This window comes from Tenrec ecaudatus, chromosome 14 (assembly GCF_050624435.1).
Source record: "Tenrec ecaudatus isolate mTenEca1 chromosome 14, mTenEca1.hap1, whole genome shotgun sequence".
Lineage (NCBI taxonomy): Eukaryota > Metazoa > Chordata > Mammalia > Afrosoricida > Tenrecidae > Tenrec > Tenrec ecaudatus.
Window position 1 is genome coordinate 48485660 of NC_134543.1, and position 144179 is coordinate 48629838.

The following is a 144179-nucleotide window of genomic DNA, read 5'->3' on the forward strand; positions in this document are numbered from 1 at the left end:
GATGTCAAGCTTGCCAGCACATCATGATTACTGGCGAATTTCCTGTGTGTTTGTCCTTAATGCAAACTCCAGACACATCTCCAATAGCCACAGTTTATATTTATTTGGTTACTTTTTGTCTCTGAGAGCGTGGGGCAGGTTTTCAAGGACCTCCCCGAGACTTGGATGTCACTGGTGACTAAATGGGTTTGGGGGCATCACAGAAGCAGAGAGACTACCTTTTATAGAAAGACCAACTTTCACTTGGTGAAGTGGATAAAACCGAAAGGCCCATTACCAACAAATCGATTCCGCAGAGGGTTTCGGAGATTGTAATCTAGACCTTTGTGGAGACAGACGGCCCCATCTTTCTTCCGCAGGTGTTGGGGGGGGCTTTAACCGCAAACCTTGAGGTATTCATCTCAATGCCTAACCCCCAGAGCCACAGGCTCCTTTGGGAAATTGGAGTGTGTTTGGTTTTGTAGGAAAGACAGGCTTCCAAAAGATGCCCACCAGCTTCTTCCTCAGAGCGAGAGCGGAGTTTCCTTTCCCTCTGGACATAGTTTCCGGCGTCTGTAAGAGGTTGCTCTGGGGACTGAGGAGCATCTTTTGGACCCACTGTCACATATGCAAACATGACGTGTGAATGATCCCTGATGTGAGGAGTCCTTCCAGCTCCAAATGCAAATTGTTTAGGCAGAAGGGACTTTTCTGATGGAAGGTGGTGACATGTTTAGGTGAAATTTCTAACATGGGGGTCTAGAATTGTCATTCTGTCTCCCTCTTTAAAAAAAGTTATTTCATTTGACTGATGCTCAAATTGAAGTTTGGGAGGTCATTACTTACGCGATATGGAGTGAATTTCTCCTCCTGTGTCTCCGTCATCTTCCAAGCACCAAAAAAATTTGTATTTGTTTGTTGTCTTTTTACTCCTCCAACCACATGAAATAGAGTTCTGGTTTATTCCATAGCATCCATTCCACTTTAGAAGATTAGCCTAATCTTAATTTAGACCACCGCCTTCCTGCCCCCACCTGAGCAACTGACGCGTCAGGATTGGCCACGGTGGCGGAGACTGTCCAGCACTCTCCACATCTGATTCTACTGTCCTTCCAAGCACGGAGGAAAAGGACATCTCCCCATGGCGAGTAGATGGGTCATGATCAAAAGGGACGAGGGCCACTTTCAGATCAGGCATTGAATGGTGGTGCAAGAGTCTCTTCCATGGCCGCGGTGACTGAAGAAGAATGTTTTGAGATGCCAGCTCTTGGAGGTAGCACCCTGGGATGTCCCGGGGCCATGGCAGGCTCTGCGTGGAGCCAGGATGAACCCTTTGCTGTGTTGGGGCGCTGTGATTTCGATGTTGTTGCTGGAATAGCACTCCGTTTACCTTTACAGCGGGTGGTCACATTCCAGACAATCAGGTGTGAGATAGAGAGTCTGAGAGGGGTTTAGGGAGATGGGTCCTCCCTTTTAAAAGAGACATGTTCTCATTTTCCTCAGGCTTTTGGGTGTGAGTTTGAGACCTGCAACTTCTGCAGCTATCTCACTCTCAGCGCAAGAGCGGGAGCAAGAGCTCAGGTCCAAGTGCATAGAATAACAACATGGAAGGAACTTGGGCCCTTGATGATGTTTTTGGAACTGCGGAATCAACCAATCCTGGGGCTCACCATGCCCCGCCCCCTTCCCGTCAGGTGAGGTAGTTCGTTTCTTTATTATTCAAGTTGGTTTGATTCAGAGATTCTCTTACTTGCAATCAAAAGCATCCTAATGGATCCGACACCAGGTTAGTAAAGCAAAATCAAAAACACCTCAGTTCTCTGCAGCTTCTCCTCTTATAGCAGAGGCACGTCTAGGAGCTCAATTTTTCTTCTAATCAAGTGGGAAATGTAATTTAAAATCAAATGGTGTTCAAACTTGCAGTTGTTCCAAATGCCTTACACAGCAACACATACACCAATTCTCCAGTTTGTCCATTTCCAACTTAGTGACCCATTCTTCAAGTTGTACAACCAATGTCACCATCCTTTGCGTTGCTGTTGTCATTTTATTCCATGGAGGCAAATCTTAAAGAGCACACTGTCCAAAGCAGACCTAAGCTAACCTATTACAGACGTCGGGGGAAATTTTGGGTTTAAGGTTTCAAGATGATATCAGGCTTCTTATTTCAGGGGTCCATTCCACTCTCATGCTGCTACAATGTTTGGACTCCATGAGATCTCAAAATTCTGTTCTACATTTCCCCCTTTTGATCAGGATTCTTCTATTAAATCTTTGATCAAAATGTTCAGAAAGGTCGCTGGGTATCACCCAGTTCTTCTGGTTTCATGGCAAAAGGGACAGTTGTCCTTGGGACCATTAGCTGCACATTCCACACTCTCCTCCAATTCCTGACTCTCCTTCTATCATTTCTGGTGACTAGAGAACAATGGTTGCTTCTTGAATGGCCACAGTGAGCTTTTAAGACACCAAGGCACCATACGGAGAGCAAGGAGATAGAACAGAGGCGCTACACATGCTATTAGGCCAGTTAATTGGAATGTTCTGGGAAACCATGCGTCTGATTCAAGAAATCAAATTCCATGACTTGTTTAGCCATATATAATCAGCCTTAGCAGCTTCCATTTCTTTCCACGTTGGTAAATATATTTATCACATAATTTTTGTCAATTCAACTTTTTACAGGTGTATAACTTCCTGACAGTAAGTAGGTAACTTTAAGCGTCCACTTCTCAGCTGTGGGGACCACACAGTGGTAATAAGCTTTCCTGGCTACAAAGGGATGCTCCTCCCTGCACTGCGTGGCTTGCTTCTACGCACGTGGAATGTTCACGTGGCAGAAATCCACAGGACATCACAGACTGAGGGTAGAAAACCTGAGTCTCAGTGGACCTTTTGAGTTTCTCTTTTGGATGTCAATTTCTCAAGATGTTAAAAAAATATTCTTCTTCATTATGGGATCTGAAAAAAAAATCAAACTCACGATGGGCAAAATGACTCTGACTCAAAGTGACCCCAAAGGACGGAAAAGAACTGCCCCTGCAGATTTCTGAGGCACGAAAGCTTTGGGGAGTAGAAAGCCTCAACTCCCTCCCAGAGAGCTGCTGGTGGGTTTGAATTGCTGACTGTTAGGCCAGATTGACATGAGAAACAAATCCAGAGCCATTCATATATGTATAGGAAAGCGTTTACATCAAAGCGCAATTGTGTATTGAGAAAATAGCCCAGCCCAGTCCAGATCAAGTCCCTGAGTCTGAAAATAGTCATTATGTTCAATACTAGTCCATAAATTGCTCTTTAGACTCACACAGCACTTGCTGGTGCAGGCTTCTGTCTCATGGCTTACTTGGTTCTCAGCATAGCTCCGCATGGTTTGCCAACAGGAAGGTGAAGCAAAGAGAGAGTGCGGCCCAGCTCCAGGGAGAAAGAAAGGAGGTTCCCAGAATCTTCATGAGAAGGCGGTACCCACCAGGAGGCATCATCAAGCTGTGACCCGATTGCCTGGCTAAACACCACCCCTTCATTTTACTTAACAAGTTGCCATGGGATCTTTTGCAATATGTAACCGACTAGGCCACTTGCGTTCCTTTTATTATGGGCTAGCTCCGGTAGAGTATGGACCCTGGGACTGGTCACTCCAGTTGAATGGGTTTAAAACTCACAGAAAGGACTAGATATTCTTCATTTCGCACTCCCTTATATTTCCACCTGGGGAATTGCACTCCCTTATATTTCCACCTGGGGAATTGCACTCCCTTATATTTCCACCTGGGCAAACTAACCACATCCAAATCACCAGGGTCACCAAGGAAGGCAGCCGAATGGGACCAACGTGTGAGCAATTACTCAGGAGCCAGGCCAAGTGGCTCAACAATGTCAATGAGGGTAGGGGATTGTTCTCATGTGGGTGGGGTTATGCAAGAGGTTTAGAGTGCATTTCCCGCACCCCCACCTGAACTAATTTAATTGTTATATTTTATGTGATACTACTTAGATGAAGCATAATAGTCAATTATGATATTTGCTATTAATGCAACCCTGATTCTCTTGCATTCACTCTCTCATTCACTAATTCATCTCAAAATATGTTGATTAAGCATTGCACTAGGACCTGGGGTAGAGAAAGAAAAGATAGTGTCCCCAAATTCAGCATGGGGGGGGAGAGACAAACAGAACTGGGAGATGAGGCCTTGAGAGCTAAGGGAGTTGTGACGCCTGTGGGTACCCCATCACCCATCCCCACAGCACTGCTACCCGTCCCTAGGCATCCATTGTCTTAGATTAAAGGAGCCCTCTTACAAAGGCCTGGGAGCTCTGGGGTGAAGTAACTATGAGTTGGACGGCTTACTGCCAGGTCTGAGTTGGAAACCACCAGCCACTCCTTGGGAAAGAGATGGGACATTCTATTCCCCTCAAGAGCTGCAGTCTTGAAACCTTGTGGCTTTGAGTCGGCATTGACTCAATGGCAGTGAGTTTGGATTTTTTGTTTTTATCAAGGACTCTGATCACCAACTACCTGAAGACAACATGGAAATGAGACCAAGCGGTCACCTGGGAATGCGGAGGAGAGTGCCCCAAGGCAAACATTTAGCCTTTGTCCCAAGAGGAGTCCCTCTCCAGGGTGCTTCGGTGAATCTAAAGACATGGTGAGGGCACCAAGGGCTTCCAGAAGAAGTTGGCTGACCAGTTTTGAGACATCTGAGAAGCCTGCATCCTCAGCATATTTTCTGAACTAAGGCCACATTGCCAACCCAGGCCATTACACATGCCTGAAACATAAGCCATGTTTCCCAGAAGGCGAGGCCAGTTTCTGTAAAGCCTGGTCGCGATGAATAGCCGTCTCATTGCTCCATCAAACTTGGGTTTCGTTGGAATTGAGTTACACCATTGCTGCTTTGAACACACAATACTGCTCACCTGGGATGTGAGGCACAATCTCTGCGGCCTGAGCGGTGCACTCCAACAGAAGAACTGTCACAACCAGTTGGCATCAACTCAGGCTCCTCTTTCCCTCATTGGCCTTGGGAAATTCTTTAGCTGTGCTGAAAACTGAATGCCCAAGTGTTGTATCCCAGGAGGCCAGGCACAGCCTGGAATTCCTCAGGCAACCTGTGGCCCAAGCTGAAGGCACGTGACGACACCCTGACAAGATCCCACATACGTGGGCTGCAATTCCCGAACCAGGAGAACAGGCTCCCCCAACCAAGTTTCCAGTTGTCCAGAGCCATACTTTTTTTGTTGTTGTTATTAAGAAGAATGATATCTCTGGCAGGTCTCTGCATGACACAGTTTGCTGCGATCCTAAAGGCTACTGGTTCAAAACCACCCAGAGGTGTCCTGGAAGAAAGACCCTATGACCTGCTTCTGTGACTATTGCTGTTGAGCTCAGTCGCCAGGAGTTGATTCTGATTGATGGAGACTCCAGGTGTGGGACGTTGAATGGATCTGTTAGGTGTTTCCAGGCTGGGACTTCTGAGAAGCAGGTCACCAGGGTTGCCTTCTGAAGGCCACAGGGTGGGTTTAAATCTTCCATCTTTTGACCAAGACTCAAGTGCTCCCCTGCTTCGAGTCATGGTAGCACCATGGGGAAAGCCCTTAGGGCTGCTAACTAAAAGGTCAAAAGTTTGAACCTACCATCTTCTCTATGGCTGTCTGTTCCCGTGACACAGTTCTAGTCTGTGCTCCAGCGCCGCTGCAGGTCAGCACTGACGTCCAGCAGTGGGGCGGTGCTGTTATTAACGCACTGGTACCACCTTGGGACCACGACAACACGATGGAGAAGCTCTCCTCGGTAGCCACCAGGGCTGCCGGGAGTCGGCACTGACTCCAAGACAATGGCTTTGGGTTTTTTTGTGTGATCTGTACTCTGTGCCTGGCCTCATTCCACTCAATTCTCATGACAACGTGAGGCCAAGTGTTAGTTTTTCCATTTTTATCATGGTGGAATCGTGGTAAAGAAACCCGTCTGTTTTCTCTTGTCTTAAAGGCTTGAAGGTAAACAAGCGGCCATCTAGCTCAGAAGCAACAAAGCCCACCTGGAAGAAGCACACCAGCTTGTGGGATCACGAGGTGTCGAAGGGATCAGGTATCAGGCATCATCAGAACAAAAAGAGCTTACCATAGTGAATGAGGTGGGGAGTGCGGAGTGGAAACCCAAAGCTCATTTGCAAGCCACTGGACATCCTCTTACAGAAGGGTCTTGGGGAGGAGATAAGCCAATCAGGATGCAATGTAGCAACAATGAAAAATACAACTTTCCTCTAGTTCCTAAATGCTTCCCACCACCTACCCGCCCCACTATCATGATCCCAATTCTACTTTGCAAGTCTGGCTAGACCAGAGAATGTACACTGGTACAGATAGGAACTGGAAACACAGGGAATCCAAGGTGGATGATCCCTTCAGGACCAGTGGTGTGAGTGGCGATACTGGGAGGGCATAGGGAGGGTGGGTTGGAAAGGGGGAACTGATTACAAGGATCTACATGTGACCTCCTTCCTGGGGGATGGACAACAGAAAAGTGGGAGAAGAGAGACGTCGGACAGGGCAAGATATGACAAAATAATAATTTATAAATTATCAAGGGTTCATGAGGGAGGAAGAGCAGGGAGGGAGGGGGAAAAATGAGGAGCTGATGCCAGGGGCTTAAGTGGAGAGCAAATGTTTTGAGAATGATGAGGCAATGAATGTGCAAATGTGCTTTATACGATTGATGTATGTATGGATTGTGATAAGAGTTGTATGAGCCCCTAATACAATGATTAAAAAGAAAAAGAAAAGAAACTCCTCTGGGTTCATGTCGGTTGAAAAAGGAAGAGCTGGCATATTGAGTTGGGGAAAATCATATTGATAAACAAGAATAAATATATCCTCTAGCAAAATGCTTTCTGAGGGTCATCTCTCTGAAAGGACGAATGCTGAGACTTCTCTAATCCTTCGAGAGAAGTGCTCTGTGCCCCGGTTCCGGGAGTGGAGAGTGTTGTGGTTCCTCACCTTTTGGCTTTTCTTCCTGCAAAGGCCACCCACCAACCCTGCTCACCCCTCCAAGTTACTCAGGTGCTGTGCGGACAGATGGGGGTGCTCGGCAGGTTTCCCAGGATGGGACTTGGTGGAAGCAGATAGACCACCCTTTCTTCCAAGACTCCTCTTGGTGGGTTTGAACCAGCAATGATGGGTGTGCTTGGCAGGTTTCCCAGGATGGGACTTGGTGGAAGCAGATAGACCACCCTTTCTTCCAAGACTCCTCTTGGTGGGTTTGAACCAGCAATGCTTTCCTCACAGAGACTCCAGGTTGGGCCCACAGCTCCGAAACCAAACTCACTGCCATCGAGTCGAGGCTGACTCACAATGACCCTGTCGAACAGGGCAGAGCCCCCTCTGTGAGGGACTGTAATTCTTTCCAGGAATCCATGGTCCCAGCTCTTTCCCCAGCCGCGGTCGGTTCGAACTGCTGACGTTGTGGCTAGCAGTGCAGCACACAACCACCAGGGCCCCGGTGGAGCCAGTCAGCCATACAACGCCTACCTTGCACAAATATTCTTCTCTTGGTCGGAAGGCTATTCTCAGTAACGCAGAGCCGAGTCCCTGCGTGGGGCAGAGACTTGTCCCTTTATTTTGCCTCTAAAGGATGCTCCGTTGCACGCGACAGCGCTGGAAGGCGCTCGGGCTCTGGGGCAGGGCACCCGGTGACGGCTCTTCTTCTTCACACACATGAACCCGTCAGAGGCCACTTGCCAGCCAGGTGAAACGGGGCACTTGACAACAACGGAATGAATAGCTTCCCTTTAGAAAACATTCCGATCGATTCTTTCCTTTGGCTCCGCTCTTGGTGGGTGACTCAGGAAGTTCGAAGCACCATTGTGTCCTCTTCCCCGCTCACAGCGCGCTGCCCACCCCTCCTGGAGCGCAATAAATAGAGTCTGCGACTGCGCAGTCATTAGGATGCTACTTGGTGCAAGCAGGCGTTTGGGGGTGGCGAGGGGGGCTGGGAAATGTCACCAACCAACAACGCTGGGAAACAAGAAGTGGATTACTCCCCAAATCCTTTTTGTTCTAAATTGTAATCAACTATATTGGATGCGCGGTTTGTCCATTTTAAAAATTTAATAATGGGTTTTTGGTCCTCTTGGTTCTATAAAAAGGGCATTTATAAATATTAATATGGAATGCCAGGGAAAGAACAATACATAACAATAATGAGAATCACAAAATCCCATCACATTTGACACTGTCATATCACCAGCTTAAGGATTAGCAGGTTAACCTTAGAGTTAAAAATATTGCTTCATGATTAAAAAAACAACAACTCAGAAATAAAAATTTAAAAAAGCTCCTTGTTGCAATTTATCTATTCCTTCTGGCTTCCTTATTTTTCTGCAGGTTATAGGATCAGCACCGTGATTAACATTTGCGGGCAGGGGTTCGGTTCAGGGGGGCAGGGGGTTCTCGCAGCTGCATTCTCACCTCCCCAAGTCTTCCTGAGCTTGGCTTTTGTCTACTGCTAACCCCTGACACCACTTGAGTCAAAGGCCTAGCGACTAATACCCCTATTTTCGCTGGGGCTCTTTATCCACCCAGAGCGTCTTCGTTTTAAATGATAAAGTTACCCAAGGTGTCACTTCTCACCGGTATTTCTAAACACATCTGGTCAAAATGCAGCAATTTCATAGCAAATCCAAGCTATTGAGATCTAATCACTGCTTAAGCTGTGGCTTTATTCAAATCTGGATCACCAATATGGCTTAAGATGTAAATGAAGTGCTGGGGGAATAGGGCCAGGAAAGCTCCCTGGCCTGTCTGTGCCCTCGGATGCCCAGCTCCGCTCCTTATCAACCCCTGAATGCAGCTGAACTTCAGCGCTGCGTCTGTTGGATGGCCCCAGTAGCTGTCCTCTCCCAGCCTTAGCCAAACAAAACACACTTTCAGCAACCTTGACACAAAACGAGGGGGGTTGTGGGGGTGTGAGGTCAAAATAGACAGGCTTTGGCATATAAATCCCAAAGATCCATTCTCATTTCCACCCAAGGACCTTTTAAGTAGCCCTGGATGCTCTTTAGGATACCTTGATCCACACTTAGTTTCATTAAAACTTTGTGACTTGGTCTTTTTCATCCCAATAGCTTCTTCTAAACTAGTTCTCAGAGTGTTGGCTAAGCCGCTATGCATAAAACTACTTTGCTGTCATGGTGGCTTCAAATATCACCTCCACGCAGGCAGCGAGCGGCCCTTCTGGAAATGAACCTGATCTACATGCATTCCATCCGAGCTTGGGAATTACTTTGCTTTGACGGGATGTCTTATGAGGAAGAGGTGCCGTCCTCTGCAGCTTCCCACCCCCTCTCCCCTACCCTAAGCCCTCCTGAAACCTAAAGCTAAATTATCTACCACCCTCTATTTGTTCTGGGAGTAATCTATACAGAACACGACTTTTATCTGCTAAGGTTTCCAACTGGGATTAACAGATGCTAAAACCTTTGGGGAGGGGCCGGCAGGGAGGAGGGAGGGGGCCACAGGGAAAAAAAGAATGGAAATTAAGGTCTCCTCTGACTAGGGGCTGCCAGACAAGGAGGCCATTTCAGACTCAGGGAATAAATCCAGAGACTGCTCAAAGGAGCAGACCAAGAGCCTGGCTTGACGGACCTGAATTTTAAAATGGTCAAAGGAAAAACCACTCTGGGCTCTGGGCTCCCCTGGACATGACTTTGGACGCGGCTGGGTCTCCCTCCCTGCTGGCTCAGCCTGGCCTTCCTTTCTCAATTGCTGCGCTCCGTGCACATTACTGCAGTCAAGCGAACGATTGGCAGAGGGCTTCGAGAAAGAAGTGGGGATCATTTTCCGAGGGGGAAAGAGGGCTTAAATGCAAAGTAAATAAACTAGCAAAGTGCAATAACTGATTCCTAGCCCCGGCGCAGCCTGCAGTTGCCATGTGCTTGGGTAACAACCACACCAACAATCAAGATCCCTGCCATGGTGTCAATTCCAACTCATCGCAACTGTCAAGGATAAGATAGGACTACTTGGATTTTAAAGATTGTCACTTTTTATGGGAGCAGATAGACTATTTTCTCCCTCTGAGTGGCTGGTGGATTTGAAATGCTAATTTTGGCCTGAGCTGCCCACGCCACCACCAGGGCTCCGTTCAGGTTAGCCTCCACCTCCCCTCACTCCCCCCCTTCCCCCCCCCCCCCCCGCCCCGCCAACCCCCCTCCCCCAAAGGCTTGCCCCAACACAACAAATGGACAAGCTCACTCTGCATTCACTTGCTGGGACAGAAGGAAGACCCAGTCCTCACTTTGTCTCAGAGATGTGTGGGGGACACAGGCTGAGACCAGATGCCAGGCCTGCATTTCTATTGTCAACTGTGGAGCTTTATAATCAAATACCACGGGAAGGAAAATCCACTCTAACTGGCTGGGTGTGGCCTTAGGTTACTTCTGCGATCCCCGGTGCCTTCCCTGATTAAATGTCCATGATGACCACATGCTCTGCTTGAGGATTCCAAAGCAAACCAAACTCGATGCTATGGAATCGAGACCGGCTCATAGCGACTGGTAGAGATGCCCATGGAGGTTTCAGAGACTGTACCTCTGGATGGGAGTGGCAAGCCTCCCTCCTCTTCCTCCCACAGCTAGAGGATTAGATGGGATCATTTAGGTGAAGCGCTTCACCTGATGACACAGTTGTGGTGCGGTGATTCTTCAAGGAACATTGGACTTAGTGTGACTCTCCACGGGGTCTATGGAACAAAACAAAACACATCCTGAAGCAAAAACCTTCATTTTTATTAGCACTGTTGAGATACCCATCAACGTCCGCAAGAGCCAGAGTAGCGCCCAGGGTGGGACTGGTCAATGCACACAACTGCTAACTCAAAAGTCCGGAGGCTTGAGCCCACCTAGAGGCACCTCAGAAGAAAGGTCTGGTGATCTACCTCTGAAAACTCAGGGTGTCAGTCTGGGTCCTTTAGAGAAACAAATCCACAGCAACTCATGTATAAGAGAGTTTTATGTAAAGGTTAAGTGCACATCAAGAAAACATCCCAACCCAGTGCTGCCCAAATCCACAAGTCCAACATTAACCCATATGTCCAACACCAATCCACAAAGTACTCCTCCATCTCACAAAACAGACACAACGATACCGACTGCAGGAGGAAAGCCAAGTTAGCGAATGTGTAAACATCTCAGCACTGGCAGGGGTCTCCACATGGGTACGCCAGCACCCAGGGCTGCATCGGGGTAGGTCCATGAGGCTTCTCCTTGGGGCTGTCTTGCAGGAAGTGAGCCTTGCCAGCTGAAGCAGGGAACTGCTAAGGCAGCTGCACCCTGGTACGGCCATCACAAAATAAGAGACCCGAGAACTAAAAAAGCCAAGGCTCACTGGGCCATTTATCCCTCTGCCCTTCAATTAATCCCACATATGTTCATCAGCCAGGTTGGCACAATAAACTAACTCAATACACCCCTTGCCAACCTGGCACCTGTAAATAATTCTTTAGCTTCACAATTGCAATTAAGTAACACCTACACCAAAACCCTATATTCCTGTGAATTTTCCCCCACCTATGAAAGTTTGTAAGCCAACCACTTCATGCCTTTATCTCCAATTTTGGACTTCCAGTTTATATCCTGCCCACTTACATCAACCCAGTTCTCTGAGAAGACAATCATATTTTTCCACATGAAGAGTCTTCATTTGAGTTGAAACCTTATGAAGTCTGCATCCATAAGCAAAGTCAAATCCAGACAGGCCATCCATGAAGTCAGCAACAACATGCATCAGTTCGCAGTCTCAAAAATCTCCAGCTGGTCGGGTTCTGGTCAACTCAATGTGGGCTGCCTCACTCAGCCTCCCCAGGGTGCCCGTTGGTCGCCTTGCCTTTAGACCATGGGCTCTCACCAATACTCAACAAGCCTGGCCCCCTTGTGCTAGGTCATGAACTTTAGACCAGTCAACCCGCTCTCGTCTTCTCCTTTTTTCCCTGCAAACCAAGTCCACAGGTGTCAGTGGCCAAACTCAACCCGTCTCTGTATTGTTGCATTTCTCCCACTGCCACTCAACAAGCAGATCCAGCTGGTCACCTAGCAAGCATCTCAGCCTGCTCACAGGCTCCCTTTAACACTCAATCACTGAACAGCCGATGGAGCACAGTTCTGCTCTGACACACACAGGGCATCAACTCTATGGCAACTGGTTGGTTAGAAAAGAAGGCATCTCGATCCCCTGTACCCCATTCCCTGGGGATCAAAGATTTTTAATTCTAGACTCCATGTACTTCCCATCCCATCACTAGATTGTATGTTGCAGAAAGACGAGACGGCCGTGAGTAGGCTTGGGTCTGCAGGAGGATTGGGGAGAGGTGCACAGGCCTCTAGGGGGACTCTTCAGCACAGTCCACAGTCTCTGCTGGGGCCTGGAGCTCTCCCCACTTCATCCTCTTTCCTCCTCACATGGCCTCTTCCACGATGGCTGCTGGTGCTCAGCTCACCCAGCCAGAGGCAAGCAGTGGGTGGGACATGCTCAGGTGGCTTTTCCTCACTGGAAAGTTAGGACTCCTGGGTTCAGAAGAAAGAGTGGATGTGAGATGGTGATGAGAAATGGAGGTATGGAGGGGTGGTGGGGGAGGAGTTAGCCACTGGGAGACTCGCTGTAACCCAGGAGGATCTGGCTTTGAGGTCTGGCCTCAGCCTTGCAGAGCCAGTGACGCATGAGGGCAGGCTTAGTTGCCTGCTGGTTGATGGCATCAAAAGGTCCCTGTCACTTGTAGTGCTGGGAGAGGAGGGTAGGGTGGAAAGAGCATTGTGAGCTGGGGGCTTCAGGGGCTCCTGTGCTTGCTTAGTTCCCAAATCCCTGTTTGACATCATGCCTCTGAACCTAGTACCCACTTTTTAAAAATGAGGTGCTTGACACCATTAACAGGGATTATCTCAGAAGGGTGAGAGTACAGGAATTTTCACTCTTTTCATGAAATACCTCTACTTGTTTATCCTGCATATGGGGACTCCCCTCCCCCGTCCTCTTTAATCAACACACTCATCTGACTTTTGTAATACAAACTTTTCCTGGGAAATAAAACAAAAGTAAAGAGCTAGGGCTACCTCCCTGCAAGACCCAGAGGTCATGTTGAGTCAGAACCCCAGAGATGGCCAACGAAGGACACACTCAAGGACAACAGAGGAAGAAGCTTCTGAATTCTGGTCATGCCCAAGACGAGACGCAAACCTAGTTATCATCCAGCCGATTCCTACTCAGAGTGACCCTGTTCCGAATGTCTGAAGCCCTGTACATCTTTGTGGGAGCAGGCAGCCTCGTCTTTCTCCGAAGGAGCAGTTAGTGGATTTGAACCACTGACCTTAAGGTTAACAGTCCCATGCTTAGCACACAGTGCCCTTGGGCTCCTAAGAAAAGATGGAGCCTGGAATATTAGGAACCAACATGTTGTTGTTTACTCATTCTATTTTCTTTCAACAGTCTTATTGGCATAGGATACACATATCATACAATTCAATAGTTCAGTCACACCCACAGGAGTTGACCAGTCATCACTACAATCAGTTTTAGACCATTTTCTTCATTCTTTACTCATCACTTTTAGTTCCCCATTTCCTTCCAACCTCTCCAAACATACCCCCAGGGAACCATTAATCCAGTTACTGTCTCTATGGATTTACCCATACAGAAAAACATGAAAAAACAAACAAACAAAAAGGCTGCGGGCTCATCTTTACCGCATGGTGGTCTTTCATGTTCAACAGCATGACATCTCGCTCAGCCCTGTGCCCTCCCCATAGCCCACGGCAGGCTGCAGTCCCCCATGGGGGCTACCGTGGCAATCCATCCACGGAGGCTCCTGCCCCTTCCTCGGCCCTCTACTTCCCCATACACAAAGCCCTCCTTGAGTGACAGGTCCCACCCGGTGACACACCCAAGGTGAGTGAGCTTTGTTGAGATCCATGAGGGTTTCACTGGTTCTTCCCAGCCTGTCTTACCTGGCGTCTACCGTGGTGACGCTCCTGGGATCTGAACATTGGTGGCCTGTTTCCGGCACAGCAGTGACAACAAGCAAGCATTCAAATAGTGTGGGAACTGGGGGCACTGACGCTCTGTGCAGTCAAAAATCTGGGTATAACATTTGATTCCCTAAAACTTAACTACTAATAGCCCACCGTGGACAGAAGCCTTACTGATAACACAGTTGATTAAGCATATATTTTATGTGTCGGATATATTCTATACTACATCTACACTGACGCTGCATTTTCAATATGAAGTACAAAGGCATTTTGCAAAAAGTGAGAGGTTTGCAGGCCCATTGGCATAGCAGCAGCAACAGAGCAGTGGATTTCCTTTGCTTGTTTTGCAATGGCCAATGACCCCCGCTGCAGACCTCAAGCCACAGGACCTATCAAGCAATGCAACTCCCCCGCCCCCCACAGTTCTGTTGGCATTTAATTCATATATCGTAACATCAAGAAGAGTTGTACAACCATCACCACCATTTTAGAGCATTTTCTTCCTTCTCGTACTCATGGTTATTAGCTCCCCATCCTCCCACCTCCAGCCTCCCCTGCCATATCCCCAAGGAACCATAAATCCAGTATTGTCTTATAGATTTACCTATCCTGCATTTCATGTACAGAAAACATTGAAAACTAACACACATAACATTGCTTTATCTGTTTTGATAAAAACCTCAACTGAAAAGAAAGCAGAAAGTAGTTAAAAACTGGAACAGATTTAAACGGATCACCAGGGAGACCGAATAACATTTAACCTAACTGCATCTGCAACAATCCACTTTCCAATGCACTCTGTTCGAGCCAGGCTAGTCACTTCCCTGGTCCACGGACAATTTGGCTTTTTCTTGTAACACAAGGACCATTCTCTGCTTCTCGGGAGCACTTCCGGCATCACAAGAGGCTCTTCCTGCAGGTTTGCTGGCGTGTTTCAAGGCATGGCACTAAACGCCGTGACAGGCACAGATGAACCATGGCCGTTCACTCTTGACTGTGATACGCACTTAATTGGAGAGATGAATTGCTGGCGCAGATGCTCAGCAACACTCGGCATTAAAAAAGTCAGAGTGTAAGTGCCCCGGGGCGGTTTAAACCTGTGCTACGCAGGGCCAATAATCCATCAGAGTGGCAGACAAGTGGTGGGACACCAGGATAACCAGACAAGCAGAGCTTACTGAGGTCTGCTTCTCACAAGTCGGGTAGTCAGATGACCAAAGAAGCGCTCTCCCCTACATCTGGTGGCCCTTGCAAATACTTCCTGGCACCCTAAAGCAGGGTTCCTGAGGGCACAGGAGCAACAAGGAGCCTAGGAACTGCTTGGGCAGTCTCTCTTGGCCTGGAGATGAGTTTACGGCTCAGTGTGGGCGCATAGGGTGGTGCTCCAAGGGGAGAGTTGTTTGTGATCACAGACCTTTGGTCTAAGGTGTTGTGAGCGGCCTTTTCTAGTTGACATGATCTCCTTGGGCACCTCACCCTTCTCTCCGCTGAATGCTCATGTCTTTATAACGAAAGGTTAAGGTCAGAATGAATCCATTAAAAATGAGAAAGGAGCTTGAGTAGACATTTTCCCAAGAAGGTATAAATCAAAAAGCCGAACCAGTTGTCATGAACATGGAAGCAGATGGGCAAGCATTTCTTCCTCGACATCAACACGGAGGTTGAAACTGCTAACTCAGGGACTCCTGAAGAAGATAGTCAAGTGGCCACGTGAGGAAGGAAAGCTGCTCACGTCACTAGGGAATGCAAACCAAAGCCACAATGAGAGACCCACCTCCCACTCACTAGGGTGGCTATTACCGAAAAAGGAAAAATCAACAAGTGTTGGTGAGGCTGTGGAGAAATGGAAAACCTGGCGTACTGCTCGTGGGAAGAGAAAATGGTGCAGCTGCTCTAGTAAGAGTTTGGTGGTTTCTTGAAAAGTTATGTATAGAATCACCTGTGACCCACCAATTCCACTCTCAGGCACATACCCCAGGAACTTGACACCGAGAACTCAAGAGCTTTGGGTACATCAGTTTTCATTTTATCATGATTCCCAAAGACAAGAGTGTCCATCAGAAGAGAATGGGGACAAATGTGATACATCCATACCAGGTAAAGGTGTGACTATAAAGAGAAAGAATGCGTTGATGTATGGGCAAACCCTGAGCACTCTGTGCTCGATGAAACAACCCAGACACAAAGGGACAACTATTGTATGAGCCCAATGTAGGACCCAGCTGGAACAGGTAGATGCCCACTGGCCAAGGGTTGTTCGTCTATTCGTGGTTACAGGAGACTGCGATGGAAGAAATCTGTGGGAGGAAGACTGAATGATGCAAGCAGCACCACAGGAAGCTGGAGAAATACACACAGACACGGTGCCAAACAACACTACAACGACATTGGTTGGACAGTCAACCGCTTCCAGCGGCAATATCTGATCAAGACCAATGGTATTGAAGGAAGAAGTCCTAGCTGAAAGCATAAGTAAAGTGGTGGGGAGGGGAGGGGGTGGCAGGAATTGAAGAATATCACAGGAACTGATTCAAAAAGCTACTGAAATACGAGGACTCCTTCATCTACGCCAAGGCATTTGGAAGACTGGTCAACTCACTGGAAGAGATCCCCGTTTGTACCCATTCCAAAGACAGGTGACCAAACAATGTGGAAATGAGTGAACACTGGCATTACTCTTACCTGTAACTAAAATGTGCAGAAGATAGTTTAAAAGCAGATGCACGGGCAGAGTGAAACCCAAACCTCCTGCCATCGAGTTGATGCTGACTCATAGCAACTGTATAGGCCTCCAGTCACTCTTCCCTGGAGTGGAAAGCCCCATCTTTCTCCTGGGGTCACAGAGCAGCCGGGGGTTGAACCTGCTGGCGCTGCTGTTAGCAACCACTATGTCACCAGGGAAACTGCCAGAAATCCAAGCTGGATGCAGAAGAGAAAGCGGCACAAGGGCTCTCACTGCTGATGTCAGATGCATCTGACTGGAACCAGAGACCACCCGGAAGAAGTCTGTGTTTGTTGACGATGTGAGGGCTTTTGAATGTGTGGATCAGAACACACGGTGGATAACACCGGGAAAAGTAGAGCAGCATCTAGTGCTCCCGTGGAACCTCCACATACGCAGTTTGGACAGAACCGGGAGAGACCGAATGGTTTCAAACCAGACAAGGTCCGAGTCATCATACATGTAGCCTGTCATCATACTTATTTAATCTGTATATATTGAGAAGCTGAACTGTACGAAGAACACAGCACCAGGATCAGCCAAAGGCTCATTAACAACCTTTAGTATGCAGAGGGCACAACCTTACTTGCTGAAAGCCAGGAGAACTTGAAATGCTGTTGGAGGCCAAGGACTCTAGCTTGCAGCGGATTCCTCTCTCCACGTAAAGAACGCTAGCAGCCTCACAACTGGCCCGAGAGGCAACCACGATCAAAGAAGAAACGATCCGACCAACGTTGTCAGGATTTCGTTGCGCTTGGCTCCACAATCCCTGCTAATGGAAACTGCAGTTAAGAATCAAGTGAGGTATTTTGCACATGGGCAAATCTGTTGTGCAAGACTTGGTGAAAGTGTTAGCGAGCAGAGACTCGGGTGTACCTGTCCCCAGGCGTGGTCTTCTCAATGGCCTCATCAGCTTGTGAAAGCCGGGCAACGCATGTGAAGCACTCGAGGAGAATGAAGGCCTTTGAGTTGTGATGCTGGGAGGAATAGTGGAAGTGCCATGGGCTGCTAGGTGAACCCCCAAATCTGTCTTGGAGGAAGGACAGCCGGAATGTTCCTTAGAAGCCAGGAAGGGGTGACTTCGTCGCACCCATGTTGGACATGCTATGCAGAGAGCTCCCTCTCTGGAAAAGGACACCATCCTTGGTAAAACAGAGGGTCAGTCACAAAGAGGAAGCCTCTTGGTCACACGGACAGCCACAGTGGCTGCAACAGTGGACTCAACCATAACAGCGGCTTGGACGTTGGATCGCGGTGACCTGAGCCGCCGGGCAGGCACCTGGCACAGTAACGGAGGCTGGGAGGAGCGGGGGGGGGGGGGGGAGGCGGGGGTGACTGCTGACAGGGCCCTGGGTGTCTGTCGGGAGGGATGAAAAGTGTTGGCCATGTGTGGGGGTGGTGGCAGCATACCTGGGAGACTGTAAAGAATGCCGTTTATTGTCATCAGCCCTCCTTGACTGTGAAACACCACGGGGCGGGCAGGACCAGGACATTCACTAGACGACTTGACCAGATGGCTTCTCTAGGGCTTCCCAGGTGCAGTGGCTCAAGCCTGCAAACAGTCACCAGGCCGTAGCCCTCCAGACAGCTCAACTCCACCAGCCCGGCTGGGAACACCACGTGGGGCCCCTGGTGTTTTGGCAATAATGAGTGGGTCTCTCCCTTGCTGTATCCACAGTGTGCTACTTCCGCCCCCTCCCCTGTCCCCTCCACTCAGTGACAAGCTAATGCAGGCACCCATGAGTGGGACCAACCTCCGGACACAGGAAAATCTCTGTGTGAAGCCTTCTGGGCTTTGGGAGAAATTCAGTCCCGTTTGCCACCAATATCAAGGCTCACTTTTGATTATGGTGATGATCGAGACTGTAAACAAAACCGCCTTTCTCTATTAATTAATTCCCTCTGAAGAACTCCGAGGCTCTTTAATTGTGTAGCTGGAAAAGCAGCCGTTGGGGCCGATGGGCCCGCCCTCCTCTCTCGGCCCACCTAAACACACTCTTCTTGTTTCCCCGGCTACACACACGGAAGGTGGGCTTGCCGTCAATCCTGTCACCTGAGCGCCTGACACAACGCTCCAATGTCAGGTATCAAGAATACCACCTACAGATTAATGTCTGGGAAAAAACCACGCACCCCGAACCCCAACATCCGGAGGGTCGCAAACAATGAAGGGTTTTGTCTCTTTAATGCCCAGTATGTAATCGAGTGGAAATGCTACTTCCATCTGCAATCTACAAATGAAATTAAGCTTGTTGAAAGACACCGGGGATACCAGAAGCCTTTGTTTCTGCGCAGAACAGAAAGAAAAGGGGGAAAAAAGCCCACATTTAAACCGCTAAATGTTTTAGCAGATTTACTCAATTTCCAATTAAATCATGAAATCTATGACTGTGGCGCTCTGAGCGGGTCAGGCCTGCTCCACAAGTACACCTAGGTGGTTTAAGCACACCAAGCTCCTGTGTCCCCCCAACACATAGCTGGCCCCTGGCTGGTGGGCCTGTTAGGAAATGGGGGCGTGGAGAGGGATGCCCACGCTCGGCAGGGCACGAAGCTGGTTGAGCAGGTCTTGCGCCAGAGCTCTGGCCAGCTTTGGGAAGGACACAGCCATTTACTCTGCGGGCTCCTAGGCCCCCAGCCAGGGGAGGCAGGCTGGCTGGAGAGGGAGGCCGGGCACCTGGTCTGGGGAGGGAGTCTGATCTGCTGTACAAGAGCACCCTCTGCCAGTTGGCACAGAAGGCTGGCTGGAGAGGTCCATGGGCCAGAGTCAGGGAGGCAAGGGCATGGGGCCCTGCCCTGCACACAATGGCTGCGGGCTGGGGAGCAGGCAGAGGCGAGATTCTATCTGCCACTAGGAGACGGAACACTCACCTCTTGAACAATAGCGGAGCAGGCAGGGGCGATGCTGATTTTCCAAGGGCTCTCCACGGTAATCCCCCCACCAAAGCCAGCCCTCGGAGCCTGAATGGTCCTCCACGCACCCATTCAGTCGAAAATGACGGGTGATTTTTGCCCTTGTCTCCTGAGATCTCCGGTGAGCACCGCTGCTCCAGCTGACATGTGTTTGTAAAGATAAAGCGCCAGGCTACTTTGGGGGCCCTCCCAGGTTCTTACAAAGAGCAAGTGGTGCCAACCTGGGCTCTGCATGGCTTTTTAGAATTGAGCTGTTACAGGGATTTAAAAAAATTATTTAATATGCACCTCTTTCGGAAAAGGATTTGAAGCAACTTACAATGAGAGACTCATATAAAGACACGTACAATAAAGTCTTCTGAGGCGACTTGTCATCGAAAACTCATAGCATTAACAAGACACACGTAATAAGGCCATTTAATTAAAACGAGGAAAGCCAATCCGTGGAAAGGAAGAAGAAATAAACTCTGACCACAAGGTATGATACCGTGACGGTGATTGAGCAGTAGATTATACACTGAGCTTCCTGGCAGCCAGGGCAAAAAGGGATGCCCAATTCGACTAAAAGGAAGCCGAATGGTTCTGCAGCATCAATAGACTTCTGCCTGACACTGTTGCTTTCAGCCTGATACTCTGCACAGAGAATTCCGGAAACATTATTCAATGCATTTGACAAGAGTTCTCTGCCATGAATGCAGAAGCTACTCTGATGGGGCTGGTTCTTGCTTTAATCCTTGGTACTTGCCAAGGGCAGCGCATCACATCACAACTCAAGAACGGCAACTCCGAATGAGATGTAACACACAGAGGCGGCCGGGGGGGGGGGGTGAAGCAGGGAATAAATAGCTAGATAAATATGATTCCAATTTCACTTTTTGGGGTCCTTATTCGTTCGTTGATGTGTTAGACATTCATTACAAACAAAAACAAGCAAACTCACTGCCATCAAGTCGACACTGGCTCATAGTGACCCCACAGGACAGGGTAGAACTGGCCCCGTGGGTTTCTGAGAATGTAACTCTTTACAAGAGGAGAAAGCCTCCTTTTGGTCCCAAGGCACTGCTGGTGGTTTCAAACTGCTGACCTCATGGTGAACAGCCCAACGAGTCCTCCATTGCATCACCATGGCTCTGGACACTGAAGAGTCTATGACATGTGGAGCTCTGGGGAGAGGGAAAGAGCAGTGAGCAGGACAAATGAAGTCTTGACCTTGAGTGTGAGCTCACATGATACTTAAGGAAGGACTTAGTGTCACGGGGAGGCGAGGTGTGTAGCAAACAAGCTTCCTGGGACTTAGTTGCTGAGGATGGACACATTTAAGCCAATAAGATGGTTCCAGGTGTAATTTTTAAACCCTCCAACTAAGACAACCTTACACGCAAACGCAGGGAGCCTTGGCTGGTCTAGCAGCTCTGCTCTCTGTCCCCTTGCCTCCATCCTTGGGCTCATGGCTATGTGGCCACAGCAGTTCCAGGAAATAGAGATAGCACCACTTTCAGACAAGACAAGAGACCATTTCTTCCTGTGGCTTTCTATTGGGATAGAGGAAAAAATATTCTAACCCTTGTCCCCAGGCTCTTCCAGCAGATTGTCCTTTCTGTCTCAGTGTCCAGAACTGGTCCACGTGTTCATCTCAGAACCAGTCCTGGAAAGTTAGAAAGTATTGCCCTTAGACTCCTGGGCTGAGGAAGGGCAAACTGGGGCCGGGGTGGGGGGTGTCTTTCACATCCCATCTTGGGCTGGTCGGTCAACCCCACTGTGCTTTACAGTCCGGCCTCTCCACGGCATGGGGGAGCCAGAGTCCCATGGGAACCATCTGGTGGGTGGCAGTGTCACTGTCCATCCTTGCAGACAGTGCCATGTGCGAGGCCCCTGGGTTTTCCATGGTGATGGCAGGAGCTGTGACCTGGATCCACCAGCGAGGGCAGCTCTGGCCAGATTAGCCCACACACCAAGCCCAATACCTGCTGTGGATCCGGGTTCAATGCGAATGCTGTATGATTCCCACTGTGTTCTTCATAAGCTCAAGGAAACACATTGCCTAAGAGTAAAGGAAGGAAGGGGCAGTGTTGGAGGAACAACTCTGCCTTGTTCTGTGATGTGTGTTTAATAATAGTGACTTTTCAAAGGGCATTTATGGAGGTCTAGACAAAGACATGTACATGCAAATATATATAGGAGGATGGGGAAATAGATCGATGTGTCTATATTTATAGGTCAAGTATTAAGGTGGCGGAAGGACCTTGGGTCTCTACTCAAACACTCCCTCAATGCATGAATACCTTCTTTTATTAAATTGGAACTCTATGATGCTCACTCTCCCGACACAACTGCTGAAGCCAAAGTGGGTGAACAAGTAAATGTGGTGAAGAAAGCTGATGGTGCCCGGCTATCAAAAGAGATAGTGACTGGGGTCTTAAAGGCTTGAAGATAAACAAGCGGCAATCTAGCTCAGAAACAACAAAGTCCACATGGAAGAACACACCAACCTGTGTGATCGAGTGGTCCCGAAGGGATCAGTTATCAGGCATCAAAGAACAAAAAATCATATCATTGGCTGCACACCTCCATGATAGGATCGCTGAAGACAAATGGGTGCATAAGCAAATGTGGCGAAGAAAGCTGATGGTGCCCAGCTATCAAAAGAGATAGTGTCTGGGGTCTTAAAGGCTTGAAGGTGAACAAGCGGCCATCTAGCTCAGAAGCAAAAAAACCCACATGGAAGAAGCACACTAGCCAGTGTGATCACGAGGTACCAAAGGGACCAGGTAAAAGGCATCATGCAAAAAAAAAAAGATATACATATATGTATATATGTGTGTGTGTATGTATGTATATATATATATATATATATATATATATATATATATATATATATATATATATACCATATTGAATGAAGGGGGAAGTGCAGAGTGGAGACCCAAGGCCCAAGTGTCGGCCACTGGAGATCCCCTCATAGAGGGGTTTAGAAGAGGAGATGGGTCAGTCAGGGTGCGAGGTAGTACCGATGAAGAACACAGCTTTCCCCCAGATCCTGGATGCTTCCTCCCCCCAACTACCATGATCTGAATTCTACCTTGCAGGGCTGGATAGGGCAGAGGTTGTACACTGGTACATATGGGGGCTGGAGGCACAGGGAATCCAGGGTGGATGATACCTTCAGGACCAAGGGTGTGAGGGGCGATGCTGGGAGAGTGGAGGGTGAGTGGGTTGGAAAGGGGGAACTGATTACAAGGATCCACATGTGACCTCCTCCCTGGGAGATGGACAGCAGAGAAGGGGGGGGAAGGGAGACTCCGGATAGGGCAAGATATGACAAAATAACAATGTATAAATTACCAAGGGCACATGAGGGAGGGGGAAGCAGGGGGGGGGGAGGGGAAAAAAAGAGGACCTGATGCAAAGGGCTTAAGTGGAGAGCAAATGCTTTGAGAATGATTGGGGCAGGGAATGTGCGGATGTGCTTTATACAATTGATGTATGTATATGTATGGATTGTGATAAGAGTTGTATGAGCCCCTAATAAAATGTAAAAAAAGAAAAGAGGAGAAAAAAAAAGAAAACGATTAGGGCAAAGAATGTACAGATGTGCTTTATACAATTGATGTATGTATATGTATGAATTGTGATAAGAGTTGTACGAGCCCCTAATAAAATGGTAAAAAAAAATAGTGACTTTTAAAGAGCCACTTACTAGAGACCAGTTTCCATCATCATCTCTCAATCTTTTATACAGTGGTGACGTGTGTATTGCTGGGATCCTGGAAGCTCTGTCACCAGTATTTAAAATATCAACAGGTCATCATGGTGAACAAAATTTCAGTGGACCTTCTCGACTAAAATAGACTAGGAAGCAAAGCCTGGTGATATACTTCCAAAAATTCCCCAGAGAAACCGATGGCTCACAACAGCAGCACACAGTCCAACCTGCTTGCTTTGTTGACAGCAGCAGGCGGGATCGAGGACGAGAGGAGGACATCCGTTCGATGACACAGAGGGTCTTCGAGGGTGAGGAAGAGCTATCAGTGAGATGAGTTGGTACGATAACCACCACGGTGGACTCAGACATGCTGGTGATTGTGAGGATGATGAAAATCTGGGGGACGGTGGGTTCTGCTCCACATAAGGTCCCACCTGAGTTCTGCTCCACATAATTCCATTCCACATAAGGTCATGCCTGTGTTCTACTCCACATAAGGAGTTGAAGTTGACTTGACGGTATCTATCCATATCCATCCCTCTCTAGCTCTATTTATCTATCTACCTATCATGTGTCAATCTAAGTATCCATTATCTAACGAGTCATCTATATATCTCATATCTATCAAAGCTGCTAGTTTGTATTTATTATATCGCTGACTTCCTTTAGTAAATGAAATTCTATGAGGCGAATATCACTGCTCACATTTTACAAAGGAAGAAATGGCATCTCAGAGCTCTTTAGTCACTCTGGCCCTAAAGCCCCCCCGCCCCCCCCCCCGCCCCCTCCTCCCTGCGCCCCAGCTGGCAAATGGAGAGGGAGGGGGGCTTGCCAGCTCATGCTGCAAATGCAAACCACATGTCCTACACTAGCTCCTCATGCAGGGGCAGTGCTCCTGGAAAAGAGTCTTTGGGGCATGAAGAGCGGGTTCTCTGTGGAGCCCAGAGGCTGGCTGGGATAGGCTGAGCAGGGTCGACCAAGCAGAGACAGGCGCTGGTCCTCTCAAAGGTGCACGCAGGCTACGCCGTGACTGTGAAGGCGTGTTGGACAACAGACTCAGTGCGTGGGGCGTTCGAAGGCTCAGTGTGGTTCACTGGCCTCTCCGGGAACATCTCAATTCACAATCAAAGCACACATTTTGATGTGACTGTGTAGGCAGGGAGCTGTGTGGGAGGCTTCTGTCACTCTCAGGAGGAAAAGAAATAGGGCTGAGGTGAGAAAGCAGGGCTGAGTGGACTGACTGCTCCTAGTGTTCCTGTGGATTGCTGGGCGGGGGGGGGGGGGGGGCGGGGTGTCTTGCAACTGGGCTGCAGGCGAGAGGGAGAAAAACAAGCTGCAAGGGCAATGCCAAGGCTGGCAGGGGGCGGGTGGGGTGGGCAGGGGCAGGGACAGTGGGGAGGCCCTGTGAACACACATACATACACACCCTGCACAGGCTGGGAACTGCGGGGAAGAGGGCTGAAGACTCACAATGATTTCGCGAAGAAACAGCATCACAATGCTGAGACTCTCCTCCTTCTGAATGTTTAACACGTAACATTGAGGACACGCAGGGTGATGCTTGTGAGGCGACTCTCTCATGGTGATTGCCAGCTAATGTTTCCTTTTACTGAACATAAATAAGTCACCATGAGTCGAACTCCTATTTGATGGTGACCGTCCGTCCGTCCATCCATCCATCCATCCATCCATTCATCCATCCATCCATCCATCCATCCATCCTCTTTGTTCACGTTTTAAAAGGCTAGCATAGACTCTGTTGACATGGAGTGATTGGGTGACATGACTTATAGCTCAAAGGGGGTGGCTAGGTAACCTTGGGACACATATGCACACTTGGTGAGAAACCTGTGGGTGCAGGTGGATGGAGAAGTGGCTAAGGAGAGGCGGAGGTTCCAATAAGGGGTTCTGGGGAAGGGAGAGTTCATCTCAGAGAGTGAGGGGAAGCCAGTGGACAGGCTGGATGGGAAGGACTTGGATACTTGGTTAAGAACTTTGAACTTTATCTTCTGGGTAGAGTTTTGGGAAAAGTTTGTGGCATCCCGAAGAGGGCAGGTGAGGAGCGTCTGGTGTCATGCGGGACCCATCAGAGGAGAGGCTGGCTGACAGCTGCAGTACTCGTGGCACATCCTCAAAACCAAACCCCAACTCTGCCTCCCAGTTGATCCTACTCCCAGGGACCAGGGTAGAACTGCCCTGTGGGTTTCTGAGACTGAAACTCTTGAAAGGAGCACAGAGTCCCATCTGTCTCCTGATGACAGCTGGTGGTTTCGAACTACTCACCTTGCAGTGAGCAGCCCAAGGCATGATGCGGTGGTAATATCAAATACGATAACAGCAGGTGTTGATAGATTAGACCATCGCCTTAATTATTTGCTGCCTGCCTGCTTGGGCTGCTCAGTCAACCCCACTGTGCCTTACACGTTCAACCCTGGCCGTGACTTCAGAGAGAGAGAGACGTGTGAGAGAACTTCAAAGAGTTGTCGGGAAAAAGGAAGTAAAAGACAATGGTTTTTTCCCCCACAAGCTTTTGGAAGCCCCTTCATATTTCCCTCACCTCTTGCCTCTGAGGTTGGCCAGAACACACTTTCCCAGATGGGATGGCTGGCGTGTCGCAGAGGTCGGACAGTGCTGGCATGACTGAGCTTTCACTGTTGTCTCTGTCACGGCAGTGAAAAGAACCGTGCTCCGCAGGTTACGGAAAAACGAGAAATGCTTTGAGGAAACGCAAACCCAGCACGTAGCCTGCCGCCAAGCTCCAGTCTCATCACAGATGCGTAAGTACAGAATAAGCGATTGTGAATGACTGAATTTTATCCATTTGTTACGCAGCAAAATACGAGGCACTCGCTGATAAATATGCATCTATTGAGTGGTGACCTCGTGCCAGACACTGCGGTAAACACTTCATATGCATTAACAAAGTCAGTTTCCACAATATCCTCGTGGCAGGTATTGTCATACTCCCTCTTAAAGATAAGAAACTGGGCACAGCTTGACAAACTGACAGATAAGTGGTAAAGAAATACCATGTGACCCAGCAGTCTCTCTACTTGGTATCTAGTCCAGAGACTAGATATATATCTAGTCTCGAGAAATTAGAGCCACCGCCTGCCTGAAGAGATGTGCACACTCATGCTCAGCCCAGCACTATCACGATAACAAAACCATAGAGATGCCCATCAGTGGAAGAATGGATCAATAGACTTTCGGCCATTCACTGAATGGCATCCTGCCCAACATAAACCAGGGACTCTGTGAACCGTCTCCTAACATAGATGAACCTGGAGGACACGCTGAGTGAACCCAGTCAATCACAAGAGAACAAATATTGCATGAGATCACTTTTGTAAAATGCCAGGAAGAGGTTTTTAAATGGCAAGAAAGAGTCTCTGGTGGCTAGCAGAGGTGGAGGGACGTCCTGATCTGGAGGGTAGATGAGTAAATGTGGGTGAAGGGGGTGGCAATATGCAATAAAATTTTTTAAGCCTTTCTCCCCCCAAAGATTGTGGAAGCAGGGAGCAGACACTGGGAGGTTTGCAAAAGCTAAAGGCAACTGAGGCAAACACTGTCATCTACCAAACACTGTCATCTACACATGAGGAAGCAGGGAAGTGTGAGGAGGGGAAACGGTAAATCTTGTCAGAGAGCACTGAGGACATGAGACGATTTGAAGGCTGCAGCTACCTCTGAAGTTCAGGTCTTCTCTCCCTTTTCCCACTCACCCCAGCCTTATCATTGCTTCTGGGGTGTAAAATTCCGTCTCTCCCATCCCCTGACCGCCAAGTGGCCAGGAAATATCACGCAGACATGTACAACTTAAACTCCATAACCAAGCTCTGGTTTCAGGTCCCTCTGTGCCGCTCAGCGGTTGTGTGACCTTGGGCAGGTTACCTGTGCTCTGGGAGAGGCTGTCCACATCTCAGGGACTCCCCACTGAAGAACAGTCAGATGTAGTGCTAGAAAAGAGCCCCTCAACTTGGCCCTTGAAATATGACCGAGGAAGAGTGGTCTCCTCACATAGTCAGTCCACTAGAATGATGTAGAGACAATGAGGCTTTGGGGACCTTCATTTGCTCATAAAGCACAACTTGAATTGCAAAGAAATAGCTGCAAACTGGAAATAATTCATAACCGGAACATGGAATATATAAACAATGGATGTAAGAACACTGGAAGTCATGGAATATGAAGTGAACACATACTGGGGATGACAAATTTGAGAGGAATGGCATCACATTCATCATCCAAAAGAACATGTCAAGGTCCGCCTTGATGTACACTGCTGTCTGTGGTAGGCTAATAGCTGTCTGCCTACAAGGAAATACAGTTAATAGAGGGATCATTCAAATTTGCAGGCCAGCCACTGAAGCTAATGAAGAAATTGAAGATTTCTACCTACTTGTTCTCTCTCTAATCGATCAGCCATGCAATCAGTATGCCTTGAAAATTATTGATGATTGGAATGCAAAAGTTGGAGACAAGGAAGGGCAGTAGCTGGAAAATATGGCCTTGGAGATAGACACGAAGCTGGAGAGCTGCATTTCAGACTTTTGCAAGACCAACTAAGTCTTCATGGCCAATACCCTTTTAAGAACAATACAATGGAGACGAGACACACGGACCCTGCGAGGCAGACTACACAGGAATCAAAGGCAGACGGCAGAGGGATGACGACGACACCCGTGAGAGAGATGATGGAGAAGCTCAATACTGGCCATCAAAATGAGGCCGGCCGGGGCTGACTGGGGAACAGACCGTTCATTCAGGGCGATATTGAAAATACAATGAAATGAATCCATGAGAACCAACAGACAACCTTGAGTCTATCCCACCTGAACTTTGAAAAAAAAAAACAAAGCATTCAGGAACAGATTTGATACCCTGAACACCAATGATGGAAGATCCGACGAGCGGTGGGGGGACATGAAGGGCGTTACACTCGAGCACAAAGAGAACAAAGGTCATCAAAAAGACAAGAAAATATCAAAGTGGATGTCAGAAGAAACTCTGGAACTTGTTCTTGAACAGAGAGTAGCCAAAGCAAATGGAAGAGACGATGAAGTCAAAGAGCTGAGCAGAAAATGTAAGGGCAGTGAAAGAAGACAAAGTGTTATAATGAAACACAAAGGGCTGGGAGCTGGACTGCTAAAAAGGAAAGAGACACCCAGCTTATCTCAAGCTGACAACGGGGTGGGGGTGGAGGGGGAATCAGGCTTGAGTTGCAATATTGAAGAATTCTACGGGCAAAGTATTCAATGATGCAGGAAGCGCCAAAAGAAGAAGTAAGGAAGCCACAGAGTTCTGTAGCAAAAAGAGCTGATGGACTGTCAGCCATCTCAAGAGGTAGCATATGATCAAACACCGATAGTCCTGAAGGAAGACATCTTAGCTGCCCCTAGCAAACAACACATTCAAGGAATTGAAGGAATATCAGTAAAAATATTTCACTCATCTCATGAATACTGGAAGCACTCGCTCATCTATGCCAAGAAATTTGGAAGACAGCTACCTTGCCAGCCAACTGGAAGAGATCAATGTTTGTGTCCATTGCAAGGAAAGGTGATGCCACAGCGAGTGTAAATTCTCGAATAATACCAGATGCAATAAAACTGTGCTAAAGTTCAGTAAACAATGCCTCTAGTAGTACATCCACAGGGAGGAAAGCCCAGCTGGATTCAGAAGATGTGGCACAAGGACTATCAATGCTGATGTCAGATGGATCCTAGCTAAAAGCAGAGAATAATGGAAAGATGTTTACTTGTGCTTTATTGACTCTGCCAAGGCATTCAACGGGGTGGAGCTTAAGAAACCATGGCTAACGTGGAGGAGAGGGGGACTTTTGGAACACTTTCCTGTGCTCAATATGAACCTGCCCATGACTGAGAGGCAGTCGCATGAACCGAACAAAGGACTACTGTATGGTTTAAAATCAAGAAAGGTGTGCATTAGGGTTGTATCCTTTTACCATGCTTACTCAAGCTGTCTGTGGAGCACATGGTCTGAGAAGTTGGACTACGTGAAGAAGAAAGAGGCATCAGGATTGGAGGAAACACTATTAATACCCTGCTCCCTGCAGAGGACACAACCTTGCTTGCTGAAAGCGAAGAGGATGTGAAGCACTTCAAGGGTTGCAGCCTTCTTTATAGATTACAATTCAATGTCAAAAGCCCAAAGCCTCACAACTAGATCAAGAGGTAACATCACGATAAAGGTAGAAAAGTTTGAAGTCGTCAAGGACTTTCTCTTGCTTGGATCCATGATCCAGGCTCATGGAAGCGGCAGCCAGGAAATCAAACAATGCATTGCACTGGGCAGCTGTGTTGCACAAGACTTCTTTAAAGTGCTGAAGACTATGGTTTACTGGACCCACGCTATGGTATTTCCGCTTACCTCATATGCAAGTGAAAGTTGGACAGTGAATAAGGAAGAGCAGAGAAGAATTGATGCCTTAGAATTATAGTTCTGAAACGAAGATCGAGAGAATCTAGACTATTCCACTTCCCTTCAGCCTCACTGCTGGCCATCCACTTGAGGCCACGCCAGTGCAACTGTCTCCATCAGGCTCCCCAGCTTCCCGCTGAGCCCCTCCTCCAATCCCATTCCCACTTTGCTGTCACCTGACCATGTCCAATGGACATGATGTCATCACTCCCTACCTGAAAGCCCTTCCAGCAGTGTCCCACTGCCCTCGAGACACAACCCAGGCTCACAATGGTGGTTCTGAGTGAGATCCGCGGGAGCGGTACCACGCTTGGTGCTCTTGCCTCATTTCTCGCAGCTACCATTTCCATCGCCACATTTCAACCAATTTGAAATGCCTTGAATGTGAGCCTCTGTCTCTCTGAGGCTGTGCACTTGCTCTTTCTCTTCTGTGATCTCCCTCCCCTCCCCTCCTCACATACAGCTGGCAGCTCACTCTGCCCACCAGGCTGCTCTCTGCTACTCGTCCACCTGGAGTTTGAGTGACTTTCTTGTCCATCTCTGTGTTGCCTCTGTTACAGTAGGTGCCACACGATAGTCCCTGAGTGGGAACACAGCTACCATCCCTGGCTGTTGGAGGTCTGAGACCACTCAAAGGCACTTCTAAAAGAGCCCAGTGATCGACTTCTGAGAAGCCAGCCATTGGGACCCCATGACATATGACTCTGAGGCCCATGAGGCAAACATGAGTGAATTCTCATCTTATAATGCAATTGCTCACTTACTACTCTCTGGTCGTCATAACATTATTAACTCTCTAAAGCACAGTGTCAGTGTTTTTTTAATATTATCTGAAACCTAATACAATATAAATACATAAAACAGATAAATAAATAAATAAATGCAATTCCACCGCCATGGAGTTGATTCAGACTCAGAGTCACGCTCTAGAGCAGCGGTTCTCAACCTTCCTCATGCTGCGACACTTTAATTCAGTTCCTCGTGCTGTGGTGACCCCAACCATATGTTTAACCTCCGAAAGGGTCGCGACCCACAGGCTGAGAACCACTGCTCTAGAGGCTTTCTCTCTCTGAGTGGCTGGTGGATTCGAATCGCTGACCTTGGAGTTAGCAGCTCAAACCTAAACCATGGTGCCCCTAGGGCTCCCTATCTGGCACAAACAAAGAAATCTGTCGAGTACACAAGTGAGCAGGTGAAACCAATGACTGTCTTTGGAGTAGTTGGCTCTGCTGCCCTTAACAGACCAAGTGTTGGAAGTCACACAGACGTGACATCAGAGAACACGTGCTGTGTGTGGCCATCGGGCGTCAGTTGAACATCTGACTTCTCCATCATAAATCGTAGGAGGTTCTGGAAAGGCTCTCCCCCGGGTACCCTCAGCTGTGACTTACTGCCCCCACCCCCCATTTTAGGATGCAAAATAGACCCCAATCTCAGAGACAATTTAAGGAGGACATTTGTGAGGCCCTCCAAGAGACATGGCAACACAAAGACACTGCACGTCACCTGGATGAGGAAGGCCTTTAGCATGGGGTCCACGTGGCGTCTGAGGAGTCACAGCCGGCCAGCTAGTTAAACAGGGATGGAACAAAGGGAGCTGCCACAAACCCACGGTTGGTGGCAGATGAATACATCCCAGTATAGGTGGGAAGTGCAGAAGCAGGAACAGGGCCATGCTTGGGACACACACATTATGTTTGAGAGTAGAGTTTACAAGATTGGTCCTGACCAAGGCAGGCAGGGTGCGGCTGATAGACCCCATGAGTGATGATATGACCCCCTGTACTGTCCCCTGTACTGTGATCTCTACCAAGGACACACTGAAGCAAGCCCCTGAGAGACTGGCCCTCCCTGGGCTGGCTGGAAAGGGAGAGAGGTCATCTACTTTCCAATGCCTCTCCCTGAGGGCAAGATTATCTACCTGCTTGGTCAATGAGCAGAGAGTTAGTTCAATGGGGGCTTACTCCATGTGGGGACTCTGCAAATGGATTTGGGGCTATCTGTGGTTGAAAGTGGCCCCCCGGCTTCGAAAGTCTTGGTCTAGTGTATGCCTTGCTGTCTCTATCGGCCTAACCACTTGAGTCTCTCTCTTTTGGGATCCCAGGAATCTCTTGCCTTCCTCTGCCCTAAAGGAGCACCCCCAGGGGTGCTGAAGCCCATCCAAGTTGCCCTGGACAGCTTCTCAAATGCTGTGACTTCTGTTTCTCCGTTCTTCCATTTTAGATGAGGTGAGCGGGGAGTGGAGGTCCATCCTTTGGGAAAACCCTGATTCCGGTTCTGGCCAAAGCACCTCCTGCACAATGCCCACTCACCCGTCACTGGAGTCTAGCAGGCTGGACCGTCCATCGCCCTGGGCAATGCTGTGGTGCAAACCAAACACACTGCCATTCAGTTGATTTAGACTCAGTGACCCAGTGGGACAGGGAAGAACTGCCTCTTTGGGTTTCTGAGATTGGAACTGTTTACGGGAGTAGAAAGCCTTGTCTCTCTCCTGCAGAGCAGCTGGCAGTTTGGAATTGTCCATCTTGTTTGTAGCAGCCAGATCTGCCCCCCCTCCCCCAGGGCTCCCCTTTCACCTGTTCATCAGAGGCAGTTGTTGGTATGGACCAACTCGTCCCTGCCCTGCGGGCAGCAGAAAGGAGCACTGTCCAGTCGGGCACCGTCCTTGAAATTACTACGTCGGAGTCCATTGTTGCAGCTGAGGCTAATGAGGGACCCTCTGAGAACTGGCCAAAGAAACCCTGCGGATCTCACATGCCCAACCCACCTCGGGCATAGCGCGGGCTGGCTGCGTTTGTTCTGCTGCAAATGGCGCTCCCAGGAGCTGGGAGCGGCCCCCACAGCAGCTTACTACAAGGTCTGGGCTAAAAAGGGGCTCGGCGTGAAAATGGAGTCTCCTGTCACCTTGGAGTCAAGTTCACCAGAAGCCAGCATTCGGTGAGCTTCCTCCCCACCCCCACTCACTTCCCCAACAGGGCCCTCTGAGAGGCGATTTTGCTCCAGAAGGGAAACTAGGCTCTGTGTGGTGGTGCAGTAGATTACACTGTGGGCTGCTCACCACATGGTCAGTAGTTCGACACTCTCCATTCCTTGCTTGGAAACTTCGTTTGGGAACCCACAGGGGCAGTCCAACCCTGTCCTCCGGGCCATCAAAAATCGCAATCTTCTCAGTGGCAGTGCGTTTGGTTTTCGGGGGGGAGGGGGGAGTGTTAAAGATGAGCCCAATAACGAGGCTGTAGGCCCAGCATGCTGATGCCGCGGACAGTGATGGGTCAGGTCATGCTGGGCAGACCAGGCACCGCGTGGGGCCGCACCCCACCCCAACCCCGGCCCCCCAGTCCTCCCCGAGGAAACAGCTGGTTCCAGAGCGTTGTGGTCTGTGGGCTAAATGGTTCAACCCCACTCTGCACTGACTGGGAAGTAAGAGGTACCAACCCGGCAGCTCTCTCCGGGCCAACAGGCCGGATGACCTGCACCGTAAAGATGAGAGCAGAGGGAACCCCATGAGGCCGTTCTTGCCAGCACACCGCAGCAGCGTTGTCGGTTAGGTTTCTGTCCATCTTACTCCCCGCTTTCCATTCTACTGGAGCCCCGCCAGCGGCGGGCAGTTACCCATCGGACAGCCAACTGCGAGGTCAGCAGTTTGAAACCGTCCCGCATTCTGAGAGAGGAAAATGAGGCTTTCAAAGTTCGGAGGGCATGGGGGGGGAGGGAGGGCGTGTGACAGCCTCGGAAGCCCACAGGAGCAGTTCCACCTTGTCCTATGGGGTCTCCATGAGTCGAAATCGAGTTGTCTTTGGTTTTTCCATTCCAAATGAACACAGGAGTGTCTGTGGACGAATGCTCGTTTACATGTGTCAGATTGCTTGTCTCTTCAGGTCCCACTCTGTGCGTCTGTGGGATGGGATTGCTTTTAAAAACGAGCTGGAACTACCAAAGACCCCGCCGACATGGTGGGAAGTTGCCCTATTGGAACTATGCCCCTGGCAACGGGGAGGGGGGAGAGAAAAAGAAAGCGGGGTGGGATGAGAGGGGAGGGGAGAAGGGGAATTGGGGAGAAGGGAGGTTGGAGGAGGCGGGAGATGAGGCTAGTAATCCTTTGGCAATTCCGAGTGTGAAGTCACATCCCCTTCCTTCGTAGCAAGTCCATGACACGCCTCATCTCTGATCAGTTTAGGGTCTGCTATGTCTCTTGCTAGGAGAATTAGCATCCGCAGCATTAAAAATGACTTACCAGTGAACCCCTCCAGAAATCTTTTTCTCTTTCTTCTTTGCTTCTTCAAATTTCCCATCTCTAAGCCTTCTAATTCTCCTTCAAATTTCCATCTGTAAAGTTAATGCAATCCAATAAGAAAATAATGTGCTCTTGAGACACTGACATGCTCAGAGCCATTTTATCCTGCCCCAGAGGCTGGAAAGTTTGAATTTTCCTTGGGATAAAAAAAGAAAAGGAAAAAAGTAAGAAATAATAGAATAATTCACTGTACTGTAACAATTAAATCCGGCAATTTAACATTGCGCCTCGGTAAATATAATACGCGCAGCAACTCAAAGTCTCCCATGTATTGACAGAAGAAAACAAAGTTATAAATCTAAACCTCCTATTCTGAACCACATTCCTAAATGTAAATAAGCAGCCAAGCATGCCGTTACATATCTTTACAGAAGCAATTACAAACACGCCTGATCAGTGGGTCTCCAACCCAGACAACGCCATCTGCTCTGCCCTCTACTGGAAGAGAGAGCACAGGGCAGGTCGCGTTGTTTCCAAGTAATTTTTGGCATCACCGCCCCGCATCTGCTGTGGGAATGCAAGGCGTGAAATTTATAGTAGCAGGTTTAATATTCCATCCAGCCAACACGATTTCACTACAAGGACCGACTTACCTTTAGTGGCATATTTTAGGGGCCAGCTCTCCACCCCCTCTTCTTCCTCCCCTCAATAAATAGATTGGGTCTCCCCCCTTCTTGCAAGCCAAACTCTGAGGCTGTCACCAAACTCAGTACGTGGCAGGAATAATTGCGTACCGAGTAAAATGTGTTTCATTTCACATCTTGTATGAAATAATTACTTAGCATAATGCCACTTAAAATGTATTTCTCTCTGCAAATACTAATGAAGCCGCAGAAACCTGAATCATCTTTTGAAAGCATTAAGGTATTAAGCGTGCTCCGCTTCCACTCCCTCTTCTCCCATAATGGCTGCCTGAGGAGAGAAAGCCAGGCCACGGCATCATCGGCGTCCAGTTCCTGCTAGCCTCAACAGGGTGCGAGCCCAGGGGTGAGGAAGGGGCATTAAATCCCATACAACTTCTCTCAGGACCTTCTAGACTCGCTGGAGAAGCCCAGTCCTCACCCAGAACACACTGGGCAGCTGCTAGGAGGGAGCTCTGGTCCCTGGCCACTGTGAGCCACTGATTCTAGCATCTACTAGCAGTGAGCGTGTGGCCTTTGGCTTTATGATCATTGGTGTGCTGAACAATCACATGATAAAGACCACTGCTCAGCCAGAGGCCTGAAACAGCCGGCAAAGAATATTAAGGAGTCAGAGAGGAGAGGTGTGGTCTGATTTTATTTTAGCTTTTTACTTGACATAGTTTGAGATTTACAGACAAGTTGCAAAAATAACACAGAGGGCAACAATAACCTTCATCCACCCACTGACTCCTCACGTAATGGCCTTACCTAACCAGAAGGCAGTGAGCAAAGTCAAGAAACCAACATCCGTGAACTATTCTTAACGCTGTGGACTTTCATTCAGATTTGACTTCCATGTCTCTGTCCCAGAACCTGATCCAGGGCCCCACCTTGTCTTTGGTTCTGTAGCTCCGTGGTGTCTTCCAGTCTGTGGCTAATCCCTCCGTTGTGCCTTGTCTTTCCCGACACAGAGGAGATCTGGTGGTGTGCTGGCGTACTCCTTGGGCTGTGAAACACAAGGTCAGCAGGTTGGACCCACCAGCTACCCCCTGGGAGAAAGAGGCTTTCTACTCCCATAAAGATGTACCACCCCAAGAAACAGCTCTGTTTTGCTCGAGGCTCGCTGGGTGTTGGAGTCAACTCGATAGTCGTGCGTTTGGTGTTTGGGTTCTCAGCCTAACCGTCGAAGAGCACTGGTTGGGTTTCTGTGTCTCTCCTCCATTTGGTTTGTCTGACGTTTTCTCGTGATGAAGCGGGGATTTGGTCATGTGGGCTACATACAGGACTGTGGCGGCGATGGATCACCTGGGCTTGGTGGGAGCAGAGCCTGCTTTTCCAGCACTGCCGACTCACTCCGTGGCAGGGAGTGAGCTAAGCACGGGCCTGTGCTGAGAGCATGAATGCCATCAGTCCGCCACTTGAGGGGAAGTCAGGGCAGGTGACATGCTTCTCCGATGCGTCTCCTCTGTCTCTATCACTCTGAGGTCCTGGGAGCAGAGGAGAGAGGGGTTTGCTATCGGTAGACAGCACCACATTTCCTTCACCCAGTGGTATTGAGAACACAAGAATGAGACAAAATCCAGCAAGACAGTATACTGAATGCTGATGTGCAGGGAGGAGTGTCCCCCAAGGAGAATGTGCCTGAAATGATAGGGTCCTGGCGCAGGCCAGCACTTTGTGGATTCTGCAGGGCTCCAGATAACCCAAGCAGGAAGGAGACCCAGACATCTCGATAGGTGGGAGACTTGCCGGTTTGTGTAGAGGGCACGGTGGGTGCTGACCAGCTCACAATCAGCATTTTTAACAATGACAAAGCAGGGTTGAGCTTCTTGGTTGGGTAAAAATCTGCTTGTGGCTGCTAGTGCCTGTAGAGTCAGCTGCGTTCCCAGCAGCCCCCCACACAAGAGAACTACTTGCCTGGACGTCTTCAGGCCCCCAAGCCTGCTCGGGTCCACTGCTGCCTTTCGGCCTAATGGTTCATCTCTCAGCACTATAGTGAACAATATTCTGCTTTCATTGGCAAATTTTCAGAAACAGATACCCAGGCATTTCTTCTTGATCTTAGTCTGCACCAAAAGTCCACTGCCATTGAGCCCTGACCAACTCCTAGTGGCCCCTATAAGCCAGGGTAGACCTGCCCTGCTGGGTTTCCAAGACTGTCACTGTTGACTAGAGTAGAAAGCCCCATCTTTTTCCTGCAGAGTGGCAGGTGGTTTCAAACTGCTGACCTTATGGATCACAGCCCAACACACAACCACTACACCAACCAGGGCTTCTTAGTCTGGAAGTTCTGCTAAAATCTGTCCACCTCAGCTGACCCTGCTAGTTTTTAAAAGTTCAAGGCATAGTTTTCAGCATCATAGCATCATGCAAGTCACACCAGCCTGACAGCTGACAGACAGGGAGACAGTGATGAGAAAGGACCTTTGGGGAAATTGTTAGATTTGTATTTTAACTTTCTCCCCGACTCGAAGGTAGGTCCCAGAGTGTAGAGTCCTGCCTGCCTGCCTCCACCTCTGTAAGACTAGCACACAGGCCTGGTGCATGACAGGGGCTCAGATAATGGTCACTGGAGCGACTGAAGAAAGATATGAATGGAGTGCTCACTGGAGAACCATCTTCGCCTCTCTGGGGAAGTCTTTGAGGCCACCCCCAGGCTGGGTTAGAAAGAACAGAGAATGCTGGGAGGAGCCCATCCTTGGGGATGTCTCTGGAGCCAGTGGAACCTCCTGCCGTTGGGGGAAGGCAGAATCAGATCACATGTAGATAGCAAAATCCAAGTCTGGGCAGGACACAAACGTGATGTGAAGCCTGCTTTGGGTGGATCAAGGTTTAGGACAGCCAATAGGAAGAGGGAAGAAAGGTCCGGGTGAGGAGTACATGCCTGGAAGAAGGGCATTTGGAATGTGCTCCTTGTGTCTCCGTGTGCACATTCATGCAGAGTGAGCCGCCTCTCGTTAGAATCAGTCCCATTTTCTTCATCTTTAAAACTTCACTTACCCACATAATTTAAACCCCACAGTATTTGGAATCACCGCTGCCGTTTAAACAACACATTCCCGCTTTCCAGGTGCAGATGTAGACTGCTCACACATTTAGGAGAGAGGCATAGCAGCAGGAGTTTTTAAAGACTTGTTTCATCAGGTGTCCACGTGGATGAGAACTGGTTCTACTGGCAAATGAATGAATGAAAACCATCAACACCAAGCCCGTCTGCTGTGCCCAAGGCACCGTTCACTGCAGCGTAGCAGCCTGTTTAATCCTTACAACCACATCACACCAGGAAGCTGTGATGGTGGTTGGGTCATGTCCCCTCCACTCCTATGGTACAGGAAATGACATGAAGGCCCCCAGAACTTGAGACCTGCTCCCAATGCAGCCGTCCTTTGCAGAGCTGGGAGTCTAGCTTTACCCGCTCACGAGAGATGCGGCTTTCTTACTCCCTTAAAGAGTCACGGTCTCCGAAGCCCACAGGGGCCGTTCTGCCTGTCCTAGAGGGTGGTATGGTCAGAGTGCACTTGACAGCGGTGGGTGTGCTCTGGAAAAGGCATGTGCTTTGTGGGACAGCGTGCAAGTGGGGGGTGGGGTGAAGACTGGCTAATGGAAAGCTGGGAAAGACTTGGTTTCTCTGCTCTGTTCTTTTAGGGATAAATCGAACGCCCCAGGCTTCCATCCTTGTCCCTCTCGCTGGGAGGGGCGTTCCTGTAGGCAACGGAGAGCGCATTGGCTTTAGAGGCATTAGGCATGATATCGGGCATTTGTTCAGGTGTTTACTCAACCTAAAAGAAGCGACATGAAAGGAAAGTCATTTAGGAACTGCTGTCTTGCCAAAATTTCAAGCAAGTCACATGGTGATGTCCCCATGCCAGTGGAAGCACAAAAACTGTGGGGTCGCGCCGACTGTTCTAAAACCAACTTCTGGCTTTGAGAGTCTTGAACGACCACTGTTGGGTGCCACCAGGGAGTCGAATCTCACTGGTAGCAAGTCCGCATAACACAGCCGAACAGTCCCGGAGAGCTGTCTAGGGTATCATCTCGCCGGGAGCAGCTTTACCAGGTCTTTCTCTCGCAGAACCTCTCTGGTGGGCTCGAGGACACCCTTGCACAGGCTCACCCATCACGTCGTACAAGTTCTCTCTCAGTGGCCCACAGCTTGAGGCTCTGGAGAGCTGTGTCCACGCGGAGACAAGTGAGAGGGGCTAAGTGTTCTGATATAAATCGTAACCGTGGGAGGGGCAGGCCTTCCTCGCGGAAAGGACAACATATATGTGGCACCAGTTTGGCTGGAATGAACAGGAAGGTCTTTGTCTCATGCATGGCACCCATGTGTTTTCCTCCAGAAGTTGGAAGAGTCAAATAACTTCAACTCTTACACTAACTATGTGGGGGAAAGCAGGCGGTGTCCAGGCACTTCTTCTCCAGAGTGTTGTCGCTGTTAGGCACTGTCTGTCCCGACGGACAACAGAAGGGAGCCTTGCCTGTCCCTGCTCCACCCTCACCCTTCAGAATGCCATACCGTGGTGCCTTGAATGTTGCCATGATGCTGGAAGCCAGGCCACCAGTAGTTCAACTACCAGCAGAGTCGCCGGTGCTGGGTACGTTTCAGCAGAGCTTGCGGACCATTTCTAAGGAATTGGCCACCAGAGATTGCTATCCCGATGAAATGTGGCTGGGATTATTATCACACATCGTCACCAATCACACACAGGACTCAAGAGCCTCATTTGGAAGCAGTCGTCAGCTCACTAGCATTGGCTTTGTGAGGCTCATAATTAGGAAGCCAGAGACTGAGGTCCTCAAAGAGCCCACTGCCAAATGTTAGCGGCTCAACCAAACAGAGCAGGCACGAAGCAAAGTCCAGGTTTCCTGGAGGCCAAGGTTAGTTTCCAACTGCAGGGATATTCGTGGACCTGGGACGCACCTCCTTTTGCAAACCAGAAATACAGTTGTGTTCTGAATCCTGCCTAGGAAGGGAAGGAATGTATAAATGAGTAAACCATTTTTTTTCAAATGGGGTTTTCAGTAGCTGATTCAGCTGGAATGTTATTTATGCTAATACGTTCCTGGATTTCAAAGTGGCTTTTTTTCTTGTCACACTAAAACCCTTTAATTTGGGTGTATATTCCTAAGTCCAGGGTGGATAGGGAAATGCTCTGTCACAAGCCAGGGACATAACTGGTTGTGTGCGTCTAAAAGCGAACTCAACATTCCTCCTCTCGAGGGCTGCAGGGGTGGGGAGGGACTTCAGTCTTTGGCAAGCACTTCAGGCGGCACTGTTTTCTTGATCTCCCACCCATTTGCCTGGAGGAAATGTTACCAGAATTTGAATGCCGTTTCATTTTGGGGGGAGTTAAATGAGGAGTAAACGTGTTAGCTGCTGTAGAGGTGGGAAAAAATAACAAACAGACCCCAGAAACTCATTCTAGGGCCACGTCTGCTCCTAACCAGGTGACACAAGTCAAGACACTTAGGTAGTCCAGGTCTGGTTCTTCATTTACAAAAGTAGATTAATTACGCTAATTGTACTGGATGGTGCCTTACTATCCTTTGTAGTGCCTTAGCATTCAACAAAGCTGGTTCGATTCTCCTAGGCCAGTGACTTTCAATTACATATCTATTATTTTACTGGCCCATGTTAGGGAATGCCTTTTTATTCTGACCCAGCACACACATTCACAGATGTATATGTAAATGACTTCTCTCTCACATAAGGGCACCTCTGTGTATGATAGAGGTTATATGGATGTCCACACATATAATAAATACATAAAACCTCAATGAAGCATCCAGGAAGCTTTACTACTACTTACCCTTGTTACCTCAGGTGCACGGTGGTATTTGAAATGCGATTTCATGTAAAATGATGTGGGTTCATGCCTCCTGAGTTGGTTTGGTGACTCACCGTTTGATAATCATTATAGCTCCTTACAGTCCTGCACGGGGAGGAACTAAATGGCTCCAAGTGAATCCTCTCCACTTTCTGGAGATTGAGAGAAAAACTTAATTTGTTAATACGCGTCCACGTAGTGACTGGTATCTGTATTTATACTTCCAGTGAACATTTACACATGAAATAAAGCCAGTCACTAATTACAAGTATTCTTCCCCCAATGAACTGTTTTTGGCTCAGCATGATTTATCTTTGGTTTCTCCTTTTGTTCAAAACCAGACAGTTTGCTGGCTTCAAAAACAACAACAAAAACCCAACTTCCTCTCACCTGCTAAACTGTCTTTCAACTCTTCAAAGAAATCCTAGTTGTTTTTGATAAAAAGATCATGCGCCTTTTATTTAAACCAAACCAGAAAGAATCCACAAAATGCCTTTCAAAGAACTCTTGATTCTTTACATTGATGTTTTAAAGTATTATCCTTGCAGACAGCATTGGCAAGTGGATTACTGCCCATGCAGTTCCTTTAAAATCCAACAGCTATCATCGGACCTCCCTTTACCTATTTTAAATTTGTACTAGTGTTTATTTCCTGCTTTCTTTTCTGCTTAGGTTTTCTCTGTTTTTCACTTTGCTAGTGTTTATTTATTCATTTATTTTGGGGTGTGTGTTCTCCTGCATGTAGAGGTATATCTAGAGACAATAACTGGATCAACAGTCTCCTGGGGGGTCTGCCAGGGGAGGATGGGAGGACATGGAGCAAATCACAGTGAGTACAGAAAGAAGAAAATGCCCTAAAATTGATTGTGGGGAGGAGCATGCAACTCTTTTGAAAATGCTTGAACTATTGAATGGTACACTGTGAATGATACGCCCATAAAAACGATGGAAAACTAAAAGTACCGTTCAAAGGAAAACCATGGATAATCTTTTCTGACCCCTTTCCAAACGTAATCTTCCAGTGGAGACACCGCAAGGAGGGCGTAGTCCTCCACTCTTTCCCGCTCTCCTCAGAAGATCCCCACTGGGCCTTCTGACCCACTTTGGCACGCCAAGGCTCCGGGTGGTGAATCATTTCACACGGGGATGTCCTTATTCTCTTCAGAGCAGAAAGCCTCGTCTTGCTCTGCTGAAAGTTTCAAACCGCTCACCATGCAATCCCAGCCCAGTGCGGAATCACCACCCCGGGACCAGGGACACTATGACCTAGGTAAGAGAAAATCTGCTCTCTTCTCTCAAGCAGTGTCTCCCCTTTTTTGTTTTAATCACATCGACATTGGTACTGAAGCAACCACCACAGGTGTGAAGGTTTTCCCATGGTTCAACCATCTAGTGCAGCGGCTCTCAACCTGTGGGTCTCTACCCCTTTGGGGGTCGAATGACCCTTTCACAGGAGCCGCCCGATTCATAAAAGTAGCAAAATTACAGTTATGAAGTAGCTACAAAAATGATTTGATGGTTGGGGGGTGGGTCACCACAACATGAGGAACTATATTAAAGGGTCATGGCATTAGGACGGTTGAGAACCACTGATCTAGTGCATATTTTAGATGAACGATCTCAAAATGTCTTAAAAGATTCCCCAAATAAAAACGGAATTCCCTCTCATCAACTCAGTTCGACTCATGACAGCCCGACAGGTCAGGATAGACTGTTCCTGTGGGGTTCTGATATAGAAAGTCCCATCTTTCTCCCACAAAGCAGCTGGTGGTTTTGAACTGCTGACCCTGTGGTTGGCAGCTGAATGCAAAACTCACAATGCCACCAGGGCTCCTTTAGAAGATTACATTACCAAATCACCTCTTTCCAGATCAGACTTCTAAGCAGAAGATGATTGTTTATTTTAAATGGAACACAATCTCTATTTAGTTAATGTATGACGGTTGTATTCCTCTTTCATCCACGGGACGTTTTTCTCAATACGCCGTATGCCAGATTTATAACAAATTCTAAATAACTCATGTTATGAAAGTGTTTTGTCTTATTTCTATCTTTTATTAGAGCTTAATTTAACAACAGTTTCATTGGCTGGTAACCCCAAGGAGCCCTGTGGGGTCTTGCATTACATGTTGGGCCGCTAACGATGAGGTCAGAGCCTGCAACCAGCCTCTGCTGCCAGGTGTGTGTGGGGGGGGTGTGTGGGGGATGGGGAGGGACGGAGAGAGGAGACTTCTATGTGCTGAAACCGACTCCACGGCAGTGAGTCTAGAAGGCAGCAGAGAGACTTGAGACTATTTGGGTGCTCTGTGAAGGTGGGTCAGCAGGACAGGGGTGGTCCACTGGTTGGCCTTGGTGTCCTTGACTTGTGTGTTGAACCTTGTCTACTCAACTTTTCTGAAAACATCAAAATGCCTCTATTGCTGAAAGCAAACCCTTACCAGGAACATACCCCAAATCAACAATAACAACAAAGATACAAACAATTTTATTTACAGGGTACCAGTCGCTGGCTTCATAGTCACAGGTTTGGAACCTTAACCTGTCAATCTTTCCCTGTCTACCGTCACATTTTTGTAGCATGGCATCATTTACTATTTATTTCTAGTCCATAGAATTTCCACAAAATATATAGTACTTTATTGATAAGCAATCAAGATCTTTTTTCCAGAAAAACACCCACATCTTACACAAGATAGATTCCTACTAGTTTACTTTGCTATATCCACATAAGCACACTCTACTAGTTTTGCATACCATCCACGGTGATCCGAATCAAACAGGCCTTTGGAGGATACTGACAATGAATGACATCTTCATTGACTATGAACCCTGCAAAAGCTGTAGTTCCTTGTTTGCACTGTAATGTTGTGCCAAGATCTTGGCCTTTAGATGCTTCCAGAATCCCTGGAAACAGTTATTTGTTGATGAGTAGAAGCTCAAAAACACACACACATTTGAGGATGAACAAAGCAATATGACTTTCCTGCTGGGTTGGACCATTTTTCTTTATGTAACTGTAGGACATGGAGCCAACTTGATTTCAAATATGCTTCCCCGGCTTGGGTGCGTTTGTAAAATATAACCAAAGTCCAGCAGCATCAGGGGATTTGCTGCAATAAGATTCTGCCCCCCCCAATTTTTGATGTTAAAATAACTTTTTCCCTGAATATAAAAATGAATATTTTTAAACAAGGAGGGATTTTGGTGGTAACAATTCACATTGTTTAACTTTCAAAATATAAACTAAACAAGAAACAAACAAGCTACTCTCCCTAGTCTGATAACAAAAACAGTATCTTAAAAAAGCCCTAATATTTAAAATGAGCTTTATTTAAATATCTACTATCTATTAACTGTAAGCTCTCTATTAACTATGCTTAAGGCTAACTAGCATAGTTCCATCATCAAAAATTATGCGCATTCTGGACATGAGTAGTATTTCACAATCCCATTGGAAGATTTCAAAATAGCCCACTAGTAGTGGATTACCTTTGATTTGGGCTACACTTTGAGTAACAGAACATAAGCATTAAAAACAAACAAACAAGTCAAACTACAAAGCAAAAAATCGAGTGGCCCCTAAGAGGCAAGTGTAGCTTCATCAGTCGGCACGGGGGCAGGGAACTGCGTACGCTTCGTAGCCAGACCACATGGAAGCCACGAAGCCCTTCTCCACTCACCCTCTGTGGATGCAGGCCTTGGTGCCAGGGCAGCAGGGCACCCGAGCATGTGGGAAGGCAGACAGTTTTGCTGGCTCCCACTTGTTCCTCAAGCCAAAGTCCAGGCAGAAGTTGGCTTTGTGGGGTTCCTGTCACCCTGCCAATCCATCCCACTCCTGGGACCGTGCTCAGAGAATGCTGGCCAAATCCTGGAGAGAGGCCACCTCCTTCACATGCACTTCGATGTCGGGGGTGGGTGTGAGGGGGGGTTAGACTAAAGGCAACCCCTTTTGTCAGATTTCGCAGTGTTTGTGAACTAGCCAAGGAGAGTGAGAGAAGGCGTGAGAGGTGGACTTGTTGAACCTCACACCCCAGGAAGGCAGCGGAGTTTTTTAAAGCAGCTGCTCCCAGCACCCCTAGGCCTCAGCGCAGGCTACCCTTTTTCCCGGTCCAAGTGGGCTTCAGACCTTTAAACATGGATGTCCTCGCTGCCTTTGGCCAACATACCATTCATTGTTTTCCAAAGAGAGACGTCATGCAAAGACGGAATCATCTATGCCCCTGCATGACCATAATCAATAACTAAAGCATATTCCGTGAGGGGGCTTCAAAATGTTGGTTGGAAAATGGAATGAAAAGATAATGGGATTTTTGAAGCCCCCCCCCACCCCCCACCCCCATTCCATGGGACAGGCACAAAACTCAAGCACAGGCCATCTCACCCGGGGCCCTCCTTCAGCGCCCTTAAGCGAAGGACCAGGGAAGGGGACCTGGAGAAGGCTCCTTACACATCACCCGTGTCTGCAGACACGCGGGGCGTTCCCCTACGGCCCACGCTACCGCTGTACAGAGACTTGTTTCACCGGGGACCAGGGCTGCTTCACAGACGTTCACCCCGTTGCAACCCTGTCATTCAGAAGCAAACATGTTCATTTCCTCTCCAGACCAATAAAAACATTCCTTGCATGTGGTGGGGTGGGGGTGGGAGTGGGAGAAAGAAGTTTACTCTGAATATCTCATTTCCTAGTTATCTTCTTTTGCCGAAAAGTAAGGAATCCTAACCCTCCACGGTTTCTTTCCACCGGGTATGCTCAGACGTTTTAGCGACGCCTCTGACATGGTCACCCCACGCCGACGCCAACAGGTTTTTGTTTTAAGGTAAACCAGGTTTTCGGTTCTTCCCTGTGGAGAAGTGACTTTCAAGTCAGTGAAAGTTCTTGGCCCGTGATTAAAAGTCTTTGCCAATTAGTCCTCAACAACTTCAATTCATCCTCTCCCCCTGGTTCAAGATGAGTAGGAGCCTAATAAGGCTGTGATAAAAGGGCAAAAGGCACCGAGAGCCAAAAGCGGATTAATGAGCTCCTCCATGTATTTGTCTTTCTAACAGCTGAACTGTTACAACTATTGACACGCTTCAAAAGGGTCCGCTCTGAACCCTGTCCAGGCCCTGCAGGCTCCAATGGCCATCTTCAAACCCAGAGAGTGGAGGGCCGAGGGCTCCCCCTGGGTGATGCCCTAGCCAACAAAGCCCCACGGATCAGGTAATGAAACCGCAGCCTCTCCCCCTTGGAGAGGCATTTACTGGCAGCTGACGGGGGCCAGTGCAGCTCGGATTGTGCGGGCAGGCCCGTCAAGCTTGCCGGGGCACCCTTGTCTTGAAGCACCTTCATGACTGGCATTTCACTCAAAAGCCCTCGGTGCTGGTCCTTAACAGCTTATGACATCACAAAGGACACTCCAGACAGATGCCTACATGGCATCCTGCAGTATTTTAAAAGAGAATTAGTGGTTTTAATTATGGTCGTTGTCTGAAAGGGAACCATGCAAGCTCCGCGGGAGACCTTTGATCAGCCCCTTTTGCTAGCACAATGCCACGGAACTGTGACTATTCCTGGTCAGGGGCCTTTTCTTGCTGAATGACTCACCAGTGATCTTTGAATGCAGACAAGCTTCTAGCCCTCCCTCTTCATTAGTGAGCATTTCTATACAGGGGCCTATATAGTGCTCGGAGTCTAGGAGCCATACAATTGCTGGGGGAGGGGGGGGGAAGAAGCCCTACAGATTCTGGCCTCTACTTAGGAAGTGCTGAAGGACTCTGAGTGACTTTATTCATTAAAACAGGTTGCTATTAATTAGCTGTCATAATAAAATAAAGGACCATTATTTGCATTTCGGACTATGTGCTCTTTAGTAATATGTATAAAAGATGCTTGTAACAGAAATAGATGTATTGAACCACTTCCTCATGCCCAGTCCCCGCCTTCCTCCTCCTCTTCTCTCTTTCTCTCTTTTTTTAAAACTTTGCCAGGAGGAGCCTACTAATTATTGGTCTGGGGGCCTAGGCGTCCAACCAGAAGTAAAACATAAATGTAAAACTAATGAAGAAAGCACAAAAATTCCCTCTGATGGGAATTATGCAACATAGCAAACATCAAATGAGCTTTTCCTTCACTTTGGTAATTTCAGAGAAGGATCGGGAACAATGAAACCCCAACTGTTTTTCCATACGATTCCCCAGTTGGTGTTTAGCTGAACAGGTAGCATTCTGTAACAACCGTGGTTACAACTTCACCAAAGCCAAACAAAACAAAAACACCACCAAACCACCACACTCAAACTTGAAGCATAGCGGGAGCCACTCTTTTTAAAAATGATGTCTTTCGCAGGGAAAAGAAAATGTTGTTGGTCTGGTAATAATATTTTAAGAGGATGTGCTTCCCGCAGCCATCCCACCAAGTAAGGCCCCGTAAAGATCCAGGGTGGATATTCGTTAAGACGGGGAAACAGTGCGTTCTCTCCCGGAACCCAAACTAGCGTTGCCAAAGCCCCTCACCGCAGTGCGACTGTGGTGCCAGGGGATGAAGCCCCTCACCGCAGTGCTACTGTGGTGCCAGAGCATCGTGTGGAAGCGGCACATCCGCGCCACTAACAGCTTCAAGAGCCAGCCCCGCCGCCCCGCGGTACGGATAACTGGGAGATGACTATTGGTACATGGCTGCGGGTCTTGGCAGAAAACCTTTGAGACGAAGGAGGGGAAGACTTGTTTGGGTGCTTCAGGCGTCGTTTTCCGTGGTTCTCAGGCTTCGCAGCTCCCGGCGGAGGTGCCGCAGCGCCTCTGCAATGTCGGCCAGCTGGGGGTCGCTGGGCGCCCTCCGGGTGTACAGGTGGAAGTGCCGGATGGTCTCCGAGAGCAGGCCCTCGGCGTCGGCTGCGCGGGCCCCGAGGCGCAGCATCCGCTCACACGCGATGGCATAGTTCTTGTGCCAGTTCACGGGGTGTTCCTTTTGTAAATAGACAATCTCCTTATAAAGCTGGAAAAACAACAGCAGGTTGGTATCCCGTCGTTAGTGCCCCGACTTTTCAAACTGTGGGGGAATCCAGCGTGCACAGACACGCACGCACGCACGCACGCACGCAGCCCGCAGTACGAATCGAATCGCTGCTAGCCATGGGGAAAATGCAAGGACGCGGCTGAAATGATGGCAGTGGCGGGAAGCAAAAGATGCTTCCTCTCAAAGGGCCTCTGGGTGTTCCCAGATGTGGCTGGGGAGCCGGAAACACTTCCTCTTGGAAAACGTTCTGGGAAAGGGATTTAGTTTTAATTCATGGAAAGCTATTTACTCAACAGGCAGAAAGGCTGAAACTCTAAATTTGGATGGGGAAGAGCTTTTTAGAAGACTGGAGGGGGCGGGGTGGGGGGGCAGTAAAGGTATTTAAATTTGGTGCCACATGCTTTACCTACGTTTCTCTTTACGTTAACTGCAACAACAAAACATCCCAAACCAATCCAGAGACAGCATGAAAATAAAACGTATGCGAGCCTTGCTTAAAGCAAGATTTCAAGTCTTCGCAGGGTCTTCTCGATCCAGTTTGGCTGGCTGCTAACTTCGCTGCAGGGACTGATTGTGGTGTTTTCCCACCAGAAAGGGGGTCCACTGGACAACAAGGTTTTCCGATGGGGAGTTTTCCAGGGGTGGGAATCATAAAAAATGAATTCTCCTTCTCTCTCTCTCCCCCCCCCCTCCCGAATCTGCCCCAGCGAACCCTCTACTTCACTGGGGCTGTGTTTCCAGGAGTTTACCCAGCAGGACAAGTGTCTTTTGAATTAGAAAATCATTCAGCTGAAAGGGAGTCAATTAGATGATCTATTTTCTCAACTCCTATCCAGAGCAGACAAAGGCATACCTGGCTTCCTGACACAGCTTCCAGGAGGAAAACGGCCACAATGCCCGTGTGAGATACCATGGCCACATTTCATAGCCCTCATTCTGTGGCTGCCTTTTAAGGGGGTTCCACCCCCCCCCAGTTACCCTTTATAACGCACACATTTTCATATGCATCAAAGCTGGGAAGTCGGACTCCCCTTTTGGTTCTCTGTCCTTTGTTCATAGGTCCGTTGCTTCTCTCCCCCTGCCTCCCTCTAACATGGAAGTGTGCTCGGCACAGAGCAGGCTCAAAGCCACGCTCGAGGTCTTGGCTTCCCTCTAGTTATCAAAACCCTCCGCGGGCCCTGCAGGCACCCCCACTGCCCCCAGCGCACCTGAGAGCTTGTTCGGCTGCTCGGGAGAACCAGGGGCCCTCGTGGCCGGCCTGTCTGGGTGGTGACCACACTGCCTTCTAGCATGTGACACTGTCTCGTGCCAGCCCTGCTTATTTCTGATGACCTTCGGAGCCACATGTGCCCAATTTCAAGACGTTGCCCTCAGGTAGGATATTTTCTCCTCTGGGTGCGTGTGCATGTGTGTGTGCGTGTGTGTGTGTGTGTGTTTACTCTCTGTGTGCTGTTCTCTCACAGCACTGTGATATGACGTCCACTGAATTTAAAACCAAACCAAAACAACAAAACCTCTCTGCCATTGAGTCCATTAAACTCACAACGACCAACCATAGGGTTTCAGAGGCTGTAAACCTTTTTGTTTCCAGGTTCTTATTGGGCGGGGGGGGGGGCGGTGCTCAGCTGTCACTGCCACTGGCAGGGCTCACAGTCTCTTCAGCTACTCCAGGGTGAGGCCCTGGGGGTCCCGTGGGTGGCTGGGCACCTAGGGCATGTTCCCGACATCTGGGAGGGGTACTAGGTAGCTGTAGGGGTGGCTTTGTTGATCCTGCTGACATACTTGGTGTAGGGGGTTCGCAGGGGCAGAATCACAGCAAGGCTCCTTGATGGTGAAGGGCAAGACTAGCTCCAGCTCCTTGGCCCCGGCATTCTTGAAGAAGGTGGTGAGTTTCATTGCTTTCTTGGCCTTGGCTGGCTTTAAATCTCGGTGGGAGCAGATGACTCTCATCTTGCTCCCAAGGAGCAGCTGGTGAGTTTGAACTGCTGACCTCGCAGTTAGCAGCCCAGTGCTTACCCAACAGCACCAATGCCCTTATGAGCTCCTGAGCAGGATAATGTAAATAATGACAAGAACATCCTCTCTCCCTCTAATGAAGATGCTCTTGACCAGGGGTCCTCAAACTACTGTCCTCGGGTCACATGTGGCCCGCCTAGGACATTTATCCACCTGCCGGGTGTTTTTGCCCCGTGTGGTTTTTTCAACTTCAAAATAAGATATGTGCAGTGTGCATAAGAATTTGTTCATAGTATTTTTTAAACTATAGTCTGGCCCTCCAACGGTCTGCGGGACAGTGAACTGGCCCCCTGTTTAAAAAGTTTGAGGAGCCCTGCGTGACAAACCAGTACTGAGAGAGGCTTGGGGTTGACTCATGTAGAAATTTGTCCTTGTTTGTCTTGTGCACAATACCACACATCAAGGTGACACCTAGAGCCTCAAGGGAGTCACACTAACTGGCTCAAAGAGACAATCAATCCAGGAATGTGCTTCAGTGGTGGCCTACCAAATGACAGTGCCAATAGAAAACAGACGGGCATATTAAATAGCAGTAAGTCTGCTCCTTCGGAGCAGAACACTTCTTGTCTGTCACGGAATCACAAGGCATTTGAGATCAGCAGGCTAAGAGATGACTAGGATATGCGAGATCCTCTGTAGAGGTAGAAGTCCATCATGTTCTCTGGCACAGAACTGAGGTCGGGGATGGAGAGGCACCTCACCCACAGTTACAGTGAGTAGCAGGACAGGGCTGGTGCCTGGCATCCTGATTACCAGCCAGAGCTCCAGCGAGCCAACCCCAGCAATCCAGCCCCGTGGGGTTCTCCACGGGGTCATCTTGGAGCTGTCTGGATCCCTGGGCACCCCCCTTATGGACCACCTCCTCTCTCCTCGCCCATGCTCGCCTCGTCATCCATCTGGCTAGCTCCTTCTCATCCTTCAAGACGACACTCACACGAGGTCACCTCTGCAGGCCTCTCCTCCTTCTCTGCCCTCAGTGTCTAGAACAAAAGCCTCTCCCTCTCAATGGAGCAACTTATCTTCTGGCTCCTCCCCTAACCTGTTATCTGAGGGCGGGGGCAATGTCTGTCAATCTCCACCACATTTGGTATGGAGTGGTGCTAGGTGGGGGTGGGGGTGGGGATGCTTTGTGCACGCACCAATGAATGGATAAGCAACGGACCAATGATCACAAAACCAAGGAGGAAAAGGCGTCATACTGATTGGACGCCCTGCTATTTTGACTGAGCACCAAACCGAGTACTGCTTACGTGGATCCACAGGGGTCTAGGGACGGCAGGGCTTCCCCAGCTGCTTGTGGCTCTTTCCCTTTGCCAGGATGCTGGTTTCCCACGGAGCAGGTGCAGCCCATCTCAGAAGAGGTCTGAAGGGCCCAGAACTATAAATCCCAGGCAAGCAGGCATCAGCTAAAACACAGCTACAGCAGGCTGGGTGCACACAGCCCGTCGGGGGGCAGATTTGGGTCAGGGCCTCGTGATGGCATGGCCTCCTTCTGAAGGCCTGTTCTGCTTCAGGGGCTAGTTAGAAAGCAGAGCCACTCTCCATGGCGCTGATCTTCCTGTGTGGGACCTCAACCAGCCATGGGCCATGGTTACAGGATGGGCAGGGCTCTGGCCCTTGTACGGGAAGGTAATCCCCAGGGGAGCGGGTTTTTTGAAGTCCCTATTCCCAATTAGCACAAGTAAACTCTCTAACAGTGCAGAGGCCCGAAGTCTTGCAATCAAGGGGGGTGGGGGTGGGGATGGTAGGGGTGTGGTCCCTGGAGAGCCTCCAGGAAGGGAAGCCATTGCTTTCTGGTATTTCTAGAGACTGCCAGCATTCCTTGGCTCCCACCTCTTCCTCCATCTTCCCAGACAGCAGCAGAGCAGCTTCAGCTGTCTCTCTCTCTCTCTCTCTCTCTCTCTCTCTCTCTCTCAATCTCTCTCTCTCTCTCTCTCTCTCATCTGTTTGCATCACAATTCCTTTTCTAGCACTAAGCCCACTCTCTTTATATAAGGTGGTTACCTCGGACCCACCGGCATAGTCAAGAGCAAGCAGCTCCCCACCCAGGACTCGCTACTTAAGCACATTTGCAAAGTGTCAAAGTCCCTGTGCCCCACAAGACGGCACGCTCACAGGCTGCGGAACTCGGGTGTGGCTATCTTTGGGGATGGGGCATTAGTCTGTTACTGGGATTTCGAGATCACTTCTGATCCACGTAGGTAGCTTTCCACAGATGCTGCCACAAGACGAACGACTGTCCTGTGATTGACCTTTCCTTTATCCCAAACCGTCGCCACCCCGTTCCCGCCCACGACTTTGGGACATACGTTGTAAGCATGCGTGTAGAGTTGAGCTTTCACATCTGACGCCACAGGGGCGGTTTCGGCTAGGTGGAAGATGAAGAAGGCGGTTTTCATCCTGGGAAGTGAAGGGGCGGAGTGAGAACGTTCGTTAAAATCATGCTGTCACTTTCTCATCCAAAGATGCTGCTGGCAGACTTTTCCGTGGCTGAGGGATACGCAGAGCCCTTTATTGTGCTTTTAATGGTCTCATATTCCTGGGCCCTTACTTTGTAGCAGCAGCAGCCTGCCTCCCCCGCACAGCCGAACGCACGCGTTCACACCGATGACCCATGGCCGGGGCTTGTCAGTCAACACTGCTGCACCGGCTCTTCCGCCGACTGCAGCGATTGCTAGGCAAGGGCAGCTGTGCGGGGAACCAGCGAGGCTGCTCACCACAGCCCGGACGGTGCCCATCAGAGCTGCCCAGGGCACAGGTGCCCACCTCTTCAAAGGTGGCCGGGTTCTTTGGCCACGTGAATGAATCCAGGGTGTATTCAGCACACTAATTAAAGCAATCCCGGCTCTCCTAATGACCCGCGTTCTCCTTGTACGCCGTCTTCCCTCCAGCGTTTCCCCATTCAGTCAGTGTACCTTTGATTGGCTTCTCAGAGCAAGGATTTGCTGCTATAACGCAAAGCAGGCTGTTTTCTGACTTAAACAAAAAAGGCCACTGCAAACGTGGTCAGGGCAAAGCACTGTCCCTGGCGCCAGCAGCCAGCCTTACAGGTGTGCAGAAGGGAGCACTGCCTACGTACTTGGGGCCCTGTGTGCCCCACTGACATTGACGTTTCATATGACTACTTAGGCCCAAGTGCAGTTGTGTTGGCTGTGTTGAGTGCTAGCAAATGATGACAGGATATTAACCAAGAGAATCCGTACCATTCCTGTGAAGGGCTTTGTATCCTCTCTTTCTGAACAACAGGAAAGTACGGCATATCTATCACCTTAACATTCACATCTCCTTCACAGGCCTGTCTGCTCCACTGACTCTGAACTTGGTGAGAGTAGGGACTGGGCGATATTCAGATGTGTCGCTTCTTTGCTGAGCATGATGCCTGGTCTCAGAGGCATTAAACATGCTTCAATCATGAACTAGAGCATTGGAAATGGAGCCAGGATTGTACTTAGCAACTTCTCCCTCCTCTACATCCATTACAGACACTTTGGTGTAGTGGTGATAGTGTAGACAGTATAAGAATCTTCCAGAGCCAGGCAGACTTGAGTTTTGAATTTCATGTCTGGCAGTTATGTGGCTTCAGGAGAAAGAAAAGGCTTTCTATTCCCGTGAGGAGTTTCTGTAACTGTGAGGAGTTCCCGTCTTGGAAACCCGTAGGCACAGTTCTACCCTGTCCTACAGGGTCGCTATGAGTCCGAATGGACTCAATGGCAGTGAGTTTGCTATGGCTTTCTTGAGTTGCATGGCTTTGGAAAAGTTACTTCACTTCTCTATGATCCAGTTTGTTCTTCTAGAAAAATGGAGATGAGCTTTCTCATAGACTGTTGTGAGGATGAAATGAGATTATTCATGTTTCATGCCTAATACATGATTTCATGCGAAACGAATTGCTCATTAAGTGCTATCTCTGCTAACATCACTCATGTCTCCTCCTGAAACTAAATGGGCCGCAGGTGACTTCTCTGTAAGATGATTTAGACCGAAACCCCCCAGATACGCGATAGTTACCTTGCTTGCCACATTTCTTCATTGGCCACCGATTCCCAAGAAGATGGATCAAACCTGTGGTTATGAGAAAATAATCAATGTTTTGTTTTCCTGTCCATGGCATTCAATGCATGGGCATGCAATTCCTGATTCACAATCTGATAGGCAGCATCTTGAAGTACTGACGCTGGTGTTAGTACTTTGGGGTCCTGGAAATATATTCCTGATCTGTATAATGAGACCCGGCAGCTCATGGGAGCAAACCTAGGATTTATGAGGATAGGCTGGTGGTATTTGGGGAGTCTAGTTCTCCAAAAAGACATTAAGAGGACCGAAAGTAAGCCACTTTATGGGCACAGCTAAGAGCCAAAGAGCTGAAACCAAGGGGATGAGCCTGAAGCAGGCTGCCTGCCTCAATCAATCACTGTCCAAACTGTGATGCTGTTGGAGGGACGCTGGCCAAGGAATTTGATGGCTCTCCTGCCTCCTATGAAGCTTTGTCTTATGAGACAAAGAGTGAATGCCAATGAGTGGTGATGCGCACTTGTACCGTCTTCGGCTGTGTAGAGAATATGGCATTTTCAAATTTTTCCTCCCGAGGGTCACAGAATCCTTTGGTTGAGACCTCGCTACCCATCTCTGGCTGTTTGACAACAGTGTGCTCTGTTAGCTAATATTGAATCGAAAAGAAATCATTGCAGCACTTTCTGTCGTTCCTGAATCATAGGAATACGTTATATAATCTTTAACTAATTCATAATTACAAAAGATAAGCAATGGGAGCATGTTTTCTTAAACGGTACCTTATCTTTATTTTCATATGGGAGAGGCACTGTGTAGAAATGCTTACATGAAGATCGAAAGTGCTCAAAGCAATACAATTGAGCAGAGGCCTAACAACTCTGAAGAAAAGTTACTCTTCTAGAGAAGCAATTGGGAGAACGCCCTATGAAGAAAGGAAAAGATGACAAGCTAACGCACGTTGAAGCTACCATGGCGACAGCGTGTCTTTAAAACCTAGTGGCAGTTAGGGAATCTCTTCCCCTTTTCGGGTCATGAGATAGAGGATGGGGTGGGGTAGGAGTGCATGTCAAGATAGCGTGGAAGAGCAGGAGGTGCAGGATGCTGTGGCAGCTGATGATGTGGTATCCACCTACAGCCTCCCTTCCATCCCTCACTGTCCTTCAAACAGCAAGACAAGGACGACGTTACAACTAGTTCAGTCTTAGCCAGTGGCTGGATCAGCCACTTCCCGAGGTCTCCAGAGACTTCCAGCCCACCCCCGGGCCTCGTGGGTAAGACGCAGTTGCATCCAGGACAGTGGCAAGTTTGTGCGCCTAGTGAGAGCTGCCCAAGTACTCTGAGCTTTGCCAGTGGGGAACAGCAAGCATCATTAAAAAGTGACTGCCCAGAGGCATGTGCTTATCTCCTGAATCAACTGAATTATTTCATGACCTTATCTGGGCAGCAACAAACAAACAAACATACAAACAAACCCCCCCAAACACAGATCAAAAGCAAATGGAACCATCAGCTCCAAATGTAGGCATGTTTCGTTGGCGCACTGAACTCTTCTCCTGCAGTGAGCGAAAGAACGGACACTCGTACCGGCCGTAGTCCTCCGTCCAGTTGTAAATATTCCTTGTCCGTTTAATCCATTCCTCAGGGTGGAATACGATCTCCGAAGGGACTAATTTGTCACAAGAGCCCCATGGCCAAAGTGAATAATTCTTTTTCCAGGTGGGGTCCCCTTCATGGATTCCTATGCAAACAAATGTTTCTTTTCTAGCAAAGGCAGAAAAATACAGACTTTTAACTTCCAGTTCTAAAGGTGTGGTACGTTTCATTCAGGACAGACCACTGTTAAGTCCTTCCATGTTGAGTCACAATAAACCCTTTGTGAACGAACACTTGGGGTTATTTTTGTTGTTGAAATTTATCTTCATGTAAAAAAAAGGTGGTTCTGAAGGATGGAGGGAAGCAAAAAGAGATGGACATGAAATCCTGCTTCCTGGGAAGCTAAGAATCCACTTGGAAAAACTCTTGTGGCACCATCTCACACGTAAGCTTAAGTGCTTTCTGATATTAAAATAAAAATTCCAGGTGGTCCTACTCACAAGAAGTCTCTCCTTCTTCAAAGTTCTATTGCAAGGAGCTTTTGTTACTCTCTCACCACGACTGTGTCATAGTATGGCATACATTTGTAATTCTCCCTGGGTAGCCCAGAAGGACCCTAAGGCTAGCTAGGTTCCCGACCCCTGAATAAACTCTGAATTCCACACAGCGCAGTGCATACATCAGCATACAATAACTATTTGAGGAATGAAATTAATTAGATTTCAATGACTGCTCGGAGCTTCCAATTCTGCACCAATGAGTACAAGCAATGGCTGGAAGGAGCTCTGGTGGTGGCATGGGTCACTTGTTGGGCTGCTAACCACAGGGTCAGCAGTTCCAAACCACCAGCCGCTCTGCGGGAGAAAGATGAGGCTTTCTACTCCTGTGAAGCGTCACCACCTTGGAAACCCACAGGGGCAATTCTACTCTGGTCTTACAGAGTCGCTATGAGTCAGAATTGACGTGAATGAGTGGGCACTGGCTTAAGCAACTTGGTTAAAAATTCTCATAATTTCATAGTTTTATACCAGTTTTTGCTTTAGACTTCAATAACTATTATTAATACTTGCGGAGTGGGGGTGTGTATGGGAGGTGGGAGGAGCAGGTGAAGGGACTCACTTAGAAGTAAAAAGATCCCAGAAAACTACTTCAAGAAACAAGCCAATTCTGGGCTGGGATTGCTCCTGTCCCATTCACTCCCTCTCTGACTTGAGAGGCCGCACTGTATCTAGTGCAATAGGGTGCCTGTGTGGGGCTGGAGGCAAGCACTGGCCAGAGCGATGATTCCTGGACAGGAGACCTGGAGCAGCTGCCTGGGGACCCTGAATATAGATGGTGGAAGGACGCCTGGGGGAGGAGAGCGGAACTCAGAGTTACACCACACTAGCAGTGGGCATATCAGCTTCTCCAGCACTCCGTGGCCTCAGGTGAAAGAAGTAAGCACAGATGAGATAAAAAAGAGCTCCGGGGGGAAAAAACCCCAAACCTAAACTCACTCACCACTCTTTCTTTCTAGTCCAAGAAGCAATAAAGTGGGCTTCTAAGGCCTCTAAAGGCAAGAGAGAAAGTGGCGGAACTCCTTGGGGGTTGTCCCCAAGCAGTGCTGTGGCCTCTGTGAAGACAACAGCACAGGACAGTGGCCTGACACTCATGGGGGGGAGGGGGCTTTCCTCTGGCCAGAAACGGTGAGTGTGAGTTTAGCAAAGTTGCAGTATATAAGGTGTACACACACACATACACACACAGTTGCATATATGTCTATACAATTTTAAAACTCACTGCCATCGAATGGATCCTAACTCATAATGACCCTACAGGTCAGGGTAGAGCTGCCTTTGTGAGTTTCCGAGACTAACTGTTTACAGGAGTAGAAAGTCTCATCTTTCTCCCACAGAGCGGCTGGCGGTTTGGTACTGCTGACCCTGTGGTTAATAAATAGCTCAACATTTGGCCCACAATGCCACTATATGCACTATGCCATCAATGGGATAACTTAGGGAGGTGGGATAACTCTTTCTTCCATAAGGAGTTACAGTCTCGGGAGTTCTGCCCTGTCCTATAGGGTCACTATGAGTCCGAATTGTCTTAATGACAGTGAGCCTACACAATAGCAAGGAATAACTGAAATCGGGAACTGAAAGTTTAAAAATTGTATTATAATAGCTTTTGAAGTTAGATATTTACCTATGAATGAAATATATAGGATCTGTATGTTAAAAATGATGAATGTTGATGAAAGAAATCACAGTAGGCCTAAGTGAATGAGGAGACTTACCATGTTCAAGATGTGAACGATTCACTACATAGCCCAACAACATCTTTTTAATGTGTCTTGGTTTTTAAGCCTGTTCCTGGAGTTATGTGGAGTGCCGATACAGAAAATTGTTCATTTGTCACCTTCATTTTAAATGTGAGAAGAATTCAGTCCCACAAGTTACAAGGTAAGACAAAAAACGGTACTACATATATACTCGAGTATAAGCTGACCCACCTCTCAGCCGAGGCACCTAATTTTACCATACAAACTGCATAAAATGTGCTGAACAACTTGGCTGATACACGAGTCTATATGGCAATAAATATTTGAAAAGGAGTTAGATATTAAGGGACTTCTGAGGGAAGCTATGTTCTGACCCATGATAGCTAGCTGGTAACCATGAGGTCAGTGGATCCAACCCACCAGCCACTGCTCAGCCTTTAAAAGATTTCAAGGTTTAGAGACACCAAGGGGCAGTATTTTTCTGTCCCATAGGTCACGATAACTTAGAATCGACTAGATGGCAGTGGGTTTTCCTTTGTGGTCTGGGAGGCTGTGCCATGTGCACAGAGATTACCAGCTGGATCCTGCAAAGTCACCAGAGCTTGAGAAGAGTGAAAATGAAGACACACACACGGAAGGGGTGAGGGCCATTTAGCGTGTCGGGAGATGTAAGACTTCATAGCAATTTTCATAAACATCTTGAAGAGCTAGACTTTTCTTTTTAAAATTATACACTAAACATTTCAGAACATGTTTTAATATAGAGAAATCAATGTTAAATGTCTCAGAGGAGTGGCCAAAGCCCAGTTTCTTTGTAAGAAATATTCTAACTTTTCTCTTAAGAGTTTCTGTGCACAAGTGGAGAAGTTGTATCATCTTATAATAGACTAGAACATTTTAATTTTAACAAAGGAGTTTGAACTTTGACAGACCCATTTAGGGTTTCAGAACAGTTGAATCTATTGTACCAAACTCACAACCAGCCGGTCAATTACCACTCATAGGATAGAGTGGAACTTCCATGGGTTTCCTAGGCTGTGAATCTCAATGGGAGCAGAAAGTCTCATCTTTCTCTTACACAGCAGCTAGTGGGCTTGAACAGCGGACCTCGTGGTTAGCAGTCAAACAGATAACCCACTCTGCCATCAGTAATTCTTATTTTGGGCCACTTTTTAAAGATAACAAATGGGAACTGCCTGCTGGTCAGTTCCTAATAAAGGTAAAGTGATACTTGGGGAAAATTCCAAGTTTATGTAGTTTGCACTGTTGGATCAAAGGACACATGTGGAGTAGAGCTTGACCCAAATATTCAGTACAACACAAACTACTCCACATAAAGCCAGCATGCACGTCCTCTATCCCAGGCTAGCTAATATGACCTTAAAGCATCCCAATTTTTTAATGGGTTTCAAAAAGCTCATGGAAAAATGCAATGAAATGATAGTGGAATTTCTCCACAGATTTTTGTCGCCTCCTCCCATAGCTCACAGAACATTCTGGACACACAAAATGCATCACATAAAGTCTTCACTGAATTCCCAGGCAGAATGAATTGCTTTCTCACCCACACTCCCCAAATACTTGATTGAGACTGTCACTTAAATCAACCACTTGCATGTGGAGCTCTGAATATGATGCTTTTACAAGTGTGGGGCTGGTCTCAGCTTCTGGTTCCCCTGACCTACTGTCTGTCGGTGTGTAGATGAGGGACAACCAGCTTGTGCTCTACATCCCTCTTTTCATTCGCCAGGGCCGGCTACACGTCTGCACTCAGCAGACGCCCAGTAACTATCTGTGGGGCTGAGCGAAATACAATGACCACACATGCCCACTTCGGGATTGTGGTGGCGCTCACTATTTGATGCTGAAATAGCAAAAGTAACTACTCCTCTCAAGAGCAAAGCCTCTAGGACACAGACTGACGCACCAGCTGCACTGTTGGGCTCGAAAATCGGTGACTGGGAGGAGAGTATAGGCTCAGTTGGTCACTTCTATGTGAGGCTGTCAGGAGTGAGTGCTGACGGGATCACAATTAATCATTGTGTTAGTGAATATTAACAAGCACATCTGTGCACATGCCCTTCATAACCAGAACTGCATTTTCACACTAAGAGCATGTATGTACACGATACGCTTTTGCCAACCTTGCACATTCTTTTTCTAGGCACGCTATGTGCATTATATGTGTGGGTATGTTATTTGTGAGAAACAAATATGCCAATCATGAGTCAAAGTTAGCTTTAGATTCTGAAGATTAAAAGTACCACGTTATGATATTCTTACACACCGAATTCACTGCCAGAGTCAATTCTGACTCCTAACAACCCTAGGGCAAAGCAGAATCGCCCCCGTGAGTCTGAGACTCTAAGTCCTTACGGGGGAAGGAAGCTTCACCTTTAGCTCAGAGCGGCTGGTGCGCTCACACTGTTCGGCAGCCCACCACGCTACCTGATAGCCCAGCAGAACGCCTGTGATGTTCTTATAGGCACTGGTTCTCAACCTTCCTGATGCTGTGACCTTTTGATACAGTTCCTCATGTTATCGTGAGCCCACCCCCCACCATAAAATTATTTTCGTTGCTACTTTATAACTGTAATTTTGATCCTATTAGGAATCAGGCGACCCCTGTGGAAGGGTCATTCGACCCCAAAGGGGTCACGACCCACAGGTTGAGAACCGCTGTTCTAGGGGATCATTTACCTTTGGGATTTATAAAGAATTTCTGAAGACTCCTTCACGGGAAACTAGACGTAACGAGACAGATCTCCCTTCTTCAGGCTCTGGACAATCCCATGCATCCCATCTCCGAGATGGGAGCAATGTTCAGCGTCGTGCTACTGAAAGATCTTTAGAACCCTTCTAGTTTTATCTCGGCTAGCATTACTGCAGGTAGGTGTTTTTCTGATTTATAAAAATGCCTTACCTTTTATAAAAACACAATCTTAGGCTATTTTTATATTGTGATTATTTCCTGGAAAACATTTGCTTTCCACTTAAAAGCGGTCCCTGGGGTTCAGCTGGGGAAGACTGTAATTGCTCGTGATCCACCTGCCATGCTTTCAAGAAGGCAGGCACATCTCCAGTTTCTCTGAATTGCACTAAGATCTTATTTACGGTTCTTGCTAATCTGCCTTTAGTTTTCCTCTACCCAGAACAATAACATTTATTTCAGCCTGGTCTCATTTATACGCAGATATTCAATTTAATTACAAAGATAATCTCACGGGTGGCGGGGAAAGAGATGTAGGAAATTGGTCCTTTTGGATGAGGCACAGCTGCTCCATAAACAATTTTAGAAAAGCTTAAGATTTTAGAAAAGCTATTATAAGAAAATAATGCGTACCGTTTGTTTCTTTCAAGAAAATGATAAAGATTAAACGTGACCATCCCGCTAGGCAATGTCCCTTCCACAGGATTCCACCGGTTCCCAGGGAAGTTGACACCTGGCAAATGCCTTGCCATCTTGGGTAAATACCACTCATAAGTCATCATCTGGCAGGAAAAAAAAATCACAAAGCAGGTCATCCTTTTAACATATTCCTCATACGAATCAGGTGTCTCAAGGATGATGAAACGATTTAAAAATGGGAAACACTCATCACATGGATACACAAGGCCAAAACACAAACAAGCACAGATGATTGCTTTTTGCCTTGTGGCATGAATTTTACATCTCAAGATAATAAATAATATTTAGCAATAATATTATAATTGATTAATAATATATAGTATATTATTATTATTAATAATAATATATTATTATTATTTTTTGCTTTCTTTCTTTTTTTTTAATAACAATTTATTGGGGCTGATACAATTCTTTTCACAGTTCATACATATACATACATCAACTGTATAAAGCACATCTGTACAGTCTTTGCCCTAATAATTTTTTTTCTCTTTTCTTCTTTTACATTTTATTAGGGACTCCAACAACTCTTACCACAATCCATACATATACATACATCAATTGTATAAAGCACATCCATACATTCCCTGCCCCAATCATTCTCAAGGCATTTGCTCTCCACTTAAGCCCCTTGCATCAGGTCCTCTTTTTTTCCCCCCCTCCCTCCCCTTTCCCCCCTCCCTCATATGCCCTTGGTAATTTATACCTCGTTATTTTGTCATATCTTGCCCTATTCGGGGTCTCCCTTCCCCCCTTCTCTGCTGTCCCTCTCCCAGGGAAGAGGTCACATGTGGCTCCTTGTAATCAGTTCCCCCTTTCCAACCCACGCCCTTGGTCCCTCACGCCCTTGGTCCTGAAGGTATCATCCACCCTGGATTCCCTGTACCTCCAACCCTCATATGTACCAGTGTGCAGCCTCTGTCCTATCCAGCCCTGCAAGGTAGAATTCGGATCATGGTAGTTGGGGGGAGGAAGCATCCAGGATCTGGGGGAAAGCTGTGTTCTTCATCGATACTACCTCACACCCTAATTAACCCATCTCCTCTCCTAGGCCCCTCTATGAGGGGATCTCCATTGGCCGACACTTGGGCCTTGGGTCTCCACTCTGCACTGCCCCCTTCATTTAGTATAATATATATATACACATACATATATACATATACACATATATACACATACATACCACACTTATATCTTTTTTTTTTTTTTGCATGATGCCTTATATCTGGTCCCTTGGGCACCTCGTGATCGCACTGGCCGGTGTGCTTCTTCCATGTGGGCTTATTTGTTTCTGAGCGAGATGGCCGCTTGTTCACCTTCAAGCCTTTAAGACCCCAGACACTATCTCTTTTGATAGCCGGGCACCATCAGCTTTCTTCACCACATTTGCTTGTGCACCCATTTGTCTTCAGCGATCCTATTATGGAGGTGTGCAGTCACTGATATGATTTTTTGTTCTTTGATGCCTGGTAACTGATCCCTTTGGGACCACTCGATCACACAGGCTGGTGTGTTCTTCCATGTGGACTTTGTTGCTTCTGAGCTAGATGGCCGCTTGTTTATCTTCAAGCCTTTAAGACCCCAGTCACTATCTCTTTTGATAGCCGGGCACCATCAGCTTTCTTCACCACATTTACTTGTTCACCCACTTTGGCTCCAGCCATTGTGTCGGGAGAGTGAGCATCATAGAGTTCCAATTTAATAAAAGAAGGTATTCATGCATAGAGGGAGTGTTTGAGTAGAGGCCCAATATATTATTAAAGGCATTTGGTTAGTTCCCTAAGAGGGTCTTTGTCGACTTCTGCACCTAGAGAAAATGCTCTCAACCTTCAGTACCTGCTAAAGTAGAACTTCTTCTGTCTCTGCATCTGGCACATTCCCTGCTATAGGAGAGTTGTTAAATTTTGCCAAATTTGAAATGTCTTCGATGGTCAGGCTAAACGACCTCGACAAACTGTAGAGATATACCATGACCGCGTTCTCTCACACATCCCCGAAACTAGCATTGCTCCCCTACAATGACGAGGAAGATCATCTCTGCTCACAACAGATGATCGTCTAAGTCTCCAACTTAAAAGACCCACTGACCAAAGTACCTGAATTTATTTTGATTTTAGTTGCTTCTGCGTTAGTTCCCACTTGCAGCTGCAAGTGAACTGCAAGTCTGTCCATCTTGAGCTCTCATGCCACTCTGACGACTCTGAGGCCCTGGCTCAAGCCACGGTGTTTTCAGTGGTCTCATGTGCATGTGAAAGCCGGACGGTGACCGAGCAACAGCAAAGAAGCAGCAGTGCCTTTGAATCATGGTGTTGGGGAACAATACTGAGACCAGACCATGGACTGAACGATGAGTGAACAAGTCTGTCTCGGTACAAGCACAGCCAGACTGCTCCTTAGAAGCAGGGGGGGAGGGTGGTGGTGGAAGCTGTCTCATGCATGCTGCACATGCTATCAGGATGGACCAGTTCCTGCAGAAGGACATCATGCTTGGTCAAGTAGAGGATCAAGGAAATTTTGAGGAAGACCCTTGACAAGATGGATTGACACAGTGGCTGTAACAATGAGCACATGTCAAGCAACACTGAAGAGGATGGTGGGGGCCTGGGCATTGCTTAGTTCTGCTGTCTGTAGGGTCCATGTGAGTTAAAAACCCATTCAATAACTCCTACGAAATACAACCTTTAAGGAACCCTAATTGGGCAATGGTTAAGTGTTTTGGGGGCTGCTAACTTCAAGGTGAGAGGCTTGAACGTCCCAGGCACCCTGCAGAAGCAAACCCTTGGTGATCTGTTCTTGTGAAGACTGTGGGCCGGGTGACCCTGTGGGGACAGCTCTACTCTGTGCTGTCGGGTGGCTATGCGTCAGAATGGACTCAACAGCTTGCAAACAATTCCCTCTTCCTTTGATCAAGGTAAACCATCCATGTCAGAAATGGATCTCCGAAGTAACCAGATCATGCCTTCATAATTATAGATCTCTTCTTTTAAAAGGAAAAACTTCTATGTTCAACGCTTTGCTACAATTTGCTACTCTCTGAACAATTATGCTTATATTTGTGCTTGCCTTCGATAAGTGCTTTAGTTAACAAATGACAAATGAATGTTAGGGTTAGCAGTTTATTGAAAGCATTTTAAAATACTGAACTGAAGTAAACCTTATTATCCCCAATTTCCATTTGGGGGATACTGATACTAAGTACCCGCTCTTGTGTTATGGCCCTAATGTTCCTCATTTACTTCTCATCGGGACTTTATTACACGAGGGTGCTGTACCAGATACTTTGCTTGCCCACCCAACCTTCTTCACTAACGCAATCTCGATTTGGATCAGGCAGCTCAGGGCAGCAATGCATTCTGGTCCAATCCTTCCCCTTGCTGGTGGGAGGTTTACAAGTGGGCAAGCAATTCAGAATTGGTCAGTGGGAGTGAGTAGAGGTTTGATGGGGGCTTTGGGGTTCAATACAGTAAAGAAAGAGAGCTACGTCCCAGAAGCAGCACCTTGCTTTCCTGCCTTTGTAGGTAGTGATTTTAGGGTGTGGTGTTTGGAACTGGGCACCCACACCCATCTTGGGACAATGAGGAAAAAGACCAGAGAAATACAGAAAGACTGCTCTTGTATTAGAAATCACCAGTCTCCAACCGCCAGACAGGTTGTACTCTGGTATTCTGCTTCTTGCCTTTAAAAGCATCCTCCCTCATCCTACAACCAATTCATTTTTTAAACAAGGAAACAGGAGCTGAGAGGAGAAACCAGTACTCTCATGTCACACAAGTAGGAAGTGACAGACGAATACTTGACTTTAGATCTAATTAACTCTGAAATCCATGCTTCTCAACTACAGGGGCTCCCTTCTCAAATCATGTTTCAAACTGGATGACAATATCATTTTACAGACAGACAAACCCAGCAGACAGACGCTCCAGTGAACCAATCAATCTCTGTATATGAATATTCTCCTACATAGGCACATCGGTTATATCGTTTACGGTTTCCCCCCAAAAGTTACGCATCATTCCTGACTTTGACAAAACATATTACGTAAATAATGCACCTGGCAATTTGTTCAATTGAACTAATCAAACGATTCTCTTCCAGTGAAGACTTTGTCTTTTCCTGATGACTGTCCACAGAGGTAAAGACAGCGATCATTCCCTTTTACATCCTTACATTTTGAAGCGCATATCTGATCATTGAAGAATGCTTCTCCGCTTCCACAAATGTGTCCTAACAGCCCCTGGAATCTTCACAAGTTCTCCTCAGCCGTACATTTATCCTGGGGTCAGCACACCCTGCAAGGCCGAACCATATACAACAGCTCCGGAGCTGGGTTGTGGTTCCTAATTTCTATGCTGAGTGGAAGGCCTGCTTACCTGCGTGTGATTTCTTCGCGGACCAGGGGGCAGTGTTTGTTTGATGGCTGAGCGGAAGGAATGTAAACGAGCCATTTAAAAAGAAACTCCCAGTACAACCACGATTCCCCGGCATGCCTATGGGCTAGCTGCTGCTGTTAGTGACGGCAAGTTGGTTCTGTTCTGGCCAATGACATCCTCATGTGCTGCACATTGCCAGGCCTTTCTTCTGTGGGACCTTCGGGTGGCTTTGAACTGCCAGCCTTTAAATTAGCAGTCGAATGCAAGTCCTTTGTGCCACCTTCCCATCTACACAGGAACCAGAGACTACCAGAGCATTATGCTCATCCAGTATCAAACATTCTTACAATAGTCAGTGGAAAAAAATAAAAAACAACCCACCCAAACACATATGACTTATTAGTTACAGTACACAAAATATGATCTACTATATTCTATGTAAGTATGATTGTGAAATCTACCCATGCATGCACTGCTGAAAACAAAATCGTGTTTTTTTTCTTTTAGAGAACAGAGAACGGGTTTCAATGCCGGTGTATTCTGAACATGTGCTTCGTATACTTACTTCCTGATCGACTAGGGAAATGTCGGGCCTCAGCCCCTCACAGTAGTGCATGTAGCGGAGAGCGTTGCCTGGCAAATCCCCCCTCAGTAAGATGATGGCATCCTGGGGCATGGAGGCTAGAAGGTTCTTTGCAAATGTATCAACCACATAGTTGGTCCTTTGGTTGCAGATGCTGAAAGGAAGAGTGCAAAGGCATGAGGAGGGCAACCCTTGGCGACAGCTTCATCAGACCGGCTACCCCGTCTACACCGGCTATTCCCCAGCACCTAGACTAGCTCCTTGACGGAATGCATGTCTTGGGAAAGAGACACTGGCATCTGAGGAGAACTAAGAGTGCACTGTTGAAGACTCAGGCGACGCCTTGACTCATGGATTCATGGGTTTGTTCCACTCAAAGTACATTGCTGGGAAAAGTTGCCTTTTTCTCCTCTCTAAACATATATGCACATTCATTTGAAAAGTCAGGTATCCGGTTGCACTTGGATTTTCGAGTAATGTCACGTGATCACCCGTCTCTCAAATAGTGTGCCCACATGGGGAGCGCACCCACCCATATAATGTGCCCACGTAGATTTCCCACAGGCTCGGTGTGGCGGGCGTATAAGAATTACACACGGGGACAAGAGTTGTGTGGTGGGCAAGAAAGTACAGGATGTCTGTGGTGCCCGTGGCAGTGACATAATCTGTTGTCAAATTGAGACGTACGAGTGAAGGGATGGAGTTTAGCCTGTCAATCAGGTCGCAGCTTGATGACCTCATTTGGAGGCACTAAGCAGATAAATAACTCGCTGTAGGCAGGACACACGGTCACTCCTTGTGTGGCATGCTTGATGACAACACGTGGAGCTACACTGATTCCCTGAGGTGGAAGAGCCACATAGAGACCCCTGCCAGCGCTGAGATGCTTACATCACAGCTGGATCCAGAAGGCTTTCCACCCACTGGCCGGGGAGCATCCTGCATTCGGTGTCATTACATGTGTTGCGTGAGTCTGAGGACTTATAGATTGATGTCAGACATAAGGGCTAATACCGGTGTTTTGGACGTGACCTGGACTGGGCTGGCATGTTTCTCAATGTTCAATTGCTCTTGTCTATCAAGCTCTTTCCTATACACGAGTGTCTTTGAATTTCTTTCTCTAGTCAACCCTGACTAACGCAGTGCTGTGTTTTGGTTTTGCGAGTAAAAATATGGTCACCCAATTTATCCAAAAGGGCTTTTTGGAAATGCGAAAGGAAACCTAGCAACTTCCCACAGCAGGTCAGCATTAGCGTGACCCGCCCTCCAGAGGGCGGAAAGGGCCCTTGCAACACTCCCCTGACCGGCAGGCAGGCGGGGCGGACTCCCCAGTCCCTGGGGAAGGAGGCCCCCCGCGGAGAAGGGGGCAGGCACTGGCTGAACTGGCTGCACCTTCCAGGGCATGACTTGCTGCTGCCAGCAACAGCCGTCCAGCTCCTTTGAATAATGAAGGGGACTTTCTCCCTTTGAAGAAAAACTGGCAAGGATTCTGAGTGCTTCCCATGAAAAGAAAACAGATTATTTAACAAAGGAAAAGCATTTTTTTTTTTAAAAAGGAAACTAAAGGGCCAACCCATCTCTTTCGAGCCGTTACCAGGACCAGTCCATTCAACAGTGTCCAGACGCAGAGCCTCCGGCTGAATGCCTGGTACCCGCATGCAAACGAACACCTCCAGGAACAAATTCCTGACCGAGGCGCCCGTTAGCGCCTTCCTCAGCGGGCCCCTGCTCTGCAGTCTGATGCCTCGTGTCTCAGCCACCCCAGAAAGATGCTCTTGCCCATCCTCAGAGGCAAGTGAAAAAAACTAAACAAGTCAATCCAAACATAGCCAAAGCCCGGTCTGTGAAGCGTCAGTGGCGCTGAACTTGAAAGTGTTCTACAGACCTGAGGCCTCAGGAGACAACTGGGATTGGAAGGAAAAAAAAATTAAAGTCTGGGAAAGCCACTGTGGACACGGTGATCCCTTCTGGGCTCGCTGTGGAGCTGGGTGAGGGGTCTGCATTCCGCACCACAAGGCCTCTGGGGGGGGGGGGTGCTGGCTCTCACCTTGGGAGGATTAAGAGCTACACACCTTTAAAGTGAAGCTGGCTGTGCAGATTTCATCCCTCATAAAAACAAACCCAAAACAACCCCGTGTTGCTAACTTCAAAGGCCTCTCCTCCGCTGTAATGTTTACTCAAGATTGCAAGACAGAAACCAACTTTCAGGGCAACTCGGGCATCTTTTGTGTTAAGGTGGTGATCGTCAATGTCAAGACCATGGAAGCCAAAATTTGAAACACGTCTGTATCAATGATGCATAAAGGTTAAGGGATTTCTAGAACTTTACTTTGAAATGAAGATGCACTTCGACAGGCTAACTGGATCAGAGGTGGGTTATTAGTCAAAAGGCAAAACCACTTAAAGAATGAAGGGGATCATTTTTACAACATACGGCAAACCTCTAACATCTTTACATCCTGTCTAAGTGCACCTGACAGAGAGCCTGGCATCTCTAGGGTGCAGAGCCTGGGCAGCGCCTAAATTCTTGGGGATGGCCTGAAACTACACATCACACCTGTTGACAGCCTGATTCAGGTGTAGCAGCCTCAGAAAGTCTCAGAATCGCTGCCCTCAGACTAAGCTCTCTCACTTTGGGTCTTACAAATATCTACGGGAGCTAAAGAGGAAACAAAATCCTGGAATCTCATTGCCGCCCCTCTCTGGCTGGAGGGCTGCATTTCATAAAAATGGTCATGTGTTACCTGTAGTTAGAGTAGATTTGGTAAGTCACAAAAATCGCTGCGGAAAGCCACTCCAGGCACCGCAGTCCCATGCTGTTGTTCAGCACGCGCTGACTCTCCGACACAAGTGCGGCCAAACCAACGCCAGCCAGGACAGCGACCACGGCGTTGCTCTGCAGCCAGAATCGCTCCACCTGCAACACAGCACACGCATGGAGTGTGCACACGGCATACACCTCTAGGCCCAAGCCTGCTGTCACCCAGGGTTTGTTCACCAAGGGCTCCCCAGTCTAACGCTATGCTAACTCTTCACCTTTCCCTTTCCAAACATACCCTCCTCTCGGTTTGGCATTTAGACCCAACCCAATCATTGGGGACGCACGTATTCATTTCACCACTGCAGTCTTGTTCTTGAACTCCTGGTCTAGGTAAGGGGGGGGAGTGGGGAGGGCTTTTGCTTTACTCCTGATGTTTCCTCCTGTGTGGAGCTGTCCCGCGCGCACACACACACACACACACACACACACAGACACACACACACACAGTACATACTCGAGGATAAGCCGACCCGAACATCAGCCGAGGCACCTAATTTTACCACAAAAACTGCATTAAAAATGTGCTGAAAAACTCAGCTTATACACGAGTATACACAGTATATGCCTTTCCATTCTTTCTCCTTCTCGGAGGGCAGAGAGTGGTCTGACTGGGGGCTTTGGAGATGGGCTGGGCTTTGGCACAGGGCAGTGGGCTATTTAATGTGGCTCTTCTAAGGACCCTTCCCTGATGAGTTTGGGTAAGAGACGTGGGAAGAAGGCACTGGGAGGATCAGCTGTGAGTGGAGGTTAGTGGGTTCACTGTGCTCACTGTCTTGCTGTGTGGATGGGTCATGGTAGAAGCAGGAAGTGGGAGTTCCCTACCAGCCAGAGAGAAGAGGAGGAGAGGAGAAAATGTCTTTCTGACGCTGAGATCCCTGTGGATCGAACCTCCTTGATTCTGGAGACAGCCGTGCCACCAGAGGAGCAGCAGAACCAGAACCAGAACCCAGAGCCCGAGGCAGAGAAGTGGGCTTCCCAGCCAACAGAGCAAGGAGAGCTGTAAGCTTGGGCAGGAAGCTGGCTTGGGGAGTGGGATGCCTCTGGGCACTTAATCAGGGGAGCTGAGTTTTGCTGACCCATGGAGATGGAGCTGGAGCTGAGTGCCTTCAGGATGTAGCTTACTGCGGAGTGGCATGCTCTTTGGGTATTTATTGCCAGTCCTAAAAGACCTTTGGGCACAGCAGAGAAGAAACTGTCCTGAGTGAACAACTGTCTCCTGAGTGCTTCTCACCTAAACCGTGACCTGTTGACTTCCCCAACAGACCCCTTATCTGTGAGCATTGCCTGTGAGCTCTGTGTGGCCGACACATTGAAGTCCTGAACGACAGCACAGAGATGGAGTGCCGTGGGAGGGTTGGCAGATGTCAGAACAGGGATGAAGGATGAAGACATGTCTGACCATCAGCCTTGAGTGCCAGAGGTGGTCACATGTGGTCCCTGTATCGTCTCCACAGGTGTGCAGAGCCCCGCCTCCTCTTTCTCAGGGAGGTGAGCTGCCCACAGTAAGCTCTGGTTCACACTGTCTCCATTGGAGCAGTAGGTCAGTAGAAGCGGGAGAGAGACCCGGCCCATGCAGCACTTTCTGTGACAAGTGGGTAAGTCTGGGCTTTGATAAGAATCAGCTCCCTTGTCCAAATATAGACCCCGTTTTCTCCATTGTGAGCATCATCTGTGGTAATGGTGACTTCTCACTGTTTGTACTGCTCTGCGTTGTTTCTCAGCAGACTCGGGACTTGGGTGAAAACCCAACCCCACTGCGGCGGAGCAGAGTCTGCCGCACAGTGACCCGATTGGACAGGTAGACTGCTCCTGGAGCTGCCAGGCTGTGGGTTTTTACAGAAGCAGACTGCCGTCGCTTTCTCCCATGGAGTGGCTGGGTTTGCACCTCTGACCCTTTAGTTCGCAGCCTCATGCTTAACCCACAATGCCATCCGGTTGCCGAAGCAGGGTGTTACGAGGCCTCTGGAACACAAAATAGTCAATCCATTTCAGCTGCCACAAAAGCAACCAAATTTATAGAGTTTTATACTAATAGAAGAAGAAATACTCCAACATCAGAGACAATAGCCAGGGGAGAACAACAATGTGACTGATTTTATGTTTAGGCCTGGGGTTTATGATGTCAGAAATAAGAGAATGAGCTAGTGAAGGCCCCAGTTTAAAAAACAAGCCAACCATGTTTAATTTTCTATTAAATAAATTTCAATGACTTACTAAGGGTTCGTGAGGGAAGGTGGGTGTGGGAGGGAGGCAGGGGGAAGAAATGGGGAGCTGATATCAGAGGCTCAAGTGGGAAGAGAATGCTTTGGAAATGATGATGGCGGCATATGTGCAAATGCGCTTGACACACTGGATGAATGTATGGATTGTGATAAGAAATGTAAGAGCCCCAATAAAAGCATTTAAGAAAAAAACACACTTGACTGAAACTTTTAAAAAGTTCCAAGAGAAATTCAATAGTACCTATGTTTGGCTAACACACACACACACACACACACAGACACATACACATACACACACACACAGACACATACACACACTAACTTAAATGGATCTTTCTTAGTTTTTTTTCTCCCTTATTTTCACTACTGTGTTCACTAAATGTGGCTTCCCCTTCTTCTCCCCTCCAGGGTGCAAATTACTGGTTCAAGAGTTTTAACATTTGTGGTAATGTATATGAGACTTCATTATTCCAGAAATAATTTGGTATAAGACTCATAGAGCACCTATCTGTACATTTGTCAGAGTTTTTTGGTCAGAGGACGTATAGCACCTATCTGTACATTCGTCACAAGTTTTTTGGTCAGAGGACATATCTAAGGAAAACTTACCACACCCATGAAAAGGGGTTTCGAGATATCTAAATTTGCTCTCCACGCAAAGAACAATGAATAAATACAGCACATTCCAGTAAAAAGCCATATGAGTGATAGATTTGGTCTGTCTCTGCAAAAAAACAAACAAACACATATATATATATATGTATCAGCACCACGATCATAATAAGTGTTACATTGTGTTAAACCACAGGAAAAAGTAACTGGACCTAGACAACTGCCTACTGTTAATAAGGAACAGGGGAGCATCTCGGTTGTAGAAATAGAAGTCAGAAGGGACAAACAGACAGCAATGGACTATGTGTGATGGACAACTTGGAAGTTTGCAGCCAAGAACATCAAGTAAAATTCACTGCAGAAATACAAACTATACATAAGAAGTAAACAAACAGGCAAAACATTTTCATACATCAAAATAATGATAGCTTAAAAATGACAGACTTCACCATTGATAAGAATGTGCAGTAGAAAATATTAGTATCACTTTTGAGGAAAGTAATTTGGTGATATTTATCATGGGCCTTAAAATCATCACATTCATTGACCTCATAATTCAACATGGAGGCATGAATCTTAAAGAAGTAGCTGGGTATGTAATCCATAAAAATAGTTAGGATTATTGAACTATGGAATAATATGATATATGTATTAATTCTCAATTAATAATACATTAAGAAATATAAGGATTACTCATAACAGTGGAAAAAGTAGATGCAATTGAAATATTCATGGATAAGCAAGCATTTAAATATATTCTACTATAGTCACAGGCTGGAATATTATATAGACATTTAAATCATCTCAAATATTTATGACGATATAGGAAAGCATTCCTGCAGTGTTGAACAAAACTACAGGTGTATGTAACCACATACATTTCACATACAAATGTCAACTATTCAACAGAGTAGAAAGTAAGTAGGGGTCAACATTCTTACATGCTTAGGCTTTCTTTTCTCATAAAGAAATTGAAATAATTGTTTCTTTTCTCATGATTGGCTATTCGCAGAGTAAAGAATCAGTCAAGTTCATGACATCAAATGACTTGTTTCGCTAGTTGTAATATCAGGAGGCTCTGAAAAGTCTGTTGGAAAAAGTCCATTGTCTTTTTATCTGTGTTTGCCCACAAACGTTTTGAAGCCCCTTGTATGTGGCTCAGTTTTTCAAAATCCTTGATTTACCATTTTTAAAAAGCCTAGCAAAAAAGCAATGCATGTTTGTCTCGATAAGAGTGAGAAGGGGCACCATGAATTTGGAATATAAGCGAATCCGGGAGTGTTCCACGCTGACATACTGAACACGGAAGAGGGATGACATCACTCACTTTCTGACTGAGCACAGATTTGCCCAAACCGCAAGGGCTTGGATGTTGAACGAGAGCTCCGTCCGCATGCTTGTCACCTGAGAACTGGAGAAGACAATCTGTCTTATTGCCGGCATAAGACGAATTTGCTTAAATCCAAATAAAATATTCCTCAGGAAAATACATCTCATTATGCATTGAACAAGTTTAGGGGCTAGGGTCACATTTTAAAGGATTTTGTCTTCGTCTGACTATAAGAGGGAAAACACCATAAGAAAAAAGTCAACAATTCCGAAACGTCTCCCATCTGCCGACATTTGGCCGCCACCTGTTTAATGCAGGACAGGATCCGAATCAAACTTCTGTCTCTCTGATACCGGTTTACTTTTCAGGATGTCCCTGACTGGCTTGGGTTGAAGCTTTCTGGAATACATTTCCCCCTTCTCTTGCAGCAAGATAGGCAAGGCCATCAGTGACTTAACAAAGGCACTAGAACCAAGCTCAGTGCCACTGAGTCGATGCTGACTCATGGGGACCCTATAGCACAGGAGTTTCCAAAACCACACCTCTCCCTTGGAGCGGCTGGTGGTTTTGAACTGCTGACCTTGTAGTTGGCAGCACAATGCATAACCACTATACCATCAGGGTTCTTAGCAAAGGAAAACAAACTTAATTCAAGCAATTCACTGGAGATTCACTCATGAAGGAAAAAGAAAAAGAGGAGTGGTTTCCTTCCTTCCTTGTTTTCTCTAATATTTGGTTCAAAAATTGTCTAAACAATTTCAAAGAAATGTGTCTTCTCCTTCCAAAATTAAACAAGTCTTCCATTCACGAATCTGCATTTTCCAGGTGTTATCTGAACTCTAAGATAGAGCTCAACTCCTACGCTAGCTGGCTCCAATTTTTCCCCCTCATCTCAAGAAAGTCCTCCCAGTGGCGATTTTCCTGGAGAAAATGTGAAGCCATAATTATGGGAAACACCATTGTGCATGTTACTAAGGGGGACTCGACTACTATGAGAAGGGATCCTTGCTCATTTCAAACACTTAAAAAATTGATTCCAGCAAGAGGCTCATTTCAAACCATTCTTCAAAAGGAATGAGGTCAGGTCTCCAAATTAATTCTTAGAGACCTGTTCCTTAAGTGTGAGTGCTGGTCACTGCCTAGGGTTAGAGTCAATAATTTCCTTGCCCAGAATTGCAAGTTAGAGACATCACTGGGAAAGAATTGCATTTGCCAGACTCGAAAAGGGTAGATGATGAGGCCCCACCATTTTGAAGGATTTTCTTGCAAATTAAGTGTGTCCTTCCTTTCTCAACACTCCTGTCCACCTGAAACAATTACAGACGGGAATTCTCTCTTCCAGCGAGTGCTCGAGTGCTCGGACCATGCCTCTATTCTACGTAATTACTTGGCTCCAACAAAGAGTGTGGGTGTGAATGGTTGAGTCTTTTCGGGTCCACCACTTAGGTGTTATTATTTTAATGTGATGGAGACCTTTAATTCCCAAATAGAGCACCTTTAAGAGCCTCGAATAAGAGTTAGATTTATGGTCTAGGATTATTCCTGAATGGTCTTTGGAGTTCACGTAGGAGTTCGTTTGTTAAGGCAAACTCTTGTCAGTCAGCCTGAACGCTGAAACAGCTACCAGAAGGGCGGCAGCAGAGAGGCTCGGGGTAAATCTGAATAAAGAGAAACCTTGCAGACACTGATTCTTAACAAGTCAGGAAACTGAGGGCCTTGCTCCTTTGTCATAGCAATCGTGACGACAATAGAAAAGTCACAAAAGCCAGTGAGCCATTCAAATATCCAAAATAAAGTGCGAGAACCACAACAATGTTATCTACTAACGGATAATAAGGAAACTCAGCACATGTTACGAGCTTAGTTTTTACAGTTTTGGGTTGTTTTTTTGTGTGTGTGATGGTTTTGAAGGACAGACATTAAGAGGTTGAATAATGGTGGTTCTCTGCATTTTGGAATTACAGGCAATGTTAATGAAAAAAACCTTTGTACTTTCTTAGTTTTCTATGATCATGTATTGGGTTTGGAGCCCTGGTGGCACGGCCCAGGTTATGTGTTGGGCTACTAACCACAAGGGCAGCAGTTCGACATCACCAGCTGCTCCACTTGAGACAGAAGAGGCTTTCTATTGCCACCAAGAGTCTCAGAAGACCACAGGCAGTTCTACTGTGCCCTATGGGTCGGACTCGACGCGATGGCAGTGAGTTTTTACGCTGTAATGATCTATTTTTAATGTGGTGGGTCTAGGATGGGAAGGAAAGGAAGAAGAGAAGACGGGAAGCTGGCAGGGAGCGAGACAGAAACTGGAAGCCCATGAGCTGTCGCTAGGGGCTGGCCTCCACTCAATGGCTGGGAGTGCTTTGACTTATGAACTGCCTCTTGTATAAAACTGAGCTACTCAGACTTTCAAAACAATTGTCTTTAGTGTGCCTCAGACTCATGAATTCATAATTAGCTAGTCATTTTAATGTTACAGAAAACTATTCTTCCTCAACTTTATATTTCAAATGTTCTACAACTATGACCCAGATTGGTATGAATATTTTTTCAAGTTGTCTCAATTTGTCTGGTTTTAAAGCAAATATTCACTCATTTTTCCAGGAACACTAATAGATAATATTAATGAGAATCGTTTGCTTTAGCTAGTTCTAATAATGTTGGATGCTAAAAAGACTGAAGTAAAAAATACAGGTTACTACAAAACCAGTCTAATGAAGAAGTCTTAGGAGACTTTAAAAAGGACCAAAACAATGGCGTCCCGAGAATGAAGAGTACAGTACAAACGAAAACACCGTCATGGATCAGCCTGTGCTAACGACACTGTCATAAGCTGTTTCTAAAAGAAAGAACACGCACACACACAACAAAACACACACACACACCAACAGAAAAAGGCCCAAATGCCTCCCAAAGCAACACTAGGTTGAATAATTTGGAACCCCACTAAACGCTAGAGCCCTGGAGTGGCGAAGGCCCTGGACACTCACCGCATGTCCTCACTCACTGCTGTACTGCTGCCCACTTTATCGTATTGCAGGACATGCTGCTCTATCGGGCGGTGTGCACAAACGACTCTCAACTGTACAACTCAAACCATTTTTTTTTCAGGCAGCTTCAGAAAGAGGTAAACCTTGAAAACCCCAAAATCATGTTAAAGGAGTAGAGGATTCACTTAACATCGTTACAAAGTGTCTTACTTACAGCAGTATCGTAGACATACTGGATCCGATTTCAGATTTTGCCTAAACATGAAAGTGAAAACTGTTACTTGCACAAACATTAGAACATAACCTGGTTAGGCTACTGTATTTTGATATCTTGATTTAAAAGACACGTTTTAAATACACAACCCACCATCTCTCTTGATTCAAAGTCTTTACTTCAGGACGTTCTAAGATTTCTAAATGGGAGACAGGAGAAACTAAACATCAACCTCCATTGGGAAGAAGTTCAGAAATAATGCACTGGCCAAAGCCGGCTCATCTATTCTAGCAGGAATGACGAACACATCAAAGAATTAGCATATAGTTTTCTTTTCTGTTACAGACGCGCAGTCTTTCTGGTCAATGTGATCAGAGTTCATTATCCCTGTTAGTCTATAATTTCACAATGATGTGTGATCTATCATCTTTTCACATACTGGATGATGGCCTAAGGTATGAGTTTGATGGAGGACTCAAAGTAGCTAAGAGTATGAACATAAAGTATCAAGCTCCCTGTCAAAATAATAATCATCCTTTTATGAATCTATTCTATAAAATGCTTTCTACACATAAAAACATACATTTAAGGAATAAAAGCTAAAAAGAGTTAGAGGCCCAGATTCAATTAAGAAACAGAATTTCATACATAAGGAATCTAGCAAAGCTCTTGAAGACCCCTCCTTCCTCAACTCCCAGCAGAAACCTCCTTAAACTAAAAAAACCCCAGAAACAGTGTGGCTCATTTTGTGTATCCCTGCATTATGATGGCTTAGTTTTCTTTTACGATTTGTATCAATGGTATATACCACATGTACTCTATGGGCATGCTTTTAAAAAGAAAATGTAAAAAGCACAAACTATAAAACAAAAAGCCAATGCAACGGCCCATATCAACATTTTTTTTTCCACTTTGTTCATTCATTTCTCAGAGAACTTTTATTGTAACCACATTTAAAGTTTTCCCTTAATTTATGTCATATGGAAAACAAGGCCTTTTGGACTTTTAAAAAAGCACATTTTTCCCCATTCTGTGCAATTGTGTATTACAACTCATTCAAAAACATGTCTTCGATTTGAAAAACCAAATACAAATATGAATCCCACTCGTTAACTACATGGAAGAAAAAACCCAAACGTTTGGCCCAGGTACACCAGAAATCTCAGGTTTTGTCCCTCCATCTTTCCCACCATTTCACGTCACGGACCTAGTGTCCACGGGATAGCCAACGCTGACAAGACCACAGTGCTTCAGCCTGCAGGCAGTGAGTCCTATTCGTGGTCGTCACCCAGGACGTGCATTACACTTCCATGGAGGAGGCAGGTTTAAGGGATGACCAGCTTTTTAAAGGACATGTTCGTTACACCAATAATTCGACAAGTCTAAGGGGCACAATGGCTACCTAAGGAACGGGAATGAATGTGGGATCCATTGTCACACACCCACCCTGTCCAACAACCTTCTCGGTCAAGGTCCAAGCACAACACTGAAGTTTTGCCGCTCATTTCCTGCTTTGACTAGAAGCTTACCAGACTGAATGTGCCGTACTCTTCCCGGAGGAAGTGCGTCAGGAACCCCAGCACTGTCGTCTGGTCTCCCCAGGTCCAGCGGGCGTGGTTGAGGTAGCTGGATATGGGAAGGTAGAGGTAGGGGAGCAAGCCCACACAGAAGGACAGACCCAACTTCAGCAAAGCGCCCAGGGAGAGCTCCTGCCGGAGAACACAAGGTTGGACAACAATGATTTTAGTCCACTCATTCTGGACATTCAAGAACACATCCAGGACAACAGCAAATGTGTTTACACAGAGCAGATCGCTCCAGTTATATTACGTCGCCGTAGAAGAATTACTGGAAAATTCCATCGGCCCAAACTCCTTTGCGTGGGCAGGTGAAATAGGAATGAGACAAACAACATTCATAAAGATGTACAGGGATCGTCTCTGTGGCATAACTCGCATTTAAACCATGCTGGCAGTGCCCGCTGAGGATACATGCTGGGAAGAGCTAATGCTGCCCCGCTGATTTTGCCTGTGGCCCATATATTGTACTCAGGTCATGTTTCCCATCACCATCAGAAGACAGAGAGCACTATTAATGCCACCATGAGTAGGCATTGACAATATGATGCTTAATGCCACCATGAGTAGGCATTGACAATATGATGCTTAATGCCACCATGAGTAGGCATTGACAATATGTTGCTTTATTCAGAGGGTTTTGGTTATTTCGTGGAAATGTTGGCACAGATTAAGTTAGCTTTTATGTAACCTCTGACCTCAACTAAATGGTCTTCAGTGGGGAGTGGGGTAAGATAAGAAATGTCACTGTGTGCAATCTGGGAGATTGGAAAGATTCAAGTAGCCCTGGTGGAACAGTAGTTACACATTGAGGGCTAACCATGAAGTGGGCAGTTCAAAACCAGCAGCTGCTCCAGAGGAGAGAGAGGAGGCTTTCTACTCCTGTAAACAGTTATAGTCTCAAACCCACAGGGGCAGTTCTACCCTGTCCTATAAGGTCGCTATGAGTCAGAATCAACTGGATGGCAGTGAGTGAGTGAGTCAGAAAGGTTCAACTGTTGGTCGTTTTAGTCGTTGGGAAAGGAGTTACTACCAAGGGACATAATTCTCACTCACTGTCATCCAGTCGATTCTGACTCGTACTGAGCCCACAGAACAGAGAACTGCCCTGCGGGTTCTGAGACTATTATCTTCATGGGAGTAGAAAGCCACATCCTTCTCCCATGGAGTGACTGGTGGTTTCAAACTGCTCACCCTGCAATTAACAGTCCAATGAGGAAAGCACTAGGCCCCCAGGGCTCTGTCAAGGTCATGACTGGGACTGCCAAGTCTTGTATGTATTTATTTTTAATAAGGAAATTTATACTTGAGAACTGATACAAGAATCAAAGTCACACTCATCAAAAGTAGGAGCCCTGATTCATATTAGCATTTCAAATAAACACCCCGCATTGAAGAGTGCTGTATTAAGGCACCGAGTTCCTCTGAGATGTCTGCGGTGGCCATGAGATGCACGAGGAAGGGTGGCAGGAAACAGGGTAAGACACCGCCGAGCCGACAGCATGTCTTTGTTGTTCTTGCAAGTGGCATTGAGGGAAGTAAGCGTCTGCTTGTGGTCAGTGTAGGAACATTGTAAAGTTGATGAGAATTAAAACAAGTCAGTTGTAGCTAATGAAACTCCCAGGTTTGTGTGCAGACAAGCAGGAGGCAGCTGGGAGAGCTAGCAGAGCCCAGAAGAACAGTTAGCAGCCCTAGCTGCACATGGGAATCACCTGGAGAGGTTTTTAAATGTCCTTCAGCCTACATGGCACCTCAGAGAAATTAAAGTAGAATTATTTGGGGGGTGAGGGGGGTGGGGTGTGTGTGTGTGTGTGTGTGTGTTCTCCAAGGGCCGAGGGGCTGTAGTGATTCCACGCCTGCTAACTACAAGGTCAGACATTCAAAATTAGCCTTCAATCCCATCAAGAGTTACAGTCTCAGAAACCCCCAGGGGCAGTTCTACCCTGTCACTATGAGTCGTAATTGACTTGATGGCAGTGAGTTTATATACGTGCCCAATCCAACGTTTCCTGCCTCTACAGCTGCGGGTCATTTCCATGACTGAACCCTCTCTGCATATACTCTTAGGAGCCCTGGGGGCAGTCACTGGAGTGCACAGCTGTGAACGTGAGCAGCTTCAACCCCAGTTCAGCACCCTCTGCAGGAGAACAAAGAGGCTGTCTGCCCGCATACAGAGTCCCAGCCGTGGCAACCGCGGCGAGCGTCCCTCTGCGTGGGAATTGACTGGGTGGCCAGAGTGAATGGCTATTTGTAAGCTTCACTGGTTTTGCTTCCCGAGAAAATCCTAAAGTCTAAGACACTTTAATTCAACACAACTATAAAACTGTAAAGCTATTGCTTGACATTTTCTCTATCTCGGTCTATAGACTCTTGAAAGCAGTATTTCCATCTCTCTAACCCTGCCCCGAAGGAGTCTGCCCTCTTCCATGTACGCCAGGCCCAAAGAGCAGTTTTGGCATCCTGTAGGGACTCAAGTCATGTTCCTTTTCCATGTCTTTTGAGTTTGGGGAACAAAACGTCAGACGGGACGAGATCAGGACTAGAGGGTGGATGGAACACAGTTTCCCAGTGGACTTCTTGCAGGACACCCCTTGTCACCCTCGAAGAATGAGCAGGTGCATGGCGGTAATGGGAAAACAAGCCCCAGTGCTCCTCTCTGGCTCTTCTCTCCTCAGTGCAGCCTTCCACGTTCTTGATAGTTCCTCATAATCTGTCAATAACCCTTTGGGACCCCCCCAAACTGTTTCCATGCCTTCTGAGCTGACCTCTCTTCCTGGAACTTAACCAGACTAGCAGATCGCCTCGGAAGCCAGCTTTGACTGGACCTGTCCTCTGGTATTGCAGGGAAAAGTCTTCGCTGAGTTCTATCTTTATATCTTCATTTTAAAATCAAGACCATAGAAAGACCTTTCTGTAGATTTACCAAACCTCCACTGCAGGCACTACCTGCTATGCTTTCCAATATCCCTTACATAAAGACTCGCATGGTGGACTTGGTAGAATTCAGTTCCAGAAAAAGAATGTTTATCTTTACTGTCAACTGTTATGTTTCCATGTTTCATTTATTACATAAGAATTTTGCAACCTCCACAAGAAGCCAAGAAACAAAATGTATTAAATTACAGTAAATGCCATTATCTACAGCTATGGTATAATCATTTCCCTATTCCTACATAATAATTTTATTGTATGTGTTTTCTGCTATGCTTCTGATTATAGCTGGGTATATAATTGACAAATTAAAAAAATGATAAACAAATGTAGCCGAGGTGTAATTCCTAAATGTACAAACCATGAATAAAGTAGTAGATACCATGGCCTAACAGTGGCTTCGTATGAGTTTGCTGATATGTGAACCTCTGGGAGGGAAGGCTGGCAGAAGAGGAGCCATCTCTCCTTCTAAGGGCTCTTCTCTAACTCCCTGCCTTCTCCTTACCTGTGAACCTTTTGAACTTGACCTGATCCCATGGCGGGAACAACTTTTATTACCTTGTTTGACACTGCCATTTTAGTTTATCATTACTTTTCTTGCAGAGAGAAGAAAGGAAGATACATATTTTTAATTCTAGTTCGGAGAAAACAGGCCTGTTCTTAGCCAGACTTCATTCTTCAGCTCGCAGTGGCCGGGATGAGGTCTGCTGGGTGGAGAGCCGCGTCTCCAGCAATGGGGCCAGCATGTGGCCTGGAACGGACGGTCGGCACTCGGCTGGTGCCTGAAGGAGGTATTCCCACCACACCAGCCTTTGCCTTAGTGTGTCAAATCTGATAGTGGGCTTCTAAGTCTTTCTAGTCCGTTTGCTTTCAGACACTATTCAGAATCAGTGTGAGGGAATCATGAAGCACGCCAGGTGCCACTGAAATCAATACAGCATGCCATGTCTGGGGCTTCCATTTACAGGTCAGTGTTGTTAGGACCTATGGCTACTTACGCTCTACAGAAAAACACCCCCAAAATGAAAGCCCTGGGTTTTCCAGGATGCTGAGAGTGATGTTTTGGACACAAGTGAAATATTAGGAATATTCATTTTGGCAAAGTTGAAAAACCTACCTTCTCTCTTAAAAGTCGCAAGAGAATCCATGGAATTATGCATAGAACATAGAGCACAATTGTGTGCTGGTTACATAAGCTAAGGCCACAGCAAAAGGCACCAATTTTAGCTATCTGAAAATAAATACAAGGAAAAAAACCAAAATATCCAAGTTAAAAATTCACACAAAATACTAAGAAAGCACAATAGTAAAAAGCGATTCTTTCTAATAAAACCAAGCATTTGTACCATGGGAATGGTGGGAACCAATCTCTTTGATGCACACCTCACCACCTCCTACCTGTGGGTCAATTCTGACTTACAGAGACCTTATTGGACAGAGCAGAACTGCTCCAGGGGGTTTCTGAAGCTATAAAGCTTTACAGAGGCAGACAGCCTCATCTTTACCTCAGCAAACGGCTGGTGGGTTTAAACCACTGACCTTTTGGTCAGCAGCCCAATGAATGATTACTGCTCTCTATCACCCCGGCGTTTTACTGATCCTCTTTGCTATTGTGTTAAGTCACTGTTGTTTGTCCTTCCACGTGTGTCCTTACTTATAGAAACTTCTTGTGGGGACTAGGCCCATCGTAACTGACCATCCTATCCCAATGCATCCATCCTAATGACACGCAGCTTTCTTCACCGCCGCTCAACTGTGCGTGAAGTGCAGCCATTCTGCTTTATCTGTTCTCCATCAAAGACATGCTGGCAAGCACTCTGACGTAGGAATCTGGTTGTCTGTAGGTGGTGGTTTTGTTTTTCTGGACTATGTATTATTTTCTAATTTGAACCAAAAAACCCACGTAATTTTAAACAAACAAACAAAACGGTTACCACAACACAGATTGCTTATGGGAACTGTGAATAACCCACTCTGATGCTCTTTGGTTTTCCTGCACTTTAAGGAAGCCAGGCTGCCTCGAGGAAGGCTATTTGGGCCTTTCTAGTGCATGAGTCATAAGCTCTTGGGTTCTTGCACATGTCACATGCTCTGGGGGCTTCAGCATGCACTCTCATCTCTCCTCAAGGACCTTGTCTCTGCATTTGTTCTCTTTTAGTTCAGAACAAAATAGCCATTTGACTGTTTATCCCCGCAAGGGATTAAATGTATGTACCATCATGGCACATGCGTTAAGGTGTCAGTTTAGAGCTTGGTATCTTATCATCTCTCTCTCTCTCTCTCTCTCTCTCTCACACACACACACACACACACACACACACACGCACACACACACATGGTGGTGGGATAAATCTATCTCCTTAACAGAACAAGACTATCTTCTCCACAAGACTAACAAGGAGCTTGATAATTCCCTCATCATCCGGAGCGCTCTGGGGGCTGGGGAAGGGGGCCAAGCCCCACGTTCCACAAAGGCTATAGTGGTTCCATTCACAATCGGGCACTCAGACCGTGGCAGCCTGCCTTCCTTACTGTGACAGTAATCAGTAAGCAATCAGTAGCTAAACTTTAAGAGATACAGCATCTGTGTGAAAACGAAAACGAAATTCCGCTTTGATGCACATAGGTTACCTTTGATCTCTCTTGTGCAGTCGCTGCCTGCTCAAAATGCACCGTCAGCGCCAGAAGCAGCCCCACAAACAGGTTGTTTAAGCTGAACACTTCTGCTGTGACGGACCACTGCCATGCTAGCCGGGAGAATGCAAACACCCCCGCGGCGAGGGCTCCTCCAGCACACGAGCCAGAAAGCCTGCAGAGACAGACAACAGGACAGCTCCTTTCCCAGCAGAAAGGACCGACTTGATTGCCTTTCTCTAAACAGCAGCAGAAATGAGGACCGCCGCCCAGCACTAGCCCAACGTGGTCTATGGTGGGGACATGACTTCACGCAAGAAGCCGACCTAGTCACAACAGGTCCTTTGGATAGTGGCTCCGTCTTCACATGGACCGCCAGCACGCAGACGTTTTCTTTGTTATAGCCACCAAGAAGAAGGGTGGCCTCCCTTTAGACTAAGAAGGAAGAATGTGTCGAGGTAACAATGGTACAATAGCGACTTAGGGAACACTGGTTCTCACTCCTGGGGGACTGTTCGGACCTATGGACTTGCTATCTCTACTTCCCACCGCATGACAGGCTGTACTGGTCACAATAGTCAACAAATTAAAGATCTTATGAGCTATGTTTCTGATGGTGCCTTCTTTAGATAAACTTGACGTTAACAACAACGTTTCTACAGGGAGAGAGAAAATTGAATTTCAACAGCACCCAACGAATCAAGGATTGCTCCCTTGTGAGGCCAATACCCCCTCCCCCCCCCATGCCAACAAGGGTCACACATTTCAGAGCAAGCGAGACTCGAGATCTCAGTTCAGAGAGTGGGGTGAGACGGGAATATGGCTGAGATGCTGGGGCATATCAGACCCAAACGAGGTGCTGTCGTCGCTCGAATCGGAATCTATGAAAACTGAAAATACTAAACCAAATATCTATTTCCAACAGCGTCATGACATCCAGTAAACAGTATCTTGTCTAGTAATTACACCATTGTATGCCCCTAAGTTAGTATTCTTTAAACATATTGTTTTATCAAACATTGTAGCAAAAAGTTAAATAAAAACCGCTAAATCTGTTTTTCTTTGAGGTGATTTGTTTCTCTTTCTTCATTATTCCTTGATTTCTTGGAGTTCTCCATTCTCCAAGTGATCCTGATTTAATACATTAAAGTCATTTCTTTCTTCTGAATTATTTTCCTATTATTTAAAATAATTATTTTAGGGGTTTCCTAATTTATCTTCTGTTTTCCAATTGATTCTGTGATAGAACATCCAGATTAAACATCCCAGAGCATAGTTGTTATGAATACACTTTAAAGGACTCTTCATTGCCTGCAGAATAGATTCTAAATGGGTCAGCCTAGATCCAGGGTTCCCAATAACCTATCTCTACCTATCCATTGATTATCAATCTTCCTATTCCACCAATTAGTGAGGCCCCTCAAGATTCCTTAACAGACCATGGTTGTTGTTGATTCCCTATCTTTGCTCAGGCTGTGTGCCCTTGAATCATGTTTCTCCCCTACTCCTTTCTATTAAAATCATATTTATCTATCTATCCAAATATATATACACAATTTATCTCGAATTCCAAATTTTCTAGCCTATCTCTTGATAACTATAGCCTTTTATTGTCTGCACCATTATTTTGCATTGTTTTTGGAATGTCCACTGCAGTTAAAATGTGTTTATGTTTGAAGCACTTGACCTAAGCAAAGGAATTTTAATGAATGGGAGAATGACTGCACCTGAAAGTGTTATATGTACAAACTCACTGCCATTGGGCTGACTCTGACTCCTACAGACCCTATAGGACGGGGTGGAACTGGCCCTATGGGCTCCTGGACTGTAGCTCTTTATGGGAGTTGAAAGTCTCATCTTTCTCCAAGGAGCAGCAGGTGGTTCCAAACTGCTGACCTTGCAATTAGCAATCCAAAGCATAACTACTACTCCACCAGAGCCTATATGTATATACGTACATGCATAACCCAATGCATAACCACTACTCCACCAGGGCCTATATATATACATATATACACACACACATATAAGTGATATATATATATATATATATCCCAGGAAAGTAAGCATATGATGTAAGATTTCTTCCTCCACTTAGAACATAACCGAGTGTCTTTGAAGAACTGGGTCTGAGGAAAATGAGTCTGAAACATTTTGGAGCAGAAAGTGGTCAGGATGCACTCAGAGACTGGAGTGAAGCCAGCTAGAGGGAGCTCCTATGTCCAAATGGGAAATAATTTGAGCATGGAAATAACTGTGGTAATAGACTGTAACCTGTTTGTGTAGTATAAACCAGAACCCATGAATCTACGGTGATGCATAAAAATGGTACCTTTAGAGTTGGAAAATCTGACAGACAGCATCTTCACGAAGGGCTCCAAGGGAACAGCCCTAGGAAGGAGACAAACAGCAGGGCGCAGGGCGGGCGTCTGGCCCAAGTGCACGCAGAGGAAGACAGCATTGTTTCTACGGTATGCCTGGCAGATACTGGATGCAGGCAAACCCAAAGTGAGGGACATTCTAATAAAATAATTAGTTAGTACTTATCAAAAAATCAAACTCCTTAAGGACCCAAAGGAACAAACACCCGCAGAACTGTTCCCAACTAAGAGGCTCAAGGAAGATAGGAGGCCTGGTGGTGTAGTGGTCATGCGTTGGGCTGCGATCTGCAAGGTTAGCAGTGCCGACCCCCAGCCTGCTCTGTAGGAGAACGATGGGGCTTTCCATTACCGTGAAGAGCTACAGTATTGGAAACACGCGAGGGTAGTTCTACCCTGTCCTAAGGGGCCGCTAGGAGGCAGCACCCACTTGATGGCCATGAATGACGGAAAGGGACAGGACAGTGGAGTACAATGAATGATCTGGGGTTTACTTCTGCCATAAATAGTGTTATTTGTACAACTGACAAAATCTGCATCGGGTCTGCAGCAGAGATAATAATACGATACTAGTGGTAATTTCCTGCTTCTGATCACTGTACTGTAGATATGTAAAACTGGGCTCTGACTTTTAGGAAGCATTTCAAGGCAAAAGGGCATCACGTGTGGAATTTATTCTGAAACTGCTTAAAAGGAAACAAAACTATACCTCCACAGAGTCAGGGTGAAGAAACGTGACGCTATATTGACCTTTGGGAATCTGGATGAGGGGATGAAAAGGAGGCAGTTCTTAGAACTCTTCTTGAAGTCTGAAATTACGCCAAAGTGACAAGCTACACGATCCATCGGATGATAAACTGACTGCATTTATTTTTGTTTTGCTTTGTGGCCATGTGCCAGGAGTGGCTCTAAGTGCGTTCTTCCTATGAACTCATTTGACGTTCATGGGAATTCTAAGAGTGGGACTGTGTACTTGCTTTCTGCCGATGAAAAACCTAGGACTCAGAGAGGTCAAGTAATTTTCCAAGGCTCTATGGCAATTAGGTAGCAGGCCCGGGACCCAAACTGTTGGCATAGCTGTTTAGTGCCACCCCATTCTGGGGTCTGGCCAGTTACTTCAGGTTGAATGTAAGACATTTTGTGCCAGATTAGGGAGAGTAAATAAGACTTTTGCTTGGTTGAAGCTGTTGCTCCTGGATCGTATATCATCGGTGTGATGAGAATGGTGCTCAGTGACACATTTGATTGAGACGACACACTACCAGACTTGCATTCAAAACCGCTGAGTCTGGTTGGAACCACTTTTGTTTTGTTTTTTCTTTTTAGGGGTAATTAGTCAAAGTTGAAAACCACTGAAGAATTAAATAGCACTGAAAAAAAGTCCTGCTATCTACGAATCCTCCGGAAGAGAACTCAGGATTGGCTCGTCTACAATGACTTTGAAGTCACCTTGTGAAGCTGAGGAAGGCATGCCAAGGTGTTGGGAGTGCCGCAGGGGGTTACTGGGACATGAACCACGTTCGCAGCCCTTTCAAGGAGTGCACGGTACAGTCTGAAGAAGGGAAGAGCAGGGTAAAATGATGGGGTCTGGGGTTAACATCGACCCCGTCGCCACCCAGATAGTTAAAGCACAGCAGCATTTTCTTGAACACTAACCCCACATCAGTCGAGTCTAGAGCCGGACATTTTTTTCTGAGGTCAGGGTGGTTTTTGCTATTCCTTCCACCCCTTTTCTTGGTATCAGAGAAATGACCTGTGGAACTGCTGACGAAGGAAAGGGGAGAGAAGGTTTATAAATCAGTCATGGGAATCAAACGTATAATCTTGACTTTTTGAGCACCAATGGTTTGCAGGCATGGGCATGTAAACTGAAGCAGAGGGCCTTTTATGGATACATTTTTGGCTACTCATTTAACATCTGAAGTGTCCACCTTCTCTGTTTGAGGGATACCCAGTTTAAGGCACAGTCCCCAGGCTGGAAATACAAGATATTCATTCTCCCAGGCTCCCCTGCAGCTACAGCACAGGCGCAGGACCAAGGTCAAGCTCTGCTTGTCAGAGGCCCTGCCCGGTCCTTGCTTTGAATCCGAAACTACTCAGACAGAGCAGCAGGGGCAGGGCCGTCTCCCATCAGACAAGGGTGATGGCATCTAAGCCTCACTTCCATAGACAGCAACGGCAGCATTTCAGGGACCGTGTCCAGAGCTCAGATCCTGCTGGTGGTAGCCTCACGTGAACTTACCTGCTAAGACTAAATGATATTTCAGGCTCGGAGCCTGGGAATGCTGCCTTTCTAGAGCGTCTGTGAGCTCCCCTAGCCTTGTGATGTTTCTTTTCTACTCAACACCCAAACCCTCTGCCTACAAGGAGATTCCAAGTCATAAGGACCTAACATAGGGTTTCTAACACCGGACATCTTTATGGGAGCAGAAAGCCTCGTCTTTCTCCCACAGAGCAGCTGGTGGTTTTGAACTGTTGATCTTGTGGTCAGTAGTCCAATGTGTAACTCACGATGCCACCAGAGCTCTTTCTACCGAATATAGCCAACGTTAACTTCTTGCAACCAAGAATCTTGATGGAAACCTACTGCCTTATCATTTTATTATTCCTATTAGGTTTTCAAAGGAAACTTTTTGAAGACATCAGGAAAATAAACGCTGAGGCTCCCCTACTGTGTCCCTAACCTGCTATCGCCTGGGCCTGGGCCTGGGCCTGGGCCATCCCCAGGAGCTCTCAGAGTGGGCTCTTGTGATCCACGGGGTTTTCCCTAGCTGAGAGCTCATGTCAATTTCCTTCCTTCCGAGTCCATTTTGGGCTGAAAGCTCTGCTGAAACCAGTTGTGCATCCCAGCAACAGGCAGGCCTCCAGTTACACACAGCCGGTGGCTGTGCAGACGGTCTGGGGAGCCTTGGAGAATGGGGGAGAGGGCAGTGTGCCTAAGAGCTGTACTTTATGAATACACTCCCACAGAATAGGAGATATTTTGGAAACGCCTTCGTTTCACTATTGATGTTTTTTATAAATTCATCTATATAGGCTAGACCCATATAGATTCCTTTGATTCAACAGTCTTTTGAAAGTCAAATAAGAAGCTGGAGTAACCGAAATGCCCACTAGAAGCAGCATGGGTAAAGAAACGTTCGTACCTACACACAGGACCTATTATGCATTGGCAAACACAAAACCAAACCAAAACAACCATGATGAAACCATGACGCGCTTCCTGACATGGATTGCCCTGGAGAACATGATGCATCATGAAACGAGTCCATCAAAAATAGACAAACACTGCCTGAGCCCATAAAGGAGAAGAAACCCCAAAGACTTTCATATCTAAGGTAACAGATTTTGGAGGTTACCAAGGGGGTGGGGTGGGGTCAGGAGCAGGGAGAAGAGATGAAGCAGTAGGCTAGAGGTCAAGCTATATGAAGTTGGATGAAAGAGAAAATAGCCATTCACAAGAGAGAAAAGAGAAATCAAGGGGGGGGTTGGTAGAGAAACTATTGGGGGGTCTCGTAAGGAGTTTAAACTGTTGAATACAAGATTGATCTGAAATATAAGATCCTTACCTAATTCATAATGAAAAAAATGTTAAAGAAAAAAAAAGCCAAATTGTAAGTGCTCCTTAAATGCCCATGTTTTAACACATTACCTTAAAAAGTCTACCTTATGCGAACATTCTGGAAGAAACCACATGTAATGACACACACATGTATGGGGGACATCAAGAAAGCTCATGGAAAAATGAAATTAAGAGAGAACGGACTATTTGCACTGACTTTGTGACGCCTCCCTGTATAAACTAGCGGGTTAAGAAAAGTAGATTTGAAACATCTGTCGTGGGAGAGTTCAGCGGCCGAGGAGGGACAAAGGCAGCCTGTGAGGGTAGCAGTGAGCGCCCCCCTGGGGTGCGACACCCTGGAGAAGCATCACCATTCTGCAGGGCTGCATTCAGGTCTGCAGCAGGACTGTGGAGTGGGGGAATGGGGGATGGTAAGGGGGTGGAACAGTCAGGACTGGGGGCTTTGTTAGGTCAGGAGGACAAAGGGACAAGAGAGAAAGGGAGTGGAGGTAAGGAGCCATGGCACTGGGTGGGGAAGGGAAGGGAAGGGTGTCAAGCCAGAAGGGGGCTGACCAAACCCAAACACCACTGCCATGGATTCAATTCCAAATCCTAGTGATCCCCTAGGACAGAGCCGAAGTGCTCCTTTGAGTTTCTGAGACTGAGAATCTTTACAGGACCCCAAAGTCCCATCTTCTTACTAATTACTGCTGGTGAATTCGAACTGCTGATCCTGCAGTGAACAGCCCAACACCCAATTCATGACATCACAAGAGCTCCCAAGGGGCTGACCGAGGAAATAAGAGGGCAGACCCCAAAGTTCTAGGTCTCGATTAAACTGGAGAGAAAGCTGACGCCCTGCTAGAGAGTGGACAGGGAGCTGAAAGGGGGAGGGGGACTCACACTGTTACAGGGCAGTCAGAGGGCGTCATTGCTGAACACAGGCCAGGATGGAGAAGGCGTGCCTGAAGTTGGCTGCAGAGTCACAAGATTTTCATCGAAACTAGCTGTTTGTCCTGAGAGTCGATACTTAGATGCTGCTTCGCACCCCTAGGTTTCACTGCCCATGCGGTTCTCTGTGCCTGGTCTTCACTGGGCTAAGTGCTTCCACGCAGCACAGCTCTCTCCTTCCCCCAGCCCAGGGGTCCTCCACCTTCCTTAGGCCATGCCCCTTTCAGACAGTTCCTCATGGGGGTGACCCCCAATCATAACATGATTTTCGCTGCTACTTCATAACTGTAAGTTTGCTGTTATGAATCGTCATGTAAATAGCTGATAGGGAGGACGTATTTTCATGGTTACAAATTGAACATAATGAAAGCAAAAACAATATGTAATTCTATATTGTGAAATATTTATTTCTAATGGCAAATAAATGAAATGTTGTCTTGAAGCAAGGTGTAGCATGGGGAGGTGTTCACGCCGGGCACTCGTATGTGGGCGTATCCACATGTGGGCGGAACGCCCTGGAGACAGATAGAGGAGTGGTGTCTCGGTTCCTAAGACCATCGGAAATAGGTGTTTTCTGATGTTTTCTTAGGCGGCCCCTGTGAAAGGGTATTTCAACCCCCAAAGAGAACCACAGCCCCAGCCTATGTTCACTAGAACATGTATGGCATAGCAGCTTACACATGTGGGGAAGGTCAGGGGCTTGAATCCACCAAGTGCACTGTGGGGGAAAGATGAGGCAGGCAGTCTGCTGCACTAAAGATTTACACCCTTGGAAACTAGGGAAATAAATGAAATGAAAGGGGGAAAATTAAGAGATTCATTCTCATTTTCTTGACCTACTAAAAAAAAACCCTCTCACTGTAATTAAGTCGTTCTGATTCATAGTGGCCCTATTGGGTCAGGGTAGAACTCCCACTGTGAGGTTTGGAGACCATGAGTGTTACAGTAGAAAGCCTCATCTTTCTCCCGTACAACACTTGGTAGGTTTGAACTGCTGACCTGTGGTTTGCAGCACAACACATAACCCACTAATGTGAAGTGTATACATGTTCCAGAAACTTAAGGAATAACCATTCTATACTTTAAGTGTTTAAGTGCTCTTCTGGCAAGAAGACTGACATCAATTGACTTTAAAATCATTTTTGTGTCATGTTACTTGATGTAATCCTTGGCTATCAAAATAATATTGCAGAGAATAATAAAATGTAGAAGATCCGCAGCTACTTGTATTGTCTTTCATATAATGATGTGTTATGAAAGTCTATTACATTTTCTGGAATTTCTATGAAGTTTCAAAAAAGAGTCCCCAAAGTTTCTAACTTATGCCTTATTGAACCAAATATCGACCACTCTTCCATATCAATGCACCACTACATATTTGAGAGGCAGGACAGATGAAATGGACAGAAGGCTTAGGTAAGAGATGTTATAAAAGTCAAACTGGTGGTATTTTTTAAAGGTGAAGAAAGTACTTTTACTGTGTGTTTTTAAGTTTTTTGCTTTTTTTTAAAAGAAATCTTTCACTGAGTCCACAGAATTCCTAGTCTCCAAGGTATTCACTGTCCTCATTGTTCACGGGTGTCTCTGTCATCTTATTATTATTGTTTTTTTTGGTCATCTTATGAATCTGGTCAAATATCATCCCTTTCAGTGAAGGTGCCTGCTGATGATTTTAAAAACTAGCTTGCATACAAGGGGGTACCGAAAAAAAAACATCCTTGGAATTTTACCCCAAAGCTATACATTTAATTTTTTAATTTTTTTTTTTTTACAAAACAACCTTATCACCTTCAAAGTACTCTCTATGACACTTAATATATTTGTCAAATCTGCGATTCCATTCTTGGAAACATTTTTCAAACCCATTTGTTTGGATTGCTCATAGTACCTCACTCCGTTTTTTCTTCATCTCTTCTACATCATCAAATCATGGTCCGTTCATGTCCCTCTTGACTCGTGTGAACAAAAAGGAGTCCATGGAGTGAGGTCAGGTAAGTAAAGTGTATGTGCCATAAACCAGGCCTCTTTTGGTCCCACTCTCTTACACAACCTTTTCAGACCCTCTGTAGAAAGCTTGATGAACAGTCTGACCTGGTGGAAGGAACTCCAAATGCACTATCCCCCTCATATCACATCTAGGTTTTGATGGGTACCCCTCATATTTTTTGGGGAGGGGCAACTCTAAGCAGAATTAATTCACTCTAATGGGTTGTTTATTTTTCCCAAAAGGCAACATATATGTATCAAACTGTTGGTATGCTTAAATTATTTAAGCAGCATGTTCAGACATCTTAGTCTCTGTAATACTGACCAAATTTCTGGCTCAGTAATCGTCCTTCTAAGACTACGTGGAAGGCATGTCCAGTTTAATGTTATTATTTAAGCATGAGTTTAAACAAAATTGTTCTGAGCCCATAAAACAAGCTGCCTTACAGCATGCATAAAGCCTAATGTGACAATGACTCGTAGGTTAAATAAGTACTCTAAAAAAATCAGACAAAATAAATAATTCCTACTGTCTGATTAATATTTTTTAACAAATAAAAATGCCATAATTGAAAACATTATTGTGTTTCTTCACTTGGCAACCTAAGAGGCCTATTTTAATTTTCATTTAGTTAATTCTTTTAAATAATTAGTCTTATAAGTTATTATTTTTTAAATAAGAAAGTATACCCCCCTCGCCCCACCCCCAAGAGGGACGAATAACAGAAATGTGGGTGAAGACAGACAATGGACGGTGTGAGATACAAAAGAACAATAATAATATATAATTGATCAAGGATTCACTAGAGTGGGAAGGTTGGGGAGGGAGGAGAAAAAAGACGAGCTGATACTAAGGGCTCAAGTAGAAAGAAAATGTTTTGGAAATGTTGATGATAACATATGTACAAGTGTGCTTAATACAACTGAATGATAGATTGTTATAAGATTTGTAAAAGCCCCCAATAAAATGATTAATAAAAATAAGAAAGAGTTAAAATATATCTTTTAATTACACTTAGCCTACTAAAGTAGACTCTAAAAATGAGCTCATTAAAATAAAAAAAGCTACATATCTCTATTGAAACTGATGCATTGAGTTCAACTAAATGATAGTACTTTGGAGGAAAAAAGGATAAATTACAATGAGGTTATAAATGAGAATTATTTTCACCATAACTTACTAATCTATTGCCAAATAGCCTAAGCAATTTTCCATTTTAACTCAAAAACACTTCGTTATGAATAAAACATATTATCAGGGAAAAATGCCTTCTATTCGCAATCTAATTCTCATAGAGTCTCAGAGCAGAAGGTCAAAGGAAAGATTTCTTCCAATAAAATGGATTTTTTAGAATCTAAGCTGACTTATGGGAAGATATAATCTTATAAGGTCACATGGAGAAAAGATCCTATCTTCAAACACCAATCCAATGGTAACTTTAATAACACAACCGATGTATTATAAAAGATAGTCATGTGTCCATAAGAATAACCAGAATCAAGTCTTAAAAAAAGTATACCTAATTCTTAAGGTTTCCCACTCCTCCAGGGAAGCAATGAGACTCTAGATTCAGAATGTCAAATAATCTAAAAGCCATTGCAGTGTGCTTGGTTTTATGCAAATAAATATATTTTATAGCATAAAACTATTCTTTGGTCTACTTATAGCAATTGAATCTTTCTAGTTTCTTTTCACTGCAGTTAACACTAAGATCACTGGAATAGTGACTGTCAGTAAGAGAGCCACACCGAGTGTAGGGGAGAGAGTAGGGAAAGGAGAGTCTCACGTGTAAAATTTCACCCAGATCATTGACGTAACAAAATCTCCACTGGGAGAGGGAAGATGAGATGCTTTTAAGAGCATCCTAGCAAATGTAAAGATGAGAATCCTTTGGTTAAAGCACAACTGTCTTCTTTTTTATCCATAAAATCTGTGAGGCCTAAATAAGATTCCGAAGCAAGGGACTGATTGCAGAGTTTTCTCCCTGATGGAACACTATTCATCTGTTGACACAATGGATAAAACAGTAGGTTACAATTTATACCACCGACACAGGTTTGCTATTGACGATAAGGTATATTTTTCTTTCCACTGCTCGGTATTTGATTTTCATGTGTAGTCACATGTTTGTCTAACCTGCAATCAAAAGGCAAATAACAGAAACCTGACATTCTTCTGGAACACACATTTGACGTGCCTCAGAAAATTCATGAATGTATTTGTCTTCAATGCAGGCTCTGCATGTATTTGTCTTTAGTACAAGCAAGAGAGAGAGAGAGAGAGAGAGAGAGAGAGAGAGAGAGAGAGAGAAAGGAAACAAAACAAAAACAAACCCAAACAATATGGAGGCATAAGACCTTCCTTCCACCCACATGTACAACATGTACAACTCCTATTTTGAGTTTGTAGGCTACCTGCAGTATCGGAGAATTGTTGCTACATAAATTACTATTGGTGTCAACTTAAACTAATGATTAAAAATGTGCAATGGATAGTGGGGAAAAGTATCAGAACACAGGACATAATTAGCAACAAATCTACCATCCCCAAGTGTTTATCTTTCTGGGTCTTGCTCATGAAAATATGCCCTTCTAGCTCGTTTGCATAAACACCCATGCCTGGATCTCTGGGAAAGCAGAGAAGTTAAGCTACTGAAAGGTGCAATACTGAACTTAATTCACTCAACATTCTTACAGCAAATAGGCATTGAGCATCTATTATGTGGCCTGTGAGCAAAAGATAGTTAGTGGCCATGTAGAGAATGCAAAAAAACTCACTGCTATTGAGTGGATTCCTGCTTATAGCAACCCTATGGGCTGCCCCTGTGGGTTTCTGAGGCTGTACATTTTAACAAGAATAGAAAGCCTTCTTCTCATGTAGGGCAGTGGTAGATTCCCACTGTTGACCTTGGAGTTAGCAGCCCATTATGCCACTGGGGCTCCTCCTTACAGAACCAAAAAGCAAACAACCAAAAAGCACCAAATTCATCCCCTCGAGTTGATGTGACTCATAGTGACCCTATAGGACAGTGTAGACCTGTCTCTGAGTTTCCAAAACTCAGAGAGAAAGCGCGTTTTTTTCTCCTGTCAATCGGCTGGTAGTTTCGAACTGCTGACCTTAGAGCTAACAGCCCAGCTTGTAACCATGACACCACCAAGGCTCCACTTAGAGAGCAGCGGGATCTAAATATTTTCACGTTTAGAAGTAATTAGCAGACATCAGTAGTACAGAGTGTAGTATAAGAACTCATTGCTGAGTCGATTCCGACCTACAGGACAGTGTAGAACTTTCCCATAGGGTTCCCAAGGCTGTCAACCTTTATGGAATAGGAGGGTCACAGCTTTCTCCCACTGGGCAGCTGATGGGTTTAAAACACCAACTTTTTATGGTTAGCAAGCATCACCATCACCATATCTAAGAGGACTAAAAACACCTTTGTCTCTAATGACTTCACATAATCTCCTTTTCCCGAATTTCATAAAAATGTACTCCCACTCCAGGTGGAAAGCCGACCAAGGTTAATTGTGTTTCACTAATGCAAATCAAAAAGAGAAATGCTTCTGCTCTCAAATTTCAGCTACAAAAGTATTAACTTCTACTGTACTAAAAGGAAATGCCCAGAGTATTAGTCCTGATTTAGAAGCACTAAGTAAAATTGGGGAAATGTTTAAAAGCCTTCAGAATGGAAAAAGCACACATAATCATACCATTTCCATTCGAATTAAGATTTACCCAGCAACTAACAAATGTTATTCAAGGTTTAGAACAATTCATTTTATTATATCCCATGAACTTACAAGGAGCCCTGGCTGCACAGTGGCACAGTTAGCAAGGAGCTTCTAACTGCAAAGGTCAGTGGTTCAAACGTACCAGCTGCTTCCTGGGAGAAAGAGAGGCTCCCATGAGGATTCATGGTCTGCAGAACCCTACGGAGTTGTATCAGTCTGTCTGCCTGTCTGTCTTAGAGGGTCACTGTGAGTCAAAACCAATTGGATGGCAGTGACTCTTGGGTATACAAAATTACACCCAAATATCTATTTTTAAAACACACTGAACTTGACTTTGTAGGAACCAGCACCATTCACTCTACATTGCATGACGGGTTCGTGGTATAACAAATAGCTTGCAGAAGTGGGGGCGAGGTTCAGTTGAGGTGCAGCCTAGTTTAAAATAGCCCAAATTTAAAGGTAGCAGTGAGTTCTGCTTAAAATGTTTAAAAATACAGGACCTCCGCATTGGCTTTTCACTCGATTGTGGCAGTGTATTTTACATTCACTAGAAACGACCCAGTGTGTTAGAGAGTACAGTTCTGCATATCAGCCTCCAAGGCACTAGCCCAAAACACTGGCGTCCCACGAAGCCCCTTTGCACGTGGAACTTCAAAGAGGCTGCCTAGCTCTAAACAATCCAGATGATGCTAAAAGTCTCGAGTGCCAACTCCAGACACCTTGATAAGCAAAACTCGCAGGGTAAGGAGGGTCTGAACCGGCTTCCTTCCGCGGCAGGAGTCCAGGAAACAGTAGTTGCAGACTAAAACGCTACTCTGCAGAGGGACGGAGGCGAGTTTACGATTTCCAGTGATTCCGACTGCGTTCTCTTTTTGTGGCTCTGGAAAGCCGCGGGTCTAGACGAACCGCAATCTGCAATGTTGTTTGTGTTTTTGAAAGGAAAACTACGCCAAGTCTTGCGACAGTTAGGCAGCATCACCCAGGGCGCGCTCCAGAGAGGTAAAACCTCGGCAGGAGGCAGATTTAGCAATTTCAATGTTTTATAAGTTTTTGTAATTGAGGAAACTTTTCATAATCTGACATTTGTTAAAAACCACTTATTAGAAATTATGCAGCACAGTGGCTGTGGAAATATGAGCTCGCTTCACAATTATAAAGTCAGCCTGTGGAGCCCTCCTCTATTGTACACAGTGGCATAAACCCCACGGCGGCCTATCAGCTAACTGGCAGGCAGGGGGCTGCTCTATTCAAAGTGAGAGATACAAGCTGCAGGGCAAAAACCTGGCAGCTCCCATCTGACCCCACAATCCCCTACTGGTGACAGCTCCAAGCTCCATGGCAAATTAGGGCTTCTCATATTACAATTGGAGAAGACAGATTCCATTAGCAGTATCTGAAATTGAGTGGAGAGCTGTACTGTTATCAGACTTGACTCATAAGCACTGCTATTAATCAGAGCTATGATAGCATTTATATATTTCAAGCTATCTGCTGCCGCTGTGATATTCTGCTACAAAGGGTTGATGGGACTTAGGGAAGTGAACAATAGAGCTTTCTGGGAAAAGCAGAGTAAATCAAGAAAGTCTCCGACTTCCGCACATTCTGAAGGGATTGCGGTTTACATAAATTTTCTCCCAATTGGAGATTGAGCCCTTCCTCATCTTACACATGGGATTTAGTTGTCACTCAATGGGAACAGCTGTGGAAAGGTGAAGCGGCCCACCGCTCAGAATATTGCCTTCGCTTTTAAAGCAATTAACCCATGAACAGGAGGATACCTGGTGATATCAAAGGGATTAGGCCAGGCAGTGCATTATTAACATTTCCTTGAACTAATTCTAACTCCGACTAGCTGTCAGAAAGGACGCTACAGTCTTTAGGAAAAAAAAAAGAGTTTGTGTCCTGCTTTCCCCACCCTCCAAATGAAGCGCTGCTATTTCAGCCTTATATGTCCCTCCACTTAGAAGAAAATGCAAATGAGCCCAGCTCTTAATGTGCTTAAACCAGTCCGAGTCAATGCAATTTTAAGACAAGTATGAGAGAAATGTATGATCAATTAACCAGGGATCAAGACAGATATTCTCCTGACTGGAAATTAATGCTCCAGTGTTTGCCATTCTTCTTCAGCTACAAAAAAAAAAAGCAACTTGGTGACAATTTGTTCCTTATGCATAGTCCCTTTTGAAATTAGGAAGTGCCTCATCTTATTCTTGATGGCAATAATCTGAAAGACCCTCTAAGCTGGAAAATCCCAATGTCCCTTACGCAGGAGACTGTGCATCCTCTCAGGTGCGGCATTTTAATGTTTGATTCTGTACTGGATGGACTTTCAGCAGCAGCAGAAGAACAGCTGTCAGACTGCACAGAATCAAGTGTTTGGTTTCCAAAAGTTTCACCAAACTAATTCTCAGCAGCAACATAGTGCTTACAAACATATGAGTCCCGAACAACAGAAAAAAAACGAGAAAAAAATCACAAAACAATCTGCCAAGAGATAACCATCTGCAACTGAAATTGACCGTTAAGTTTCTTTTGTAAGCATAGTTTATCCAGATACTTTTAATGACTGTTGACATTCACATATTCTAGGTCACCTGCTTGACATTAAGCGATCTGGTCTCATACTAGTACAATTGTCCTGGTGCTTGAAAGCTGTTCCTGTAAGTTTCCTGAAATGGCACTTTTTTGGGGGGGGGGGGCAGATATTTGATAGACTGCGTATTTAGTGCTCAAGGCTTTAACTCTGACGGTCTTTAAAATGAGCTCGGAGCTTGTATTATAAAAGTAAACAATAACAAAGATTTGTTTGTTTGTTTGTTCTAGTTTACAAAATGCCGGACAAAACTGCTGAATGAATTCTTCCATTTGGTCTGTAATTGTCTGAAAAGGCTCTCCTGACCCCCACGTGGAGGGCATATATCTTGGCCTGTAACTACCCTAAGAAATGATACGCGCTATGCCCTCTTTTGAGATCACAGACAATTTAAATTTTCCCAGAGGCAAATGATTTTTTTATACGATGCTGTCAGCGTAGGCCACTCTGTTTCAGTGACACCCGAACACATGAAATGGGAACAGGGAGATGTCAAATGGCAGTGGTGTCCTGTATTTAGCATATAAGACCTAGTGAGATGCTCCTTAGGAGATAATGGTACACTTCAAATAGTGTTAAATGGCACGCAGAATAATGATCTAGGCTACCTCATTTGCAAATCAGTTTTGAGGATTTCAAATAGGACATCATACTTTAAATATCATCCTATGATCAAATTTAAAGGAGCCTTCTTTCAAGGGCCCAAAAGAGAAAATCCTTGTTTCTAGAAGTCACTGCTTGTGTGACGGACACAGTCCTAACTACACAGATGTACACATGAATAAAATGAACACGATTTCATATATTTCATAGAAGTGAAATCAGTTAGATGAAATGTCCCTAAATTATTGCTTAAGGAGCGTTGGTGGTGCAAATGGTGAACCACAGGACGACATGTCGAAAGGTTGGTGGTTCAAACCTGCCAACTGCTCTGTGTGAGAAAGACGTGGCACTCTGCTTCCGGGCGGTTTCAGTTTAGGAAACTCTATGGGGCAGTTCTACTCTGTCCTATTGGTTGCTATGAGTTAAAATCAACTGTATTGCAAAGGGTTAGGAAAGGGGAATATAATGCTTAAATGCTTATAAAGCCTTAAAAATAATGCCCCCAGAAGGGGAAAACCCATAAATGAGTCCCTAGAGAAACAACGGTCACACTCTTAGTACTTTTCATTCAATAGACTACCGCAGGCAGAGAGCTTTCTGGGCGCTGCTTTCCCCATCCGCGCAAAACACATCTAGCCGCGGTCTTGGGAACCATTAAGAAAGATTGACCAAAAATGCAGTGTTAATGACATCGTACAGCTTTTAGAAGCAAGGGAAAAGATGCAAGAAAAGCAAAAATTACACCGTAATTGGAAACAACAAATAAATTGCTCTTTCAATCTAAGTCATGTTTACCGGGGAGGCGGGGAGGGGGGAAGGAGGGAGAAAAAAAAAACCAACAGAGCTTTTTACATCAACACATTTAAACAGAAATTTGCTTTTGAAATGCAATCTTTGTTTAAAAGGTACAGAAGGTCTTTATGTCTACCCCAAGAGCTAAATATAGTGAATGCTATGTGAACAATTACCTGGGAAAAAAAACCTTAAACCTGTTAAAAGAATTAATTTACCGCACGCCAGTCAGTACTAATCCTACGTGCACTGTAATGTTCTTTTAAGTGATTGGGGGGGTGGGGAGTGGAGAGAAGAAACTGTTTCCTGGATCAACACCCTTCAATACTCAAGAACAAAATGGAATTATGATTCTGTCTGTAAACGAATAAAGTAGTGAAATGTGTCCTAAACAAACGCTGACAAAGGAGCGGACCTGCACAGGAGTGCATTTCCAGGACAAGGGGACCGGGAAGAAGCTGTGGCTGTAATGGCCAGCCGAACGCCGTCCTGCTGCTGGGTTTATGCTTGCAGAAGGAAGGTTTTAAAGGTTAAGTTCAGGTCATACAACAAATGAAATTGTAACAAGCCAGCTGACATTGTATAATGTCTTCTTCCGCTCAATCAATAGGCTACTGTTAGTCCCATTACCATAGAGATGGCTTGCTCCCTTCTGAAGGGTGTCTATTGTTGAACAAAACAGATTTGCCACTTGAACTGGGTTGTTCCCAAAGGACATGTACCTTGTCAATTATTTGTATTCAAAATAATGAAGTATTTTCACATTCAAATGTATGTAAGAGATGATATGATATTGTTGGATTCCTTTTCTGGGAAAAAAAAGCGCACATTTTTACTTCCAAAGTACTCTAATATTAAAGCCACTGAAATATCCAGTTTTATCAAATGAAGGGTTCCAATTTAAAGTACAAGTCAGGAAGAAAACACACATATATAAATATATGTATATATCATTAAGACTATCTTAAAAGAAAAGGGTTTGCAGGCTCGGATGTTAACCTAAAATCCATTATCTAATATAATAATTCAAGTAGAATGGTATCAGCACTTAATATGTTGAAAAACATGAAAAGGTTTTAGAAGACAAAACACTATTTATATGTACACTAGCTACTTACATTTAGTTGATTAACATGAAAATATATTTTATTTAAAGAATCTGCTAAAATATAGACATGGATATTAAGTATTCATCAAAATATTAGTTTTATTAATGTGTCTCTATTCTTAAAATATCTTAGGAAAATTCATAATGCATCCATCAACTACAGAAAAGGAAAGTTCTAAATTTCATCCTAGACGGTTTTAAAATAAAATCAGTTTTTTCCTAGAGGAGATTCTGACAGAATTTTAATTATGAAAGATTCAGAAAGAAGAACTCTAACAAAGATTACTCAAGCCACTCTGATAAAAAGAAAGCATTCATTAAAAATAAAACATTAATTAAAAATCATCCATAACGTTGATCAGTACAAAAAGAGATCTTGTTTTAAATAGCTCACGCTTAATTAAAGGTTTAGCCATCACTCAGAATCGGTAAGACTAAAATAGAAATAAATTAAATAATATAGATAAACATTTGGCAAATGATTAAAACTTAAGAATATTTGAATCTGAAAGCTTTCAACAGATTTGAAAGCAAATTTTAGAATCAAAATGTCAGCTTTTATCATTCCATGTATAATAAGGAGATTTAGAAACAATTTAGCTGAAGGACAGCGTTATGACTCTAACACTACTAAAAATATTAGTCTCCAAATATTTAATTTGAAATTACGCCTATACAAATTATAATATATTTATAAGCAAAAACTTTGTTTTTATAATAAAATCAGCAACAGTGTTTTTAAGAAGTGCTTTCATTTTCCTCTGTACCAAAATAGAATTTGCATTTTTCACTATAATCCTTTTAGGCACATATTCAACTGAGTTATGAATGTGGGAGAAAGAGAAATATCGAAGACAAATGAGTTTACCAACAACCTAAAGTAAGGACTGAGTTTTAAAAAGCACCCTGAAGAAGACTTCCATCCATGAAGTGCAAGGGCTCTGTCTGCCCACCTTCCTTAGAACTATAATGGAGCAAAATGAAACATTACTAAAGGCACATCCCAAATTGATTTCCTCAGCTAATAGTTTCATATATATATATCTATATGTCAATGTTTAGACTACAAATATAATTAGATATTACCACCAGACCCGATTGGCACCTGTCCATCAATAATACTGTGATTAATTAAATGATATTTCCCATTTACTAAAACGATGAACTTCATATTGTTAAACTGAACTGGCCCATCTGCATCTTCATAAAATGACAAACCTCATTAGTTCTGCCTAACCAGAGAATTGTGATAATGAGCTGGTGACACCTCCACTCCACGACGTGAAGCGGAACCAACTGCATGTAACCATTGGTGAGGGGAAACACAGACGAACCAGATGCATAAGAAGTCACGGCAAACTTGGGAACGCAAAATCATAGGAGGGTGTCTAAACCCAGCAACAACTGGATGAGCATTGATAGCCTATTTTGTAATCTGGGTGTGTGGGTGGGGTAGGGGGTGGGGGTGGGGATTAAATTTCACTTCCTCGGGCCGGAAGAGCGCTGCATCTCCAATTAAGCAAGATTAATGTGGGGTTATCCACAACTTTACCTGAAAACGGTGAAAAAGAGTAAGGCTGCAGCGACTGCTCCAAACAGGCCACAGAGAAGATTGACCCGGTAGGCAACGGAACCAGAAGGAAACAGTACAATGGCCAGTTTTGCCATCAGTGTGAACAAAGGGTAGCCAGGAGGATGGGCAACCTTCGGAAAAACGGGCAACAGTTAGAAAGTTTTCGTCTGGGGAAGGAGAAGCCACGCTAGCTTTCATTGAAAAGTAGCGGTGCTCCTCAGACAAGCACCATGGCTGAATGTTTCCATAATGGTTTCCCAGTGTAATCCCCTTTGCCAATACAAACACATATTTTCTTTAGTGGACTTGGCAGCTTCTATCACATGGCGCATTACCCAGAGAAAGGATGATGGAGTTCATTGTCAGGCGGTACGCCATCCGTTCTCTGGGCTCACAGTACTACATTAGGGTCATTGCAAAGGCTGTGGGGAGGGAAAGCGGGTTCTGCAATGTCCTCTCCATGGGAAAGTTAAAAGACCACACTGCTATCGGATTACCATAGCTGACAGTCCTAAGGTCTTGCCTAAGGGGATCACACACCATAATAAAGTTTATTAAATAATAAACTTATTAAAAGCGTTAACCCGATTTACTTTATTCTCCACAGCTTATACAAAATTTGGGGTGATAATAAGCCAGCTACTGTATATATAGCAAAAGCTTTGCTTTATAATTTCGTTTAATTGGATTTAGAACTTAGAGTAAATTGTCACATACTGTACTTATAAGTTAGTAAAAACTGGGGTTTGAAAAATAAATTAATCTACTTTACTCCATGCTTAATTAAACTTTCTTAATTCCTAAAACTGTTAATGAGAGCATTGATTAAACAATAAAACGAATACTTACTCCGAGCTCAGAGGCGGCGGTGATCAGTTCCCCTGTGAAAAAATAATGTAAAACCAATAATTACTGTTAGAAAATGACACTCCTCCAAAGTTCTCAAAATCCGAATGCTTGCATTGGGGTTTTGCATTAATTTCACTGGATAAAACTGTGAATCTATAGAGATTTAACAGCATGGGACAGTGAAAGGACATGCTCTCCCTTAGTTCTCACTGAACAAACTATCTGATAGTTCCTAACAACTGGCCGATGGAAATACAGGTGAGTTTCAGTTTATAAAAATGCCCATTCTCCATCCTGGGAGAGTGGCTTTCACTTGTAAATCTACAGTTACTGCTTCAAAGTATACAACATCCCTCAAGGACGTGGCACAAAACCACCTAGAAGGATTCCATTGTAAGCTAAGGAGAGCGTGCGTGTACGCACTCGGAGTAAGATACCCGCATTGCTGACCTTGGCATTGCATAGCTTCTCCAGACTAACTAGGCTGGACAAAGGGGAGTCCGTTGCAAGGTTTCTTCACTCCAGGTTGCTTTGTTATGCTCTGCCAGGCACAGTTTTCCTTTTCCAAATCAATAAACCATTATATTGCCACACAGCCCTCCTTCGTAGTTGCTCACCGACATTAGGTACTCCCTCACTGTCCATGTTAGGCCCCGTGTCAAGTGTCCAGCCATTGTTTCTGGTTTATTCTTCTGCACTGCCCTGCGGGCGCGCACAAGCAGTAGGAAATCAATCAATATCAATTGACAAGTGATTTATGAAAGTTACTATTTGGGAAAGAAATGCATTATCGTTCATTTTTTCCCTGTCCACGGTGAGCGATACTCTTCAGCCCCAACGCCCCACACACAGTTTGGAGCGCCCCTTCTCGGGACTTAGGCTACAGCGGTAAAGTAGATTGATACTCGCCCTCCATTCATTTGCATATCAAAGTCGCTTATTACACACCTTGACACCCTCCCCCCATCCCCGCCCCACAAAAGAAAAACAAAACACTCTCTGGAGGTAGTTAGGTTTTCCCTAGGCTGATAGCTCCTGCCTTCTGTCCTCCATTTGATGAAGGGGTCACAGGTGCCACCCAGGGGGGCAGGCCCCTCCTCTCCCATCTGGGGAGCACTCCCTGCTCCGCGGGGGCGCTGCCCTGGGTTGCCCGTGTTCACCGGTTTTCTCTCTGGAATCGTTTCCTGCGCACTCCCCTGTCCGTCAAGGCCTGGTTCAATTGCCATTTGCTCCGGGCACTTTTCCTCACACCACCAGCGCCCACCTGGCCTTCCTCCACCCGCAGCATTCATCCGCAGGGCGCCTTCTCCAGAATCTGGCGGCAGCATTTACTTAGACCGCTGCACGTGGGGCCTAACTGGTCCCTCTCGTCTCTCGCCGCCCCCTTCCTCCTCTGGCCGACAGCAAGAACCAAGTGCAGCCCTGCACACACGAGGCTTCGGAAAGGTCGGGGGCAGCTGCAAGAGCAACATCGCGCCATTCCCAGGCCAGCCCACCGTCAGCCGGCCCCTTGCGACCCAGAGGTGAAGGGCTCAGGTGCCCGTGGAAGCCCCAGGTGTTGGCCTTGCTGTGTGGGCTCTGCCCCAGCTAGCCCGCATCACAGAGCCCAACTCTGCGTGGCATCTCCCAGGCTGCGAGTCCCCAGGCCTCTGCTCCCGTGAAACCACGGGTGGGCTTGAGCCACCGCCTGCCTGGCTAGTTGCCAAGCGTTGCGTCACTAGTGCACCTAGAAAACCCATTGCACAATGTCAGATAGTGCTCATTTAGGTCAAGTTCCTAAGGAGATATATTTTAAGCATATATATGTATTCTGGAGAATTCATGTTTCTAGAGTTAAGAAAACATATGGGCTAAAGGTATTGTTTATGTTATTTACTTTTAACACTAGGTTTCCATGCATCATTTTGACGCATTTTGATTTCCTAAAAGAAAACTGCAGAAACTGTTTACATTTACCTCCTACCATTTATATTGACTTTTAGCTCTCGGATGAGACACATATATATCCAAATTCATTTTCTTCTAAGCCTTCTAATCTCAAGTTCTCTGTGTGGTATGCCTATCTCTACAGATACTGGTTAATTTGCTGTGAATGTAAACTATGAATCCCAGGAGATCAGTTTCTTTCATGAGCATTACCTCACTAATAAATAGAAACATAAGTCAGTAAGTTCTTAGAAAGTAACACCAAATATAAAAACACAATGCCATGAGATTGTCATATGGACCCCCCCCCCTTAAGATACATCAAACTCAGTATCTCAAATATGTTACATATATATGTGTATATATTTTTAGGATTTTATTAGGGGCTCTTACAACAATCCATACGTCAATTGTATCAAGCATATTTGTACATATGTTGCCATCATTATCTTCTAAACATTGACTTTCTATTTGAGCCCTTGGTATCAGCTTCTCTTTTATGTACTAACACATTTTCATTTATATGTTGATAGTAAGTTTTAAATTACCATATATAATCGAGTATAAGCCTACCTGAATATCAGCTGAGGCACCTAATTTGACCACAAAAACTGCATTAAAAATATACTGAAAAACTCAACTTATACTCAATTATATACGGCAAGTTGCTTTTTCAAGAAAATGTGTAGCAGTTTCGCTCATGTGTCCATTTGATGCATGCCCACAGAGGGGTAAGATAATGCTTGTAAACCTAGTGTTACAAGGTATCAGTTGTTATTTTTAGAAGAAATTTGTAAACGTTTGGAAAATGTTTAAAAGGGGTGTTGATTTCTAATACTGTAAAAGGTGAGTGTGCTCTTAGCAGTTTTTGCTCAAACCAAGAGAAAACAAACTCACTGCCATGGAGGGCAGTTCAGCTCTAGAGACCCTCTAGGGCAGGGGGGACCTGCCGGGAGTTCCTGAAGCCGTCAGTCTTTATGGGAGCAGAGAGGAGGAGGAGCTGGTGTATTTGGGTGCTAGCAGCTCAACACATAAGCCACTATGCCACCAGGGCTCCTTAGTTTTAGGCCAGGATGGGAGGGTGGTTTTACAACTGGCTTCCACTAACGCAAGTCTCACTCATTGGGACCCTATAAAACAGAGAACTGCCCTAGAGTTGATAAGGTCATAAACCTTAATGGAAACAAACTGAGGTTTTGTCAATTGACCTTGGTGGCACCCCAGAGAAACTTGCTCGTTTAACCTCTACTGTGGCATAGTGGTTCTGCGGTGGGCCACGCCTTTCTTGTGAGGAACGGCTCATTTTTGGCTAGCAGCTGGGGTTCAAGTTGCTGTGCCACCAGGGCCCTCCCTTCCGGACTGGTCCAGAGCTTACCTAATGTCTTTGGTCTCCAGGCAAGCTCGTGTCTTTCTGCAGTGCTCTGAAGGACACCTGTTGCTGTGGAGTTGATTCTGACTTTGCAGCATATCCGGTAAGATAGGGTTGCCCCCAGGGTCTCCAAGCTGTACTCTTTAAGGAAGCAAGAGATTCTCACATCTTCCTCCTGCCAAGCAAGTGCTTGAAGGATTCAAGCCACTAACTTTCGGGTAGTAGGGTGCTAAACTGCGGTGCCATGAGGTCTCCATGCTATGAAGTACATGTACGTGACCAATTCCAAAGTCACTAGCCACGATCCTCTATTACTGGAGCCCTGGTGGTGCTAGTGGGTTGAGTGCTAGACTGCTAACCACAAGGTCGGCAGTTCAAACTCAACATCTGCTTAAAGGAATAAATATGACTGCTCCTATAAAGATTTACAGCCCTGGAAACTGTCTATATAGTTATGAATTGGAATCTATTTGACAGCAGTTGGCTTATGTTTGTGGCTTTTGTTTTTTAATTATTTAGACATACACTTAACATTGAGATACTGAATACATGATGCTAACATTAATATACTATTTTCTCTAGCTTCTTTCACCACTCAAAAAGTCGATATGCTAGTGGTCTTTGCTGGAGTTGTTAGGAAAGAGAGAAATCTAGAATGTAACAAACTTCCTCCCTTCATCAACTATTACAAAATGTTCAGCTACAACCTCGATAGGAAAGTAGATGCTGCTCAAGGCCTGTAAATGTGCCCTTGATAAAGAGCTGGTGGGGACTGCTGCTGTCGGCATTAATGGAGTGGAAGGATGAGAAACGAGGAAAGGAGCAGCAGTTAATGTCACTGGGCCTCTGGGTTCCTGCTTCCCCACCCTTCACCCCAAGGTCTCCTTGGAGTTCTCGATCTGCATCCCAAGTGCCCGCTTGCTCTTTCAAAGTGAGGATTCCTTGATCACCCAACCCAAGGAGCCCCTAAGCTTCCAAGGCAGCACTGCAGATGAAGGACAAGCAAGCTTGAGAACCACACTGCTTAGTGGCCATAAACCACACAAGGTTTATGGCCTTATAAACTACAGGGCAGTTATCTGTCTTATAGGGTCCCAATGAGTGAGACTTAGCAGCTAAACACGAGCACCAGTTCACGTTATGTTATACATCGTCTATTAATTACCCACAGCAGCTAAACCAGAACACCAGTTCACTTTGTTGTACATCGTCTTTTAACTGCCCATTAACTAATGGACTCTGGCTCACAGTGACCCGACACAGGGTTCCTGAGTCTGTACATCTTTACGGGAGCAGACAGCCTCATCTTTCTCATCTGAGCAGCGGGGTGGGTTAGCAGCCCAATGCCTAATCCATCGTGTCACCGGGCTCCTTCTCCCTGCTAAGACAACAATCTTCAGACTGTGCAAACAACTCTGTAAGCTAATGTATGCGCCCCAAGAATAGCAGTGGGGCCTGGATTCCTAACCCCGCCCGCAGGGCTCTGACCATCCCGAGCCTCGCTCTTTTTATACATGGAATACATGTGGTGCAAAAACAAGTTTACCAAGGCCACACAATGCGATGGATTTAAAGAGAACTCAAGACTTATAAGGAAGAAAAAGAATGCATGCTTTTATACGCATTTTGTAATGGGTTCTGTTTATTGATAGAAAATATATTCCATAAACACAAACATTTAAGAAGTACATTCAAGTATTATGCAAGTAAATTTACAATGATATGCCTATGCAGATTTTCCATGCTAGCATATACTTAGAAATTTATTATTTTCAAAAAATGAAGGTAAATATTAGAAGTAACCACTAATTTAGTTTCAAACTGAACAAACTGGAACACCTAGAGAGTTGGAAACTCAAAGTATGAAACTTTATTGTGCGTGAGGGTGAACACAGTATCACCAGAGCCAAAGAAGCAATCTGAGACTTTAAATGAACTTCAAAGATCGCCATGTGTGTATGTCATGGCAAATTTAACAAAACACTTCATGAAATTCTTTGACAAATTAAGCTCAAACTCACCACCATCGAGTCAATACCGACTCACAGTGACCCTACGGGACAGGGTGGACCTGGCTCAGTGATCTTTCAAGAATGTAAAAGAAGAAAGCTCCATCTTTCTCTGGAGGAGAGGCTGGTGGTTTCAAAGTGCTGACCTTGTGGTTTACAGCCCACTGCATAGTCACTATGCCACCGTAGAGGTTTAAGAGATCAAGTTTCTCTGGGGGACCATGAAGGTCAATTTGATAAGAGTTCACAAAGCCAAAGCTCTACATTCTACTTTGGTGAGCAGCACCTGGGGTCTTAAACTGACTGGTCATGTACTGGGCAACCAACTACTGCCTTCTCCCTGTCGGGAGCAAAGAAGACTGATGTAAATCAGAGGTACAAGCAAACCGGTGGCCCAAAGGATCAGTGGATTGCACCCTAGGTTCCTGAAAGGACTTGTTTGTCCTTCCGCCCATTTCAGAGGAGAAATAACTCAGCCCACAATCCAGGATAGTGTAAGCATCTGATTTTGCAACCCTCTTGGATCATTCCAGTGCACCCCAGGAGGGAACACTGGATTAAATACCTCAACCCTAGTCTCTACAACCAGAACAGCTAGATGGTACTGGCTACAATAGCTAACCACTGTATGTAAAAGGTTTTATAGTAGGCAGTCCAGGGTAGAGGAGGAGGAAAATGTGGAACACAACTCAAAACGGTAAGACCAGGCTTACTGATCGGATAGGCTACTACTCAAGACTACTGCGTCTTTAGACACCCTTAAAGCCTGGGACAGAGCTCACCCCTGAGACCAACTTTCAGCCAACTCGTAGATGGGCCTATAAGAGGAACAATAACCCTAAGGAAGTAGGAATTCCTTACACCAAGCAGCCACAGGAGATCAAGAGGGCACACAGGGACAAAGCTCAGAAGGCAGGAGGGACAGGAAGAGGAAGAGGAATGGAGCCAGCAAAACCAGGGAGGAAGTGGCCCATGTGCCTTCTTCAGAACATGTGTTTGCTGCCCCCCACCCCCAGTGCTCAACTTACTAGCTGGATGATTTTGTACCACAGTGCAGCGTCTACTAGGAGTACCTGCTTTGTATGGTGGCTGGGAGGATTAAATAAGGCAATGCACATAAAGCACCTGGAACAGTGCCTGGCACATTGCAAGTATCCAGTAAGTGGCATAGTGGTTATGCACTGCTATCCTGTTTACCGCAAGGTCAGCAGTTCAAAACCACCAGCTGCCGCTATGCAGAAGAAAGGGAGGTTGTTCACTCCCTCAGAGTTAGTCCCAAAAATCCACGGGGCAGTTGGACCCTGTCTTATAAGGTAGGTCACTAGGAGTCAGGATTGACTCAGTGGCAGTGAGTGTGGGTTTTTTGGTTTGCTATAGCTATTCTTCGCCTCACTGTCATATTTCTGGCTCAATCATTCAAAGAAAAGTATCCGATATTTTTTGAAAGATACAGTGCTACCTAATCTCTGAGTATCATGAGTTTTACAACTAGAAAGTTATTTCTATTGTTTAATATAACGCTCCGCAAACACCATGATTCAAAGGCATGCTTTCTTTGGTCTTCCTTATTCATTGTCCATCTTTCACATGAGGCAACTGAAAGTCAAGGAACAGCAACTATTATTCCAGTGTCAGAAATGGCTAGGGGGCAGGGGGTGGGGGTACTGGGTTGAAAGCAGCATAAGCACAGTGATCCTTAGAAAGAAAGATAGTGAGACTTCACTGACTTTGGATGTGTTCACGGAGGAAGACGCCCAGTGAGACTGTCTGACACAGAGCTCAAACACAGCAATGATTGTGATGATGGTGCAGGGCCGGGCTGCACTGTGTTCTTTTGTACATAGGGTTGTTATGAATCCGGACTTTATGGCACCTAACAACAGTATGCGCCTTGGAAATATGTGTAAGGTCCTTCCCACATACACTAATGATCCGCTGCCCCTGTGCATCCAACAGACCCGAGAGAAAGGGGGGAGTTAATGATTTGAAAACAGACCACCAAGGATCCTCAATGTGATGGCCCACCTCAAAGATGCCCACCAACCGCCTCTTGTGTATCCCCCTCCCTTAAATGTGGCTGGATTTATCGACTCACGTCTAAGACTAAGATAAAGGCAGAAGAAATGGGGCTGCAAGAGAATGGAGGCATCAGACTTAGGGAGATGGCAGTCTCTCTGGGAGGAGCCAGGCATCCTGGGAAAGTCCCACATGGCAAGTAATTGATGTCATCAGTCAATGGCCACAAGATCCAGCTTGGAAGTAGCTCTTTCCCACATTGGGCCTTGAGTCCAGCCCGTACCATGATTAAAACCTTTTGGGAGACCCTGAGTCACAACACCAAGCTCAGCCACCCCCAGATTCCTAACCCACAGAAACTAAGATTAAAAAAATGTTTGAATCTTTACATTTTGGGGTAGTTTGCTATGTAGCAAAAGACCCCTGGTGGTTCAGTGGGCTAAGCATCAGGCTGCTGATCTCAAGGCATACGGTTTAAACCCACCAGCGGATCCTTGGGAGAACGATGAGACAGTCTGCTCCTGTGTCACTGAGCTGGAACTGACTTGAGGGCAGTGAGTCTGGCTTGGGTTTGTAATGCAGCAGAGAAAAACTACTAACCCTGACACTCTATTTCTTTCTCATTCTCACTGAGTTTACAGGAGTGACAAAATTATTGGCCATGGCTAGGTATGACTGCGTAAGTTAATTTTGCAGGCACACAAAACCCAGTGCGCATTGACATCTCAATACAAATCAATCAAGGACACATTACAGCAGTGGCCCGAGTGAAAACTCAAGCAGCCCCCTTTAAGCTTCATCTGCGCCCATGCCCACTCCCCAGTGTGTGCACACTGGGGGCTACAGAGCAGCAGGCAGAAAGGCCTGGGCATCTACTCTTGCAGAAATGTACCGTCTCAGAAACCTTCCTGAGCAGTTATTCCAAGGAGCAATTCTGCTCTGTCCTTTAGGGTAGCTGTGGAAACCAGACCCAAACCAAATTTCTCTTAAGTCTCCGAGTGGCTGGTTCTCCTGGTTCTGGTTTCAACTGAAATGTCACCTCCTGCAGCGGCCCGTCCTGGTTTGCCATTCTGACCTGGCCACAACCCGTTCCTACGCTCAACCACATGTCCCTGCTTAATCATGACTAGTTACCGTGTCCTTGTTTAGCCAGTAATGGCTGTGATTAATCTCTCCCGCACACAACACTGTCCAGGAGCCTTGTTCTGAGCACTACATTGAGTACTACAGTATTGGAAAGCGAAAATTTAGGGACAGAATAATGACCTCAGGACGTGGAGAGGTCGTTAGGTTCTACCAAGCGAAACCAAAGCCAGAGAGCGAAAGTAACCAGAGTTTACAATGGGGGTGGGGTATAGACAGTGGGCGCCGGACGCAACCCCCTGGGCAGGGCACAAGTGGGCAGGTGGCGAGCCCGGGCTCAGATGTGGCGCGCAGGGGCCAAGGTTGGAGGACCAGAGGCCCCTCCTGAAGAGGCGCTGCCCTTGCCGCTCCAGGAGCGGAGGAGAGGCGCAGGAAGCCGACTCTGAGAGTACTTTACCCGAGTCTCCCCCGGGCACCGACGGGGGCAGCGTGAGGGTGAACACGGTGGCCACGGCGGCGAACACGGCGACGCTGCCCAGGAGGCCCGCCCGGGCTGCCCGCCCCTGAGCCGGGTCCCCGCCGTCTCCATGGAGACCCATGGGCCGGAGAGGGAGAAGGAAGGAGGAAGCGGCGGCCCCCGCGGCCGCGGTGCAGCAGGGCGCTCCCCGGTGCAGACGCGAGCACGGTCGGCGGGCGGGCGGGCGGGCGGGCGGGCGGCCGCGGCGACTTCCGGGTCCCGCGGCGCAGGTCGGACCGCAGCATCCTCCGCGAGGGCGGGGAGAAGGGGACGAGGCTGCGCCAGAAACAGCCCCGAAAGCTTTCCGGGAACTCTCAACATGTGGGAGGGGGCTTATGACTTCACAGTCTTCTTTAAAGTAACGAACTACGGAAGTGGAAAAATCTCTCCAGAAAACGAGGCTGGGCACAAGTGGACCATCTCTAGGAAGAGTGCCCCCCGCGTACTAACTTGGTATGTTCTGCTAGAGCGACGCAGGGCTGGAAACAGTGAAGAACGGTGTTTACCGCCCTCTGTGGCCTGGGGTGGAACTACACAGAAAGACTGAGCAAGCTAGCCTCCCAGCCTCCAAACCTTTGCCATCTGGTGGACTCCCACTTTAAGTGACCTTGCTCTGCAGGGCTTCCAAGGGTGTAAATCCTTATGGAAGCAAGCCGCCGTGTTTGTCTCCCAAAGAGAAGATGGTGGATGTGAATCCTTCACCTTGGGGTTGCAGCTGTGTGTAGGTACCCATTATACTACTAGGGCTACCTGCAATAAACGTTCGCCACCATTCGTTTTGTCCAACCTTCAGAAGATACCCTGTAGGTTGTGTGCCTTGATGGTGCAGTGGGTAACGAGTTGGGCTGCTAACTGTGAGGTCTGCAGTTTGAAACTGCTAGCAACCCTGTGGGAGAACTATGAGGCTTTCTACTCTTGTAAAAAGTTACAGCCTAGGAACCGTGTCCTTGTCTTGAAACATAGGATCAGATCTATGTTTTAAATCATGATGAAATTAATTAAATGAGTATCCATACAAGTAGTATATATATATATATATATATATATATATATATATATATATATATATATATATATATATCCCATTCAGTGTTATCCTGGAGCAATGCAGACAGTTCACTTGCCAGGCTGCTAGCTGAAAGGCTTGGAATTTGAGTCCACCCAGGTGCACCTCCAAAATAAGGCGTGGGGATCTACATTAGAAAAAAAATAACCATAGAAAGTCCTATGGCGTATACCTCTATGCTGACACATGTAGGGTCACCATGAGTTGGGGGTCAACTTGAGAGCAGCTCACTGGAATTCATGGATGGCAGTCTGGGAGGATCAAGAACCCAGCAGCCATTTCAGCCATAATACAGCCTTCTCCTGTTCCTTGATGTGAAATGGTTAGAGTCATTCAGCCACACCACATCAATGTTGGGGCACTGTTTCCAAATGTGTTAGTCTCTTGGTGCTATCTAATCTTGGATTTTGGAGAGGAAAAAGTGAAAAAGGTGTCAGACTGTATCTTAAGGATTTCCTGAGACTATATTTCTTCTCCTTTTGAAAATAGTCACACTAATCATTGGGAGTCGGAAGAAGGCTCACATTGGATCAACAATGCTTCAAAAATGAACAGACAGCTTCATGTTTTTCCTTACCTCTCAGAAGGGTGTGTTGATTAAGCCCCGTCTTTACAAATAAAATGAGATAGATTATCTAATTCTTCTTCCTGGATTTTAAGACTGAACAGGCCAAGCAAAGAGAAGCCTTCAAATGTGGCAGCCTCGGAGGAGAGAGACCCGTGGGAAATTGTCTTTCCTTTGAAGAATGGAGGCTCAAGGGGGTTAGGGAAAGGGAGCCACTTCAGGAAGGCTGAGCCGTACCACATCCCAGGGTTTCTGAAACTGACATTAGGTTCTTAGAGAATGCCCTAGACCTGTCCTCCCACGCATCCCTCCCCACAAGGACACGGTGAAGGCCCTGACAGCCATCGAGTCCTCATCCTGGAAGGGTATTAACAGCAAGTTCACAGTAAGCCCCAGATGCACTGAGGTGACAGTGTCTGAGAACAAGTGGGACATCTGTCAGGTGTCAGGAGAATGGCAGGCTGGGCAGTTGAGGCCACTGCCAGCGCTTTCATTTTCCCCCACAAGCTCAGTGAGCAGGACGTCCTTTCCTGGAGGAAACACTCTTCGGTGAGTGTTGAATCTGGTTGAGCCATAGTTTAGGGACATGTGGACTCAGCTAACAAGGAATCCATGGAGTTCGTCCAGAGACAAGTGTTACTGTGACTCAAATACACCACCTAAGGGACGGATGAGACCCGGATGAACCCATTCTCCTGTGTACACACAGATGGTTTGGGACACTTGATAGTCTTCCCTGGGGATGGCAATGTCTAGGAAGCAAAGGGCATGACATAGAGCATACATGTCTCGAGGATGGAGGGAGGTCAAGAGCACAGAATGGGAGCATGGCGAAGCAGGCAGCACGCAGATGGCAGGAGTCAGGTATGAGTGCGTGAGGTCAGCTTTGTGGCAGATTGGTCATCTCACCGGAGCCCAGGAACATAGGGTACCTAGTCTACTAGGAAGCAGGCTGGCAACTCCTTGCAGGAATACATGATGGCTTTGAAAAGTTCATGGGGAGAAATATTGTATCTTTTCATTCTATCCCCTCCCACACACACAATTTCAGAACCCCTGCCACCCGTATAGGATATTGGTTACATTCATGGGCTCTGGAGTCAGACTTAGGGCCCCTAATGGCTAGGTGTTGGACTGCTAGCCACAGGGTCAGCAGTTCAAAACCACCAGTTGCGCCTCAGGAGAAACATGGGACTTTCTACTCCCATAAGGAATTACAGTCTCAGAAACTCACAGGGCAGTTCTACCCTGTCCTATAGGGTTACCATGAGTTGGCATCAACTCGATGGAAGTGAATTTGTTTTGGTTTGGTTTGGTTGGAATCAGACTGAGCATGTCCTCAAAATTACTAGCTGAGCAAAAAAACTTCTCAACTTTAAGATGGGAATAAATTTGTGAGAATGAAATAAATTATCTAGATCCTAGTGCCTGAATGTTTACTTTTGGGGGGAGTTTCCCAGCCAATGCATTGCATGTATGGCCACCATCCATCTGTTCATTGGAGGGGACTTGCATGCTTCTCTGACACTGAGCAGGTTTCAGTAGAGCCTCCAGACTAAGACAGACTAGGACAAAAGCCTGGCCATCTACTTCCAAGATCAGCCAATGAGCGTCCTGTGAGTCACAGCGAGCTGGACCACATAGCCAGCCATGGGGAGGTGCAGGACAAACAGCATTTTGTTTTGCTGACCATGGGCTGCCGGGCGGCGAGGGCTCTCTTGAACAGCAGCAAGAGGCTTGGCACAAAGCCCCAAGTAGAGTAAGCACTCACAGATGTTTGCTGTTCTTATTGCTCCCTCTTCACAGCACCCCAAACATCTGCTGTGTGCCACGTGCCATGCCCTGGCGAACCCTTACGCGTCGGCAGGCATCATGTCTGCCCTTGCTGAGTCTGTGCACCGGACACCAACTCCAGTTGCCCTGGAAGTGGCTCCGGCTCACGGGGACCCTGAGTGAGTCAGAGTAGAACTCTGCTCCAGGATTTCAGTGGATGGTTTTCCAGAAGCAAATCGCTAGGTCTCTTTCAGGAGGTGCCGCTGGCTGGACACGAACCTCCCAGCAGCTGAGCGAGTTAACCCTTTGCACCACGCAAGAATACAAAACATAACCTGGCCATTGCTGTCCCGCGGAGTGCGGGCTGTGGTTGGGATCTACAGAGTGTTAGGAGGTCACACACGTGGCTCTAAGGAGGCTGAGGCCCACAGCGGAGGGGCTGTGGTAGGTGAGGGTTCCTGGAGAAGAAGGGGCTGAGTGATGTGGGTAAAGACCTGGAGTTACACAGGACAGGCAAGCAAACCAGGTGTTCATGCCGAGCGGGTTGAGGACAGGGGAGGCAGGGAGGAGCTCGCTGGGGGCACACGATGCAGGGAAGCATTCCAACTGGACCAGCAGAGAGCATCGTTAGCCACAAGGGCAACATTGACTTTATCTCAGTAAATCAAATGTACTCTACTTTGTCTCCCTCCCTGTTTGGTTTTCAGGATATTCACCCTGCCCTTATTTGGAACCCTTGTTAATCTGGCATACCCCCACAATATCTCACTCCTACCCACTGCCGATGAGAAACAAGGGTGTTACTTTGAGGACTAAGGTGGGCCTGATCCATTGAGTGATTCTGACTCATATCAACCCAGTAAGACAGAGGAGAACTGCCCTTTTGGGTTTCTGAGCCTGTATATCTTTACAGATCAGAAAGCCTCATTTCCCCTGTTGAAGGCTGGTGGGTTTAAACTGCTAACCTTGAAGTTAGCAGCCTGTCACCTAACCCACTGTAACACCACTCACTCACTTACTCACTGCCATTGAGTCGATTCTGACTCAAAGATACCCTACCAGACAGGTTAGAACCACCCCTATGGCTTCCTAAGATCAACTCTTTATGGAAATGGAAAGCCTCATCTTTCACCGGAGGAGCAGCTGATGGCTTCAAACTGCTGACCTTTTGATTAGCAGCCCAACATGTTAGCACTATTTCACACAAGCCGTGGAGACATCACACCCACTACCACTGAGCTGATTGTGATGCACGGCGATCCGGTAGGACACCGCAGACCTGTTCTCTGGGGATTCCAAGTTGAAGCCAACTGCCAAGTCTTTCTTTCTCCCCCAGAGCACCTGGTGAGCTCAAACTGCCAGCTTCTGGATGCACAGCTGAGTGCTTAACCACTGAGCCACCAGCCCTCCTCGGAGACTTACACAGACAGTGACCTTCAGGGCAGAGTCCCCTCTGCCACTACTTTGTTCAAGTTCACATTGATAGCAAGTGCCACAAATACCAGTACGAACGCTGAGTCCATGGGGTTTCCCCCACTTGAAGAGCAGCCCACCGGGCACCCTTTTCCTACCCCAGCACCCTCCATCAGCCCTTCAACGGCGTGTCTGCAAGTGCGCCTGGGGCTCCGCTCACTCCAGAGCCTCATTAACCTTGTATTTCTGGAAATCTTTCTCGTGTCTCTAGGTATTGCTACTCTGCCTCCTCACACCCCAGTCACTTCCAAAATCAGCCAAAGAACTCTGGGCTCTGCCTCTCCTCCTTGCTAACCAAGCACCATCTAGAAGCCCCACATTAGCAACGGAAGCCAAGATCGCAACTGTCTCCTTCCTGGTAACCGCTCTCGGTTCCGCATCACGGACAAAGGAGACACAAGCACAGGGGAAGGAGAAAGAACTGAAATAGCAAAAACCAAATTGAAATTGATCTCCTAGTGCCTTATGCTGTCATAGTGTCCTACAACCTCTCTGTTCTAAAACACTTTGAGGAAAGTATCAGAGCTTTAAAAGTTATCAAAGGATTTGTGTTTCAGAGAGTCCACGCTGACCGCAAGAGAGGAGAAGGGGAGCGTAAACACAGAGGCCGAGAAAGTGATCAAGAGGACTCGAACTAGTCATCTAAGCGGCAGCTGGGGTCTGAACCGAGTAAACCAACGAAACAAAGCAAAAACCTCACTGCCCTGTGTTGATGCTAAGTCTAAAGGGCAGGGTGGAGTTTCAGGGAATGTAACCCTCTCCTTAACAGGACTAGGAAGCCTTGCCTTTCTTCCACAGAATAGCTGGTGAGGCAGAGAAATGGTAGTATTAATAAGCAAAATGGATGTAAATGAATTATAATATTTGTATTTGCATGCAATTGCTTTGGAGGGCAATCCGTAGATTTACCAATGTTTTTCTCTCTTCCTTTTTTTTTTTTTTCCTTTTCACCATTTTTTCCTTCCTCCTAGCCTTTCCTTCTGGTTCCTGTGTTAGTCTGGGTTGACTAGAGAAACAAATTCATAGACACTCATATGTATGTAAGAGAGAACGTTACATCAAAGAGCAATTGTACATTGAGAAAACATCCCAGCCCAGTCCAGATCAAGTCCATAAGTGTGATATTACCCCATATGTCGATATTAGTCTATAAATTCTTCTTCAGACTCACAAAACACATGCAATGACGCTGAATGCAGGAAGATCACAGGCCAGTGGGTGGAAAGTCCTGTGGATCCAGTGGCATTGTAAGCATCTCAACAATGGCAAGGGTCTCCATGTGGCTCCTCCAGCTCCAGTGCTCCAGGGTAGCTCCATGTGTCTTGTCAGCAGGAAGACGAAGCAGAGAGAGAGAGAGAGAGAGAGAAAGAGAGAGAGAGAGAGAGAGAAAATCTGGCTCCAGTGAGCTATTTATCTCCATAGTGCCTCCAAATGAGGTCATCGAACTAAGACCTGATTGACAGACTAGACTCCGCCCCTTCGCACGTTGACACCAGATTATGTCACTGCCACTGCTCCTTTTATAGGAAATACATTCTTAGTAGTTTCTGGGTTTTCATGCATCTGTATTTGTCTTGTATTTCACTATGATTCTGCGTGATGATGTGGGGGGGGGGGTCTAGAATTTTTTATCATTTTTTTTCCCTTCCTCAGCAATTTTCGCGAATGGAACTGGCCATCTCAGGGACAGCTGTGGTCTTTTTTTCTGGCATCCACTGATGAGAACCCTGTCATCACCCTCTAGTCCTCCTCACCGCCCAGATGCATCCTAAAAGCATGAGGAAAAAGCAAACACATCTTCAAAACCGGGAGGGAGGCAGAGAGCACAGACCTGGGCCTAGAGCTCTTCTCATCCATTCTGATCGCCACTTGCTTGTTCTTTTCCATCAGAACTTCAGCATTTCTTTTGTTTGGGAAAATTATTAGCTTGTATGTTCTAAAAATTTGCTCTCTACCATGTCACCTCTTCTTTTAGGGCTTCCATCGAACTTCTCCTTTTGTAGTTCCCGATATTTTTTCTCTCTCCAAGCTGCACTTTAGGACACTTACTTAGCGTGATAGGTAGGTTTATTGTGTCAACATGGCCAAAAAGAACATATGGGATTAATGAGGTCACAGTTTGATTAGAGGGAAAAGAGATAAATGGCTTGGCAAGTCCCGCCTCTTTTTCTTTTTCTTTCTAGTGATCAGACCAGGGTGCAGCTTCCTTAGCTAGGTCTCTGCCTCAACTTGCAAGCTACACTACCAGTGGGACACCCAACCCATGGATCGTGTTGCTAGAGCATGAGGTTTCTTCAAGACCTGCTTCGCTACACTGCTGGTTTATACATTGTTTGAGCTGGAGACTGTTGGATCCTGTCATCTGGCTGACTGTTGGTGACGCACCCTGCTGTTTGCTGCCTGTGGCGGGACTGCCTGCATTGCTCTAAAGAAGACTCAGCTGTCGGCTTCCTTGACCTTGGACTGAGCAGCCCCCCATGAGTTGAAGGACTTCCAGTATATTAACTGTTTGACAGAAGTGAGTTGAACTGAGTCCTCTGTATCTCTGTGTGGACTAAATAGCTGTTATATTCCTTCATGCTGTATCTATTTAAAAAAAAACATGTGTCCTGGTTTTGTTTCTCTAGAGAACCCTGTCTAACACACTTAGTTCTTCCAGTTTATAACATGAAGTGATAATTAGTAAATTATTAAGCATACCTGGTGATATATTTCTTTTAAAAAATCATTTTATTGGGGCTCATACAGCTCTTATCACAATCCATCCATCCATCCATCCATTGTGTCAAGCACATTTGTACATTTGTTGCTGATGATATATTTCTTACTGCATATATACTTGGCTTTATTTTTCATTTTCATTACTTCTCATTGCTTCTTATTCTTAAATATCTTATTCTTTTTCATCATTCTCCATTTTTGCCTTATGGTATAATGTCTCCCTCCTCTACTTCAACCCCAGGGGTGGAAATCTCCACAGCAAGCTCTGTGGGACAAGGAGTCAGGAGATCCCCCTCTCTTGGCGCCACCAGCCATCTCCCCATCGGCCATCCTCACAGTGGCCAGTAAGGACTCAATCTTTCACCCCATGTTTCCTCTAATTGTCCTTCTGTCACCATGCGTCCAAACTCAGAATTAACCCAAGAAACATGGGAGCATAGAGACGGAAAACTGAGGTCACCCTGCCAGGGCGGAACATGTTCTACCACTCAGCGGAGTCCTAGGACTACACTGTATCAACCTCCCAAAGGTTTGATGGCATTTCTACTGGAAAGTCTCCTCTGAAAGTTTACTTATGTTTTTCTCTGCTTTACCTTCAGTTCCTCGTGAGAAGGGAAAGAGGGGACAGGTTCATTTCCCCAGAGGGCTGTCAGGACCAGTAGGAGAAGAGTGTGGGCAACTGGGTGGAAAACCTCTCTCCATCTTTTAAACTAAACAAAACCCAAACTATGTTATTATCTCTTCACTTACCTATCTGACTGATGGCATTATCTATGTGTGCTCCTATCTTTTCCCTTTCCTCTTCTTATGTGCGCCTCAGCGTGTATCTCTATCCCTGTGTGCATATGCCTCTGCCTCTGTGTGTGTGAGGGCGGGGGGAGGGGTGTTGTCTCTTTTAATTAATTTATTTTCTTCCCCTCATCCTCTCTTTCTGTGGCCTCCCAGTAACCATCTTGCTTCTTTTGAGTTTTTTTCCTTCATAAGAGTGGTCTCATAGTGCTTGTCTTTGAGGGATGGACTCAACTTGTTGAGCATAACGTTTTTAAATGTGTTCATGTCATAAGGTGTTCGAGGGGTTTGTCATTTTTCAGGGGTGCATATTCCACAGTATGTATGTACCAAAGTTCATCTATGCATTCCTGCACAGCCGGGCATTTGTGGCGGTTTCCATCATTTTGCTATTTTGGATAGTGTTGTAACAAACATGGATGTATATGCGCCTATGTTTGTGTTTTGTCCTTTCTTCCTTTGGGGCAGGAGGGAGACTGCAGGGTCATTTAGCATTTCTATTCCCATTTGTTTAAAGAAGCGCCATACGATTTTCCAGAGTGACTGTACAATTCTGCCATTCCACTGGCAGGAGAGGGGGGATTGCAATCATCCTACATCCTTTCTAGCATTCGCTGTCTTCTATTTTGTGGGCGCTTTTCACTGTGTCTGGTAATGTGTTTGTAGCGTATATTAGGGCTCTTGACTTTGTCTCTAATATTTTTTATTGATGATCTTCCCAGTTCTAAAGTTTATATTTACATCTTTTATCCCTCTTGAGTTCATGTTTGTATATGGTGTGAGGTATGGATTCAGTTTCATTGTTTTGCAAGTGGAGATCCAGCACCATTGGGTGAAAAGACTCTCCCCCATTTAATGTGTTTTAGCCTTTTAGCAAAACTCAGGTCCACATTTTAATTTTTTTAAATCCATATGTAACATATATGTCCCAGTTATCTATTGATTCCATTATGCCAAATGGTACAAAACCACAAGGGCACACACCAATAAGAGTTTCTTGTCCATGCACCTGAGGAAATTGGGGAGGCCATTCTGCTGATCTTGACTGAACTTGCTTACATGTCTGAGAGGCTGCCAGCTGCTCTAGGCTGGTCTTGACGGGGAAGGCTGAGGTGGCAAGGTCCTCCTCCATATGCCTGTCCCCCTGTACCAGGATTGTGACCAAAGTCCTGGGGATCTGAGGTGAGGGAGACCTCACCTCACATGAGGGAGCTCTAGAGATGGTGGAGCAGGAGGAAGGAAGAACGGAAGCCCTGGAGGCACTGAGCAAGCAGACAGGAGAGCACGTCAGCTAGAGAATGATGTGGAGCCCAGCCTATAATTGGACTATCAGGTCCGGGAATAGTCACAAGGTAGATGACAAGATTTTGGATCCTAAATAAAAACTCTGTCAGGATAAGGAAAAGTAGAAGGACAGATTTATAAAAAATCATTTTATTAAACTCTTAAAACTTCATAAAACTCTTTTTACAATCCATACATACATCATTTGTGTCCAGCACATTTGTACATATGCTGCCATCATCATTCTCAAAGCACCCACTCTCCACCTGAGCCCCTGGCATCAGCTCTTCATTTTCTCCTCCCTCCCCGCTCCCCACTCCCCCTGAACCCTTGATAATTTATAAATAATTATTATTTTAGCATATCTTACACCATCTGACATCTTCCTCACCCAGTTCTCCTCTGTCTGTCCTTCAGGGAGGAGGTTACATGTAGACCTTGTCATGTGTTTCCCATTTCTCCCTTACCCTCCCTCCACCTTCCCAATATCGCCACTCTCGCCACTGTTCCTGAGTGGCTCATCCGGAAGGACAGATTTTTAAGAAGGCATACTAAGTACTTCCTCAAGGGTGTTCCATAAATGATGGAGTCATGGCTGAGAGAATGCATTTTGAGCCTGATCAGCTAAGTTTGAGTCCATTCTCCACCGATAAAACATGTGAATCACACAGACAATACTCTCCTGTACACTGCCTGCTATACACTCACCACCCCAAAAGGGTAGCTGTTCCACATGCTCTCGTCTTGGCTTCCCAGTAAACTGGGGAGGAGACACCATCTTTCTCTCCATTTTACAGAACCCCGGATATCGGATGTGATTTAGCCATATCACACAGTCGGTCCACCGTGGAGCAGGAGTTCCGACCCACAAGTTTAATTTCAGAGTGCACAGATTGTCCATGGTGGAATATTACTTCATCCGTAACCCCTGGATTATGACTAATGTGTGATACAGACCTGTGGGTTCACTTCCTTGAAGGGCATGTAAGTTGATTTGCTTCTGGGTTCATCCTTATAAGCACTATCAGCTATGGGATTAGAGAGCTGGTGGGAGCAGGCCCCGGAGGAGACTCATGGTGGAGGAGGGGCTCGGTGAGCGAGGAGGAGGGAGCAGTGTGTGGCCCAGGCTGCAGATGAAAAGGAACAAGACTTAACCGCCTGCCTCCACCAGCAGGAGGGGAGGCAAAGGATGAGAATGACGGTGGACCTGGGAAATTCCTATCGAGATATCTCCTTAAGCAGAGTGCGAGAAGAAGCCTGGTAAGGAAAGATCAGGTGTGGCAAGCTTTCTATCCAGGTGGTTCTCCGACCTGGCTGATCATCAGCATCACTTGGAAGAGCTTCTGGAAAATTTGGATTCCTGGGTTTATCCCTCGAGGGTTTCATGAGCGGTCCCGGGTGGCACCCGGATGTCTGAACATTTTAAAAGCTGCCCCAGCGATCCTGAGGATTACATAGGTCTGGGGCCTACTGAGCTAAGATTCCCACCCACCTTTTACCGATAAGGAAACAGACATCAGGGGTGGGGTGGGATGGTGAAGCATCTCACCTGAGCCACACAGCTGGTTGATGGCAGCCTGGGAAGTGGGCTTTAGTCTCCTGAGATGGAGTTCAGTGCTCCTTCTGCGGTAGTCTATGTCCATCACTACATGCTTTGGGTGTGTGTGGGGGCAGGGAGGGGTGTAATTCCAACCTCCAGTTGGAGCCTCCAGCCACCCCCTCTCGAGAGGAGGAACTGGGAACCCCACATGGGCAGTTCTACCCTGTCTCATAAGGCCACGATGAATCAGAATCGACTCCCTGGGAGGAGGTGTTCTTTTGAGTTACTCCCAAACGAAGTTGCGGTTCTGGGGTTGTTTGTTTTTTTTGCATGTGGTCAAATGCATGTCACATGAAATTCGCTGTTCTAACCATGGTAGGTGTGCAGTTCAGAGGCATCAATTAGAGTCACAGCACTGTACAGCTGTCACCACTATGTGCTTCCAAATTAAAAAATAATCGCCCCACCCAGAACACATTTGTGTTTTGATAATGGACTACCAAGCCACATCCAGCCACACACATGGCGAGTCACCATCGTGCTGCCCAATGAATTCTGTTGAACAAGCTCTAACAGCTCCTGGGGGTGTGACTTTATCCGCAGGCAGATTTTTTTTTTCTTCTTCGCCCACTCGTATACCTCCACCTTCTCCCACAGCGAATTTAATAAATGTCAGTTAAGTAATTGCAGGGGCTAAAGCACCAACTTGTTATGATTTATGGGATGGTGAAAACTCAATAGCGTGGTAGGGAAGGATATTTACTTTGGAATCTCAGAGTTTCTTTATGATTCTGTCAAGCCTTTGTCAGGTTGAAACAGCAGCTTGCATGATAAACATTAGGAGCCAAAAAGGGAATAATGCATGGCTTCTCTTGTTAAGGCAGTTTTGAGAAATCCGATTGAGGAAAACCATCATGAGATGATTGGTTAATGCGCCTCGCCTGACTAATTCTTTGAGTCAAGAGCATGGATTTTCCACATTGGGGCTGTTGGCAGGACACCCAGGCCTGCTATCTCATGTCCTCCTTGTACAGAATATGACCTGAAGGTACGGCCTCTCCTTGACTCCATATTTAGCAAGGAAGGGAAATTGGGACCTGTGCTCTTTCCACACATAATATCACACTGCTGTCATGCTCTGTGAGAAGAAATAGATTACTGGGTTGCATTAGTGGGTTTTTTTTTGTTTTTTGTCGTTGTTGTTGCACAAAAGGTGCCTGCAAGTGACTTGAGCATGGAAGATGAAGGAACTTCAAGAGAGCAAGGGACACATCAGGGTCCGCGTCGAGCTTTGTCCATCACACAAACCGTGTCCTGCGTGTTTGAGGAGCTGCTGAGATGCCCAGAGCTGGGCCTGCTGGCCTCAGGATGAGGAGCAAGACAGATTGTGCTCATTGCCCCCGCAGGCTTGGGGTCCAGGGGGGCTGGTGTGCCTATGGTTCTACAAGCAGACCCTGAAGGAAGTTTCCGAAGCCTACGTGACACCAAGGAGCCTGCTGGTGCCCTGGTTATATGCATCGTGCGAGACAGACCTGGTGGTCTGCTTCCATGAAGCTCACAGCCCAAGGGAAGCATTCTCTCTGTCACATGTAGTCACTGTGAGTCGAAAGGGACACGGGCACACCCCACTGCCGGGTGGAGTCTTCTCCATATGGAAGGGCCTGTGCTTGGGAGCTGGAAGGGCCATTCGGGACTTGGGCTGGCTAAGGCAGTGCTTGTACACCCATCCAGGTAGACCCCAAATTACAACTGGCGTCTATCCCAAAGACTCCGTCATGAGTCAGGTCTGGCATAATTTGAATCGCTTTTTAAAACATTTTCGTTGTTGCCTGCCTGAGTGCTGTGTTTGGGACAGTGAATGGGTGCAACAGCTGGTGAACACCTGGGAAGGACAGCACCATGGCCACAGTGCACCCAGCACTCAGCACCCAGCACCCATGCAAAGAGGCACTAAAACAACACAAACCAGATCATCGTCCGTGCGGCTCATCATGGTTCAAAGATGTTCTACGTTGGGGACTCCCCAGACACTGTTTTCATGGAGAATCTACTTTTCAGGTGCCGGGTGGAGATCACGGGCTGTTGTTGTTGTTGTCTGTGACCCTGGGTACAACAGAAGGAAACACTGCCCAGTCCTGTGCCAGTCTCACAATTGTCCTCATGTGTGAGCCCATGGCTGCAGCCATTCTGTCCATCCATCTCCCAACCTACTCCTTCTTGCCCTTGCTGTCCAAAAGAAGCGTTCCAGAGGTGCTGTTGGACCAGCATTGGATGGGTACCCCCGAGTAGTTAAAAACTGCTAGTTGCTCCAGGGGAGAAAGATGAGGCTGTCTGCTCCCAGAAAGATGTACAGCCTCGGAGACTCTAGAGTAGTGATTCTCAACCTTCCCAATGCCACGACCATTTAATACAGTTCCTCATGTTGTGGGGACACTCCCCAACCATAAAATTATTTTTGTTGCTACTTCATAACTGTAATTTTGCTACTGTTATGAATTGGGAGACCCCTGTGAAAGGGTCATTCGACCCCCAAAGGGGTTGTGACCCACAAGTTTAGAACTGCTTCCCTATAGGGCCAGAGTTGACTCAATGGCAGTGGGTTTGGTACAAAGAAAACATCCCACTGAAGGCGCACCCATGCTCCTACCCCTTAGCTGAAAAGGGGGGCTGGCATGCTGTCCAATCTATGTCTAGCAATAGGAGAGCACCAGTGACCACACAGGTGTAGACACCCCCAGGGACCTCCAAGTGCACCCAGAGGCCAGAGAAACTGGTCCAGTGGGCTGCTTCCACTGGCTCTCTGGGCCAACCAGCCTGGCTGGCCCACAGAGCTGGACTCTGAGCCTCTGGGCCTCTCTATCTGTCCAGGCAGAACCAGCTACACATGTTTGTGAAGAGGCCACGGACCACCTTGTGGGCAGAGAGAGAATGCTGGTTCAGAGTGGGTGGTAACAGGAAGAATCTAAGATATCTTAGAAGGCAAGGGATCTCAACTACCAGGGCCTTGTATCAGACGTCACTGGGACAGCAAGGACTGGCATCCACAAGGGAGCTGTTGAAGGTCCAGGAGCAAAAGGACTTTGGGCCCCTGGAGATGAAAGAGAAAGTGTGTGTGTGTTGGGGGGGGGGCTGCCTCGATGATCTCTTTCTCCCACAGAAGAATAAAATGAGAGACAGGGCTTTGATCAGATAGCAAGTGCAAAGAGGAGGACCCAAAACGCCAAACTCACTGCCATGAGGTCGATTCTGACTCATAGTGACTGACCCCACACACAGGGCAGAACTGCCTCGGTGGGTTTTCGAGACAGAGTACAAAGCCTCATCTTTCTCCCACAGAGAGACTGGTGGTTTCAAACCAAGGATCTTGAGGTTAGCAGCCCAACTCACAGCCCACCACAAGGCCGGGGCTCCTGAAGAAGAGGTGCTGCTGAAGCACACTAGCACCCCAGGAGCAGCAGACTGCCTCCTCCAGCACAACCAGCTGCTGGAGGAGATGTTGGCACCACCGGGAGCACCCAGGGATTGGGTGGGGAGTCTTCTGACAGGGGTTGTCAAGAACAAGGGGCAGTAAAGCCCCACCTTGTCTTCCTGGAGAACTTACAGGCGGTGGCTGGGTTGGTTTTTTTTAGACAGTGGCAATCAACTGAAACAGGAGATGGACGGGTCCTTCCAACGAACTCTGTCTTTCCAGAGGAGCCCGTTTTACCCAAGTCACTCCACTCTGCATCCCTGGACCAAAGTGACACCTATTTTATACATCAAGTGCAACCCCGCCCCCGTGAAGTTTGTGACTGGAGGGGGCAGTAGAATCTCTCACCACTACCACTAACCCGTTGCCACAGGGCCTCTGACTCACTGGCCGACGTGTGTCTGGGTGGACCGGTGCTCCACAGGGTTTCCAGGGCTGATGGTTTAGAAGTAGGCGACCAGCCCTTTCTTTGGAGGCACCTGACATTGATCTCAAACCTCCAATCTGTGGGTAGCAGCTAAATGTATCACCTATTTGCATGGCCCATCGATTCCCCATTGGCGCTGCTATTTATTCATGCTGGAAAATCGGCTCGCTCCCTAATATTGCCCCATGTGAATACAAAAGCTAAACTCTTCAGCTCCTCCGCCACCAGATGAACGTGAAGACAACCTGGTCTTTGCCACTCACCTAAAGGGATACTTATGTAAATAGATAGAAGGGTTATTTTTTCTCTTTCTCTCTAGGTGTTTCAGCGGTCCACCCACAGACAGCCGTGCTGGCTGGGATGGCGCTAGAGCATCCTCTAGTGGACGTGGTGCCGCGCAAACAAGCGTTCAAGCAGCTAGACGTCTCCACTGCGGGGAGGTGCCATAGACGCCGCGTCCTTCTTTTTGCAGGTTAGTACACTTGCCACGGAAAACAGCAAAAGAAATGAACAGACTATGCTGTGAAGACTCCAAGCTTGATAGTTCTCTTCTGAGAATAAGGCGAGTTCTGTGTCAGCCGATACTCAATGCCAAGGGCAAACAAACAAGACATGATTAAACATCTTAAAGCAATCTAAAAGAGGAGCCTACACAGTGAAGATTTAGGAAAGCCCGTGTGTTTTCTTTCTCTCCCTCTCAAATCTGAGCCACATCCAGACGTCCTTCTTGGGGATTCTGGTTAAAGGGAGAGCGAGCTGATAATAGATATAAGACCTAATGCAAACTCCCTTCAGCCATGACGGTGTTATTACAAACTTGAGTGAGTACCATTATTTCAGATAAATAAAAACAATGGACCAGAACCAATTTTACATAAGGAAACATTGTGCAGTTTGTTACAAACCTCGCTGAAGACGTTGTCTCTGTTCCAGCCAACGATAAAACCCACACCAAGCTCGCTGCCACCAAGCCGATCCCGATTCATTACAACCCTACAGCGCAGAGTAAGGCTGTGGGTTTCCGAGACTGCAGACCGTTATGGGAACAGGAAGCCTCGTCTTCCTCCCGAGAAGCCGCTGGTTTTCAGGTGAAAATACCTGTCCCAAAGGAAAGGCTCTACTTGCTTAAAAATATCTCTCTCCAAAACACACATACACGTGGCAACTTTGGGGAAAGGTCACCCCTGGAGAGCCTGCTAGATGCAATCTGCTGGCACAGAATCCACCACTCCAGCAGGGCTCCTCTAAACGTAAAGTAGACTCTTTTAAGATGCAATGTTTTGTCTTTAGCCGCTAGTTGTTTCTCAGAGGTTACACAGGACAGTGATCTACTGATTAAAGAGAGAGCAAAATACACGATCTCATCCTGTCTTTGAGTCCGAAAGGACCGTCCAGTTCAATCCCTTCATTTCTTCTTAATTGGGGTTATAGAGTTGAGGTCCTGTGCGCTCTAAGTATCTCTTCTTCACCTTTCCATAAAGTGTCCTCAATTTTCTAAAAGAATCCACATTTGATATTCAATATTTGATATTCAATATTTTTTATATTCCATAGTTGATATATTTTTATATTTCATATTTGATAGCTACAGGTGATATCTTTATTTGGTGGTGACACCGGGTTTTGGTATTGGACTGCTAACCTCAAGATTGGGGGTTCCCATTGATCAGTAAGGGAGAAAGACATGGCTGTTGGTTCTTATAAAAATGTACAGTCTTGGAAACCACACCAAGGATCTTTAAGAGTCAGAATCGACTTGGGGGCAGTGAATTTAGTTTTCGTAATACTTTACAGCAGCGGTTCTCAACCTGTGGGTCGCGACCCCTTTCGCTTCAGACCATCAGATAACACATATTTCCAATGGTCATAGGAACTGAGACTCCACTCCTCTATCCATCTCCAGGCGGGTCTGCCCACATGCAGATATACCCACATATGAGTACCCCAGCATGAAGACTATTATTACTCATGCTACACCATGCTTCAAGACATTTCATTTATTTGTCATTAGAAATAAATATTTCACAATACAGAATTACATATTGTTTTTGTGATTCATCACTCTGCTTTTGTTATGTTCATTTTGTAACAATGAAAATACATCCTGCCTATAAGAACTTTACATTATGATTCATAACAGTAGCAAAATGACAGTGATGAAGTAGCAACAAAAATAATTTTATGGTTGGGGGTCACCACAACATGAGGAACTGGATTAAAGGGTCGCGGCATGAGGAAGGTTGAGAACCACTGCTTTACAGCAAAACACTTACACATTGAAATCTTGTGCGTTTGCACCATCTCCTGGCTGCATGAACATGGGCAGTGTCCCTGCCACAGGGGATGATCCCAAACCAAACTTCCAGCCAGAAATAACATTGAATGGGTAAACCTTGAGGAAGGGATCACTTATTTGATACTGCTGTGTGGTAGTTATATAATCATTTGTCAATGTGAGGATTAAGAGTAAAGGGGTGGAGTCTATCTGTCAATCAGATGATAGCCAACGAGGCCTCTGTGTGGGCCTGGCCTTCTCCTGAGGATTCTGGGAACTCCTGCATTTCCTCTTAGTAGGTGGGAGACACTTTCTCCCTTGACTTACTCCTTTGGAGACTCTCTACTGACAAGGTTCATTCCCTGCAAGACATTTCTGGGGAGAAGCCACATGAAGCTGCCCGTAGACAGTCAGAATTTCAGAACTGAAGGAACCATGTGAAGACCCCTGCCAGTGCTGAGATGCTTATAACACTGTTGGATCCACAAGACTTCCCACCCACTGGCCTGTGATCTTCCTGGATTTGGTGTCATTTCATGTATTTCGTGAATCAGAAGAGGACTTTATAGATTGGTATCGGACATATGGGCTAATATCAGACTTATGGACTTGATCTGGACTGGGCTGGGATGTTTTCTCAATATTCAAGCTCTTTTATAGAAAGCTCTTTCTTATACACATATGAGTGTCCATGAATTTGTTTCTCTAGTCCACCCAGACTAACATATGCTACCTCCCAAGATGCACTGCAGGTAGGATTCAAATCTCATGCCCAAGCCTCCATGTGTCAGAGGTCTAGACAAGGTCCAGATGCCATCGGTAGGCTTCTGCCAGTCTTGCTCTGGTCAGTTGTTGCTCCAAGAAATGGTGGTGTTGGTCTCTGGGGCTTCCTTCAAAGAGGTCCCTGACTCTAGGGACCAGATGAACAGCAGCAGAACGGTGTGCTCAGGGCTGTGTTCATTGTCTTCACCTGGGAAGGCTTGAGTACCGGGGGTAATGAAGGACATGCTTTCACATGCTTCACCAGACACTTTTCATGGGCAGTGCTGGATCAGCACCCCACTTTCCATGTACAGTGTTAGATCATCAGCTCCTCATTCCAGGGTGAAGGTGGAAGTCTGGGATGCTGGCCTTAAGAACTCCACAGTCTCAGCACACCCAAAACCCAATTCAATCTCACTGCCATTGAGTCGACGTTGACTCATCACAGCCTGTAGGGCAGCCTGTGTGTTTCTGAAATTGTAACTCTTTATGGGAGTAAAAAACCCTGTCCTTGGCATGTTATCATCTATCCTTTTGACCAAAATAAAACAAAAACAAGAACAAAACTTACTACCATTGAGTTGATTCCATCTCATGGCAACCCCATAGGACAGAGTAGAACTGCTGCCAGCAGTTAGGGGAACAGAAAGCTTCAACTTTCTACTGAGTGGCTGCGAGGTTCGAACCACCAACCTTATCGTTAGCAGCCTAATCCTTACGCCCCCGGGGCTCCTTCCCTTTTGACCAGGAGCGATGCCTTGGTGACCGAGTGCAGCATCCACAAGGCAACTGGAGAAACTCATCATTGAGGTAGCCTGAAAGAGCTCGACCCTAACCTGCACGCACGCTTGAAGGCTCTCAGCAAAAGAAACATACGCTGGCGTCATATAAATCTGCCAGGGGCCCCTGGCCCCGAGCATGCCCCACGCGGATAAACCAGAGTAATTCTCCTGACATCGCTTCTTGTGCGGAGGCAGTTGAAGAAGCAGGGTCATTGAAGACGTTCTCTTCCGAATTCTTCGTTTTGCTTGAAGAATCAACCTAAGAAGGTGGCCCGCCCCCTCACAGTCATGGGCTGTTATGATGGGTGTAAGAATGTGCACAACGCCGTTGTCCTGAAAGAAAGAAGGACGAGCAGCTGAGCTTCCAGGGGAAGGCTTGCTGGAGAACCGCGGAAATAGGAGCGCTGCACCTAAAGGGTGTCCCCATCTCCAATCTCCCAGAGGACACAGCTCTTTATCCTGGCGCCACGATTTCCGAACACTTCAACCTTTTCTGCCTTCACCGCCACAGTTGTGCCTTGGGTGTGGATGATTTGTTACCAGCTGCAATTGACCTACTACTGACTTCCTAAAACCTGGCTCTCTCCTGTCCAAGTTTGGATCGGTATCAACCTCGGGGCTTTCTGAGGAGGACCGGTCATGCACAGGAACAAGGGAGTGTCTGACGAATCCACCCCTTCTCCTGCCTTCTCGGGTGTTCCCTGCTTCGGCTGAGGTGCTGTCCTCAGGTGCTCCCGCATCCCCTGGCTGCTCCTTGCCATCAAGCTTCCCAGCCTCACCTCTACCTAGCCTCTCCTCTTTTTTCTCTCCCCGATAGAGAGCGAGATGGAGATGGTACCACAGACGCCCGGCCCACGCTATTTCAGATCCTGCACCCCCACCCCCTAGGGAAGCCACACTCTAAAATCAACCCTTCAAGAAACGCCAACTGGATGAAGAAGAAAAATCCAACACACACTCACTCAAAATAAAAACTCCCCCACCCACCCACCGCCACACACACACACACACACACACACACACACGCACACACACACGCACACACAGCCAGAAGCTTCGTGTTCTTTTGTGTTTAGACTTAAAATATAGAACTGTTGAGAAAGAATTAAAGAGATTATGTTTATTTGATTTGAAGTTATCTCAGCAAGAAACATATTTTTCATACTTCTTTGGAAGAACAGCAGGTCAAATGACACATTTGTGAGTGACTGTTTGAACTATTTCAGCCACTCTGCAGGCTCCACCTGACCTGAGCGCCAGAGACCCAGGAAACAAAGGCTTCCATTCTAAATGTGCCTTTAAGAGCCTTTCCTGGGGGTGATAGGGTGGGGGTGGGGTGATGGGGTGGGGGTGGACTCAGGAAGCTGTCACAGGCCTTGCTTTTAATTTTTATCCTATGACACAAATCCATTTAATTATATTTCTAACCTATGACTTTAGGATCATAATTAACACCCCCCTAAAAATGCAAACATTATATAGCATAATTCTGCAACTTTGCCTGTCTATAAATCGGGTTGCTTTCAACATTACCCACATCCTTTAAACACCCCAGAGTGTCTTACCCAGCACCAATTCCTTCTCCTCTCTGGGCAGACTTAGTGTTTGAGGATGCCCAATCGACAAGGAGCAGAGAGGCTGGTCCAAGAGGTGCCCTCTCTGCGAATCACTTCATTACCCGATTGAATGAAAGTCATACAGGTTGTTACATGACAATTGTCTGGGGATCACAGCTGAGAGGACTTCAGCCAACATCCCTGAGAGTAATTAACGCAAACAGAAGAACACAACCCCTGGTCAGGGTGTAACACAATATAAGGCAAACGTGGAACTCTTAGGAATGCCAAACCCCGGTTTGTGGCCTTATTCAAGTCCCCCTTCCCACTCATAGGGCTCGATGGCCAGGATGTCAATGACACATCCAAACCCAAAATAAAGCCGGTTCTGAGCTGGCTGCTACACCTGCTATGTCCAGCACTGATTCCCTCCGAGCTCGGCTTCCTTCACCTCCTTTGCCCCAGGCTCTCATAGGCCAGGGAGAGGAAAATGAATTTCACTTCCCCAATGCTAGACTCACTGGTGCGGAACGTAACTAAATATCAGCAGCTGTGCCAGGGCACATGGGGCCATAGAAGGAAACCCTTACAAAAGATGTCCTCAGGAGCACCAGCTCCCTTCTCTGCTCATCTTGGTTTGGTTGTGTACTTTTTACAGGGCAGGGAGAATTGCATCGGGCTCGGAAAAACAACAAAAACAAAGTATAAGTTATCTCTACAACCAAACTCGCTGCCATTGAATCAATACCGTCTCATAATGTCCCTCTAGGACAGGGTAGAACTGCCCGAGACTATAACTCTTTATGAGAGGAGAAAGCCTCTGGGTTATGTGATTAGAAAAGTCAACCACAATAACACAACAGCAGATAAATTAGATATTCCTAAAGCAAAACCCTGGTGGTGTAGTGTTTATATGTTGGGCTGTTAATCTCAAAGTCAGTAGTTCGAAACCACCAGCCTCTCCATGGGAGACAGACAAGGCTTTCTACTCCTATAAAAAGTTATGGAGAGTTAATAACAATAAGTACAAGAAAGAAGAGAATGTTATAAAATTGATTGTGGTAATGATTGTACACCTCTTCTCGATTTGATAAACTTTTGAATTTTATGAGATGCAGATTCTGTGCCAATAAGACTGTTTTTGTGTTTTGTTTTTTAAGTTAGTCTCAGAAACCCACAGGGACAGTTCTACCCTGACCTATAGTCAGCCGACCCTTGCTATGAGTCAGCCTCGACTCCATAGCAGTGAGTTTGAGTTGAGTTTTAAAGCAACAGAAGTGATGTTGCAAAGACTAAACCCACCAGCCAACCAACCAACCAGCCAACCAACCAACCAATTCTGCCATAGAGTTGATTCCAGTGCAGTGACCTTATACAGAGTTTCCAAGGCTGTCAAGCCTTACAGAAGCAGCTAGTCCCCTCTTTATCCTGTGGAGCTACTAGTGGATTTGAACCAGCAACCTTTCATTTAGCAGCCCAATGCTTAGCCACCAATACCTCCAGGGCCCCTTTGCTCAAGGACCAGTACTCTTTAAATATTAGTGCACAAGTATATCACGTGGAGATTCTGTCTCAGTCATCTGGAATGGGGTGTGGAGTTCTGCATTCTAAGAAAGTCTCAAGGGAGAGTGCTGCAGCAGGGCTGAGAGCCACATTTTCAGTAACAATGGCTAGAGCAATTCATTGCCTTTCAAATAATCTGTCCTCATCCCATCTCAAAGTACTCTTCCAAAGTAGTTTCACTTACTATTTGCTATTCCACTTCACAAGAAGGTTCCAGAACTCAAGATCTTTGTGTTCTCTTCTCCTTGTTTCTCTCTTAGCATACCACCATTAAGAATGACCGAGACAGAGAAGTAGCAAAAAGGAGAAAACTGTTTTCAGAGACATTGGCCCCATAACTTCGAGGAAAGAGTTGTAGGATGATGGATCCTCTCCACGTTGTAGGTAGTTGAAGGTTGATGGCATTGGCATGGAAGGCATTGGCGAGCCTCTGTCTGTGTACCATCTTCTTCAAGGAAGAGCATTTGAGAAGATCATCTCCGTTTTCTTCCTACCTCTTCTCAGGATTTAGAAGGGCATGTCTCTGTATCTAAGAGAGGTCACAGGTGTGGTGGGCTTGGGCTTGGGCAGTGGGAAGGCATACAGAAAGGACTGTTTGACTCTGCTAGGCTACGGCAAGGTACCCTAGCTTACCTCTAGGAGCTCTGGTGTTGGAACTGCCAAAAATTTGCAGTTCAAAACCACCAGCTGCTCTGAGGGAGAAATATGAGGCTTTCTTTTCTCATCAAGAGTTGCAAGTCATGGAAACCCACAGGGGCAGTTCTACTCTGTCCTATAGGGTTGCTATGAGTTGGCATCTACATAGTGGCTGTCAGGGAATGGAAGAGGGAGTGAAAATAGATAGTGGATGCAGGGCACAGCCATGTCCTCATTACATTGATTCTGAGCAGAGGAGTGTCCAGCGTAGGGAAGGCAGGACACGAGCCCTTGGTCCTTCTTGAGGTGGGGGGAAATGCCCGTGTGTGGTTTCTAATCACCATTGCAGTTTCCATGGCCAACTGTGAGCAATCAGTCCACCATTTAAAACTAATAGCACTATTTTCCTGTTCATAAGCCTCTGGACCTGGGGCGCTTCATCATACGCAGGTGGGGGCATGAACATATTTAACGTTGTGTTTCAAGTAGGGCTCACAATGAAAAACCAATTATAGTGCTATGGAAGAGCCTAGGAGAATCAAATGCTGGGTGTTGGCTTGACCTGAATGGGTGAGAAAAGACCCTATTTCATATGCCAAGGGACCGGGTCTGACTGGAGGGTTCAGGCTGGGGTGCAGGCGAACAGGAGGTACGTTGTCTAGAAATAATTTAGGAGCAATCACAAAACCACCTCAAGGGCTATCCACTATGTATTATCACCATACACCAGCAACTTTAACACTAAGAGCCTGTCCTTGTAGTAGTCCTTGATGCCCTCTAATAATTCTCTCACAAAGTAACTCTGGGGCTGGGGCTCTGTATTTAACATCAGAGAAATAGGTTGTGGTTTTGTCTAAAGTGTTTGACCTTATCATTCCTTTTGGGAAGTACATTAAAATCCAGATCGTTCAGCTCACACCTCAAACTGTTCAGGAGTCTGAGGGTCCTTTCTGGACAATGTGCTGTTTCATGAAGGGCAGGTCATTATTCCAATTTAGAATGAAAATAAGGGATCTGAGAGACGACTAGGGACATAAGCATTAAGTGTGGAGTGGAAGTGGCTCTAGGATCTGGTCTCAAACCTTTACTTTTATGACTTCACTAGGTAATCTTGTGGTCCCAACCAAAATCGGTCCACCCACAGCTCCATGGATGGCTGACATGTCGAGCCCATTGGGGCCAGGGGTCTTTTCTTTCTTCTGCTCACTGATGCATTGCACACATTTAGATCAGTGTTTCCCAGAGTGGGTGATAACACCTGCAGGGGGCTACTGGAAGGATCCAGGGGGGTTACAAAAGCAGATTAGAAAAATAAAACCTCATCCCAATTCTGACTCCCAGGTACCCTCTAGGGCAGAGTGGTGATGCCCTGTGGGTTTCCAAGGCTGGACATCTTCACCAGAGCAGAAGCCTTATCTTCCTCCCTTGGAGAAAGTGCTGGGTTCAAGCTGCTGAGCTTGGGATTAGCAGCCCAACAGTGACCCACTGTGCTGCCGGAGTGCCTTGCAAAAAAACCCAAACAAACAGATACCTACACTTTATCCAGGACTATGGCGTGTAAGTACAAAAGTTCTTAGTTGCCAAGGGCCTGATGAGTACCTTTTTTTCCCCCCCCCTGAAAAGTGGGAAGTAGGCCAAATAAGTCTGGGGACCTATGATCTAGATTAACCCCTGACCAGAGGAGATTCTCAATAAATATTGGTTACCCTGGGAAAAAGAAAACATTAAAGAGTTTCCAATAGATGTTGAAGGCTTTTTCAGTGGATGAAGATCAGGAACATTGGAAAACGTGGCAACTCCCCAAGATGAAACAGGATTGGAATTTTATAGATCAAAGCAAAGAGATGGGTAAGTGTCCTTGTGGTCTGGCCCAGATTACAATTCATGCATTCTCTCTCTCTCTCTCTCTCTCTCTCTCTCTCTCTCTCTCTCTGTCTGTCTCCTTGGTTGCTTTAGGAGCAAGTAGAAAAAGCTACTGTTTTTCATGCCTCTTGCTCAGGACCATTCGTGCAATCTCATCCCAGTAACCATCAATGGCTCTTTCCAGAGCTGTGTTTGTAGCTTGTGGGTTGTCTGTTAATCATCATTCATGGGAGAAAGGAGACAGATAAAAATACAAAAAGGTAGGGATGGAATGGAAAAAAGAAGAGGGGAGGGGGGGGGAATGAGGCAGGATTGAAACACAGAAACTAGGATCTGTTTTAAACCTTTTACAACTGAATAAATGAATCATGAATGAAGACACACAAAGATTTTCTCTCCTCCTTCCCCAACCGCTCAACCATGCCTTTGCAATTGGGAAATTGCTGGGGATTTTAAAAGTTACATTTGTCTTGTTGTTGTTGGAGAGAGGAGGTCTGTTTAAAAATCACATGTGTACCTGGAGCTGCATCTGCTGAAGAAGGCCCAGAGAGTTCTAATCTCAAACACAAGCTAGACCGCTGCTTCAGTTCCCAGGGCCTCGGTTCCCACAGCCACGGTGCCTCAGAGTCCAACTCCCTGGAGACATTCTACCACTTCGTAAGCGATGAGCTCAGGGCCTGGAGGGCCCATCGGATGCTGCAAACACATAGTCATGAGCGAGCCGCCTCCAAGCCAGTTTTAATTCCTCTTTAATTCTGTGCTTGCATCCAACTGTATTCTGCTCAGAAGACCCAACCTCCCTTTCCAAGGCTCGCCATTGTCTGGGAAATGCACAGCCTCTTCCCCAGGGATGTGGAGACGAGAGGGACCCACAGACCAGGGGCAGCTTGTCACCACCCCTGGGAGGTGGGCCTCAAAGGCATTGCGGTGGCGGACCAGCATGGTCACCCGAGTTGGGACAAGCCCCTTAGGGCCACTCTTGCAAAGGTATTCAACGTGTTACCCCGAAGCACCTGGGCTCTTCGGAGTTCATCGGGTTCTCCAAACCAACAAGCACCATCCAACGAAGCTGGATGGAAAACGTGATACATGTCGAAATAAGTCAAATGACCTTGTAGGAAAACCATGAAAACACCGAGCAACCACATCGCTGGGCAACACGCCACGCTTTGTGTGGATAATGGACTTGGAGAGCCGGGCCTGCGGTGGGTGCTCAGAACAGCATTGCTTGGCTGTGGCTTAGGAACTCTGGGTGTGCAGGGAGCGGTCTCACTGACAGGGGTCCTTCAGGGCTGCGCCAGACACACTCCAAGTGCAGCCCAGTATGTCACAAGAGGCCCTCTTTTTAAGCCACCCCTAATCAGTATTCAAATGGCCATGAGCAATTCCTGCTGCTTCTCCCCGAAAAAGTGATATAAGTCCTAATCTGGATTTCGGTCCATCTTCACCTCGACTAATGGCCCCTACTAAACAGTTTTTGGAGGGCCGGCCTAGATCTTAATACCAAGAAATAAAGCTCCATCCGTCATGTACCGATAATGGATACACATGTTTTTAAATATTAGTTTTAATACTCATGTCAGATTATGTAGAGCCTAATCCATTCTGTTCGCTGGGCCTACTATCAGGGGAAGGATAAAGATTTCTATCCCCACATTAACACATTTTATGGGCAGCAAAGTCACTTTCCCCCCTCTCCCTCCCCCAGGCCCTTACATTATCACAGAAGGTCATGACCAAATAGAATGCTCACTTTCTGCGGGTTTCATTTGGCTTAAAAATAGTTGTATAAAAGGTTAATCTACAGAAGAGGCTTGTTGGAGTGCCAGGAAAATGAGACATTGTAGTTCTATGACATGTTGCTCTCCAGCCAGTGCCTGCGCCTCCAAACATGGTGTGACATGGAGGAAATAGGAAGACGCACTTAGCTTCAAGCTATTTACAGAAGCATGCTGTCGCAGATGACAATGAAGTAACTCAGGAAAATCTCCAAGAAGATGATGACAACGACAGACTTTGGCATAGCCTCATAGCTCCCCTGGCCCCTGCTCCTTGGTGAAATTCCCACCTTACCCGGTGGCTGTAAAATGACAGCTTCATTACTCGCTTTATGGTTGGGGTCACCCACCCCCGCCCTGCCCACCACGACGTGATCAACTCTAGGCATGGGTTTTACGGCAATCAATGACACGGCTGTAGAATGTTGGCATGGGGCAGCAGGAGAACAGTAAAATGCGTACCCAGTTTCTGCACAGCCAGCTGGGCTCTGCTCCTTTTTGCTTGGTCTGGTAAACGCATGCTGGACAGCAAAGAAACTGTCTTCATTTCCCCTTCCAATTCCAAAGGTCAGTTCTCACCCTCCACGTGAGAGATCTGAGTTAAATACCCCACCAAGTCGCCGCATGTGCTGCTTGTTAATCACCCCTTTGTCCATGGAGGCCCCTGCGTTGCTGTGAGGTTGAAAGGGCTACCTGGAGGTTTCCAAACTGAGATGGGCTAGGAAGCAACACCTAGTTGTCTCTTCTGAAAACCAGTCAGCGAAAGCCCTTTGGACCCGCAATGGTGCTGTCAGGAGCCTATCACAAACCCCATGTCCTTCCCCTCGTGTGTGGAAGGGCCTCTCCTTCTCCAAGAGCTCGGGTCCCACTGGATGGTAGCTAACAGCGTGCCTGTGTGTTCTACTGAGTCTTTCTTTTACCAGAGCAGTGGTTCTCCACCTTCTGAATGCTGCACCCCTTTAATAGGGTTCCTCATGTTCTGGTGACCCCCAACCATAAAATTATTTTCGCTGCTACTTCATAACTGTAATTGTGCCATTGCTGTGAATCGTCATGTAAATATCTGATATGCAGGGTGTATTTTCATTGTTACAAATGGAGCATCAGGAAAGCATAGTGATTAATCACAAAAAGATAAGTAATTTCTATATTGTGAAATATTTCTTTCTAATGACAAATAAATGAAATTTTGTCTTGAAACATGGTGTAGCATGGGTAACAGTCTTCACACCGGGTACTCATATGTGGGTGTATCTGCATGTGGGTTCACCTGACTTGAGATGGATAGAAGAGTGGTGTCTTGGTTCCTAAGAACCATTGGAAATATGTCTTTTCTGATGGTCTTAGGCAAACCCTGTGAAGGGGTCGTTCGATCCCCAAAGGGGTCGCAGCCCACAGGTTGAGAGCTGCTGTACTAAAATGATTCATGAACTCTTTTTTCTGGGGCAGAATCCCATAAAGTGAGTGCTGAGAACTTGACCTGAACCAGGTAATATAACCCTACTCATCCCCTGTCCCTGTTCAGGCTCCCGGTAGCTGACTTCAGACTCACAGCTTTGGACCCAGAGGCAGAGCCAATCTCTGAAGAAATCTGGGGCCAGTTCTCCCTTGGCTTTGACATATTTGTGCCGAATTGCACTGGGAGACATTTTTTACAAACTTCTTTCACCCTAAGTGTGAAAGACCACTGTGGGGACGTTACCAGGCTCATGTGAAAAGCCTGAGGTTTCAGGTGCTTATGAAATTAGAATTGCCCATAGTAAACACTAGACTGTCAAGAATAATCTGTAAAACAGTCTGTGATTGGTTCAAGTAGCTCTGTATTGTTTTATCTCTTTTAATTGTTACATAAGAACTGGAAAGGGAGAACCGATCTCGGGGATCTACGTGTAATCTCCTCTCTGGGAGATGGGCAATGGGAAGGTGGGTGAGGGGAGACACCAGGCAGTGTAAGATAAGATAAAATAATGATTTATAAACTATTAAGGGTGCAGGGGGAAGGGGGAAGGGGGGAGCAGGGAGGGAGGGAGAGGGGAAAAAAAGGAAAACGAGCTGATTCCAGGAACCCAAGTGGAAAGCGAATGTTGAGAATGACGAGGGCAACGAATGTATAAGGGTGCTTTACTCAATTGATGTATGTATGGATTGTGATAAGAGTTGTATGAGCCCCAATAAAAAGATTTATTAATATTAAAAAAAAGAGTTACAGAATCATCACCACAAAAAAAAAAAAAAAAAGAACTGGAACCCGCTGCTGTGGAGTTGATGCTGACTCATAGCGACCCCCTTCCTCCCTTCTCCCCCCACCCCCCCGTGGGTTTCTGAGACTGGAACTGTTGACAGGAGTAGAGAGCCCAGTCTTTCTTCCGAGGAGCTGCTGGTGGTTTTGAACTGCTGACCATATGGGTAGCAGCCCAGTGCTGAACCACTTCACCACCTGGGTTCCTTAATTGTTATAGAGGACAATTTCATTTTCTCTAATCAATATAATCTGTTATCAACCCTCTCTCCATCGCCTTTGTCAGAGCATTGTCTTCCCTAGACTCTCCATGATGCTCTATTGCACTGGGAAAACCTGCTGCCCTAAACCTCTTGAAAGTGGTAAAGAGCAAAATGGCACTTTGGGCTGTTCCTGGCCCAAGCCATGGTATTGTCAGTCCCCTCACCTGCATGTGCATGCTGGACAACGAACCAGGAAGACCACAGAAGAACTGGTGTGCTTCAACTGTGGCGTGGGCAAAGAATACCGGAATTACCATGGACCATCAGGAGAAAACATAGATCTGTCTTGAGAGAATTTCAGCCAGCAGGCTTCTTAGAAGCAAACATGGGGAGACTTCATCTCACGTACTTTGGACATGTTCTCAGGAGAGAGCAGTGCCTGGAAAAGGGCATCCTGCTTGTAAAAGCAGTGGGTTAGCAAAAGGAGGAAGTCCCTCGGTGAGATGGATGGTCACAGTGGCTGCAGCAATGGGGGCAGGTATAGACACGGTGAGCATGGTGCAGGGCCAGGCAGGGCTGTGTTCCGTCACCATCGGGTGTCTGTGAATTGGAACTAATTCCACAGCACCCAAGAACACCTCCTACTATTGTGAACTGTTGCCAAATTGCCCCTGACTCATGGCAACGCCACACACAACAGGATTGAGCTATTGTGATCAATTAAAATGGAGAACATTTTCTTCTCCTACTCATTGTCCTTAGCTCCGTTCCCTCCCCCTCCCCATCCTCTCCTGAACCCTAGGCAATTATCCATCCAGTTACTGATTCTATTGATCTTGGATTTCCATTCCATGTACAGAAAATCATACAAAACACAAACAGGAAGCAAACAAACATCACAGTGACAAGACAAAATATGGAAACGCCTTAAAGCAGAAAATACCATAACTGAATTTTAAATGGGTCAAAAGGCAAATCAAATGATAATGTATTACATTTTAACCTCACTCCATCTGCCACGATCGATTTCGCAACGCTCACTGTGTGACAGCAAGGCAATTCACAGCCCGGACTACGCTCAGAGGGGATTCATTGAGGGCTTAATCCATGTAGAAACCCTGCCATTGGATTCTGGACTTCCACTGCTAGCCATTGTGAACTAGGAGTTCACAATCAAACTATTTTTACTCTGTTGATGTTAAAAAGGGGGAAACAAGAAATTTGGCTAATTTTTCAGAACATCAGGTCTTTCTTCCTCACCAGACTCTGGAAATTCTGCTGTAACCAATTCAGCATCACCAACATACAAGCCTTCAGTCAGAAGGCATGACTGTGCTTGAGGTCAACTGGTCAGGAACTGAACCCAGGGCTCCTGCATAGCAGGTGAAGATTCAATTACTGACATACCTATATCCTCTGCTCCTTCCAGGTATTCTGTATCTAGTCTTGTTACATTTAAAGACTATCCCCCTGAAGTATTTGCTTGTTTTTTGTTTTGTTTTTTCACACGAAATTTGATTATGTGGATCACTTCTTAAAATCTGTTAGTATTTAATTCCTAAGTCCTAGCTCCTTGATAAGGAGCCCTGGTGGTGCACTGTGCATAGGAATTGGAATCAAATTTTTAATATTAAAAAGCACCAAAGCTCAGCTGCTAACTGAAGGGTCAGCAGTTCAAACCCACTAGCCGCTCTGTGAGCTTCCTTAGAGGTTTCCGCCATGCCCTAGAGAGTTGCTATGAGCTGGAATGGATTGATGACAGACAACAATAGCAGCTCCTCGGTAGTGTAGACAGTTAAGTACTTGTTGCCTTCACCAGTTCTACTCAATGGTTGCAATCCACTGACACGGTAGAAATGGCCTGTGGCTAACATAGTACCAGTGCTGGGGGTGAAAAGATGACTTCTCTATTCTATGGAACTTAAAACAATACCGATAGTCATTAAATGAATTAAACTCATTTCCATGACTTCTGTGCTTCTGCTGTTTGTAAACTGTGTCTTATCAAGCTGATAAGTCTAGGACATGGATGTGAAATATTCATAGAGAATCTGCCCTTAAAAGAGAGAGGCAGGAAGTCTCTGGTTAGGTGCCAGTCTCAATGCCCAGACTGGCACGAGCCAGAGGCCTTCACTAGACTCTTCCTTGGGGCTAAATGGGATTCAGTGGACGGAATTTCTAAAATGTGTGCATTAGAATCAAGTGTATTAGAACGTCATGTGCATTAGAATCACCTATGGAACTTTGAAAACATGCTTTGGCCTAGGCCCCATGCTCCCTAAATTCTGGATTGGGGCCAGGGCCTTGGTGATTCTAAAAATTAAATTCTAATGCACAGTCAGGGCCAAATGCCATTGATCTAGATCTAGTTAGGCAAGCTCATCTAACAGGAGAAAGCATTTCCCAGAGCGGAGGAACAGAGAGGAGAATGAGCAGAGAAATCTATTTCCAATGCCTGAGGCGCAGTGCGGCTATTTCTGAAGCCCCTGACCGAGCCCGCAGCCGGGGCGCTGTCCTCAGAGAGGAAGCCAATGACGGAGAATCACAAGAAAACACAGACTGGGAAACTGTAAAACATGAACAAATTTGGGAAGGTAGACTGTTTCACAGATCAGGGAATATTAAAATTCAATGGGGCCAGAAGCTAATTATATGGAAATATTTCTATTTTGCACATTTCTCCAGAAGGCAAGGTAGAGATTGCAACCAATATATCTACACAAGCGACAAGAATATTAAGTTTTCTATCATTTCCCTGCTACACTACCTAGCTCAGCATGAATTCTGTCCTAGTTCTTGCGAAGGTGAGAATAATATCAAACTCATTAATTGTCCACATTTTAGATATGATAAGGCTTTAGTGGCTGGTGTTAATTAAACTACAAAACAACTCCTCTTGCTGTGCTGTGCATTCCAAGTTAGAGCAATTAATTCACTCACTTAAACTGATCAAGATTTAATTACCGTCACTCTGCAATTACTCCATAATTAAAGTAATTTGGTTCATTCCGCGCGCTGGCAGTGTCACTGATCAGCCTTTCTCAGGACCAAGAGAAGTGATCATTAACTTAAAGAATCGCTCGGGCAGTCTGACACAAGCAAGTTCTCATTAATTATTCCTTAAAGCGCCTGGGAGAAGTTAGCGTAGGGAGAGAGAATCCTGGGAGAAATTTCAAATGCAAACAGGAAGAAGAAATAAATAGTGCCATCGGTTGGGTTTGGTTTTCCTCTCGGCCCTACAATCACACGAATGTGTGAGCAATTTAAATGAGGGTGGCAGCCATCGCCAGAACCT

The 144179-nt window shown here is 46.4% G+C and overlaps 1 protein-coding gene across 3 annotated transcripts; it reads right to left on the bottom strand.

The window, feature by feature from the left end:
• Positions 1-42984: 42984 nt before the first annotated feature.
• Positions 42985-112317, bottom strand: TMEM260 (transmembrane protein 260). Of its 3 annotated transcripts, none has more exons than XM_075532385.1 (16): positions 112061-112317; positions 103201-103232; positions 102331-102482; positions 83074-83251; positions 81560-81673; positions 77464-77643; positions 75935-75975; positions 72731-72814; positions 71401-71515; positions 68493-68665; positions 65731-65902; positions 60730-60878; positions 55118-55294; positions 53531-53584; positions 51832-51922; positions 42985-47455 (listed from the first exon to the last, which is right to left on the bottom strand). In XM_075532385.1, the coding sequence occupies exons 1-16, from the start codon at positions 112200-112202 to the stop codon at positions 47228-47230; spliced, it is 2082 nt and encodes a 693-aa protein (XP_075388500.1). In that variant the 5' UTR covers positions 112203-112317; the 3' UTR covers positions 42985-47227. The 3 variants fall into 3 exon arrangements, with proteins under 3 accessions (XP_075388500.1, XP_075388499.1, XP_075388501.1); XM_075532384.1 differs by having other exon boundaries at positions 42985-47485; XM_075532386.1 differs by lacking the exon at positions 55118-55294 and having other exon boundaries at positions 42985-47485.
• Positions 112318-144179: the final 31862 nt, after the last annotated feature.

Bases quoted from the DNA above. Each gene is read 5' to 3' on its own strand.
- TMEM260 (XM_075532384.1), bottom strand. From the start codon at position 112,202: ATGGGTCTCCATGGAGACGGCGGGGACCCGGCTCAGGGGCGGGCAGCC. The intron at 53,585-55,117 runs GTACGAGTGTCC...TCATAACCACAG, and splicing joins TGGACGGAGGACTACGGCCG to GTTTGATCCATCTTCTTGGG. The intron at 51,923-53,530 runs GTAACTATCGCG...TTCACTTCCCAG, and splicing joins GAAGAAATGTGGCAAGCAAG to GATGAAAACCGCCTTCTTCA.